We start from the raw sequence: 144,179 nt of genomic DNA on the forward strand, positions 1-144,179 counted from the left end.
CTAAGATCACATAAGCTCAGCACTTGGCAGTGTTTGATTTATGTGGACATCTCCCCTTTGGTTTCTGCCCCAGCCCCCTGCTCACCCCTTTCGCTGTGTTCAAGGACTATGTCTGCTAAGGGCAAGGGCACTGTGCATTCTTTCTTTCTCGTTAGCCCCTTCCCAGACACACGCAGTACAGGGGTGCTTGACTGAGGTGTCCACACTGGTGCTGTTGCTATCGCCATGTTTTGAGAACGTGTTCTGTCCCCATGCCTGGGAACTCCTGCTGACCCTGGCTACTTGGTCCCCACATCTTTCCTGGAGCCATCCCTGTCCGCTCAAAGGCCTCAGGATGCCTCGAGCCCACAGTAAAATCTCTGCAAATGTACTTGGGAGAGGAGAAACCCTTTACCCCACACAGCCTGCCATATAAATTAACACGACTTTGCTATTCAATGTCTTTATCCATAGGATTTGATCATCCAGAAAATTCTGCCCCAGAAGATAAAACTGCAGGTCACTTTATTGTTCCTTTCAGGATCTTCTCCAAACTCCATTTGAATGAATATCAGAGGAGTCAAGCTTTCCATCGATAGCATCAAACTGCTGCTTACTCTCCCAGGACTCCCTTCCAATCTGTCACTTCTTAACCCATGCCCACTGATGGTAAGCTATCGGATCACCAACCTTACCCAGTTCTAATTGGCACTGCCATTGAAAGATCTGTCTTAAACCAGAGCTCACCAACTATAAATAACCCACACTGCCTCCCCCTCCCTGACAACAACAAACCCAGGTTTCCCTAACAACCAAAGAGCGCTGTTGCTTAAAGGAAAAGAAACCTATGTGATATTTTTAGTTTTCTAATTTCTAATAGAGGTGTAGGTAAATGCCAGTACTCACCGCCTCCCACAACCTACATCAAAATGACATCTAAAAATATAGAACCACCATCATTCAGAAGCACCTGAAATCTGCATGGGAATCTTACAGCTAGAGAAGTAAAGAAGAAAGCACATTGAGACTGGTAGTGTTAGGGGAATAAATATTGGGACCAGCAATAATTATCAGAAATATTAATCATGCTCTGTTAACCATGATTGTTTTGTTCTGATTAAAGAAGGCACATTCTAACGTGGCTGGGAGTTGCATGTGGGACTTGGGAGCTCACCTGGAAATGCAGCCCATCCTCTCCATCCGGGAGCTGCCTATTATCATGGGAAGATTAACAACCTTGTTGCAGAAACCAGAGGTGCCAGGTCTTTGCAATCTCTCAGGCCTTTGCAATCTCTCAGGCCTTTGCAATCTCTCAGGCCTTTGCAATCTCTCAGGCCTTGCATATCCCCAGGTCTTTGCAAAATGGTATGCCCATTTTGCATACCCATTCTGATCCCTTTAGCTACTTCCCCATGTCATCTTTGTCCTTCTACCCAATATAAGCTGCCACTTTATGGTGAGGTGCAGGCAGATTTTTGTGGATGACCTGCTGCCTCCCATACTGCTGGCAGTATTGGAATAAGCACTCATATAGGATTCAATTCTGTCTCTGCTTAACTGGCTCAGTTAGTGACAGGCAGCCTGGACCCACTGATTGTCCAGTTACAGTAGGAGGGGCAGAGGCAGGGAACAGGCTGCTCGGACACCCGCATGTGGCGTGTTTTCAGTCGGGAGGGATATCTCCAAGGCCTCCCCGGAGAAGCAGGGGGTCCCAGCCCCACACCAGAGCCCTCAGCACAGGGTTCCAGAGCTGGGGAGACAAGTCCCTGTGAGTTCGGGCTGTAAAAACCAGCGGGGATTGTGGTGGAGTGACACGGAGGCTGCTGGAGACCCACGGCAGCTCCTCCTAAAGGGCCGGCGCAGGAACTTACACGGTCCCACTTCAGGAGCCAGGGGCGTCGGGGCAGGAACTGGACTGTCTGGCATCGGGGCAGGAACTCGGTGCTCCCAGGGGTCATCGTTCCGGAGCTGAGATCGCGCGCAAGTTGCAGAGCTGACTGGCAGCCGCCCACACTGTTGGCTCCGCCCTGGTGATTCCCTGAGGCCCCGCCCCATCCAATCTGTAGCCCCACCCAAGCTGTTTGCAGCAGCTTTTCCAAATGAAGGGCCTGACCTGGCTCAGGCTTCAGACTTGGTAAAATCTCTCAAACAAGCTGCAGCTGGAGTCAGCGTGCCCCAAACCTATCAATAAAAGGCCCAAGACTTGGCACTAGCACCAGCCTGCCTTGCTTCACAGCTGGGCCTCACCTGGGCATTCCCAAACCCAATGCACGTATTAGCTATCTGCTGACCTCTCTGAAGCTCCTGCCCGGTGGCCCCAGGCAGGGGCTGACTTCTCACCTCCGCACAGGCAAAGGTGGGGTATTCCTGTGGTTTGGGAGGTCTGGTTTAAGGAAGGTGTGAGGCTGTGATGAGAATCAGGCAAGTTCACAATGTAACAGTGTAGAAGAGAGGCGCCCAGCACAGCTTGGGGCTCTAAAGTGAGTCTCCAAAAGAACACAATCACTTGAGAACACGTGGTCCTGAGGAGGGGTATTTACTCCGCGAGTACATTGAACAGCTCCCGTGCAAATCAATGTACTATTAGAAAGTTCCTGGAACAAATAATGAAGATCTTTTCAATTTTTCTTCCTGGGAAAGAATTTCCTAGAATAGTAAACCCATGTTAATGGGGATAATCCGATAGTCAAGGCTTGTGAGAGGAGACAGCACACTGTGGTCTGGGCTCCCAGCTGTGTGGGTATGGAGGGTTTTGGTTCTCAGCGTTTTTCATTTTATTTATTTATTTATTTATTTATTCAGAGAGGAAGGGAGAGGAAGGGATAGAAACATCATTGATGAGAGAGAATCATTGGTCGACTGCCTCCTACATGCCCCCTACTGGGGATTGAGCCTGCAACCTGGGCATGTATCAAACCAAGACCTCATGGTTCATAGTCAACACAACCACTGAGCCACACCAGCTGGGAGGTCCTCGGGGTTTTGATGAGGCACAATACTGGAGAGTTCTCTCAAGTACACTAGCGTTGGGGATAAGTATTTACAAGCATTTCCAGTGGTTAAAAGTTTGATCCTTTTAAATATTATCAGGGTGTCATATCCCCAAAGAGCCATTCTGAGTTCAAAATATCTGGCCCACCCATCTAATCCTGGATTTCATTTCAGACTGCATCAGGTAATCATTACAGAATGAAAATGACTGCATTTATGGGTGAGAATATATATTTAAGTGGAAAGGTCTAAAACAGCAGCTGTTTCTTAAGAGTAGGGAACTTTATGTTCTCTTTATGTTTCTAAGTTTTTAATGGCTGGTAAAGGTCAGTACAAAGTGTCCTTTTATTTGTTGGAGGCCAATCCAAAACCGCAGCTCTTGACAGAACACAATAATTGTGTTGTTTTGCTCTAGAAGCAACAAAAAATGTGTTGTTTACATTTTTCTGACTGTTTGGCTATTATAACCATATTAAGATTTTCAATCCCAATTTGTCAAATAAATTATTAAGGTGTCACATTTTTATGATATGCTTTTACAAGAGAAATATATCATAATAGTGTGGTTTAAATTTGAAAATAATGCTTCTTTAAACAGCTTTGTCTGGAGTGGGATTAAACTGACTGCCACTTGCCCAGTGACTATGGCTTGAGGCAGGTTAGGAGGATGGTCAGCAAGTTAGGGGTTGGCCAGAGACAGTACCAATGGCTTGCAGCAGGGACAGGAGCTCCACTCTGAGTCAGAACTGGGTTGAATCCTGACCCTGGTACTGAATTCTGAGGCTCAAGCAAATTCTTTATTCTCTCCAAGCCTCAGGTTCCTGTCAGTATAAGGCTGATCATAATACATTTTGGTGTGTCAGTCAAGCTTATGAGAGCCAATTCAGGGGCTCAAAGGGCACATGAGGCACTCAGGAATGGCAGCTAGGCACTATTATTGTGTTAGGATTTAAGAATATTGGATATGTCTGGGCCCTAGTCTGTATCTGAATCTTAATTAATTCCTGCTTTCGTCCTTCCAGGTTTTCTTTCTTTCTGACAGATCCCCATGGATTACACCTTAAAAATAGTGAAAAGATGTCAACTCTAGGCTATACCTTTTCCTAGGTTGTTTTTTTTTTTAAATTTTCAATTATAGTTTACATTCAATAATATTTTGTACTGGTTTCAGGTGTATGCATAGTGATTAGACTATCGTATATTTACAAAGTGGTCCCCACGATATTTCAAGCACCCACCTGGTACCGTACATAGTTATTACAATGTTATTGACTATATTCCCTGTCCTGTGCTTTACATCCCCAGGACTGCTCCGTAACTACCAGTGTGTATGTTTCAATCCCTTTATCTGTTTTCACCCAGCCCCCTTCTCCCCTCCTTTTTGGCAAACATCAGTTTGTTCTCTGCATCTGAGTCTTACAGTCTTGGACCAGTTACTGACTTTTCTGAGCATCAGTTTCCTCATCGGTGTAACTGGGCACGGTGGTATTTGCTCCCTAAAATTGTTTGAGGATTTCATGAGATAAAGAATACAAGGCATCATTGATTGTGTCTAACAGTATAGACAGTTATTAGCCAGTTAAATCTGCTTACTATAGAATTACCTGCTGAATGATGTAAGGAAAGAACAGGGTCCTATTCTCAGGCCACAATAAAATTGACATCATGTAGCCCTAACCGGTTTGGCTCAATGGATAGAGCGTCGGCCTGCAGACCGAAAGGTCCCAGGTTCGATTCTGGTCAAGGGCATGTACCTTGGTTACAGGCTCATCCCCCGTAGGAGGTGTGCAGGAGGCAGCTGATCGATGTTTCTCTCTCATCGATGTTTCTAACTCTCTATCCTTCTCCCTTCATCTCTGTAAAAAATCAATAAAATATATATTTAAAAAATAAGTAAAATGGACATCATGTGTAGAGACACAGAGAACATTAGCTTTATGCATATTGATAAAATATTTATGTATCATAACAAATTAATTTTTAAAACTTTTTCTAATGAGACAAATCAAAAATCATTCACCTCTTCTTTTCAATCAGACAATTGGTTCAAGTAGAAGTATTTTAGTTTTGTGTCCAAAAGCTTCAACACTTTTCATGGGAGGCTGACAATCGTTTCTATGGAGGAGCTGAAAATGATCACAGCAAAACTCATTATCAATTTTTATTTCCTACCATATAGCAAAGGCACATCCCTGAATACACTTTTGTTGCTTTAGTGTAAGAAAGAAATATTGTTTGAACTGCTAGAATACATTATCTTTAATGGAAATCGGATCCCATCATTCTGGTTTTAAATCTTTCTTTGGCATTCCAAAGTCTGCCTGTGGGAATTAGAACTCTTTAGCATGGCTGTTTAGAATGTAACTTGTTCTCCCACTTACCTGGGCTTTTTGCTTCTCACTAGTTTTTTGTATTTTTATTACCTTAAGCTGCTTGCATTTGTCTCATCACCATGACGTTCCTGCAACCTGCAATGCCTTTCCTCAAACGTGCCGAGCTCATCTGTAACCAGCACTTTTTCCAGGAAATCAGTTATTTATATAAATAGCCCTCCACACTGTTTCCACAGGAGCCTGTGTGTACCTCAGTCATCATCTTACCACTCATTTCATCATCACCCCTAGGCCGAACTTTCAGGGTAGTCAGGAAGTGCACCTGACATAACTATCTTCTAATTAAACTCCTGTTGTATGAATGTATGATACTTACTCTTCACTGTCTTCTTATTTCCAATAGGACTGGTACTGTTCTGACATGTTGGGTGACAAGAATGCAGACACTACTCATTGATGTAAAATCCCAGTCAGGGCAAGATACACATATTTTGCAAAGAGTAAGAAGCTGGCTGAGCAGATTTGCATCTTATGACCCATTTTCACAGGATGTGTTGTATGCACATCTCGGACAAATAAATTTGGTGACGAAAAGCAAGCTCTATTGTGCATGGACCGCCATGTGTCAACCCGTTACATAAAGGTCTACCCAAGTACCCTGCTTTCCTCTGGGGACCCAGGCTTCCCTTTAGCCAATTTTGCTTCAATACATGGATCACATGGGTTTTACCACATTGAGTATAAATGGCATCCAATCCTAGAAATGTGTAAATCTGAGCAGAAATGGGACTTTTTTAAATTAAATGTAATGGGGTTACATTAGCTAGTAACATTATATAAATTTCATGTGTACAACTTTATAATATGACATCTGCATATTCTATTGTATCTTCACCCCCTGAAGTCTAGTCTCCTTCTGTCACCATGAATTTGACCCCCCTTTACCCTCCCCATCCTCCCCCAAACCCACTTGCCCTCTGGTAACCACCATTCTTTCATCTGTATCCATGACCTCATTTTTTGTTTGTTTGTTCATTTTTTGCTTTTTGCTTTATATCCCATTTGTGAGTGAAATTATACGGTTCTTGACCTTTCCGCCTGACTTATTTCAGAAACTGGAAAATTAAATTAAGCTGATTGATATTATATGAGAAAAACACATAAGTAAAGGAGTGCTGTCAAGAATTAATAATTAGCCCAGCCACTGTTGCTCAGTGTTGAGCGTCAACCTATGAACCAGGAGGTCACAGTTGGATTCCAGGCCAGTCACATGCCCGGGTTGCAGGCTCAACCCCAGTAGGAAGTATGCAAAAGGCAGCGGATCAATGATTCCCTCTCATCGTTAATGTTGCTATCTTTCTCTCTCTCTCCCTCTCCTTTCCTCTTTCTGAAATCAATAAAAAACAAATGGCCTAGCCAGTTTGGCCCAGTGGATAGAGCATAGGCCTGCGGACTGAAGGGTCCCAGTTCGATTCTGGCCAAGGGCATATGCCCGGGTTTCGGGCTCGATCCCCAGTAGGGGGTATGCAGGAGGCAGCCAATCAATGATTCTCTCTCATCATTGATGTTTCTATCTCTCTCTCCCTCTTCTTTCCTCTCTGAAATCAATAAAGAAATATATTTTTTAAATGAACAAAAAACACTTTTAAAAAAGAATTGATAACTAGTTTTCTTTAATTTGAGTTCAACAAACTTGTATGAATATGCAGATATGCCCACAGCAGTTTTGGAATCAGGAGGGTGAGGCCTATAGTCTTGCTTGCTCACTAGAAACAGGTGCATTCCTGCTAGTGCTAGCAAAGGTGTTTCTTACATCAAAGGCGCCCACTTTTCCATAGTGTGTACTGAACCAAAGGCTGTGATGACTTGCCAATGGGCAAAAATCCTTCCTACTTGTGGTGCAAAAACAAACCAAGCAGATGGGTTGACAGAATCAAAATACATCAGAACTACTGGAGGACTCAGGGGTACTTGACCGCAGCCGAGCTCCATGCTTTCCATGTGATGGTGACAATAGTCTCTACATCAAGCATATCAAGCTCGTGGCCCGCAGGTTGCACGCCCCGTTTATTTGGCCCGTGTTAGCCTTTGAGTTTGACATGCTTGCTCTACATGGTAGCTTGAGAAAGATCACAGCAAAACTCATTATCAATTTTTATTTCCTACCATACACCAAATGTACAGCACTGAACACAATTTTGTTGCTTTGATGTAAGAAATATTAATTGTTTGAAGAAACAGTATACAAACTACTTGAAATTAAAAAAATGCATACATCATTGTCCTTTTGTTGTTTACAAAAGACCCAATTTACAGTATCGATCAACATAGTTGAAAGGAAAATAATTCAGTGCAAATTACAAAACACGTCAAGTACAAAGGAGGCAAATAAATACAAATATACTTCATAAAACATACTGCTCAAACTATGCAAACACAAATAAATTATTAACCCGAAGTCATAGTAAATTATAGTAATAAATACATAGGCTGGTAAGAAATTTCTTTTAAATTAAATAAAATATATAACAAAGTTGTTAAAATATTTAGCAAATTAAGATTTGTCTTTGTAATAAGTGAACTCATTTGTATGCATCTATCAAGTACTCTAGAGCAAACTGTTTGCAGTACATAACTTTAATAGAAAATTTTGTTTGGTGTCCCATTTATAATAGACAGCACATATGGTAGCTCTTTTTCTTTATAAATTGATTTTTAAATAAACACCATTCCTACCTAAGAACAGACATCTCATTGTCACTAAACTAAATTCAAGAGTTCAAATGAACCCCAAACCAAAGATAAGCCCCATTTAATACATAACAATGACCACAGTGGCATGGAAGTGGAATCACTGTTGATATTACTCTTAATTTGTGCAGGTAACAGTAATAACAGTGGAATATATCAAGCCTGTGAGTGCCATCACATTCAATCTACATACCCATGAGGCTAATAGAAAATAAACACTTTTGTTATAGAACAGAAAATTAAGCCCACACTAAGTTCAAGTGTCCATTTACACGGAGGCACATTGCACACGAGGTGTGTGTGCACACCAAAAAGGCAGTTTAGCTGGTTGTCTATACCTTTTCTTAAAAAAAATAAATATAAAAAAACTTTTGAAACAATGCTTAACTACTTTACAATCCCTGAAATAGACATTGCCTTTACTATAGCAACTACTAAACTCTGATCTATGCAGAAATTCAAGATTTCGGGCTCAATTTTATGTATGTGAGTGTGTATATGTGGGTGTGTGCCTGCGTGTTGAGTGTGTTTACTCTGCAGCACTTGTAGTTCTTCAGAAAGATAGTGATCAAATTGAAAGTTTTATTGTTGCCTAAAGTAATTGCTCAGATCGGAGTAACATTTTTTTCCCATGTGTTACTATAGTTTTCCATTCCTTTCAGTCAACCAAGTAAGATAAATGCTATTTCAGGGGATACGGTATCTACAAAATTTTCCATTTGGATGTGTTTGTATTTGCTAAGTACAAATCTACATCAATATTGTCACTTGTATATTGTACCAACATATGGCAGGGAAGCCTGGCTGGTCACATCAAGTCTTATTTCTCGTCTTGGGATAAGAGTTGCCAACTATCTGATATGACTTGAAAAACAAACAGACAAATCTGCACCACTAAAAAAAGCTTATGTTTCTTTAAAACATTTCAAATAAATAATTCATGTTTACCAAAACCATACAGCCAAGTCGAGTAATTTGTTGATTTCTATATTTAATTATTGCTAACCAATTCTGAACAGGCTTTTCCAGTACCTGTGCTTCTGTGAGAGCGCATTGACCGCTAGTGGGCGCCATTTACCTTCTTCCTTCCATGCGTCTCACCATACCACAAGCCCACTGACAAATGCAAAAGCCAGTAAAAGGGGGGGAAAGAGTGCAATAAAAATCAAACTGGGGCATAGTGCAGTCCTTAGACAAAGATTTCCTTCAGACTTTTTTGTTTGTTTGTTTTCTCATTTAAGCCCAGCAAGATATGTGATTTGAGACTAGCATTTCTATTTAAATTCTATTGGAAAAAAGAAACACACTTGTAAAAAATATGGCAGACTTCAAAATGCAGTTAAAAGATAAAAAACTCTTTGATTAGAAATGAATAAAATATTAAAATGTCACATTACTTTACATATACTTTACAAAGAAAAAAATTCCAAAGAGTGCAATGAGGAAATAAAAGAAAAACATATGAAAATAAATACAATCTAATATTTGACAGCATTGCTTTTAATCCATAGAGTCTATTATAGTTTTTTTTCTTTCTTTCTTTCCTTTTTATGTCAGCTGGGGAGGAAATTAGTGCAATGTTGCTGTTGTAAATGCAGTGCGGCAGCCTGCGTGCCTCAGCAGCGCAGGCGCCCAATGCACTGGTGTGGCTGCTGTGGGTGATTTCTGATGCCGCCGCGCTGCGTCCTACACGTGGATGCCCTTCACTGCCTGTTTGATACTTTCTAGCAGAGCTTTGCATTCTGGGGAATAGTCCCGTTCCAGGTTGCTGTACATGTCTGTGAGTGTATTTACATATGCTTCGAAATTCTGCTCACTGATAGGCCCCTGAATGAAGACAAAACACATGGAACCAATCACAGGGGTTCAGGCTGAGGCAAAACGAGGACCAAAGGGCACGGAAGCCTATCAGGGACACTGAGTCGGGGAAGGAAGGTAAGGATGAAGCCTATCAGGGACACTGAGTCCGGGAAGGAAGGTAAGGATGAAGCCTATCAGGGACACCGAGTCCGGGAAGGAAGGTAAGGTTGCTGGAGTTTGGAGAGATGGAGAGAGAGAGAGGAAGGGAGCATTGGGATTCATCTGCTCATTCTTTCCTCAGTTTATGGGATTAATGTGATTGGACTGTGTTTTGTGGTCCGTGTGGAGCTGCATAAGGTAGCTGTCTGGCTGCTGAGGTGGGCCCTCAAAGCTGCCCTGCATCTCTTGAGATACAGTCTCAGGCCTCCTATTTGTGGAAGGGGAATGTCAGCAAGACTGGGGAGAAAGGCTTGTTTGCACCAGATGTTTCCTTGACAGCACTGGGCTGGGTTAAGGAATCTGAGATTTGAGCAAGCTGGACCCTGATCAGGTGTCTGGTGGAAAATGTTCCTCTTTCCTTCTCAGACACCTCTCTGTGCATTCCCCGCCTTGCAGCCTCAGTGTAATGTGCTTTATTTCTCTCCCCGTCTTTCCAGGTAGAATGTGAGATCCACAAAGTCAGGGACTGCTCAGCTCACAGTTTTGTGTATTTTGGTAGCTCTTTGGCTTAATGTGGTGCTTCAGAGGGAACAGACACTTGACATGTAGAAATTGCACACTGTGTGCAAGGAAATAAATGGCACAAAGCGATCCTACCCAACCATTCTTCGGTACCCCCACTGCCCCATCTTTTTGTGCCTTACTTACTTCACAAGACGGTTAGAAGAGAAGACTTCTACAAGGTCTAAATACTTTAGGTATAAAGAATATGATTGATGTTGCTATTTAGAAGGGGAGCTTCCTGTATTTGAAGATTATTTTGTTTTGCTCAGCCAAGTACTGATCTAAATTATTAGTGTTGACTTAACCGTGGTTTTCTGTTCCCTTTTAGCTTCTGCATTTGTGGTGTCCCATGCTTCTTGGAGTCACAGAACTGAACAAGGACCCAGTTGGCAGAGTGAACAAAGCCCACACTAAAACCAGGCCTGCTCTTGGTCAAATTATGTAAATGTTCTGAGCCTCTACTTCCTCAACTACAGAATGAGAAGGTCTTTGGTGCTTTTGTGAAATTTAGTGTGACTAACCCTAAAACTCACCACTAGAGTACCTTATATGATAACTACACAAAGTATAAGTTATCTTGTAGGGTGATGATTATTTTAGTGGCACTGGTAAGGAAAAAATATTAAGGAATATGTTTGAAGTATGTGTTAAACAAACATTAATAAATAATATTAAATAACGTTCAATAATTACCTCACTACTGACCACAAAGTAATCATTTGTTTTTCTTTGTGTTTTATAGTATTACATTATTGATTTTTTTTTTAATTATCAAGAGACAAATTTGGAATCGGTTAAGATGAGGGCTCCATGCTGGGAAGTTGGATAGCTTGAGGGATTTGTTTTCAGAAAGTCAATCATATTTCTTTTATTAAATTGCTGCTTCTTTAAAACATTCTATATATAAAGTTTGCAGCATTAGAAAACTTGTTCTAAAAATGGACACCGTGAGGAAATTAAAAGCATTCAACAATGCAGCCCCCCTTTCAAATGTTTATTATATTTATGAAAATGTAAAGGAAACTAATTTTCTATAAATTTTAAATAGTTGCCATGCTTCAAATATGTGTTTAGATTTGGGAAATATCACTTTTGTGTTTTCTGTTCTATATGAAGATGACTTAAGTATGGCCTTCATACTTAGTACAAAGAAACCATCAGGTTAAATTCTTTCCTACGATTCTTACATTGGGTGGATGATACAAATGGCTGCATCTCAGATTGTGTACGCCATGTAAGCTTGTAAGCTTTTTTATTTGGAGAAACAATTTTAGCCAGAGAGTTTTGGCCTCCAACTTTCATATTACATTATAAAACAAGTTTCAAATAAACCTTCATCTTTAAATGACTTCTACAGTATCAAAAACCCTTGGCCTTAATATAATTTAAGTGTATGAATCTCCGAATGAAGGAGGTCATTGCAAGTCATACAAGATGAAACATGATACCTCGGTGATTGCTGGCAGGTCTCCTCAAAGCTCGGTACTTCTGTCTGGCTGCCCTGTTGGTGACTGACACTGACCCTGCAAACCCCTGGAACGGGGCGGCCACGTCCTGGCCTTGGACTTACCATCTGTGGGAGCTGGATGTCGGCAAGGCTTGAAATGAGAGCTTGGCTTAGACCTGCCAGCTCCTTCAGCAGGCTTTCGTTACTCTGTTCTATAAGCTTGTTCTCCGCCTCTATTGTCTTTAAATTGCTCTCCATAGATGTGATCTGCAATGGAAATTACTTGAAAATAAAAGAAGTGGCGTTTGGAAGGAGTACAAAATGTTTCTCTTTGAAGGGAATGCATCGGTTGAACCTCAATGCCCAGGAATGCCTCCCCTGTAACTTCTCTTCACAAATCAGCAACCCCATCAACAGTGCTAAAGTTTGAAATTGCATTCCCAAATGTATGTCTTCAACCCAGACTTTCCCCACACCTCCACGTGGCTATATGATGGATATCTCAAGCTCTGTGTGTTTCCCCAAGCCTGCTCCATATACTACAGTCTTCTCCTTCCCAGTTAGTAGCAACTAGAATGTTGCTCAGGCCTTCACGTTATCCCTGATGGCTCTCTTTCTCTCTCCCTTTAAATTCCCTGGGCTCCTCCTTCAGGATATCTAGGATGGGACGACAGTCCCCATCTACCCTGCTGTCCCCTGGGCCCAGCCACCAGAGTGACTGACTGCCTTCTCACGGGTGGCCCTGGGTGTGGCCTTGCCCCCTGCAATCTATTCTTTTGGTCCATCTTCCACACAGCTACCAATACAAGTTTCTTAAATTTCAGATCACATGTAGGTCAAATATGATCACATTAACTTTTGGCTCAAAACCCTAAAATGTTCTGTGTTCATTCAGAATAAAAACCAAGTCCTTAGAATGGCCTAGGACGCTCATGTGCTACCCCTGGGACGCGTCTCCTTTGATCTCCCACATCACTCACCTGCTAGTTCTCAAAACTCTGTGCTTTCTCTAGATGTAGTGTTTTTGTACGGTGCTTTCACTCTTTGAAACACTTTCCCCCCCATACTTGTTTGGCAAACTCCCGCAATTCCTGAAGTCTTTGCTAAAATGATTCCTTCTTCTTGATGCCTAGCCTGGCTCTCCTGTTTTATATTGAAATCTGGTTGCCTATCCCCACCGCCTTCTCCCATACAAACAATTTACTTCTTTCTTTCTTTCTTTCTTTCTTTCTTTCTTTCTTTCTTTCTTTCTTTCTTTCTTTCTCTTTCTTTCTTTCTTTCTTTCTCTTTCTTTCTTTCTTTCTTTCTTTCTTTCTCTTTCTTTCTTTCTTTCTTTCTTTCTTTCTCTCTCCCTCTCTTCTCTTCTCTCTCTCTCTCTCTCTCTCTCTCTCTCTCTCTCTCTCTCTCTCTCTCTCTTTCTTTCTTTCTTTCTTTCTCTTATTATTGCTTCCGGAGAGGAAGGGAGAAGGAGAGGGAGATAGAAACATCAATGATGAGAGAGAATCATTGATCAGCTGCCTCCTGCACGCCCCACAATGGGGATCAAGCCCGTAGCCTGGGCATGTGCCCTGACCAAGAATGGAACCGTAACCTCCTGGCTCATAGGTCAATGCTCAACCACTGATCCATACCAGCCAGGTCAAACAATTTTTTATTCATGATTTTTTATGTTATTGTCAGCCTCCCCCTTCTAGACTTGAAGGTCCATGAGGGCAGAGGCCTTTGCTGTCTTTGCTAATGGTTATGAGAGGAGTTGTAAACCGAGCTCTTTTATAGACCGATCATTATTCAATGGAAGATCGTGGCATTGTTCACGTTATGCTGGGTCAGGAAACCAAACCTACGTTTCAGATGGACTTAAACCTTCTGTCTTAAACTGCTGGCAATGACTTCTGGGAGTCAGTAACCACAGTGGTCTAAAAATCCTACATTGCAGGAGAGGAGAGAAGGGAGAAAGATACTGTACTTTTTGCAATAGAGTTATTATTTAGTGTGCTAAAAAAAATCCTGGACTACATTTTTAATTTCCATTTGGATAAATTTAGGCAGGGATGGGGCAGACATTACAAAGGAGAATGCAGAGTTAAGACATTGCTTGCAATTTCTGGTAAAGAAGCTATGCAGGAAACTCTCCAGAAAGATCTGTTTTTAACAAAAACGGACACATTCAGAGGTGTCGTAGAAAAATTGAATGTGAAAAGTTGCCCTGTTTTACTTAAATTTTTGAATAAAACTAAGTACTCACATCTTCTCAAATACAATTTCTCTAAAGCACCATGTGCTCTAAAGGACTCTACAACTACAGGATGACCTGCTTATAAAACCTTTGATGCCTCCAAAGCAGAAACATGAATACCTTTGCCTTCAGCTACCAAATCAATGATGGCCCAGGTGACCCACCTACTCACGTATTTACAATAATTATGTAATCTTGCAATGATTAGACATGATTAGCATATTCATTATATGATATCAGTGTGTGTGGGTTTTTTTTATCACAAAGTTTAGCAGTTCCATGTTTTGCCTCCACTAAAGAGTATGATTACCATGAAGATACCTTTCTGGTTCTTTACCTGCGTCTGAAGTTTCATCATATCTGCTTCAATTTTAAGGTTGGATTCATTCAATTCCTTTATCTCTTCATCCAAATGCCTAATTTCTTCATCACTCTCTATACCTGCAAAGAATCAGACTCTCTTAATTCACACTGAAATTACGAGACTGATAAATCTCACTTTACATTTAGTTTGTGGTTTGTGAAGTGGAAAGTAGACTTCAGTTTGAAATGTTGAATTTGTCTCCACATCCATGTTCAGGATTCTAAAATGATAAGTAAAAGGAGTTGAAGGATTTAAATCCCTGGTAAGAAAAAGAAGGGCGTATAAAAGTGCCACCGTTTAATGTTGCCCATTACGCCGCAGGTGTGCTGCGAGACACGTTGGTGTTCGTGTTTTCTCATTTCAGCTTCACTGTGCACTAGGAGTCGTGTTCCATTGTACCTTTCTCATACATGAAGACATTGACCCTTAAGCCAAGTGAGGCCATGCTCATCACTGACAGGAGAGAGAACCTGCCCAAGCCCTGACCGATTTGGCTCAGTGGATAGAGCGTCGGCCTGCGGACTCAAGGGTCCCAGGTTCGATTCCGGTCAAGGGCATGTACCTTGGTTGCGGGCACATCCCCAGTAGGGAGTGTGCAGGAGGCAGCAGATCGATGTTTCTAACTATCCTTCTCCCTTCCTCTCTGTAAAAAATCAATAAAATGTATTTAAAAAAAAAGAACCTGCCCAAGTCCAAAGTCAGAGGCAGAGGTGGGACTGAATTCCAAAGGTCATGCGTCCTCTCATGCACAGCACCGTAAAGGCTATTAAGACCCAAGTTATGCTGATAAATTAATGCCCCATTACACAGGTAGAGCTGGGTGCCAGCAGGTGGGCAGGTGGGTGCGAATCCAGGGACACGTAATTTGGGTTCTCGACATGGGCCTGGGTGAGGGGGAGCAAATGCAACCTAGCAGAAACATGTGCTTTGCCCGTGACTCTTGTTCTTGAACTTGGGAAACTTACTTCTTTATGTTTCCATTTCCTTGTCTGTAAAAGAGGCATAAAATCTATGTTGTGAGAGTGAATGCAAAAAAATATAAAGTGCTGAACACAGAGTAAACTCTCAATGAACGGGCATCACTTTCCCATCACTATTTTATAGAAGGAATATGAATGTATTGTAAAAGTTTTTAAAAGGTGGGATAGGTAGTTGATAGTAAGGAAGCCGGAAGCAGGATTTAAGGTCATCTCAACAGTCCATAGTGATGTATCTAAACCAAACAGATGGCAATTAAGAGAGATACATGTAAACTTTCACTTTAGATTTAATAAGACCAATTTCATGAGAGCAGGATGGGGACTTGACAATTTGTTTGAAGGAGATGCAGGCTCTTACACTTTCCTGGGGTTACTGCTGTGGAACACAGTTCATTATCTGCTTTAGGTGAACTTGACATTCGCTGTGAACCAGCAATTTCAGCCCTAGGTACACACCAGAGACAAACAGCTGCATATGTCCGATGGGAGGTGGCACAAGGTGTACGTAGCATATTGTTTTCAAAGGTACAACCTGGAAATGAGCCACATGCCCACCAAAAACAGTATGGATGACTCTTACTAACTAACGTAATGTTACGAGAGAAAAAATAAGCTTGGAAAATTTACATGCAGCATGATAAATCGGGTGGCTGTTTTGTAGGTACTTATTGCTTTATTATAAGTAACTAACTACCTAAACAAAATGGGCCATGCATGGACCAATGCAGAGAGTGTGATAAATGCCTAATACGGGGCTCAGAGATTCAATAAAGAAGGAAAGCAAACTCACCAACTCAGATCTCAGTATTTTAGTATCTGAATGAACTTGCATGTGAGTAACAGGACGACGCAGTCATTAAGAAACGATTAAACAATTACCCATGACCTCACTAACGGCACTATCTGGGACACGGGGCTCATTCCGCACTGGCTGCTGCATCTGGAGAATTGTATTGCACCGTCAGCACCATATCTTATTGGCTGAATTGCTGGTAGAGGAATCTTTTCCCAGGCCACAGGGATTAAAATATTTGTTTTCAACAACTTTATGGAGCATAGATTTTCAATTAAACAAGTATTTTGAGCAAATGAAAACTTCTATTGCTATATTTCTTTTATATACAGTATATTGTGTTTTTTCTTTATGTCTCTTTGGAGTCAACTTCCTTTTCAAGGAATGGCATTTTCTATTGGTGTAGCTCAGTGGTTGAACGTCGACCCATGAAGCAAGAGGTCACCGGTTCAATTCCGGGTCAGGGCACATGCCCAGGTAGTGGGCTCGATCCCCAGTAGGGGATGTGCAGGAGGCAGCTGATTGATGTTTCTTTCTCATTGATTTTTCTATCTCTATCCCTCTCCCTTCCTCTCTCTCTAAAATCAATAAAAACATATTTTTTAAAAAGTAAGGAAAAAACTAAGCTATTGTTTTGAGACAAACATTATACTTTTAGTTCAAATGTGAGAAAAGCTTCCTTAGTGTATATTAAAATTACAATTCCCAAATAAAGTATAATTTGGCATGCAGAACCCTGTGAGGAACTACTACCTGGACCTCCATGGAGATGTTGACCCTGGCCATGAACTCTTACCTCCAGTTGCTTTGAGCTTGATAGTCATTAGTTCTTCTGAGACCTTGCCCTTTTTGATAGCTTGTGCATTTAAAGGACATCCAGATAAGCTGTGAAAATATGAATATGCTAATGTGTGAAACATATTATTTCATATAAAATTAAAATTTTTATTCACTATTTAAATGTTTGCCTGCCTATTAATGACATTATAACATGCAGTCCCTTTGTAGAAAGTAATAATATCTATAAAAATAAAAGCAAAATGCCCTGAAAAGATGTAAAATGTTTTGTGTGTTTTTTTTCCAATAAAAATACAAATAGCTACTGCTGGTATCATTTAATTAATGTTATCAAATTATTTCTATTCTGCATTCATGTAAGTGCCTTTCTTTAGTAGTGGTTACTTTATTTCCTGTAAACATGAAATGGTACATACATTATTAATAAGAATTGCCCCAAATTAGTCAAACTTCCATGAATAATAAAGCAGATCTAGTTCTTTCCATCTTTATACATACTATATAGCCTGACCTATACAGAATGATTCCAATTATTACAAAATAATAACCCTCCTTCCCCAGACAGTTGGGTATGGGAAAGTTTCTAACTTATTCTTTAACTTTTAAACCATTATTTGTCATTCAAAAAAAGCTCTACCTTGAAAGGAAAATAAAAGGAACCACTACAAATATATTCAGACACAATCACTGCCCAGGCAACATATCGCCTATAGTGGTGTTTACACTCTGTTCCTTATTTTTATTATTCAGCAGTCCTTTCATTAATGTATATGTTGTATTTAAATTGCACCAGGAGGATAATAACATTGAACAAAGCTTGTATTCCATGGTACATAATCAGATGATTTTGTTGTTTTAAACACCTACTAATTCTTTTGTAATTTTGTTGTATTTTTGGAGATACAATCTTTAAATAAAATTAAAGATGATCACAGTCATTTAAAATATTTTCCCACAGAAATGTGACTATATCCATGTATGAAATAATTCTTTTCAATCCAAAGGTTAGGACACTTGGCCAAGTGAAAAAATATGACTGAAGCAAAGTAAATGTTTGCTGAATTCGTGTATTTTTAAAGAACTCTACATTATTGTATGCAAAAATTATATAAAATATAAAAGTTAAGTTATGTAATATTATACATAAAAAGGATCATGTGATTTGCCAAAAATTGATAAATTATGTAAAATAATGAAAAAGCACAAACTGAATTTGCACCCGATTTTTCTATTTTAGAAGTTTCTCATTGTAAAGTGCGGCCCACTTAAGCTTCCTTATTTGTTTTGCTGGAACGTTTGCACAAATCTGTCTTGTTTCAGGGCACATATTGTTCTCAGAAAACGGTCAGGAAGAGGACTAATACCTTGTTGCTAAGTTCGGTTTTTAAAGTGACCTGTCAGAGTCCGTGTGTGAAGTAATGGACATTAACAGCTCATTCCCTTCTCCGTGTCCCCTAAAGGATCTGCATGGCTCGGACAGCCCGGCAGTGAATGTCCAGTTGTAACTCACTGATGTGGGAAGTACCAGAAGTGTTAACTACGTGACTTGGAACCAAAGAGTCTATTTAAGATATGAAAGGGGGGCTTTGATTTCAAAATAGCTGCTTGATATTTTGTATATTCCAATGCAGTTCACCTTTCAGAATATAAAGCAGATCCTACATTTAAAAAATTGGGGTGGAAAAATATTTTAAAAGTCCTTATTCTTTTGAGGATGCCCTCCATGCGGTTCCTTCCATGTCGCTGGCTGAGAAAAGGTGGCGGTTGGCTGGGATATGTCCCTGTCAGGATTTGGGCTCCATAATGCAAATGGCTGGGAAAGTGTGCCTTACATGGTTTTGATCAAATTTTAAATTCTATTAAGACATATCAAGGCAATTTTGAACCATCATATCTTCATCTGCCTTGTTAAAATAAAATGGCAAGTGATAAAATTTATGTAGTGGACATCGCTGTTTCTAATAGATTAATGAACCTCATAAAATTACAAAGTTATGGCATAGCACTGAGTTCTATTAGTCACAGAAATTCTGTTTTAAAAGCTACATACAACCACAATCATGTGCATGTGTGTTTGTGTCTTGGTATTTTAATATCATATTTGTCTTCAGATTGCTATTTCTTTTTTTTAATTCGAGAAAAATGATTTTAAATATAATAATGTTACATGCAATAAACATTAATATTTCAAGAAAGACTATTTTAAATATAATAATATTACATGCAATAAACATTAATATTTCAAGAAAAAAAAAGATTTTAAATATTATTTCTTTTGTTGTTGTTGTTAATCCTCACCCAATGATATTTTCCCATTGATTCTTAGGGAGAGTGGAAGAGAGGGGGAAAGACAGAAAGAAACATTGATGTGAGAGAAACACATTGATTGGTTGCCTCCTGCACGAGCCCTGACCAGGGCCAGGCCAGGGAGGAGCCTTCAACCAAGGTACGTGCCCTTGTACCGGAATCGAACCCGGGACCCTTTGCAGACCGACGCTCTATCCATTGAACTAAACCAGCCAGGGCCAGTTTGCTATTTCTCAAATGGAAGCTTATAATGTAAAGATTTAAAGCAAGCTTTTAAAGCAATTGGTATGTAAATACAATGCTGATTTAACATAGAGACTGAATGTTATTTAACTATTGTACAAGGCAGCGCTCACCCTAGGGGGCTGGCATCCCAATGCTGTCTGCAGGGGCAACTCCGGAACATCCCTGTGCTTACATCCTTTCCTGCCCATGGACGATCGTTACAATACTCTGTAGCTCGCAGGGATGTGTGAAGGTTTGAGAGAATAAACCATGAACGTTACTTAGCACAGTGCTTTCTGTCGGAACAGAGAGAGCCCCGAGCAGGTGATTGTCAGCTGTCATTGGTGACTGGAAAGAGTCCTGAACTTTAAGTTCAGAATACATTGCATGTAAATGTCTATGGTAGGTCAGAATGTGCTATTCCAGTTTAAGTCATTCTCACTTTAAAAAAGTATTGTGTCGTTTGTGTGTTAATGTAATTTTTATAAAAGAGAAAGAAGATCGTCTGTGTCGAACACCTGTGGGTGTGCCAGGAGAAGCTGGGCGTTTTTGTTATGTTATTCCATTAAATAATATGCAAAATAATATGCACATAGACACATATATAAGGAAGAAAAGCATTCCGCATTAAAGAGAACCACGCAAATGAAATGCAGTCTCTTGGATCTTGTGAGGAACAAGAGAGATCTCCAGTGAAGAGCAGTGAGATCTGAGTTACTCATTTGTCTAAATTCTTCATTGCTTTCCTTCTCCTAGAAAAACACTATCTGGTCATTAATTTTGCAGCCTGTATTTTCTTTGAACTCGTCATTTTGATTTTCATATTATGAAATACATCATGTGTGCACAGACACAGACACGATGTAAGAATCCTGCAGTGTAAGGAATACTCCTAAAACGAACACGGTTTTCCTTCCCACGGAGCGCGTGCCTTATTAGCAGCTCCCTGAGCCCCTCCACCATTGCTGTCTCCTGTCCCCCAGAGAAAACCATTAACTGGAATTGTGGGGGAATAATTACCTCGTTTTTACAATGTAATGTTGGTACATTTTTAACTCTTTGTAATTAGAATCATACTGAACATGTTCTCCAGCAGCCATTTTTTTCCACTCGGCATTGGGCTCTAAAAGGCCCCCGCGCTGTGCCTTCCTTTTCACCACTGCATGGCAGTCCCTGTGAACTAGTACCCACACTGATCCCTTCTGCCCTCGGCGGCCAGTGGGCAGGCAGGTCGCCTCCAGCTGGGAGTTAGTAGAGCAATGCCACGGCAGACATTCTCAGACGTGTCTCTGAGCTCCACTGTGCAGGGGCCTTCTGGGGCATCAGGCCTGTTCGTCTGCTCTTTTTCAACTTGACTCCTGAAGGCAACTCACTTCCTGGAGTGGCTTTCCCCACTACTCTTCCACCTGCAGCTGTATGAGAATCCCTGTGGTCCTCAGCTCACCTTGGTGTCATCAACTAAAGCTTCTTCATGGTTTTAAAGCTACCTCTGTTGCCCTAGCCAGTTTGGCTCAGTAGATAGAGTGTCGGCCTGCGGACGAAAGGGTCCCAGGTTCGATTCCGGTCAAGGGCGCATGCCTGGGTTATGGGCTTGATCCCCAGTGGGGGCGTGCAGGAGGCAGCCGATCAATGATCCTCTCTCATCATTGATGTTTCTCTCTCTCTCTCTCTCTCTCTCTCTCTCTCTCTCTCTCTCTCTCTCTCTCCCTCCCTCTCCCTTCCTCTCTGAAATCAATAAAAATAATATTTTTTAAAAAAGCTACCTCTGTTGTTGCTGACTGAGGGGTGTGCTCACCATAGCATTAGCAGTAACATTTCATTATCAGTGTTAACGTGGCTATTGCTCAGTCCGTGATAAGAAAGTTAAGCTACTCTGCAGTAATTGTGACATTAGGCACACTTGATTTGCCACTGTCATTTCTAACTATGGGATGGTGATTCCAACTCAGAATAAAACAATTTGTACTACTGGGGAAGAGACCAGGCATTTGAAAACCATCAAAAAATAAATGACTTTAAAAGTTCAGGTTTTCTCCATAGGCAGGTGTCACTGCATAGCCACTTAAATCAGCAATTCCTGGAAGGTTTCCCTTTTCTGATTCCATTGATATGCAGCCTTAAAACGGAACAAAATGTTACAATGCCCCGGCTTTGCTCAATCCACAGTCTGCTCCTAAGCAAAGCAGCGGGCTCACTGAAGCTTCGTTTGATAAGAAACCCGCATCCCACGCACGGGCTTCGAGGCTGGAGGGGCCCTCGCTATGGGAGGAGCGTGCAGGGAACCTTCCTTTAGGCAGAGTGTGAGCACTGTGCCCGCAGAGGACTCTGTTTAATGCGTGACACTCGGTGACAAAGGAATGACATCACTGTGAAACGATAAAGGGTTTTCCAAATCTCTCTCATCCTGTCACACACTTAGTAGTCACTGTGTTCTTCTCTTTCTGGCTGCTGGGGGTGAGTCACATCTTCCCAGCAGAAAAATAGCTACAATTTGGCCTGAAATTGCGCCAGTTCACGAGAGGCAGGGAATGGCATAAATATGTAAAGTGAAAGTTTACAATGACACAACATAATCGAGTAGATATTACCTCTTGGAACTAAAGTGAACCATTAAAAGACTGAACCATTTTAAAAAATAGCAGCATAAGCAATATCTCAGGATACAAAGGACAGAGGCACCATTTCTAGGACACTTGTAAATCGTGTAGTAAATTTTCAGAAACAGGGAAAATAGGGTTGATTCTGCACACTAGCCAACTCTCTGCAACACTCATTGTCATCACCTGAAATGCTCTAACCTGTGACCCTGAGGAGGGCTCCCCCCACCCCCAAAGCCCCCCTCCCCCCCAGGTGACAAATAATCACAACAACACAACAAAAAGAGAATAAAGGTTACCTTCTGTGGGTGACAAACACATTATTTACATGGCCCAGCCCATTGCAGCCTGGCAGGGGACAGTGTGGAAGTTCTTGTTTGTTCAGTTTCCAGGAGAGGGGGGCCCCATGGAGAGGGTTCTCCTTCTGTCTCTTGGCAGCCAGGGGACAGCCAGAAGCTGTGCGATGGGATGTGTATTTACCTGATATGTGACCTTGGCCGTCACACCCTATCACAGGACATCTAGAGGGACACAGCAGAGATGTTACCAGCGGGGAGAGAACGGACAACTCACATGACATGCAGTAACTGAGTGAACAAGAAGGTAGTGGCGGTTCCTCACTATCCAGAAGGCAAATGGGGAGACTATGGACTTTAAAAGATGCCGATACAACTAGCCAAACAGCATGGTTCTAGCAGCGCTAATGGCCCACGGGCTCTGGGCTCAGCAATTTTCACGCATTATCTCCTGTAATCTTCACTGCAAATCTAATGGGCAGAGAGTGTAATTATCCCATTTTACAGGTGGGGAAAATGAGGCTTATAAAGCTTCGGAAACTTGTCATCCATTTTACAAGAAGTGGAGTCAAGTTCAGACGCACACTTTTTAGCCCTAACCAACCAGGTAAGCCCTGTGTTACACTGCCTGCAAAGACCACGCCTGCAAAATGTTAACTACCTTTGTCCTACATTACATAGCACACTGCTCATAGAACTGGAATTCTGGTGTCCAAATACCTAAATATTAGAAATGCTGTAGAGCAAGCAATTTAAAATTCTACATCTAGCCCAGCTGGTGTGGCTCGGTGGTTGAGCATCCACCTAGGAACCAGGAGGTCATGGTTCGATTCCCGGTCAGGGCACATGCCCCTGGTTACGGGCTTGATCCACAATGTGCAACATGTAGAAGGCAGCCGATCAATGATTCTCTCTCATCACTGATGTTTCAATATATCTCTCTCCCTCTCCCTTCCTCTCTGAAATCAATTAAAATTTTTTTTTAATTTCTACATCTATATTTTTATATGTCATCCTAGCCTTGGTAACATATGTCTCAGAGGAGGGAATTTAATTTACATAAAAGTTCGCCTTAAGCAAAATTAAAGCTGGGCGGGGGGAGGGGGGGGGAATGCTGCTGATTTGCTGTTCTGTAGTGCCTCCACGATGCTGCTTTCCTTTAAAACAATTGCAAGTATGGTCCCCTCCTTCTAACTTTACAGTATCAATCATCTGTGGAAACACGGCTACGAATGGAAAATTTTTCTCAAACAATCCAAACACTGAGAGCTGCCTCAGGGATCCCTGTGTGTGAGATGCAATCAGCGCCCACTGGCACCACAGCCGAGGTCCCGCCCATTGGACCCACAAGCTACTTGCTGCCTCCGCTGTCGCACTTACTTGAGTTCAGGTTCTTCCTTCTCTTCCTTCGTAGCAGTCATTTTGACGCCACCTTTCCTGGCACGAGGGCAGCCGGACAAACTAAAATATGCACCCAACAGAGAACAAACCAGGTCATCTCCATGGCCACTGCTGCTGGCACCAATTTCATTTCTCAGAAATGGGTCCATCCTACCTTCTGTGGGAAGCATAGTTTCCAGTCACGTGCCCCGAACCATCACAACCTGGGGTTGGACACCTGGAAAACACAGGAACAGAGCTCTGGCCACGTGGCTGTGGTGGAGGGAGGGGGGTCATGACACATGCAAATAGAACTCAACAGAAGGAGCTGCGTTGGGTGTGGCCCGTGTTGCTTAAATAAAATTAGTTTTTGGCGAAGAATCCATTTTATAAATTTGTTAAGCTATGTGACTCTGTGTTAGGCTTGATAGACTGTATTAGTTATCCTACATTCTTTTTTTAAAATTATTTTTATTGATTTCAGAGAGGAAGGGAGAGGGAAGGATAGACAGAAACATCAATGATGAGAGGGAATCATCGATCGGCTGCCCCCTGCACACCCCCACTGGGGATCGAGCCCACAACCCGGGCATGTGCCCTTGATCGAAATCGAACCTGGGACCCTTCAGTCCGCAGGCCGATGCTCTATCCACTGAGCCAAACCAGCCAGGGCCTACATTCTTTTTTCTTTTTTTTTTCCTTTTTTTTAAAACTTGTTTGGGAAGGAACCTAAAATTTGACCCACATCTTAGTGCTGGGCTTCTGTCTACATCATGCAAAGTTCTTATCTTTCACTTAAGAAAAACAGTTTTCCAAATTGGTATAGAGCATAATTTATTTTCTTTGATACGCTCCACTACCATAATAATTCATTGAGTTCAGGTGAACAACAGTGTTCTATGTGAATTCCAGAGACTTGGCACATTAATACGGTTGCCAAAGGAGCTAAGTCATTTGCACCTGGTCTGTTCTGCCTCATGGTCCAACTTAAATGGCCTTTTGGAAAATCTACCAATAACTATTACTGACAATCAACCATTAAATTTGGAATGAGGAGGGTGAAAGAGGGGGAAAAACCCAATTCTGCTTTGAAGGCTAATTAGAATTCGGTTTCAAAATACACTTGAATACAGTTTATACTGCTTCTCTCCCTTTTGCCTTTTTTAAAAATCCCAAATCCTAATAGATACACACCGACTGACATAAAATGCTTGATTTTTTAAATTTTCTTGAAGAAATTATTATTTCAGTTATATGCTCACAATGGTTCAGATTTCTACCCAAACACAAGTTTGAGAAAAATAATAACCAAAAGGAAAATGTGAATACTTCCCCTTTTTTTAAACTTGAACCCACTGAACTTTCATGAAAATGTTTTTATATTCAATCCTGAGGCAGAAAATAGGAGTAAATGCTTTTTCCAAATGAAATATAAAATTAGCATACATCTTTTTAAGCCAACCATAGAAACCTGCATTGAGTTTTTTATTTTTTAATTATTTTTAATTAACTTTATTGGGATGACCTTGATTAATAAAATTATATCGGTTTCAAGTGTACAGTTCTATAATACATCATCTGTATATTGCATTGTGTGTTTACCACCCAAAGGCAAATCTCCTCCCATCACCACATATTTTCCTCTTCCTACCCTTCTCACCCTCCCTTCCTTCTGGTAGCCACCTTATTGTTGTCTGTGTCTATAAATTTTTATTTGTTTGTCTTGTTTGTTCATTTGTTGTTTTCAGTTTTATGGCCTGCATATGAGTGAAATCATATTTATGCATTGAATCTTCAATCAACCATTTTCAGATATAATATGTATTCTATTTTGTAGGAAAGGGTTAAATGCTAGTCTTTTTCTATTAATACTAGAGGCCTGATGCATGAAGATTTGTGCAAGAATGGGCCTTCCTTACCCTGGCTGCCGGCACTGCCTTGGCTTCTGCCAGAGCCACCTTTTCGCTCTGACCCGGAGCCGCCTTTCTGCCTTCCCACACTGCCCAGAGGCCCAGAGCGGCTGGCGTGGTGTGGAACGCCTGCCGCTTGGTGCCTGCGTATGCAAATTAACCCACCATCTTTGTTGGGTTAACTTGCATACTCACTCCTGATTGATTGGCTGGTGGGTGTCACAAAGGTACAGTCAATTTGCATCTTACTCTTTTATTAGTGTAGATTTTACTGGCTTAGTAGCATATTGCAATTATAGAAAAATCTGTGTCAAGTGACCTTGCTTTGGAGTTCTTCTTGTGTCTCTAAAGAAGAGGTTAATGAAATGTCTCTTTTTCTTCTATGTACAGAGAAGATCCAAAGTTGTTACTTATTAGATGACTGTATAAAACCTAAGTACTGGAGATTGCTATAAGACCTGTCAACCTACATGTTTTAAATTTACTACCAACATTTTTTCCCTAGAAATAATGTTTAGAGAAAATACTTAAGAGAACCGACAATTACTATGAAGGCACGGCAATGTGGAAGTTTAGAGTAATTCTATAAGATTGAATAATTAAGTACTGAGTAAGATGAAATAAGAGTAAGTATGCCTAGCACTTCTCTCTTTTCAATCTCTTATTAGTTTTTAGTTAGCATTCTTATGTTTCAGTCTGTGAAAGTGGTAGTCAATAAAACAATTTCCAGAATCTACACCAACACAATCAATTGTAGTTTACACTTTGAAAATGAGAAAAGTTGTGTATTGTACAGTTCCCTTTACTATTTCTGTTACTAAAATTCTGAATGTTATATCTATTTAATATTCCATCTTTTTTCACAGACTTATTTTCTATAATTTTTAGATAAAAATTTAAAACAATTAGAAAATGGAAATACTAACAAAAATTAAGAACATTTAATACCTGAAATTTTACCTGTGGTTTAGATACCAAATGTTGATTCTACTATTTATATAAATAGTGTTTTATCATTAAACTTAGTAACACTCATTTTTCCTAAAATATTATTATTTTCATGTAAAGTTCATTAATTTTATTTAATATTATTCCTTTGTCTTTTAAAAATGTATGCCTTATTTTATTTTTAAAGGGTATAAGGTGGATCATTACTTTTAATTATTCTACAGGTAATATAACAAGATATGAAAATAAACAAGTGAGAAGTTTGGAATAAAAGAAGATAAGAGTCTAACCAAGTGGCTCAGTGGTTGAGTGTTGACCTATGAACCAGGAGGTCATTGGTCGACTCCCAGTCAGGGCACATGCCCAGGGTTGCAAGCTCAATCCCCAGGAAGGGGCGTGCAGGAGGCAGCCAATCAACAATTCTCTCATAATTGATGTTTCTATCTCTCTCTCCCTCTCCCTTCCTCTCTGAAACCAATAAAAATATATTTTTTTTAAAAAAGAAGATAAGAATGGAGAAAATAAAATCAATAATTAAAAGTTAATATACATATGACTGAGATTCTGTAAACTAGGTAAAAATGAGCCACATGTATCTAGCACCCAAAAGTGGAAGGCAGTCAGATGATTCAAAATGCCCATAAAGAAAAATATTACGCAGTTTTCTTAAAATCAGATGATGGAAATTGTTTGCCACACCTTCAGAAGTCTGATTTATTATATAAATTCTAAAGTTAACAGTGGGAAAAAGGGTATTTTTATACTATTACATCACTGCTTTAAAAATTATTATAAAAATCAAAACTCCCAAAGCAAGCAAAATAATTAACTGCTAGTGATTTGGGTTTGGTCATTTGAACATTCTGGTGAAAGAGTGTGCTGGTTAGAATTCACTGAGACACGATTCACCACTTGTTAGTGACCACGCTGGTCCTGAGTGAGCCGAGTCCCAACACCGTGGGCACAGGGCACGGAGGTAATGCTTCCCACACTTACTTAAGCTCCTGAGAGTTAGCAGCCATGAGGGACTTGAGCGTCTTATCTGCTAAAGGACATCCAGAAACACTAAAAAGGGGTGAGAAAAACAAACACAAAACACAGAACACTGAATTACACAAATCTGACTCAAATGGCATCCTGAGTCTGTGAATATCTGTTAAATTTTCTGGTGACTGGGGATTGGAAAAAAAAAAATAACTAGGTTTGAATCTGGCTTTGTTACTCTAACCAGGTTGGGCTCATGGACACCTCCATTATTCCTGATAGACTTGGGTTTGCTATTTATCCAATGAAGGGCATTGACCCAGGGCCACTCCGCAATTCTAGAATGCAGTGATACAGTCATTACTGACAAGGAGTCCGTTCCCACGGCATCACCAAAGGATGGTGGCTCACGGGTTTAAATCAGCACCCAAAGGGCAAGCAAATCAATGAAGAAGGTAAGTGCAAAGATTAAGCAGAGCCTTTTGTCACTGCTTAACTTCTTTAACACCTTGACTTATTCTATGCCCAGGACTGGGGATGCCACATCCACAGGTAAGTGGGCAACCCCAGTCACTCTGTTGTCTTACCTTTGTTTTACCTGAATCCTAAAGCCAGATACAACCAAAGCCCTGACATAAAATCTAACTTTGTAGCCTGGACTACAGGAGCAGAAAACCATTTTTAACCAAAATCATGATATCTATACTACATAAGTGAAAAGACTAAAGATTTAACTTAGTTTTATGAAAAACAAACCACCATCACCACCACCACCCCCCTGACACACACACACACACACACACACACACACACACACACACACACACAAACCAACTAACTTACTCTCTAATTCATGATCAAGATATCGTTCTAGAATGGGCGAGAATTCATATTTAAATCAGAACCAGATGGTAAAACGAGGTACCTGCGATGGGATGCATAGTTTCCGGTGACGTGGCCACTTCCATCACATCCTGGGGTTGGACAGCTGGACCAACCAAAAATATATAATTAGCGTCAAGTGCATTTTGTTGCTTCATTTGCTTTGTCTGGTTCGTTATAAGGTAGCTTCTCTTTTCAAGGTCAGTTAACACAGTATATAGGACCTGCAGAAGCTACTGAACTAAGGATCTAGGCTACAGAAGAACGAGTAGACTAGCGAAAAGAAAACTGGCATGCTCTTATCAGCTCTCAGCATCACATCCAATTCTCTGATTCAAATAATGTAGGAAAGTGATGCTAAAATATATGTTGTAGTGATGTTGTGAGTCAACAATCAATGATGTTTTATTTCTTTGAAAATATGGGTTATAAAAATAAATATTGTAAACCCATGCTTTGCAATGACAGCGGCTCTTAGGAATACCACCAGCAGTTATATAACAGATTTCAGAAAGGAATTTTTGTAAGTTTTTAAGAGGCCAGGCAACATAGTTATTTCATAAACATTTTTTAAATCATCTGAAAAAGAAAAAATCTTTGAAAATACTACATGTGACTGAAATATAAACTGACAGTAATAGTGGACAAAGTTGCTGACAGTTCAGAAATAGGTAAGACTTTTATTCACATCTTGAACCCAACAAAGCAATTGCTAATTAAAAATAAAACTAAGCAATAGGCTCTCCGTGCATCTGGCAAAGATCAGAGTCTTGATTTTATCTCAGAAGCTAGTCACATTCTGGGCCTCTTCTGTGTGTTTTAAAAATAAGCTAACAGGTGCATTATTCTGAGCAGTTTTGTGTCCAGCTATAGCATATGTAAACAAGTAAAGAAAAAAATGAACTATGACTAACATTTGAGCTGAGTTATCTTGCAAGTGACATTCTCCCCCCAAATGGAGAAACAATCTTTTCTGAACATTATACAAATGGTATATCAGAGAGTGAAAGATGAGTTATAATGATCTGTTAATTCCCACTTTGGAAATACATCGCCACCTAGTGTTCAAAACAGCATTGCATTTACTTTATTTCTTATTTCTATTTTTAAGTTACTACTGTTAATACTGCCGAGGAGAGGTAAAGAAGTACTAATAATTTTTAAACAAATCAGCTATAAATACTTAGTAAATATAATAATAAGTTGTGCACTGATCTACTGATTAATTTTCATGTTTGGTGGTATGAAGAGGTTAAACAAACAAAAAAAAGAATTGGGGGCAGGGTTGTAGTGGGAAACGCTTATGTTTCAGATTCTGACAGCTGGCTTTAATTGCAAATCTTCATTGAAAAATACTACACAATAACATTTGCCAGTATGCTGAGAAGGTTTTCAAGTGAAAGTATCAAAATTAGAGAGCAGAAACTAGCTAGTTCCCTCAATAAGTGGCATTCCAACTCTAAGCAAATTGATGCTAATCAACAAGACCAAAAAATCCTATTTCAAACAACTTTGGGGAAGTAATTGAGGTACATTTATTTATGTGCTAGAAACATAAAACATAAAGAGTCCAGGGTGAAACTGAAAAGTAGTGAGACTTTCACAAAACCAGAATGTCAACCCATAAATATAAGGGGTATCCACTAACGCACTCACCGGTATGTAACGTGTGGTGAGACCCATGAGGTCTCTAGAGATCATTTTCTAGGAACTCATAAATATATTCCAAAAGTTGTTCAAAATCGTTTAAAAACCCTTCCTCGTCGGCTTACTTTTGTACCGGTAAGAAGTGCCCATTAGAAGATAATCACTTCCTTTTTCTGTCCTTTGAGAATGTGATGAAAACGATGAACTGTCTGCCCCAAACAGCAATTTGCATTAAGTGCGAAAAGGTTTGTAGACACCTGAAGCTCTGACGGGTTTTCTGGAGTCAATGGATGTCAGATTAAGAATTTCTGATCAAAACATAAACATTTCTATTGGCTTTATGGTGTTGTTTTTTTAAACAGTTAGACTTTTCATTCTTTTAGCATAAGATCATGTCAAGTAAATGGGTTGTTTTTTGATTGTTGGTGTTTCTTTTTTCTTCATAACCCTTAGTTCTGTGCATAGGTTTAGGTCCATATAGAATATCTAATGATTGAATGGTTGAAATTGCCCTAAAACATTCCTAAAATCAACTCTATAAGCCAAGATACTATTACTCAAAATATACGACCTTGAGTACCTTATTTCCAGGGTCTCACAGAATATGCCATTTTGGATCACTTACGTGATTAGTTCTTTTTTGAGATCTCTTGCATGGAGCTTGGGTTTAGGGCTTGGCATGGAGGCCTCTCCAGGAAACTTTTTTTCCTCTAAATTTTCTAGAGAGTTCACTGGGTCTTTCTGGGGGGGAAAAAAAAAAAGATAAAAAACAGAAGCACAGAAGGCATTAGGGAACCCTGGAAAGACAGCTGTATTTTGAAGTCCTCAGGGTCAAATGTGAGTTTTGGCTTAAAGACTTAGCTGAAATTCCTCTAGGATTTGTACACAAAATAAATAAGATAATGAGCATAAGGCATGAGAAATTATAATTCATGGGGACATCTTTAAAATTTTCACATTTTGGCAAATATAATTACAGAGGCATTTGTTGAGCCATATAATTAAGTTACTATTCTAGTAGAGTTCAGGTTTCATTGTATGATGAACATTTCCTAGAGAACATAGGACTAGTTCTTTATGTACACAGAAGTCATTGGTAAAACAGAAGAAATATTGCAAAAGTAAATCACAAAAAGTTTAAATCTGAAAAGGAATAAGTAAATTTAAGTTAACAGAATGTTCTTTCTAACATACAAATAACTAAGATTTAAATTATTTGTTTAACTATATAACTGCCCTAGTTGGTTTGGCTCAAGGAATAGAGCATTGGCCTTCAGACCAAAGGGTCCCAGGTTCAATTCCAGTCAGGGACACATACCTCGGTTGCAGGTTCCAACCAGTTAGGGCCCTGGTTGGGGATTGTGCAGGAGGCAACCAATGTTTCTCTCACATCAATGTTTCTCTCTATCTTTCCCTCTCCTACCCTCCCTAAAAATAAATGGAAAAATATCCTCGGGTGAGGATTAACAAATAAATAAATAAATAATAACTGAGTCTACAATATTTAGGTATTTAGTTAGTTTTTTCTGGATAATCGCTTTAATTATTGCAGCACTTCCTGTTTTTTCTTAAGTTACCTTCGTTAATTGTTGTGGAGGTGTTTTTTATTTTATTTTATTGATTTTTTACAGAGAGGAAGGGAGAGGGATAGAGTTAGAAACATCGATGAGAGAGACATCGATCAGCTGCCTCCTGCACATCCACTACTGGGGATGTGCCCACAACCAAGGTACATGCCCTTGACTGGAATTGAACCTGGGACCTCTCAGTCCACAGGCTGACGCTCTATCCACTGAGCCAAACCAGTTAGGGCTGTTGTGGAGGGTTTTTTTGCTAAATTGGTATGCTTTTACTTATTGAGTGCAATTTCTTGTTGGGTTATCACTAATTTTCATGGCCTTCTTTTAAGCTTAATACTGATCTTTATTTTATAAGGCTCATTAATCCTTTCAAATCACTTATTTACCATCTGATATATTATGTTACAGGAAACTAATGATCATTTTCCCCAATCACATAATTAGTTTATCATTTGGTTTATATCTGGTAAATATTTTCTGGATTTAATATTAAATTCAGATGAACTAATATAGAAAACTGTATTCTAATTCTCAAAAGTACTGATCTAAATAAGGTGATAAAACAATTTTAAATTTTTAAGGTAAATCTCATTTAAATCAAACAGATATAAAAATGCAATGGTAAAATATAATTGTAATAACCTGAGTCTACATTAAAAAGCAATGGGAAAACAACATCCCTGAATATTTCTAACTAAAGAAAAATACTAAACCTTGATCTCAGTTATAAAGGCAAATGCAATTTCTTTCATTAATTTCTTAGATAACAATTCAATCAATTATTTAACACAAGACCATATAGTGTAAATACATTGGTAAACTATCTCGTTATATTATCATCAGACAAAATTAATAAAAACTGTTTTGATGTAATTTTTCTACATATTATTTATAGTGTTAAGTATTCCATCTTATTTTATTTTTTAATATATTTTTATTGATTTCAGAGAGGAAAGGAGAGGGAGAGAGAGATAGAAACATCACTGATGTGAGAGAACCATTGATCGGCTGCCTCCTGCACACCCCACACTGGGGATCGAGCCCGCAGGACCCTGCAGTCCATAGGCCGACGCTCTATCCACTGAGCCAAACCCGCCAGGGCCCATCTTATTTTATTGATAAATGTTTGAAAATAGCAGCAGAGAATAATATACCCTTGAAAATTAAAGAGAAATAGTTACTTGATAATACTTGCCTACTAAGATACAAGGAGAAGTGCTATTTTAGTGGATGCTTTCATGGAAGCAAAATAGATGAATGATGCTTATACTTTTCAAGTTTTGTAGTGTGAATGCCTAAAGTGAAGCAATTCCTAATTATAAGATGTAAAACCTAATAATACCACCATCCATTCCATTTAGTATTATCTGGATTCAGCCTAGCTAGTATTTTCTACTATAATTTATAAATGTCTTGGCTTTTGGAAAGCAGATACAAATGTTAAGTCCAGTAATAAGTCTCAATGTAGAACAGTCTTTGTTTTTCTGTATAGATATTGAAGTTCTCACAAACATGGCATAAAGAAAAAAGCCATCTTATTATTTTTTTATGATACAGAACAAAGAATCTCTAAGAAGGTATGAACAGTTATAGATGAACATGTAAAGCTTATCAGCTGTTCAACTGCTGAATCTGTGCATTATAGAAAGCAAGGAAATAGGGGCCTTTGAAAGAAATGACCAGTTATGAAAGTTTAAGTTATTTGACTAAAATGCATACAAAATAATGCTTGCAAAAAAAAATAATAATAATGCTTGCAGAATATATAATATTTTGTTTGGTATAGTAATATGTGGTAATGCTTTAATAAGACAATTTTATTGAGTATGACTTTTTAAATATTTTAAAAACTTCTTTTAAAAACTGTGGACTCTTATGTATGCAATCCTATATAATAAAAGGCTAATATGCAAATAGACCAAATGGCGGAACAACCATTTGCCATCATGTGCACTGACCACTAGTGGGCAGACGCTCAACACAAGAGCTGCCCCCTGGTGATCAGTGTGTTCTCACAGGGAGACTGCTGCTCAGCCAGAGCTGGGCTCACAGCTGGCAAGTGCAACAGTGGTGGCGGGAGCCTCTCCTGCCTCCGCAGCAGTGCTACGGATGTCCAACTGATGGCTTAGGCCCACTCTCTGGGGCGGAGCGGGCCTAAGCAGTTAGCCAGACATCCCCCAAGGGCTCCCGGACTGTGAGAGGGTACAGACCAGGCTGAGGGACCCTCCCCCCATGTGCACGAATCTTGTGCACTAGGCCTCTGGTTTCATTATAAAATAATTGTTTTCTTCCTTTTCTTTGCTCAGCATATTGCCCTTAAAACACTTGCAGAGAACATAGATATTCAAATACAGATGGCCATCAATAAGAAAATTCTTCATTTGTTACAGAAGCATTTTATATTGGATAAATTCATAAACAGGACTGAGTAAAACAATAAGTTATAAGAATATATAAGAATTTTTTCATTATATAAAATATCATTAAATAAAATAATATTATTTTTAAATGAATATTTTGAAGTTAATATTTTTATACTATGGCTATGTAAGAAAGAATGTGGCATATATGTGTGTGTTTAGAGAGGACATGGATGCAATGAGATTCCTTTAATGTACAGATGGAAGTTTATATGGATTTTAGTAAAGACCAGAACATAATGGTAGCATGAATAACAGATAATAGCATCTGGCACTTTTAACATTTTAAGCCCTGAAATTGTTGGAGCACTGACAGTTGAATGAAACTGACAGCCGTAGTTATTTCTCAGCACTTTCCTTCTGAGATATTTTGAGTTTTTTCCAGATTCAGGAATTTTTTAGGGGGCATCTGGACAGGCTATTTCACTGAGAGAGACAGACAATATTTTCTGAAAATTGCCACCAAAATTAAGCAACTGTTGTGCATATGAGCTAGATAACAATGAATTAGAAATAATCGCTCCATTTCTGGTTGCCTGTGTGTAGATGTATGTGCTTCATGTGAGGTGGGGTGGGGAGGTGGCGGAGGTGGCAACAGGAAGGATGGGGGTAGGGGAGCAGGAGCAGACCACAAGGTAGTCTTCAATCTATCGCTGGGCCATGGGCAGCCATCCCAGGAAAGCTCATTGAAAATGACAAGCGTGGACAGTCCTTGTAACTTGTGTCGTCACATCCTATAGTTCTGGATCCTGCTATTCTGAGAAGCACTGTAGACCACGGTTGCCTCCACCAACCTTGCCACATACTGTTCCTTCTTTATTCTCTTTTTTCTTTCCTTTCTAGTTTTTTTCAATATTCCCTAGTTGTCTCCATTTTTTTGGTGTATTTTTTTTTTCTTTTGTTTCTATTTTCTCTCTTCTCCCTTTCCTTCACGATAGGGAAGCCCAGCCCATTACCTAATTTCTACATGACCCAGGATCAACACCTTTCCCTCCTTGAGCTTCAATTTTCTCCTCTAAAAACATGGATAATAATCCTGCTTCTCCATCTAGAGATCTCAGTCTAAAGATCCCTTATCTTTATTTTTCTGAACAAGGTATCCCTCTGATACCTTCCCAAGGAGGACATTGAATGCAATCTACTTTTTCAAAATAATACTTATGAAGTATCTCACTTCTCATTTTCAAGATTCAGAACAGGATGTGAAAAATACTCCTTATCAGTCGATTACCTTGTCACAGATGAAGAAACAAAGAACAGAAGGTGAGAACATGTCCTGGGGGCCAGTGATGGGCAACCTTTTGAGCTTGGTGTGTCAAACTTCGCCAAAAAACTGAGCATAACTCGGGTAGTGTGTCACTTTGAGGGAAAAAACTAACTCCAAGACTCTAGTCGCAAATGTTTCATCCTCAGGAGCAGCAAATGTTTCATCCTTGGCCGCGTGTCATCAGAAATGGCTACGCGTGTCAGTGCTGACACGCGTGTCATAGGTTCGCCATCACTGCTGGGGGCCAAGGTGACTCAGAAGCACTCTTTCTGTGCCTGTCCCGCCGGCTGTAGCTTCCCCAGGCAATGGCTCACCCAGGTCAGATAACTGTGGTCGGAAGCATGAAGCTTAAAAACTACTTTGTCAACTCAAACCTAGGGCGAGCACTTTGACTCCAAGAACTCACTTAGCATCTTCAGATTCCTTTTTGTTCTTCTTAAGGACACTGAATCTCCACATACTTTCTAAATTCCAGATTTTAGATTATTTAGGTTGCAAACTGTAGAAGTAAAAGTCTGTACTATCAGACCTGAAGTAAGTAAGCCATTCGAAAAGAGCAGGAATCTAAACAAATCCATTTTTTCCCCATGAATTTGCCAGAAAATAAAACATGCTCATAGATATAAGCTTTAGATAAGAACATACGTCCATTGAATTATAAAAGCTGCCAAGGTGAATCCATATTTTTTTGAAATTATGCAAAATATGAGATTAGAAAGTAAACAAACTATTTGTTGTTATAAGACCTCACTTTCTGGCTGAGTGATAAAAAACGTGTAGCCAAGGAGGTCTCTTAGGCACTAACTAGACCCCCAAACGGGAGGAGTTTCTCAGCATATAAAAGGTACAGTGTTGGCATTGTTGCGGGGGGGCACAGAATTATAACCAATGTCAAACACAAGACCCTAAATGGAAATGAGCGCCCACTTGTCTGAAATTTGCTTCATTAACTCAGGACTGGATCCGTTTGTCTACCTTTAGGAATAGAAGGATGTCCGGCGAGCATTGGCCATGGCCCATCACAGCACGGTCACAAGGATGAGGCCAGAAAGCCTGAGTCCCGCCCTGCACATGGCTTTGAGACACTTTCAAACATGGTGGGTTTTACCCCAGCAGGATCCAGCCAAGAATAAGCAGGCAGTTATGCTGACTTGGCAAAGCACCATCCTTCACGTGACATACGGCTTTTACTGAACCCCCAGCAACAGGTCTTATCACTTGGATTAGGATTCCCATCAGTGGCACGGGTGGGATAGACCACCATCCCATCAGCAATGGACTGGCTGGAGACTCGGAAGACTTGTGAATTGGAGGTTACCACCCGCCCCCCCTACCCCTTTTCTAAAGCTGACTTGTATGAAGTGGGATTGAATCAACAATCTTGATCTCATCATGACTATGCTTGATCAGTTACTATGAATTTCAGCAGATTTCTGGGTTATAACAATAGACAGGAGCCTGCAGGGGCAGGGCCAGGGGGTGGGTGGAATGTGGTGGGAGGAACACGTTTGTCAGTTTGTGGTCATCGCTTATGGTAACCAGCTTTTTATACTTTGTATGTGTCAGTTTTATATTTATTAGAGTCAAATATACATTATTTTAAGAAACTGTTCTTCTAAAATACAATTAGGATAGATTAACTAAGACCATCCCTCAACACTCTGGATACATTCTTAAAAGCCAGGCATAATGAAGTGACTAAATCCAGCAGGACAGAATCTAATCGGAAGCAGCTGCTGTATCAATCTCCCTCTCCATTCCTGGGATGGTGAGTGTGCTGGTGACACAGAGCAGGCCTTGGGTCCTCGGGACTCCCAGGAACCTGTCCCCAGCCACGACACATAGGGTTGGCCTTTCCTTTCTACTTTGTGCGCCTGCTCCTGCTCCATGTATCAGCGGGATGTGTTACGTCAGTCCTCCTGCTAGATTGAGCGCACACGTGGTGGGAGAATGGGACTGCATCCTCAGGGCCTACCTTACTCACTGGACATGGAGATAATACTGCCAGTGAACAGGTGCTCCAGGAAGGAAAGAAGGGAGGGAGGGAGGGAGGGGAGGAGGGAACGAAGGAGGGCGGGGAGAGGGGAATTGCAAACAACCCCATCTGAGATCGCTGCTGTTTATGTTGACTTATGCTCTGAGATGCTAAAGCATATGCTAAAATGAAATCACTCTTCCCCTAAAGTCTCTGGACTTCAAAAACCTGAAAAAGGCGGTGCACACTTCCCAAGAGAATGGCTATTTCGGTTCTTGAAACATGTAAACTGGCAAGTATCTATAACTTTCCTGACAAACAAGCGGAAGAGAATCACTTACTGTAGCAATGAGGGTCACATTTGCAGTGATGGAGAGTCTAAACCACAGAGGGCTCTGGCCATGAATTCTTTTGAACGACACTAAGTCATGCTAATTAGGCCAAGCCAGGTGGCTCAAAGGAGGGAGATGAAGGCTACAGGAACTCCTGCACAGTCACGACATCTGGCTTGCAGGAGTAAAAGCGCCTCTAAGATAACCAAGTACGTGAATGCATCTTCTTGACTTTGGGATTGAGACAACTCAGTCACCCAGCATGTGACCCAATGACTCCCACGGGGTCTTCAGGTATTGGTTCCAGGACCCCCTCAAATACCAAAATCCATGGGTACTTGAGGTATTTGCACAGAACCTACACACATCCTCCTGTATACTTTAAATCATCTCTAGATTACTTATCATACCTAACGCAATGTAAGTGCAATGTTCATAGTTGTGATACTATGTTGATTAGGGAATAATGACAAGGAAAACATGTCTCTACATGTTCAGCACACATTCAATCATTGGTTTAACTACATAGCACATGTCAGCAACAACGTAACTTTTTTCTGAACATTTTCCATCTGTAGTTGGGTGAATCTGCAAGGCCGATAGCACATAGTTTTGCTAACACAGTTCCTTCACAAAACCAAGGAAATACATTTGACATGATTCTTATTTGTCCCTGAATGAGTTTCATCTTCTATTTCCTGGCTCAGAAAGAATTCATAATACAGGCGACTGTATCTGAAGGGAAAGATAATGTAATCTCTGGCCCAGTTCACACAATTGTAGCCATAATGGAGATAAAATTCACAATAATAGCCCTAGCTTGTTTGGCTCAGTGGATAGAGCGCTGGCCTGTGGACTGAAGGGTCTCAGGTTCGAATTTGGTCAAGGGCACATACCTGGTTGCAGGCTCATTCCCCCGTGTGGGAGGCAACCAATCGATGTGTCGCTCTCAAATTGATGTTTCTCTCTCTGTGTCTCTCCCTCTCCCTTCCACTCTCTAAAAATCAATGGAAAAATATCCTCCGGTGAGGATTAACCAAAAACGATTTTTTCCCCCCACAATAATAACGTATTATTTTAGGCAAGTAACAGGAAAAGTTGGGTTTATTTATAAATTTCCTCTGAAATTTAAAGTTAACACTCTACCAAAATCTAAAACAAGGTACAGAACGATGTATCATCTAAACAGGACTCTGAAAAATAATTTAGGAGAAAAAAAGCCAATAATACTCCTCAATCATGCTTTCTTAAACTTATCGACATACTGTAACAATACCTCTTTCTCCTCCTCTGTCTTCCCAGGAGCTTTGCTGTAGTTGATAGGCGCATCCCAGCCCTCTTGGACACACAGGGCCTGGTAGAATGCTGCATTGACCAAAATGCTGCTTGTTTTGAACGGGGAAGAGGAAGGAGTCGGAATAGACGTGTTAGAGGAAGTGAGGGGTGCAGCTTTGTCCGGGGTTCGATTTTTTTTCATGCTCAAGTCCAATGTGCCATTTTCATCCACTTCTATCTCGGCTCCCTGGTATACGTAGGAAACAGAAAAAAACAACAACATTTAAGCTGTTTGCTGTTATAGCTTAGCCACGTGGAGCTTTTAAGGGATCATTTTAAATGCAAGCTTTTGTGTGAGTACATCTGATTTTAAACCTCGCTTTCTGGTTTGCTTTGGTTAATGTTCGATTCTTAGGCAGTCTTTTCGGAGCAACCCCATTAGGGAGCTTCGTGTTTCTGGGTTTCAACAAAGTAAGCCTAATATCAATAAGATGCTCCAAATACTAAATGCATTGGCTAAACCTGGTAGGTGTTTTTTTAAAGTCTGGCTCTAAATCTTCTTTCCTAGTTTGCAGAATTCTCACTCGCAGTCCATCATTTAAAGCATTAATACTTGACTTCATTAAAAAGTACAACAGTGTCTCTCCCCCTCCCCCGCCCTACTGCCCAAATCACAATATTAATCTAACATGAGAAATATGGAAAAATAACCACCCGGAAGAAAATTTTTATTGGAATATTAGATTAACATGAAAGTAACATGTTACCCTGGGTTACTGGAACCGGAAAAGCTTTGTTAAATTGTGGGGAGGCAGCGTGGGGGAGGCAGCCGTGCAAACCATGATCCCCTCTGCGGGCCTTTGGGTAGCAAACCATGATCCCCTCTGTGGGCCTTTGGGTAGCAAACCATGATCCCCTCTGCGGGCCTTTGGGTAGCAAACCATGATCCCCTCTGCGGGCCTTTGGGTAGCAAACCATGATCCCCTCTGCGGGCCTTTGGGTAGCAGGTTTCAGTTCTGCAATCAAATCTCCAGAAGAACGGTGAGTATTTTCCAGACACTTAGGAAAAGACTTAAAACTAACCTCCTCACAGCATTTATGTTGGGGACACCTTTGGCTAAGGTTTTCTTGTTTTGTTTTTGAGGTCCACGTGCCCGTGCGTTCTGAATATTCTGCAAGGTGCCTGCTCAGGCGGGTTTTCCATGGCATCGTAAACCGGGAGCGCCGCCAGATGCTGGGAGGAGCATGCCTGTCCTCTTCCGAAGTGGGTCCAGTGAGTATCTTTCTGGCGTTTTCACCATCATCCGTCAATTCACGGTTAACTTTTGAATGACTCCTCTACTCTTTCCTTTAGGCTGGCAAAGCAGGAGGCATCCTTGAATATGTTAGCAGGATCCCTAACGTGTGGTAGCCAGTCACTTCCCAGGGGATTGACTTTAACTCCCCATTTACACTGTGCCTGCATCTCCCCCACAGCCTCACCCGCCCCAACAGCTGCCACTCAGGTGTGGGCCACGCAAGGTAGCTGGGCTCATGGCTTGCCCCTGATTTAGAAAATGAAGCCCGGCCGGCGTGGCTCAGGGGTTGAGCACTGATCTATGAACCAGGAGGTCACAGTAGATTCCGGGTCAGGGCACACACCCGGGTTGTGGGCTCTGTCCCCAGTGGGGGGCCTGCAGGAGGCAGCCCATCAATGATTCTCTTTCATCTTTGATGTTTCCATCTCTCTCTCTCCCTCTCCCTTCCTCTCTGAAATCGATACAAATATATTTTAAAATCACCTCTTCAGTGTGTTTGTTCTACCTGTAAAGTTCCTATTTTCAGGCTCTCAGTCTGTGAGACAGATATGCTTTATTGTATTTGTGGGAGTTAAATACACTTCTAATATGTTTGTATTAAGATGCTTTGGCCATATCTTTCTGTCCTTTTTAGTAAATAGTTTAATCTCCTGTGATAGTTTTAAGCCCTGAATTTGACAGCACAGCTTATCCGGGATAATAACTTAGTAACCACAACATCTTATGCCATCTGTATAACATCAAATACATTTTTATACCAGCATTAATAAACCTTAGTTACAAAAATCCAAGATATTAACCGTATCAGTGCCATGTGCTCTCTCCAGGATACGACAATGCATTCTGTCATGAGCATATCAAGGCAATTATTGGCTTCATAGCTGCTATGTAACGATAGCAATAAAACAGATCTATAGTAATCAAGTTTAATAACCAACGTAAAGTGCTAAATGCCATAGTTGCTGGCATTTTTTCATTAAAAAAAAAAAAAAACTTGGGTTAAGACTGCACAACTAACATTCACATGAAATTCCAGACCTCTGTGACAGATGGCTTAGGGAAAAGGAGCCATGTGACTGGGCTGCAGAATTTTATAGTACAAAACCCACAAATAGTGCAGATTTGAGCTCACTGAAAAATATCAATTATCCCAAGGCAACGCTAATATGTATTTTAGTTTTCGCAGGGGGGAAAAAAGTTCCAAATAGTAAATTTTTAAAAAATAGAGCTGTTATGAGTATATATCTTGAGTAATCGTGTGCTGATTGGGGGGGGGGGGGGGAACCACTCCTAATGTTTAAAAGAGGCACTTTTCTGTAGCCCAAGCTCCAGCCGGCTGCTCTGAGCACCTGACTTGACTGGGAGAGAGCACGTTTGGGCAACAGGGTACAGATGGGCTTTAAGCGAGCACACAGATGCGTTCACCAATTACACACAGTCCCAGGGAAGGGCCCCTTTCTGCCCATCGACGGCTGGGTCACACGTTTACTGCATGGGTTTTTATTCAGAGCTGTAACTAGGGACATCACTTCTCTCCAGAGTCTGAAACTCCAAATGGCAGGATAAAAGGGGGAAAAAGTTTGGGGGGGGGGGGGACTGTAGGAGGAGAAAACAGCCCTTCAGCTGATATGGAGCCCTACCCCCAGACTTCTAATATTCTAATTTCTCAAAGTGCTACTTGGGATCTTTATTTTAACTTTAAATTTTAAGTTTTCTTGAGGTAGGCATAAGTCTATTGCTACTCATGTTCTTTCCAATTTGGGAGCCTATCAAACACCATCTAACCCATTTCAACCACTTTCAAGTTAAAGATGTTACCTGTGATTTATTTATTCATTCATTAAATTGCTGATAAAGCAATTAATATTTTCAAGCTACTATATTTGGGGGAAAAGAAAATTGAAAAAAAATACATTGTTCCTGCCTCCGAGGAGCTTATTTTATGTGTATAAGAAATTTGTAGTAAAAGGTGATTTAATAAATGTTATAAATAATTAAACTGAAAATGGAGATAATTATTCATTGTAATTGTTATCTGCACTATAAAATAAGAAGTGTCTCAGTTGTACACCAACAGAGAAATGATTACTGAAATTATGCTACATCTATTTAATGACACATTATGCTACCTGTAAAATAATAATTATGAGGACTTTGTAGCAACATGGAAAAGACATATCACCTACCACCAAAAGCAGGTAACAACCTGGCATTTCTACTATGCTTACAAGTAGGAAAAAAATAGAAATTTGTTTCCAGAAGAACAAAAAAGAAAACTGCATGAAATATGGCCCTTATATTTAGAGGATGGACTTGTGGCTATTCCCTCCAATATTTTCCAGGCAAATGAAAATAGGGCATTTGTTTCAACAATTAAAACTTTTACCATACATTAAAGATGATGAATCAAAGAAGCAAAATCATAATTTTTGCTTTAAATGTTCTGATTATAAAAATTATTAATATTCAAAATATTGGTGGGATAAGCCATTGTTTTCCCTATTTGGCAAAGTTTTCTATTAATATAGGTAGGTCGCCCATCACCTTTTCCTTTTTGACTTGACTAAAAGGGCGGGCAAAATGAAGTGTCCCTCAGCCTAGTTTTCTGCGGGAATTAGCCCCTCCCTCATTTTCATCTGTAGGCCTATATTCTTTCATGCCAGCTTCACGGTGTTTGGGGAGTATCTTTTCATAATTGAAAGCTATCTGAAATCTACTTTCAAAGCAGGCAGATTATTAAAAATAAGGGGGAAAAAGAAATACCTAATTCTTACTAAAGAGTGAGTATTAAAACTCCTAAACTAAGAGTATAAACTAGTGAAATGTACTCAATATAAATAGAATGATGGAATTCAGAGGAAAAATAGGTGTCTGCCATATGGTATAAAATTAAAATGAATTTCCCCCAAGTTTTTGTCTGAAAATGTATAAAATTAAAATGGAATTTCCCAAAAATCTTTGTCTGGGACTTGGAATCATAGTCAGTGGAAATTGTTGGTGGGCCAGCAGTCTGAATACCACACAATGACAAGCTCTCAAAAAGCTGAGAAGTGGAACAGGTATGAGTTCACATTGCAGCTCCAACATTCATAGCTGTGCCACTAGGAGAAAATTATTTAATATCTCTGTACCACTGCTTCTTCATCAGCAAAATGAGACGATAATATCTGCTTTATGGAATTTCTAGAAAGATTAAAAAGGATTAATGTGGGCAAAGTGCTAGTTTATAGCTCCTGGTACATAATAGGTATTCAGTGAATGACAACTAATCCTATATAATAAAAGGCTAATATGCAAATTGTCCCCTCGACCAGGAGTTTGGGGGTTCAACCAGGAATTTGACCAGGCCAGCCAGCCAACCAGCCGTGACCCCTCCTCCCCAGCCGGCCCCGCCCCCAATCAGCACCTCCAACCCCTGCCCCCCGGCCGGCCTGGCCCAGTCACCCTCGATAGGGGCAGGCCGGCCGGACTCCACCCATGCAAGAATTCGTGCACTGGGCCTCTAGTAATAATAATAATTTGGGTTTTTGAATACCAAAGAGACATATTTCTCTGCTACTGTGCACAGAGGTAAAGCGCCAGTTATTAAATATCTATTTTCCCTACACGTGTATTAATCGGTTCCTTGACCTGAGTCCCTTGCAGCATTTTACACACGGTACATGGTGTAAAGTTACTGAAAAGGCCGCTTTCGGATTCTAACCACCCTGAGAGCCGCCAGGCTATTTCTGATATCAGGCAGCAAGAACGGCGATGTGATATCGTGTTGTTTCTCGGCCTTGTTCAAGCACAAAACAGACTTTGAACTTTAAACATTTCAAGCAAGTGTCAATTTTTTGTTTTCTTTGAAGGCACACTGTGCATATGCCACTTTGTCTAAACAGGTGGGGGAGACACCAAAACAAACAACAGAACGCTTGGCAAGCAGCAGCGACCGGGATAAAGATAGACTGTGAAGCGTGTCTCTACCTCTGCTGGTGAGAGTGGGCGGGAGGAAGGAAGATGGGGGTGCCTCTGACCCGTGCTGGCACACGCTATTATGGGGCAGGAGGAAAGCACTCAGCAAACTGCACACACCCAGGGTGCTCACTCCGTGCCCACTGCCCATTCGACTGAATTCTCTGCTAATATCAGCAGCAACAGTCACCAGACTAAAGGGAGAGTGTCTGAGGCTGTGGTCCACGGATGCTTTACAAACGCATATGAATTCCAAATTAAAATAGAGGACATTCTATAAATCTTAGAACACATGTAAGAACTAGAATCAAGAGAGGGCTCAGACCTCACACAAAATTACCTCTAACTATTATGCTATCCACTGAGGATTGATATTCTTGTTTCTCTTGACTTGATTCTTCAAAGGGATGCTTAAAACATATACGGGTGCCCTAACCGGTTTGGCTCAGTGGATAGAGCGTCAGCCTGTGGACTCAAGGGTCCCAGGTTCGATTCCGGTCAAGGGCATGTACCTTGGTTGCGGGCACATCCCCAGTAGGGGGTGTGCAGGAGGCAGCTGATCGATGTTTCTCTCCTATCAATGTTTCTAACTCTCTATCCCTCTCCCTTCCTCTCTGTAAAAAATCAATAAAATATATTTAAAAAAAAAAAAACATATACGGGTAATTTTTGGCAGTGTGGCTGTGTTACATTCATGCCAGGTTGTATTTTAATGAATAATCCCTTTAAAAGTTGTATTCCGACACCATGGACTTGAGTTTGGGCAGGGGTGTTAGTGCTGACATCCTCAGCGCAGTGTTGGGAAGGGGCTGACGAAGACAGTGTCTCCGTGCTGGGTGGAGAGCTGCTCGGGGCTGAGGAACTTCAGAAGGAGAAGGTTTTAGAATATCCATAACGCCCACTCTTCATTGTTTTTTGTGTTAAGAACTCAAAGCTCTCCTGACACTCTGAAAACAGCCTCTGCTTCTATCTTCCATTAGAGTAGGGATTTTGCAAATCAAGAATCCAGATCTCCCACTAAACTTGGAATCAGTTGAGAGCTTGCAAATAGCATGAAAAAAAAATCTATATTCACCTCAACAGGTGAATAGGAAGGCAATGTCAAAGTTACTGTCCTTAGGCTCGATGTTAAGAAGGTTGTGCCTGGGTGACATCATGATCTATAATTTTGTTCTCTCATTGGGCTCCTTAAGTGACTTCAGAGAAGCTGCTTATGTAAAAAAAAAAAAAAAAAAAAAAGGACTAGATGGAGAAGGAAAATGAGAAATCAGCTCCTGCCCAAGTTCTGATCAAATTCCCTGCAAAGCCACCCATCCGCACCCGGACACGAGGATCATGGCCTCTGAAAACCTAGCCCTCGGCCTGGGACCATTGTGCCTGCTGTGTCTGTGAGCTTCTGGAAGGCAGGGCCTGTGATGGAATCAACCTGGGCTTGCGCAGGCCAGCACTTCAACACCTTTGGTCCATATAGTTAAGAGTCCATCTGCCAAACTGTCTCTCTAGTACATCATAATGCTTGGCTATAGAAGTCAAGAGGAGGGGAAAACTCCACATGTCTGCATCCTTGGTTCTGAATCGGGAACTCAAGAGATCGATGGCTGTTTGCTATCCGAAATAAACATGCTACCAATCTGCCCTGGAGGAAAAGGCAAATCTAGTGGGAAGAGACGCAGTCTAGTACTCAATGTGGAGGGGAAGATGGTTAATCCAACGTTAAGTAAAAGGCTCAGAGCAAAGTGCAATGCTGACGACACAAACAGTCCACAATGGGTACTGTTGGTCAGAGGCCATTTTTCAGGATTAATTACTTTGGCTCTCTCTCTCTCTCTCTCTCTCCCCTCCTTCTCCCTCTCTCTCTATTTTATTTTTTGCTACAAAAATTATATTTTGTGGTTTTAGGAACTTATGAGGTTCTCTTCTTTATTCAGAAAATAGGATCCGACAAGGACAGAATTCTACCCATTGCTACAGTTGTGTGCAAATGTGTGCCTGGGAGGAGAAGGATTCCTTACAAAGTGCCATTTTTGAGGTGCCATCTTCAGCCTGTTTTAACAATCACTATGTCAAACGAGGTCATTTTCATAGGGGAATGGTTTAGAAAGCTTCCAGAAGAGCAAACTCCTTCTAAAAGTCTATCTATCTATGCACTTCCTATCTCTTCCCTCTTCATCATCACGTCGCTGATTTGGCTTCTGCAGTTAAGACTGGGCTGGCAGCTGGGAGGCTGAGACCAGCAGGTGAGCCCCTGTCCCCTGGGCAGGCGCCTCTGCTCCACAGGGCAGCACTGGCACTCGGCGTGCGCCCAGTAGGAGCCGAAGAACGTACACAGGAAGTTCATCATTTGCATTTTTGAAATAAGCCAATTTAACAGTCACTTTTCTGACCAGAAATGTGTTTTTAAAAGAGGACACATATTGATAAGGGAAGATGCTCTCAGATTTTAGTCATTTTTGATTCATTGTTTGGCTTCATCAATTAATAGAACACAGGAGTGTATTAAGATTAAAGTCAGAATTCTGAGGAACAAAAAAAATATCTACATGTGCACGTGGAAAGCATTCAACCTAGAATCTTTTACTCAAGTGATTTAGCAGCACTAATCATTATAATATTGGTCCTTTATTTTCATAGAACAGCCGATAAAAAGAAATAATAAAGCACTAAGAAGGACGATAGTTTAGTATTTTTCCAATTACCTGCATATTGAAAAAGAAAAAAAAATTATTCATATTTTAAAATAAATTTTAAAATAACTAAAGTCGCATTTTAAAATACCCTAGATCATTTATTTAAGTAAATCATTTCTGACTTGGCATCCTTTGAATTTGGATAACTTGGTATTTTCTTTATATTTTTAGAGGATGTATTTTTCTTTGTTTAAGAATCTCATTTGTTTAAAAATTGTTTTTGAGTGATTCTTGGCCACCAACTCTTCCTGGGGTTTACTTGGCTCAGATTTGTCCAGAAGCTAATTCCGATTCTTCTGTCAAATGCTCCATAGCACCGCGTCCCCGCTCTCCTGAAGGCCTGGCAGGCACAGGTGAGCAGCTGACCACACTAGGGATGGGGCTGCGCTTAATTGGCAAGGAGACCAATATCCTTTGATCGCCTGAATCTTGGGGTTAGCGTTTAACCCAAGGTTCTTTCACTGAAAGTGGGAGTAAAATCTCTTCTCCAAATAAGCCCACACTCTATTTCGGTTGCCTTCAGTCATCTGCTTAGGAACTGATTTATTTTAACGGAGCGCTTTGTGTAGGTAGGACTTCCTGGCTCCGGCTGAGGCTGATGGCAGGCTCAGTCCTGCCCGCCCTCTGGGGAGGATCACTGTTCCTCGCAGCCCATCAACCCCTCCTTCTCAAAAGGCAGGACATGGAGGCCTCTGTTTCTAGTTGTCATCGAGGTATCATAAACACGCACGTGGACTTCTCGTTGTTGGTTAGAAAGGCGAGGTCATTAGAGAAATATAATGACCTTCTGAGGCGTCAGAAATGTGGCATCTTCATGAACCTCCGAGAATTAGATTTTGGATTTGCATGGCCTCAGTCCTCAAGTCCCCCTGAACTATCGCTTGTGGAGTTAATGTGTCCAGGTTTTGCTACATGTCCTTGGAGAACACTACAGCACCTTGGGCTAGCTGTCCTGAGTCAATTTTGCGAAGGTTTTACGAGTCACTGTTGAATCATACAGTTCCTACCATCGCTGGTTTGCACACAGCAAAAAGCTTTCCTTGTTCAGACGGATTTTAATGGCAACCCTCTTTGCTTGTGTGCCAAACTCCTCAAACAAAAAACAACAACAACATAACTTTGAAAGCTACACATCTCCCCAACCAGTCTCTGTAGCTCACGTCTCCCCCAACTTGGGGCCACCACCTTCCAGAACAGCCCCTCTTTCATGCCTCCTGGAACCGGCCACGCTCATCCCTGTCCCTGTGCCCCTGACCCTCTTCTTAAGACAAGGAGGGGGTGTGCTTTAGGGGTGGGAGCGGCAGGGCAGTGCACATGGTTAGGAACATGAAAGGCAGTTGATTCTCACAGCTCAGTCGCCGGCCCCCCCTCCAGGCTCTTGGACCGGCCTACCTTGGCATGCAGGCCGTGTGGTTTGTTGGAGAGGATGTCTGCAGCCTCCCTGCAGCGGGTGGAAAGGTTCAGGATGGCAGCAGCTGCTGCTATGTGGGTGTCTTCGCTGCACTGACCGTAGCTGTAAGAGCTGGCACGGCAAGGGCTCTGTGTGTGGGCGCCTGCACTCGGCAGTCCATTAGGAAATTTCCCTGGATTTGAGAAATGCTTCGCTGCTGAAAAGAGATTTGATTAGCAATTGCATGTACGCGGTGCCGGTCATTAAACAGATTTGTTTTAAAGATATAACTTCTTGCATTAAAATATGTGAAGAATAAATTAGAGCACGATCCATTATGCACTGGTACATTCAAGGAAGGTCATTCAGATTGGTTTTCACAGAAGTTCACAGATCAAATGGTGTGATTGCCGGAGGAAAAAAAAGGCCTATTCTCTTAATATTTTTTGTTATTTATACACCTTATGGCAAAAACTCCACAGCTAATGTTATGGGGCAGGTGGACTGGAAGCATTTGGGGCAAAGGTCGTATATTAAAAACCACTCCAGCAAAAACACAGCAGGGCCTACAGAGGGGTAAGGCTTGTACATCTGTAAACTGTGTGCGTACGGACCAGTAATGCCAGTAGAGAAAATATACATCCTTTCAATATTTGCTTTCACAATAACAGGTTATATTTAGATATGGAATTGCATTTTTGTTCATTTGATACCCAGGTTTGCTTTGTGCTTAAACCAGTAGAAGTTGTTCTTCCTCCAACTAGATGGAACTAACTAGGTGGCAGAGTCTTTAATGAGCTGGCATTTTGCATATTCTGGTAGCACATGATGAGCAAAGGACAGAGAAAATGTCCTCAAGGTGAACAGAAAAGCAACTTAGATATCAAGGAGAAGTTTCTGTGTTATGTTTCTGTTGTGGGTACCAAGGCATTGCTGAGAGATAGAATTATACATACTTCTCTTCACTGGGTGTTTGTAAACATCACTCAAGATTACAGGAGACACACCCAAGATTTAATAGGGGATTATATAAAAGCATTTAGTTATTCATTTTGCTGTGCATATTGTTTATTTTAAATGTTTTATCATTATTTTTATAAAACAAAATTTACCAAATGTTATCCTTACATAAAAATATGAAAATATCACTGGATATTTCACATTTCTAAACCAATATTGATATTATATGAGTATACAGATAGCTCTTAGTAACTAGCTTTACCAGAATTAAACATATATGCACATGTGTGTGTTTTGCATATTTTTAATGAAACTATACATAAAATTACATAGATAGATACAAAACATACTCTGTGCGTGTGTGTGCGCCCATGTGTGTGTGATATTTTTTCCTTACTCTAACAGGTTTTCAGTGGTTATTTATGGTGTCTGGTACCTATTTTTGGTAAGAATAGGCAAAGCATATTTTGGAGTCTAATCTCCTTCTCATTGATAGCAGACTCATTTCAAGCCTGGTTTTATCCATGGTTGGGTTTTATGCAGCATCCTAGTTCTTTGAAAGAGGAGGTTAATATCACAGAATGAGCAAGGATTCTGTGTTCTAGGAGCACTCAGTCTTGGTGAAGAGGTGTGAGATCAAAGGATTTCAGAGACTTGTGGAATGTTGTATATAATTCATGGTCTACGGAGGACTCAAAGTGAGAAATTAGTTTCTTCTTCCCTTATGATTAAGTTGCTATAATGAAAAAATCATTCCTGGCTTTATTACCAACATCACTTTCTCTCCTTTTCATTAAAATATTCAGAGATTCTAAACAACTTGAAAAATAATGTGTTAGGAAAACCATCAAGTTTTATATGTTAGAGCAGTGGTTCTCAACCTTTCTAATGCCGCGACCCTTTAATACAGTTCCTCATGTTGTGGTGACCCTCAACCATAAAATTATTTTCGTTGCTACTTCATAACTGTAATTTTGCTACTGTTATGAATCGTAATGTAAATATCTGTGTGTTCCGATGGTCTTAGGCTCTACAGCAGCGGTTCTCAACCTGTGGGTCGCGTAAGACCATGGGAACACACAGATATTTACATTACGATTCATAACAGTAGCAAAATTACAGTTATGAAGTAGCAACGAAAATAATTTTATGGTTGGGGGTCACCACAACATGAGGAACTGTATTAAAGGGTCGCGGCATTAGAAAGGTTGAGAACCACTGTGTTAGAGCATCTTTGAGTTATGAACACATCTTCCATGTGGATGTGTTAGCATTAGAGTATTAACACATTTTAAATGTTTCCACATAAATTCTTAAATTTGTGAGTAAATATTTCCATAGCCACACACATTTTTTCCCCAGTAAATTGTGTTTCTTCTTAGACTTTTCTCTTTTTCTCCTACTTTCACTCTGAACACTTTTGCTAATTAAGTAATGTTTTAAGTAGTATTTCAATATTTTACCTATTAAATTTTCAAAATTTCACTCTCAGTCAAATTTACTCTCTTATAATAGCTATTACCATTTTCAATATATAAATCCCAATCTCAGCCAAATGTGAATTAAGTATTTCTTTAGAAAATTGTATTCAGACTCAATAATAGTACATTTATAGAATAATTCATTCATTCATTAATCACCATATTCAGTGTAACTTCATATAAAATCAGCAACACTCATCAACTTATCGTTGTTTCTGTTATTTTGATGTACAATATAGTTTCTCTCCTCCCAGCAGTGAGTAGCATATTTAAGTACACCCCCCAAACACACACACCCCCCCACACACACACACACACACATACACACACACCATACACATTTTTTGGAATAAGCATTAGAATTCAAAGCTTACATTCAGGAAACGGTGGAGGTTTTTGTCCTGGACCTGTTTGTGTTAGGGGGCGTTTACCAAAAACCTGTGCGTCGAAGCTGGCATAATCAAATGGTACTTTTCCAAATTTCTCTTGTTCTTTTGACACCGTGGCTCTGGGGGAGGCGATGGCTTGTGATCGGAAATTGAATTCTATTTGCTTCACCACGCTTGTCCTGAGGAGTTTGAAAGACATATGGTAAAACTGTCGGTGAACACATCAGCCTCAGAATTAAAGCAGATCAGCGGTGGCATGCCTGCGGGCGGGTACCCTCAGCGACACTGCACTGTGGGAGAGGCCTGTGTTCACAGCTCCGCACCCGGAGTGAGAGATAGGGAGGCGCTTTGGGCTCTGGGTGGCGAAGGCGAGGCTTCGTTCTGTGTGTCCGAGTCTCCCGTCGGTAAAGGAACGATGTACAATCTCCCATTCATCTTACGCAGGTGCCACAAGGAGCAAGTATTGATGGATGTTAGTACTTAGAGCTCCTTAGAGAAAAGTGCCTTAGAACTATTAGTAGGGCACTGACTGACAAGGTGTGCACATTCTGCTTGTGAGGACTCTTCATCAGATTAGCGGTGAAGTCATGATCGTAACTTACAACTAGTGAGGAAAAGCCGCTGTATTCTGCTCAGGAGAAGCGGTGCTGGCCTCTGCCGTGCTCAGCACAACGGGCAGGAGCCTAGCACTAACAGGGGCGGCAAAGGCACCAGGAAACTGACTCCTGGGGTGTGAGTTTCTTCTCAGGCTTTTCACCTTTCTTGCTAGCTGCAGTCTGAATGTTTTTGCTAATTTACAAATAGTTTAAATAGCCTTTCAACATTTTAGCTATTAAATTGCCATCGTTTCAATATGAATCTAAATTACTGTGTTATCACAGCTATCACAGTTTTCAACAAAATTACCCCAGTCTAAGCTAAATGTGAATTAACTATTCCTTCAGAATTATTGTGTTTGGATTAAACAAGGGCATCATATTTATGGAGTACCAATTCCAGCCAATGAAAACAAATATCGTTGTGCTATGGTCTAATGGTAAAAGAATTTAAAAAATATACCTTTTAGAAGATAGATAGATAGATAGATAGATAGATAGATAGATAGATATAGATATAGATATATAAATATATAGATATGTATATAGATATGTATATAGATAGATACATAGATATATAGATAGAGACAGATATACCAGGTGTCCCAAAAACATGTATACACTTTAACAGCTGGTAACTCACTTAATTTTCACTCTTTTTCAGGTTTAACTGATTTGAAATAATAGGTGAAGCCAGATTAAGCTTTGAACAAAAAAAATTTATCCACTAGACTTTTTTTATGGGGATACATAAAAGATCAAGTTTACAGTACAAAACTGGCAACAGTTGACAAATTGAGGGTGCACAAATCCCAAAGGAAATGATTCTTGATGCTTGGGATTCTAGTGCTTTGCATTATCAGCACTGCCTGGACCAGAACAGTAATCAGTTTAAAAACAGGTGTTGACCAAAAAAAATTATTCATTTCTGTAGATTCTTTTAAATCTTGAAAATGAACTGTATGTTAATAAACACTGACCTTATTATCATTCAAAGTGTGTATACATTTCTGGGGGATACCTATGTATATTTATACGTGTGTGTCTCCTACCAAAACATGCCTGACTCATCAGAATGTCAAAGTTTTGATGATATTTCCTGGATTTGTAAAAAACTTATTTGCTGAAATATAAAAATATTTGAGTGATGAATTAATCTTGCTATTGTATATATAACTTGGTTTATACCCCTAATGGTGCATGTGTTCCTGTCTAAAACAATATTTATTTTTTTAAGAAATTAGCAAATTAAAACTTAGTTATTTCTATATTCAATAAATAAACTACTTAGGGAGAAACTAGAGAATACAGTAATACTAACTAAGAAGCTTGTTATAAAGTATTAAATTGCTAGTTATTCAGTAATCCATGTACTTCATTTGACATACATTCTTCACTCATGGGATTTGAATGCCTATTTTGAATCTTTTAATTAAATCTATAGGATCACATATTAATAGAAGCCAAATCTCAAAAAAAAATATTCCTACTATCTATTTTGCATTTCAGTGTCTCAGTAACAATGAAGATCTGACCATCTGCTTTCATCCTGAAATCACTTTTCTTAGATATATAATTTTTGTATTACTATTAAGTGGCATCATATATAGTTTACTACTTAGGTATAAATATTGGCATCATATATAGTTTACTACTTAGGTATAAATATTGTCTAAGTTTACTACTTAGGTATAAATATTGTCTATTTTCTTCTAAACTACCAGAGATTGTGATGCACCTAGGACCAATTAGATATATTTTATTAATAGTTATCAACTTACTCAATTAAATCTTTGTTTTAAAAAAGCTAAATGTACATGTGGAAGAGAAGGAAGAATATATAGCATCGCGTAGTTTGAGTGATATGACTGATTTATGGTGGCATTTTCTCTGGGGAGAAAGGTTAAGTCAATCATTAGGAAGACCATAGCTGACCAGTGGGATGGGTTGCCTTTAGTGATGCAAATTTTTGATTAATATATGTTATCATATACTTTCGTTCTTTTAGATTCATCCACATTATGTTACCTTTGCATACAGATTAATTTCAAGTGAAACTTCTGGAGGGCCTAGAAGTTCATTTAAGTGACAGTATAACCAACTGGCCCAGCCCCTCCAGCGGATATTGGTAGCTGAGAACGGAGGTTGGACCAGAGTGTGAACTAGCACACGAGAGGTGACAGACCCACTGTGTAGGAGCATGGCATGAATACAGTACCAGGCGTGTCATGGGAGGATCATACCTGTGAACCTGGTCAGAACACTGCCCAGTTTGGGAAGAATCAAACTGACTTTTGTCCTGGGACATTGCCAATTTTTCAGCTGCAGCGATTGGACAACCTGAAAGACTGTCAAAAATAAAAAGGTGAGGATTTTAGTTTAAAAAAAAGATAACATAATTTGCTTTGGCATGTACCTCACATCATACCTGGCACACACTAAATATGAAGTCACATTAATAGCTCACTTACCACAGTAAATGGGTTTAAAAACTATAGTGTCAACATATATCCCTCAACCACATCTCAGAGGTGGTAGATAAACAAACTCATATTAAAAATCAAAATATTACCTAAGGAAGAAATAACTAAATTATCCTGAAACTTCTATAATATTTTAAGTGGGAAGTGCTCACTCTAATTGCAATGTATCCAACTACAGATGTTAGCATGATAACTCCATGATTTATCTTCGGATCTTTAGGGAAATGTTAGTGACTTCATTGGATGTCTTAGTTTAAATAGAATATGAAGGTGTCTGGCAACACGCTTATGAATCAAATAGTATCTCCAGACCACATAGTCTATACATAATACAAAATACACATAAAACAATGAGCATTTTCACCCAAAATACTTACATATACACAATATATTTGTATATAAATGCACATATGTGTTTTAAGGTAGGTGAGATCGCAATGAGATGAATCTCCATGAAATGTAATAATGTTTAGCTTCATCCTAATATATAGTCAAAACTACAGTATATTGAAGCCCTTTGGGTACCTCTTAGAATGGGGTTCAAGGTAACTCCTAAGCAATTCTTTTCTTTTTTTTTTTTCTTTTTTTATCTAAGCAATTCTTTTCAATATCAAAACGGCTATGGGTTCACAGCAAAAGAAAACATGTTCTACTTGTATGACTACGTGAATGTGTAATCCTGGTCTTCAAATTTCACATTGGTGTTAGCCTCATTGACTGCTAAATGAACATTTCTAGGAAAGTAAATAATGAGGTCATTTTTTTTCAGTCTGCACAAATTGAGAATACTTCTTATCTACTCCCAGTGGTCAGGTATCTGATACTGATGCAGTGATTTGGATAACACATGGCTAGTTTCTTATTTTCCTGGTGGAAAGTGCCTCTCACTTCCTTTCTGTGATGTAAAAGGTTAGCAACACATCACTATTACCTCCTGTGGGTGTTCCGGTTGCTGTTCACATGCCCTCTTCCTGTGCATCCCGGGGTGGGGCACTTGAGCACATTTTCATGCATGGCAAGAACTAAGCACAATATGTCACATAAAAGGAGAAAATAACATGCCATAAGCACACAACACAGGAACAAGAGGACTTCTCAAGTCTGCATTCAAATGAATTCAGTTACATAACCCACTCTGCTCCGCCCCTTAGGTATTGGGGTTGAAGTAAATGAGCACTTAAGGACTTCAACAATTAAATTCAGCAAGCTGGCCCAAGTGTGAGGTCTTCTAAACTTCACATTATGGTTAACACTAGACTTAAATGAGACGACTCTGCTTATATTTAACTTAAACTGAAAAGCTTATATTCTTCCTTTTATATTTATATGCTTTTCCTTGGAGTGAATGGAAAACATTATTTATCAAATAGTTGTTCTTTCTATCGTTTCCCCACAGTGTGAAGTTATGAATGTGGTCTTTTTTATTTCCTAAGAGACATTATTTTGATTCTTTGTCCATCACACCCCACCCCGCCCCACGCCTCACTCTCACTGCCATTCAATTATTGGTGAAAGAATATGGTTGAGGCAATCAGTGTGAGGAACTGCTAATCCAGTGGGGCAGTGATGAGCTGATTAGTTTCAGTGATTTGCAAAAACAAAGAAACAAACAAACAAAAAACCTTCCCATCACTGTGGTTTTTATGACCCAAGAGGTGTTTCAATAAGTAGGTTCAAACAGTAGAGGATGTAACACAGAGATACTTGAAAACTTAGGAGGCAGTCCCTTCCTTTTCCTTTAGTTTCCTAGTTCACAGTAGGCATGTGGGTGGGGGGACCAACTCAGGTTTGCTCTTGCCCAGGGCCCTCAGCTGCTGCAGGATGTCCTGGGACAACATCCCAGACATTCCGTGGCCCTCAGGGCAGAGGCGGTCCAGAGGGCATTGGTGAAGTGATGCACTTCCCACATTTCAATGATGCACCGAGGCTAACGCTCCTTGTGGGCATAAGGAAACCATGCCTCCAAGTAAGAAAGGACTGTGCGGTCACACAGTGTATGGGCCATGCCTTTCACTTTTTGTTCTTTGATGCTTTGATACCTGGGGCCTTGCTAACCTTGGGGAGACTGCCCCTCCCAGGGCTACCTAACACCTAGAGACAGTAGACACTTTTCATTGGCAAACCAATCACTTCTGAGCCCTCACCCCACTGCCTCTTTCATCAGGTTCTGGCATTACAGGACCCTCTCACCTGCCCCAACCTCCCAGGGCCAGGGCCCACTGAAAGGAGTCAAACTAGCCAATCCTAAACCTGCTCACTCTGTTCCTTCCCAGGAAACCACAATAAAGGCTGTTGCCCACACCTCCCCCCACCACCACTCTGCCCTCTGACTGGCCCTGGGACTTCCCAGGGTGGTCCTGCCTGGTGAGGCCTGGCCCCTCCTCTTGGGAACTATGAGTGACACATTATCTTCTCAATATCAGTCACTGCATGACCTATGGGCCTGGCTGTTCCCACGTTTTCTATCTCTCCACTGTATTTTAAACACCAGGCCAGATGAAAATTACCTTGATGAAATGTTTAAAAACTTTATATTTCCATTCCTAATTCCCAATTAGAGGAGAAAGAGGATCACACTGTGATGCTGTGGGATGTACAACAAGGCATCTACTTTTTTTAGGGCTAAGCAGTACTCACTTTCGAGGGGAACCCGCACTTTGTGGGGGCACCCCGAAAGGCTGCGGTGGTGGGGGTAGAGCCCTGTCACATGGCCCGTGCCATCGCACCCGGGGATGGGGCACTTGGTCTCCCTCTTCTCAGGCCGTGGTGAGTCTGCAGAGAAATAAAATGCAGATTCTTTTGGTTATTCTTCTTTCCCTTCCCTTTCAATAGCATGGCCTTGCAAGGTGACATTCTCACTTTACTCATCATAAACACGCCTCTCACATTGCCTTGAGTGAGACCCTCAGCTAAGACCTGAGGACACACAAAAAAAGGTTTTCAATTTCCTTGTTTTCCTAAGCAAAGGCTGACCCAGGGCAAAGGAGTGTTAAAACACAAGATGGCTTTAAGTTGTCATGCCAAAGATTGCAGTTAGAGCCTCATTGTGAAAAAGCAAGTCCACACCACAGGATACACAGGCTCCTGGAAAGAAAAAGAAAAGAAGTGAGAGAGAGGAAAGACTTTATTTAAACCAAAACCTGTCTCCTAATTGAAGGCGTCTGGAAAAAGCCGGGTCCAAAATGACAAAACAAAGAAGCCACCATATCTGAGAAAGACGTCTCTGGCCTTGTCACTCACAAAGCCGGCGGCCCCAGGCTTCAGGGCCCAGACACGTGTGGAACCTGCTTCTGCAAGAGTTAGGACGAGGATGCCAGCAGGCCGCCTGGCGCATGCCCAGTGCTGCAGAGGCCCAGGGTTCCAAAACACCAACGGCTTGCCATTCGGGATCTGTATGCAGTGGCTACAGGAAAGGAGCTGCTAGTTTTACTCTGAACGCAAAAGCTAAAAGTAAAGGCCATAGGAAGGAGGTCTGGCAAAGCACCATTCTTGCGGGAGACTTAGAGAGAATGGAAGTACGAAGAGTGGAGGCCGCCCTGCATGGCCTGGGGGGTGCTGCCAAGAGCAGAGGTGGGGGTGCGGGTCCCAGGCACAGCCAGGCAGGGACCAGGGACACCTTGGTCAAGGGAAGGGCTGAAGACAAGCCTTGGGTTTTAATCTTCTGGCACACACATGGCTGAGCGTTAGCTAAAGGGTTAGCTACATATATAAAACTAGAGGCCTGGTGCACGAAATCATGCACTTTGGGGGGGTCCCCCTCAGCCCGGCCTGTGCCCTCTCGTGGTCCAGGTGCCCTTGGGGGATGTTGAGCGTCTGCCCCTGGTGGTCATTGCACATCATAGCAACCGGTTGTTTCGCCATTTGTTCAATTTGTATATTAGCCTTTTATTATATAGGATGAATGAGAGCTAACAGGACTACTAAGGAGGTTAGAACCAACAGAGATGCCTTCTATAGAATTTTCTTATTTGTGGTTGAGATGGCAGATGAACTTCAAACACAAATGCATTCTTATAGCCCAAACTGCCCCCCTCACTAGTGCATGGAATGAAAAATAATAATGAAAATAAATAAGCTGCCGGCGATGGGATGGGGGTGCGTGGGTGCGGGGGGGCAGAGTCCTGCCTGGCGGATGCGGAGGGCACATATGCTGCCGCCCCCAGCGTGGCCCGGGGAGGAGGGCAGTGTTGCGGGATGTGGCAGCGTCTCCAGGCAGAAGACAGTGAGAGCAGACGTGCCCCTGTGATAGCATGCCACCCCAGTGGTTGGAGTACAGGCGGTCCTGGGCAGATGGGCACAGCAGGTTGTATGTAATGCAATTATTTGGGGGGCATGGTTTCAGCAAAGGGGGAGGAGCCAAGGATCCTTCAAGTTGTCACTCAGGGGCTGGGGGTAGGGGAGCCCAGAGAAAGCTCTACGTTAAGTGAGAGACGAACAGAGGAAAGACAGGGATGCCTTGAGGCACAGGCATTTTGTTTAAAGAGACACAGGGTTTAAATGCCATCAGGTGGAGAATATATACTTTTCTGTACGAGACAAAGGGTCCTATTAAGAGCTTCGCCAGGTTCTATGATTTTTATGGTGATAGATTTTATTAAACCCAAAAATGTGGCCCACTTTCAGCCCGAGTTGGGCATGGACTCTCCAGTAGACCGCTCGTCAAATTCCTTGAAGTTTGCTGATAGCGAAGCTCGGAGGGTTGGCAGCACAGGAGAGTGGATTAGAGAAAAGGAGAAACAATGGGTCATTCGGTGCCTTTCCTCTCGTGGCTCTCACCCAGGTGAGGCCACATTTCTAAACCACACTGAAAGGTTTGGCGTCGAGTGTGCCTCCTCTTTGCCATGCTCTCCGTGTACAGGAAGCCAGAGAGGGTGTGGGAGATAAGGCAGGCTGGCTCCTGACCAGGTGCGGTCCCCTGACGTCCGTCGTGCACCTTTGTCTGCAAGCTCTTTTCTGTGGGCGAAACGAGATGCTAATGAAACGCGCTATAGGGCAGAACCCGTGTGCGGGCTGAGAAGCCAGAGCTCCTGTGATCTCAGGCCTGGCGCCTCTATTTGCTGTGTGAAATGCTGCATAATGACCCTGTCCCCTGGTGACTTTACATCCTGGTTTGTCTGCGACTGTCCTAATTCACACCTGATACACCTGTGCGGTTGTTCACATCAGTCCCCCTCACTCTACGAGGCTGAATCATACATTATACGATGACTCTACTTGTATTTCGACTTAAAGTCTCACTGGATGCTTAGTGGCAACCAGGGAAGTCAAACTTTATTTTAGAATTGCTGACTCATCTGAAGTCTTGGGTAAAATGATATTTTAAAATTCTACTGTTCTCTCCTTAACAGCTGTCACATGCCCACAGTCTATGGAAAATGAGGATGATGTTTTGAAGAGCGTGGCTATCATTTGGGAAAAGTGTTGACTTTAAAGCATGAAATTTATGCCAGAGAAAAAAGCACCTCTAACGCGGCTGGCTCCCAAATCTAAAAAGAGGAACAGGAAAGTTAATACTTAATTTGGACTCTGTAGGCATTCTCTGGACCAAACCTACAATTTCCCTGAGTTCCACTTCTTTTTCCCTCTCTGCTATATACTAATCTGGTCTGGATCTTCCTTGCATAGGCTGTTTACACCCCAAGGCAGGACAAGGCTCTACGCAATAAGATATACTATTGACTCATGCAGCAGCATTCGTAATTCAGTAAATCTCCAACATGACCCAAGTCTACAAGCACAGATTCCAATGCCTTGTTAATTTTTGAAAAAAAAAAAATAGTTTTAAAAGATCTAAAAAATTGACCCAAGGATCATCAAGTATTTTAAGCTGTAGCACAAATAATTAAAATTTCTCCAAATGCTGGATTTCATTGGCTGGAAGATTTCATCAATTGTAAGATGAAACATAATTTGTGTGCTAGTAAGAAAGAAAAAAACTATTAAAATTAAATTATGGCACATTCTTTGATTTCAGAGATATTGAACTGGGAAACTATCTTAGAATGAATGAAATGTAATATGTTAGATATCATGAGTTGGGGGAATTGGGAGTAAATTTCTTTTTTTCTGGCTTGTAGTTTATTAAAAAACAAAAATCAAACAAACAAACAAACAAACATGCAGATAAATCCAACAGTTGCATATTAGTGGAGTACACAGAGCTAAATACAGTGTCCTGTCCCAAACCACACACACGTCATTTATATTCTGTCCTATCCCAATCCTGGCAGTATGTTTGCATAGCATTATCTTGTTCCTCACTACGTGACATCATCTTATTTTCTGCTTTCTCAGCTCTGAGCTGCAAGACAATGCCTAACAAGATTGCAGGTGAGTACTAAAATGGACTTAAAATGACAAAACATATCATTCATTTATGCATAAATAGCAACCGAACATCTAAATCTTCTAATAAGCACAAGCTTGGGGCCACCACCTTGATTTGTCCTGTTTCTGCGGTTACCAGCCTTCAGGGTGTCCAAGAATCACTTGACAAACTTGCTTTAAAAATGTCAAGTTCTGGAGCAGTGAGTCTCATGAGATCCTGGAAATACCCATCTTATACAAGCTTTCCAGGCACTTACACACCACCATTTGGGAAACTCAGCTTAGCTGTAAAAATCATCATCAGGCCCACCTTGTGCAAGGCTGGGGGTGGAGTGGGGGAGGGGATTATCTTTATGGGAGAGAAAACACAATTTCCCTAAAGTCTGAGGAACAATTTTAAGCTTATTTACTCTCTCATTCAAGCTTGGCCCAGATTTTTGTGGACCCGGAGTTAGAGAGCTTGTAAAAAGCATAGGCTTATAAAAACATTAACAGCCAGTTTTATCCTAAGAAGGATCAGATAGATCATCCTGCTTGACTTACAAGTAGTTTAACATTATTTTTATTATTATTATTAATTTCAGAGGAAGGGAGAAGGAGAGAGAAATAGAAACATCAATGATGAGAGAGAATCATTAATCGGCTGCTTCCTGCACGTCCCCCACTGGGGATGGAGCCCGCAACCTGAGCATATGCCCTGACCAGGAATCGAACCGTGACCTCATGGTTCATAGGTTGACACTCAACCACTAAGCTACACTGGCCAGGCTGTTTGGAAGCTTAAAAACAGTCAGATGATCCCAGAAAGAGGGTGGGAAAGAAATAATAAATTTCTGGAATTGACTTGATTAATATGATGATTTAAAATCCAATAAGTACTAATGTACTTCTAATGTGCAATAAAGTCCTTTTTAAAAAGTACTATATACTTTTTAAAAGCAATCAAATTAAAAGAATTAGAGGCAATGATCCTTTTATCGTGTGTCAAAACACTGACCACAAACACACAAACTGACTGAGCTTGACCTGAGAACAATTTAGAGAGTAAGGAAACAAAAAGAAAAAATTATTTATTTTATAATATAAAATATAAGCTAGTTTTCAAATTGTGTTAAGTTGTCAAAACAGCTACCTGGGAGAAGTAATCAAGTCTTAACTAATCTTTTTTCCAACCCTAACGCAATTTTATTTCTAAAGTAAATTCAAAGACATGTCTTACGTTTATTGTTAAAGATTTGTCTTCCACCCAGGTCAAGAACTTTGGTTTGTCTCCTTTCCCCTGCGAGGTGCTCCAGCAGAAACCGGTCCAGCTCTTTGTAGGTGTTATGGAAAACACAGCCTCGCTCGGCCTGCAGGGCAATTGCCTGCTCCAGCAAACTTAAATTCCCCTTCGCTTTCTCCAGGTCCACAGACTCTTCGGTCATCACTGCCAGGCACTGGTTGTCATCTTCCTCGACCCCAGGGAAGGAGGCCTGCGCTTTGCCATCCAATGCTTCTGCGTGAGCATGCTGCGGGTCTCTCCTTTCTAGGTCAGAATCACACCTATTTTCACACGAGATAAATTTGTCACCTTCGGTTTTTATTTCGGTAACATCCAGTATGTCTTTCCTGTTGTCCACTAAAATGTACTTTGGAACTCTACGTGGTTTGGTTTCTTCTGAGAAGTTGGAGCCACTGTCCCAACCGTTCTCTGTACTTTCCGAGTTGCTTTCATTGTCGTCGGAGGAGCAGAATCTCAGCTGGGAGTCGCTGGTTTTGTCTTTTCCATCATCGGAATGAATCATAAAGCACTCATCTACTTCGTCACTCTCTGCTTTGAGAGACTGGATGCCACTGTCATTTAAGTTTTCATTTGCGGTCTGAACAGATGCACTTTTTTCAAATGTCCCCAGGTGCATTAAAGATTTGACCACGAGCTCTTGGTAGCAACCATATCTGTCTTCCTTCCCATGAGAGTTTTCTTGTGCAGTTGAATGAACATTCTCATCCATAGGTTTTGTCATGATTTCTTCTATGGGAAAAACACACACACACACACACACCAATATTTGAAAGACAAGAACAAAAATAGTTTATGGAAATTATTCTAAGAAAATTATTTAAATTTGTTTAATAAAAATTATTTAAGAAATATTTTCAAAAATACTTCAAATATACATAATATATACAGAAACATGTATATATAATATGTGAAATATGTGAATATGTAGGCTCTATTAATTTTTAAAGCATTAGGGAGAAAATATATATCTTCTTAAAACAAAACTTAGAAGACCTTCATATTCTGAGAATTAACTTTAAAGAAATGAGCTATTAGAATTTTCAGTATATTAAGAACTAAGAACTTCTAGGGTACTGAAGTCCATACATAATAGTAACAAATGCTGAATGTGAAATTATTGTTACTTTACCTCTTATATTTGCAAATCTTAGCCACCTAAAAGGAAATCAAACATATATAATGCTATGCATTACAAAGGAAATAGTTATCAGATTTCTCTGTTAGCATGGCAATATATCTTCAAAGCTTATTTGGTTTCAGTTTTCTGCCTTCATAGTTTTTCAAACATACTTTTCGATTTTATGGGATTTTCGCTAAAATAAGAAATTCATCTACATGATGATAACTAGACAAGTTCTGAAAGCTTTCTAGATTTTCTGACCACTTTCATAATTGTCACCCAAAAGTTCCATGTGGAAGAAAATACATGCAAGTGGGAAAAATCAGCATGATCAAATAACATCTCACATAGTAACACAGTTTCTGGTCTGGTGCTTCGTGCATTTGTGTGAAAAGGAAATGAGGCGAGAGATGGGGATGTTTGGAGGATGTTGAATGTTAACTGGTTGTTCTTGGTGCAGGACCAGCTAGAGTCTTGACAGTCACGGAGCCCATGACTGAGAACAGGCCCCAGTGCTGGTCTGCCTAGGACAGTCCACCGATCCCTCTTGTCCCAGGGAAACTGTTAGCATCACCCCCTTTCCTTCTCAGCAATGGCCCAGTGGGATTTTGGGGGGAGGGAGGGGTGTGTGTGTGTGTGTGTGTGTGTGTGTGTGTGTGTGTGGTGTGGTGTGTGTGTCCCAGTCCAAACACACCAATGAAGGGTCCAGATTATCTGGTGACCTAACCCTTGCCCAGCTCAAGCTGTACTCCAGCGAGCACAGCACCCAGCACATACCAGGCTGTGAAATGACCAGACAATCCAGCAATGCTTCCTTTAGTGAATACTATGACAAAAAAGAGGAGGAGGAGGAAGAGAAGAAGAAGGAGGAGCAGGAGGGGAGTGGGGGACGGGCAACACACAATAATCAGCTACCTTAAAGACTGATAAAGACACCAAGTGAAGTGCATTCTGTGTTAATAAGCATCTTTGGAGGGAAGAAAAGCACAGCCATCCAATGTGAGGGCTGTGGGCGAGGGTGTCTGAGCAGAAGACAATGAGCCTTTTTTGTCTCATTTAATTTTTTTTTATAAACATTGTCTCTGACAAGGACACTCAAAAATACATCTCCATCATCTTCCTTTCTGGTAATTATCTCCCTAAATCAACACTGGACTGCCAGGATCAAGTAAATATTGCCATAGTAACTAAAAGCATTTTTGGATGAAGGGAAGAATTTAGTCACAACACTAGCCCCTTTAAATAATGCTGATTATAGGGTGCAGTCTTTTGTTGGGATCTATTCAACATAAACTGAAAAATTTAACATTTTACTTCCTAGAAAAGAGACTGGATAAACAAGCACATAATGTCTGATAGGATGGTCTATCCTCTCCTGAATTCATATCAGAGGAACTCCAGGTTTAAATAATATATTAAACATAGTCTAAAATGCAAATGAAGTTTTTCTCAATATCACGGCTGGTGATTAAGAGAAAGTGTAAAGGGTTATGATAATTTTAAAGTATTATGAACTACAGAAAACAAATAAAAAGCATTTTCAGTGAATATGCTCAATTCATTGAACTATTCTCTCACTCCACTTAACTACCCACATGTGTACAATAATGATTTATAGACATTATACCTAATTATGCATATTTGGGCTGTGGTAGAGTGCTAACAAAAGCTCTAGAAAGCAACAATTACCTCTGTTGCTTAGCTACATAGTTTAAAATATTCCTATTAAGTGCAGATCACCAGAGAGGCGGGAGTGACAAAAATGCACATGTGCACGACAATGCACTTCACTGTGCTGCTGCCAACCGCTAGCATTTTGGGTCATTTCCAGTTTACATAATTGCTTGGTTCAACTGTTTGTTATATGCTAAAAGAAAATATTTATTAATTATTCTTCAGAAAGAGAGGAGTCCTGCCGGCAGCCATGCCGGTGCGCGTTGCGCACGAAGGTTTCCAGGGATGGCCTGAAGACCTGCAACCCAGCTTTCCGTGAATCCCTCTCTCCCTGGCTCTCACTGTCATTATGGGGGGGGGGGGGGGGAACGTTGAGCGAGCCTTTGAACCTGACAGATCTGTGACGAGACACTTGTTTCTCCTAGCTTTGTCATGGGCTGCCTGCCTCTTTATGCTATTTCCCGGGGTGGCCTAGTGACTTATTTTGTGCTTTTGCCACTGAAATAACTAGACGATTTCTGCCTTTAATATCAGAGGGACCTAGGTCTGATTACGGGCCTGGCGTGTATCTCTGTTCAAACTCTGACAGGTCCCTAACCTTTCTGATCCTGGCGTCCTCACTCACGCAGTGAGGCACCTGTAGACATCACGGGGGAGCGCATGGAAAGCAGGTGACACCCCACAGGTAGTCAGTAAGGATGGCTCTCTTCCCCTTTCACTGGGTACTATTTTAGATGATAGTATAGGGGCCCTCCACAGAAGTGAGGTGGAGCTTGTTTAGCACATGGAGGGCACAGGGTGTAGTTTTGCCATTAAATGGATACAAGCTCGTTATCTGAACTTCCAGGAGCACTACACCCTCTCTTCAGCACCTGAACTGCCCCCTGAAGACACAACGAGGCGCACACCTGGCCAGGTGAAAACCTTGGAGCACCAGCAGCCAAGGAGACGAGAGATGAGAAGCCCTTACACTGGGCCTGGGGACCAACTTAGCTCTCTTTCCTGCTGAGGGAGGGGGATAACTTGCTCAAAGGACTGAAGAAACTTAGAGTTTTGCTCTTTTGACCAGAGATAGGAGCATCTGTGACCTGTCATTTCTGGAAATGTTGATCTAATGTTGCAGAAACTTTGCGCAGTCTGCTTTCTGAAGGGGGTCAGGGCTTGGGGAGAATTAGATGCTGAAGCATGGCTAGCTGGCTATTTTGCTTATTCTTCAATTGTTTCCTAATTATGTCCTTTTCAACATTGACAAGCTGCATTACCTTAAGCATTAAATCTCCTTGGACCTTAATCATCATGTCTGTAAAATTCTGTCCTTAATCATACACATGTCATTGTTGGGTTGGTTAAGTGATATAACTTATTTGCCAAGAATATAAATGGACACAGACAACGGGGGGTGAGGCCATGCAGGGGGGGGCAGTTTTGAGGGGGTAATGTGGGGATAAGGACACATGTAAAACCTTAATCAATAAAGAAATTTTTAAAAAAATTTCTCCTAAAAAAAAGAATATATTAAAAATTCAACAATAATGGCCACTAATTCTGGAATTTCAGCATATTCATTGTTATTAGTCGTGATTCTAGTACTAAATATAAAAAATAGGTAGCATTTGTGAACCTGCAAATAGATGTCCCTCAACACTTATAACTGAAATTTTAACTGAGTACATTTTGACAATATATTTTCTTGGTAAATGCTAAGCATCTACAATGGTTACACCATCAGTGGGCAGATACAGTCCAAGTCCAACCACACTGATTCAAGGACTTTCTAGATTCTATCTGCAATTTTCATGAATCAACAAAAATCTAACCAACTCAAGGAAACAAACAAACAAAAAGTCAAAGATGATTATAATTTACAGATGAGCCATGAGGCTTTAAGCCATCTGTTAAATATAGGAAAGTCAGAAAATTTACTTAAACTTCATCAAATCAGAATATAAATTTTTTTTAACTGCAGAATCTCAAACTACTTGTAAGCCAAGATTACTGGAGATCTATTGATTATGATCTGAGATTTGTGCACACTCATCTTTCATATGCTTTTACATCTTTTCTGTTGACACCTATTGCTATTACTATATTTCTACATATAATAGATATTTATGATCTAACACTCTCGTTGCCTTTGGTTTGTATAATATACTAGAGGCCTGATGCACGAAATTCAGCCCTTGCTTCATCCAGAAGGACATCCAGAAGGTCATTCCGCTGTTTGTTCTAATTAGCATATTAGCTCTTTATTATATAGGATACTTTTTTTTTTCAAATAACAACTCATTTGGTATATTTTGATTCCTATAAAGTCACATTTAGAAAAAAAAACATGTGTATTTGATTTAGAACACCTAATTTCATTTTCTAATAAGTCAAGCTTTAGATTCCTTTTTTTAAATATAATTTTTGAGATATTTTGCATGTCCTTTAACTTCAGCCTCATGCAAAATGTGGTTGGTGGTATTCTGACTCCTGGAGGCACTGTGACTACCAGGGACCACTGGGAGTAACTGTGAACTGGGGACAAACATCCTAAAATTCTGAAATTGTAACCACATATAACTTGTAATGCACACAGCATTTAATGAGTGAAGAATTGAATTCATGAATCATAATGTGTGCTTATAGGCAAATTAAAATGATTTTAGTTTGGAAATAGTTTGGAAATATTGGGCACAGTAGTAAATTTTCTATATCATTTTTCTAGATGGAAATGCTAGACAGCCTACTTTATGTCCTTCTGCAGTCCGTTGCTACAAATATTTATTTATTTTTAATGTTGAAAATATTAAGGTTGCATTCCACCTGCATTGGTCCATGTTGTTATCACCAATTATATTTTGAGGGCTAAATAATACTATACATATATTTACAAAACAAAAATGTGTTTTATTCATGTATATCAAATCTTAAATATCCTCAAGATTAAATCTGTCCTTTTATTTTGAAAGGTTCTTTCAGGCATTAGACATCTACCCTATTTGGGAGTCAAGGTATTCATCAGCTTTCAGGCTTAGTATCTTTTCTATTCTTCAAAGAGAGGCACAGTCCAATCCTCAATTTTGAAAACGAACTCAGGGCAAGGCCTCCCCAATGCTTATCTTTAGACACCCCACAGTCACAGATAAAAATCAGCCCTCAACAAATGGGTCCTACGTGAAATAAATAGTTAATCTTGCTTCCAAATTCAAACACACAAGCTGTATGTGTTCTACAGAAGCTAAGCCTGAGTCTTCGGTGCCTGAGAGAAAATACAGAGTTTGGGCCCCTCCTTGCTACCTGTGGTCGGGTGAGCGTTGGTCCCCAGCAGGCCGCTGTCCTCCTCCGCCTCCGTCCTAGTATCAAGCCCCTCCTGGCCGTTCATGTTTGGGCTGTAATGTCTGGGCTTCATCAGCAGGGACTTTCTCTTATTGACGGGGACCCCCGAGGCCTGCTCTTCAGCTCTCCTCTTCTTTGCCATGGAGCAATCATATGCCACACTGCAGTGATTGAGGCAAATGAAGAACATGGTAAAAGAGTTTACTGCTATTTGCCTTTTGACGTTCATGAGTATGACTCCAAGTCTGTGGGAACTTGGGACTAAAAATGTAGGGTTTGTTGTCGGCATGAAAGAAAACAGCCCATCCACTGAATCGATTGTGGATTCTATTTTACTGCCTATCAAAAGAGTTTTTTAAAAAATCATCCTTAATCCTGAGTAAGCGTATGTTAATCTGTGCTTTGCTTGGCACTACACTAAATACCCAGGGAAGGATGAAACAAGATTTGCACTGGTTTGCTAATCCTAAGAAACAGCTAATGTGAAAAATTACCACTGGATACAAAAAAAAACCCACATGTCCAATATGGATAAATTGCAAGGTTTTTCAATAGTTGTTTGCTACCCAAACTGCTTATCTCTGCCACAGTTGCACATCAAACTTGGGATGCCACATCTTGAGCTTTGACTCGAAAGAAAGGAGAATAAAAGAAGGGGACATTATGAACATTTAATTAGCCCATCTCCAGAAGACCCCTCACCCCAAAAAAGTGAAAAGATGCTATGTGGCATTCTATTTTTTAATTCTCACCATTTTAGCACACAGAACAAACACATAAAAGGAGGAGAAATAAGATTGGATTTCACAAAAATGGACAACAATTTATTCTTACTCCTGTTCTCATATCGTTTTATTTGAAAATGCTCTTGAGGGTGGCCCTTTCAAATAGATTTCCTGCATACAGCTCACTCAGATTTAATGTAGATCACTCTACGCATTGAAGTTAAGACAAGCATTCTCTTGGCAAGATACAAGAAGACCAGAGGGTTTAGGCAACAGTGAGTCTCAAAGTAATATGTTATTCTTTACTCCATCACTAAAAAGCTGACGAAATGCTCAGTAATATTACTAAACAGACAAAGGCCTGAAGTTGTTCTCTCAGAAACATCAATGCAAAGATGGTGGCCCATTCATGAGGATTACTTGATTATAGTTATACATGAATCCTTGGATTTCAAAGAGTAGATTAAAAAAAAAAAACAGAAGAAAAAATACTATTTCTTCTAGGGGGAAAAAAGATTCTGGAAGGAAAGATCACTTAAGAGGGTTAGAAATCTCTCAAAAATAGATTAAAATAGAAGAGTTTAAAATTATTCTGAGAAAGAGAAGGGTGTAGTGCCTAAATAAGCTAATGTGCTTGTGTAAAATTTCTCTTAGGAGCTCAAATTTAAATTGACCATGTACAAAAGATGGAGCAAAAGAGAATATAACCAGAGAGCAAACACGCGCCTTTATAAGAAGACTGCAGCAAACAGAAACTTACGGGCCGGAACCTACCAATTTGTCAAAGAAAACAGCCTACAGATGTGGTTATGAAAGAATGAGACCAAGCCCAGAAACACCGAACTTTGACAAGGAGACTGACCTTTAAAGAAGGAGGGACAGAAAAAAACCTATCAAAGGGAATAAATTTCCTAGTTAGATAAAAAAAAGAGTTCAAGAAGTTCCCTAAACGAAAGTCTCCTACATCAAGTGAATTTCCATCAAAGATGCTCAGAAGAAATACAAGACCACTAAACCATTATCTCAACCTAAGAAGCTTTATAGAAAATGAGAGTCCTAAAAAATGTCACTCAGATATTAAAGCAGGGGGGAAAAAAGTGGATTCTTAAAACCAATTTAAGCATAACAATGGAAAGAGGCTGAGAAAGCTTATGAAGATGAAGACATGTCAGTCCTGGAAACACGGATCAAGGAGACACGCAGTGGTCGGGATGGTTAAAAAAAACTGGTCAGTCAGGAAAATGTCGTTTTCCTTCGATGGTTGGGGTGATGAATGGGACTACACATCTACTACCTGTAACACCCTTACAAACGTGGTCTTGCTGACATTGTTACCTACACGTGCTTAGAAAGACAAATTACATTCCCCAAATCACACATCCGGTACTTGGTGATGCTGATGTTTAAATCCCAGTCTGCGGGCCCCAAGGCTCAGGCTCCCTCCTGCGTGTTGCCAAATCAGAACAATGAACTTGGGTGATTTCCGTACGCATGTGACAGTTGGGTGAAGTGGTGCCGGGATAAACCGGCCACCCCTCTAACTGGAAGGAAGCTGCCTGCCACCGGGCGTTGCCGCATGCTTGGGGTGCAGATATCTCCGATGTCCATGAGCTCTGGGGGTGCTACTGACTTGCAGCAATGAAAAGCATGTTGCGAAATGTAATTAAGACCCCCAAAGTGTCCAGAGATGGAGCAGTGGAGTGAAACTAACGAGGTGACATCTAATGGCAATAAAACTCAAGATCAGTTTTTGGATCCAAATACTGTGTCAAGGACGAAGAGGAAATACAAGGTTTTAGCAAAAGTACACATTGAACTGAAAATAACGTTATGGTATTTGATACACTGTGTATGACGTCCCTTTAAGTAATATTCGCTGTGCAATCTGTAACATATCATTGAATCTTTTGGAAAACCAAATTCCTTATCCATAGAACAAGGGTAACAATTTTTACATCACATGTTGTAGGTGGAAGGTAACATCTGGGCTGGTAAGAACAAAAATAGGACAAATCGGAGCTGGTCTGACTCCCCGATCAGTGCTCTTTGGACTCCATCAACATCAGGCTGATGTTCCCACTCGGCAACAACGCACACTCTCCCCCCCGACACACTGTGCGGATTTATGCGTGCTTGCCTGTCCATAAAGGCACTTTCCTCTTTTTACATATAATTTATATTTACATAAATTACGTTAGATTTATACATAACATTTGCTTTAAATCTCACACTCTGTGCACTTCTCCACTGCAAAGTAGCCATGGCCCCCGACAGCATTTGGAGTTAAAATGAAAAGGCTTTGTAATCAATATTACCCTTTGTGTGCGCATGGAAAATGGTCCCTTTCCCTAGTTTCCCCCGAGGGCACACTATTTTGGCTTTATTGTGACACTTCACTGGGACACTGCAATGAGGGAAAGCCATGCTTTACATGTCACTGAAAGAAATGCCACAAAATGCTAACATATCTTCTCAAGGTTGCCAGAAATAATTTCCACTGGGTTGTGTTTTCCCATCTGCAGAGCTCTGAAATGTTAAGGAAATAAATGAGCTCTATTATCTATATTTTTCTAGTAGATGAGAAAGAAAGAGAAAAAATACCCCTGCATTTATTGTTCTATTCAATCAAACTGTTGCTTTAAACATCCAGAGTCCTCCAGGGAACTTTATCAACGCACCAAATACCTTTCAATGCCACATTTCAAATCTATGGTTTCGATTTTATTAAAATATCTTTAACATATCTGCATTTTTACCCAAAGGAAGTGTTTGGTTACATATTTAATAAATGCTTCCATTTAGAAACTCAAATTCTAATTTGAAATCGTATTCCCTCTGATGACAACATATGACTGAATTTTTATTTAACAAATGACTGAGGAAAACAATAATTAGATAACATGAATGAAAAAGTCAGTGCTGGAAATATATTTAGAAATCAAATTCATTAACTTTTCAGATTCAGAAAAGAGTACAACAAATTAGGGAACTGTAACCCCCAACATTTGTCCATTAAGCTCTGGGCTCCAGAACAGTTTTCTAGTTTATTTTCCACAGTAATCAATTCTCAATGCAAGTTACCAGAAAATATGTAACACGTTAAAAAATGTAGCTTCAGCAATAGATATATTCTCACAACATTTCCCCAAAAGAATATAACAAAAATGATTTGGAAGTTATTAATCCCTGAGTCCAAAGAAATGATTTACATGCTCCAACATTTCCATGGAAATTTCATAGTGGGTATTTCTACTGATTTCTTCTATCTAGGCAGAATACTACAGACTCATGGAGAGGTACCAGAAAGTATAAATTTGAATTAAAAAGAAAATAAAAAGGTATATGGTGATGGAAAAAGAAAAACTTAAACTATTATTTTTTCAGAGGCATGATTATGTTTGAGGAAAACCCAAAAGAATCTATAGATAAAACACTAAAATAAGGAGGTGAATTTAGTAAGGTCACTTTAGAAAATTATTTGCATTTCTATAAAGAAGCAATAAACATTAGAAATAATAATTTAAAAAATAAAACCATTTATACTATATAGAAATAAATACCTAGGAATAAGTATAACAAAATATGTATAAAGTGAATACAAAACAAATAACATTTTGAGAAAATTAAAGACAAATAGAGAAATATAAAATATTCATGGAATAAAAGACCCAGTATTGTACAATTTGAATTCTCCCTAAACTTATCTTTTAGATTTAATACAGTCCCCAGAAAAAAATCTCAAGAAGAATTTTTTTAGAAACTAACAAGTTAATTCTAAAATTTGTATGAAAATGAAAAGCCCCATGAATAGCAAAGATCATCTCAAAGAAGAATAAGAACAAAGTTGAAAGACTTGTAGTCTTGGATGTCAAACTTTGTCATAAATCTGTAGTACTTAAGATAGGGTGTTCTTGCAGCAAGCATCAACAAATAGACCAATGAGACCGAAGAGATAGATGTTCCATCTATTGGGTCCAGAAATAGCCTCACACGTTATGTGGTCAATTTAAGACAAAGGTGTTATTTGGGAAAGAGTTGTTACTTTAATGAATAGCACCAGGTCAATAGGATATCTATCTGAAAAAAGCCTTGACTTCTACAGTATAGCAGATATAAGAAATAATTCCAGAAAAAGTATGGATTTAAAGCTGCTAAAAAAAAATGTGCAACAATATCCTCATTACCTTAGCGAAGATTACAAAAAGCACTAATTTCAAGGAAAAGACTAATTAGAATGGCTTAAAATTAAAAACTTTCATTCACCAAATGATACCAGTAAGCAGTGCTTCCTATCACTATTCTGATTCTTTATCTGTTGACACAAGCATGTTTACATTGTGAAGATTCATTGAGCTCTACTCTTAGCATATGTACCTCCTTCCATTATACCCTTCAAAACAGTTTTTTAAAGACCAGTAAGAGTAAAAAAGTAAGCTGCCGAGTAGGAAAAGTTTCTTCTAACTCATATATACAGAATACTTTAAAAATCTTCCAGATAATTAAGAAAATGACAATCAACTTAAAAAGTGGCAAAAGCCATGGGCAGGCACATCACAAAAGAACTGATATACAAATGATGAGGTGCTCAGGCTCTTTCATCTCCAGGGAAACGCAATATATATATATGCATTGGCTTCTTGGCTAATAAAGTAGGAATCCTAAGTGGGACCCTCTAAAACTTCTCCCTTCCCAGCATCAAAATAGTAAATCTACAACATCATATTCTAGAAGGAATGGCAAAGGTTAGTGCCACCTTTAAAACTTAGAAAATGCTTGGTGGGTGGTCCCTATCATTTTTCCACTAAATTTACAAGTGTGGACCCCAATGAGATTGATCCTGGTGATTAACAGTGGACTGCCACAAACTCAAACAAATGATAGTCCTTTCTGCTCGACCAAAATATGTGATGTTTACTTCAGCAGATTAACAGACTCAAGTATGTGTTTTGTAGTCACTAACAGGACAAATACGTTCTTTCCCATTGCTCTCAGAGAGCAGAACCAGGAGCAGTTAACACTCCAATAATAAGAAAAAGAGTGGAGATCTATAGCCTTACTGAGGACTGTGCAAATTCTACTGCTCTCCGTCATAACACAGTCCACAGGGACTTGGAGAGCAGGCCATCCCACAAAACATCATCGGCAAATTATGTTGATGACAGCATCTTAGTTGACCTATTACAGATTGGATTTGCTAAAAATTAAATGTGTTTGAATAAGAACAGCATCTTGACAATGCAGGTTAAATGCAATTATAAAATCAAGTTTAAAGTGACTCTTTTTACTTTAATTAATTAGTCAATCATCTGAGTACTTTTTTTTACTTGAACTTGTATTCCTAACAATAAAATAAGAATGACGGCTGTGAAATTTTTATAATAATGAAGATAAAAATACTGTATTTTTGTTACCATATGATAAGCCCATATACATTCACAAATACCTAGTTTTAGAAGAAAATAAAATGTACCCCCCTTTAATTTCTCTTGCACAGTATTTTATAGAATTTTATATAGAAACTAGAGGCCCGATGCATGAAAATTTATGCAAGCATAGGCCTCCCTTTCCCCAGCTTCTGGCACCAGCTTCCCTCCGGCACCCGGGACCCAGGCTTCCCTCCTCCAGCTGCCTGCAGACACCCGGGACCCGGGCTGGCTTCCCTCCAGCCCAGCTTCGTCAGGAAGGACATCCGGAATGACATCCGGAAGATGTCCGGTCTAATTAGCATATTACCCTTTTATTATTATAGATTGTGCTGCCAGCAGAAATTTTGTTGGCATATTATGCTTGCAAAAATGGTTACATTTTTAAAAGCAAAAGATCAAGGTACTGCTTACGTGGGGGGATTGGAGGGTGCTCCCCCTCCTCTCCCTCCTCCCTGGGCTGGGTCTACAGGACTGCACAGTCTGCCAGAGTCCCTCCTGCTTCCTGTGGAAGAACCAGCCACACGGGCTCAGCTTTTTCCCGCCGGAAAAGGGGTTTTAAGCCCCAAACCTCAAACTTGAAAGGAAAAAATAAATCTTAAATACAAGTATCTTCATGAATGACACAGAAAACCGTCATTCACTCTAGTTTATTTTGCCTGGCGAATAGTACCCGGTATGTCCTCTCCCTAACTTTGCACCTGGTCTAGACTTTCTAGAGTTGTGTGTAGCGCAGTGCGGGGGCTTGCTAGAGGTCATGGAGAGTCTGGGGGGGGGTCACCTCGGCCCTGTGCAAGCGTTTTGTGCAGTGGGAGAAGCAGGACCCTCTCGTGCACACTCCTAACGAAAGAAGAAACAGCGAACTTCCTCAGAAAACTTAGAGGTCAGAGTGAATTGCAGCCACTTACTAACGGGGACGAGAACTGAAAGGCTGTTGGAGAGAATGCAGAACCACTATCCAGGAGCTGGCGAAATTCCATTTCAAAAACTCGATTTCAGCCCTCGTTTTCGAATGGGGACATCAGAATCGAGTAAGTGATCGTGATTGTAAAGCACGCATAGAAAAGGGTCTGCTCTCAATTATTTCTGAACTAAAATGACAAAGGTGGTTAATATTTAATTTGTGATCATGTGAATAAACTCCAGATCGTCTGAGTTAGAGAACTCCGAGGGGGAAACGTTTATTGTGATCAACCGATAAGGGCATTATCTCTATCCTACCATATCCAAATCTATCAAATATCAAGTTCCTATTCTGTGTATGATGCAGACACATCTTTATTAATCAAAATGATCTCATTTATTCACAAAGTAAAAATCATTAACTAATTAATGATGGGGGTTGGCCCTTCTTTGTTACTGTGGGTCAGTCCCTCCCAGAAACACTCAAACCAGGGCCACGTAAGTACCACTGAGTTAATGTAGTAGGGCTTGAAATCAACATCAGGAAGCACAAAGGTCTAATTAGTAGCATAATGAATGAAGTATAGGTGTCCTTCTGTTCTCTAGTATGAACATTTTTTTTCTTTTCCCCAAGATGTACAGACATGAACTCTTCCTAAGGAGAAGGCTCTGGCGGGTTATTGAGAATGACAGAGAATGGAGCTTAACCTAAGTTTAAACTTTTGATGTAAGAATTAAACGTCTTTTTCATGCAATAGATAACCCTACCTTGCATATTAGAATATAATATGGTGGCTTCTTTCTCTTTGACATTTGCTGCTTGTAAGTGAAATTCGTGTATAAATAGTTTTTATCGGGTGTTATTCATATTTGTATTATTTCTTAGTGAGGAGAGTCATATTATATTTGTCATCTAGAACAGATTTTATTAATGTTGACCTTTTCATTATTCTCCAGTTTCTTTTTCTGACGATTTCTGTTGTTTTCACTATAGATATTTCTCAATGTTCAAAAGAATGTTTTCCCCAGCTTGAAGAAAGGCGGATCTATTATGAACAGTTAGAGTAGCAATTTGCAGGAGGAGGACAGGTAATACAAAAAGAGGGGAAGGTAAGAGAGGGAGGAAGTGTCTGTGGTGGAAGGGGTCAGAATGGAGGAAGGCAGGGAGATTAGGAAGAAGTGTGAGTGTGGTGGGTGTTTGGGGTGTTCAGGGGGAACTAGCAATGAACACTAAGAAGGCACAGTCCGTGTGGTGAAAGGAAATCGGGGAGCATGTTGTGTTGGGAGGCCACATTTCTTTGAAAACGACCACGGAGAGCGAGCCTGCCCGACTTGCCTTTCAGAAACTCAGAGCCGTGATCCCGCAGGACAGAAAGAAAGAAGGCTTTGTGTCGGCTTTCACCCACAAGGACACAGGGGCCTTGGAGGCTCTGCAGCAATGACCATGAACACTTTGGGTGCCCAGGTGTCTCAAGCCTCTCTACTCACACGGGGGAGAGAGATGAAGAGCAGCCCCCAGGGGCATTTGCAAACATTTCCCTCCCCACGCTTCACTCCCTGGCCCTGAGTTTGAGTGAGTCCCTAGAGACACGCTGTCCATTCCAACTCTGAGAAAAAAAAAACCCACGTGTGCCTGTGGAAGAACCAGCCACACAGATGGAGTGAGTTCCCATGCCTCAGGCTGAGAACCACCGTGAGGATCTTTAAATAAAGCCCCCAAAGTATTCTTTCCTATCTACAGTCTCTGTATTTTGCTGTCTCCGCCTCCGATTTCTTCTGTGCTCGCATATACAGCCGTGGCTTTACTTTCTCACCTTGTGGCATCGGCCACTCCTGTCCACAGACTTACGTGGCTGATCCCTTCATACAAGCTAACCCAGGAAGGACATGATGCATTTCTATTCCAGTTTTGTTTTCTTTTCGGGACCGAAAATGACCAAATGAGATCAAGGGAGAGGTTAACAAAATTAAGAGAACCTCACTTTTCTATTTGATACTTTCAGGAAATATATTTGTAGAGGAAAACACTTATTGGCAGTAGGAAAATGAGTTAGAAATGATTATAGCTAGAGGAGGCGGTTTTGTAGTTAAGGGGCCAGTGGAAGCTCTGTTAGCAAACCGTCTTGACTTTAAAGGGACAGAACTAGCGAAATAATCTAAGAATTTAGAAGCAAAAAGTTGCAGTCCCTTTAAAGATGTTATAGAAAATCGATATATGAGACATTCCTTTACAATGAACTACTAATTGCATTATTTATTCTCAAAACAAACACTGATAGACAATATAAAGTAAAATATTTCTCAAGGAACATCATGTACTAGGGCCACAACTGAATAAATAGATTTCTTACTCTTAAAATGTTAACTGTATCAAAAAGGAAGAATTATATATGTTTAAAGTGTGGGGTTTGTTTTTTTTATAGTTTGCTCTTTTTTTATTGTTTTCCCAACTAAACTGTAAACTTAAAGGCAGGGATCTGCTTTCTTTTGCATGAGTGGACAGATGGATGAAATGAATAATAAAATAGCTATGATTAAATGCAGTAAGTGCTTGATGACAGACAGGAAAAGAAGAGCTTTGGGTACACAACGGAAAAAAGTATCCGTCAGGCTGGGAGGTCATGGGGAGAACGCATGGAGGAGATGACATTAATCATTAGCCTTGAAGTATGAGAACAAATTCCAAATGGGGAAAGATGAAGGAAAGAATTTTGCCAGAATAGCCCGTAACAGAGTTGAGATGGAAAGAGCATTTTATAAAATGAAAAATACAAAGTATCCTTAGGTATGGATTTCCTGAAGAAAATAGTATGGTGATGAGATTGGAAGAATAAAATTTGGGGGGAGGGGGTTGCTTAGGAAAAAAAGTACTTTCTCTTTCAAGGAGAAGAACATAAATGAGAGAAAATATGCAAAGGGAAAAAAAAGTGAAAGGTAGCGAAAGAGAGGCTCAAAGGCAAAGATAAACTCAGGAGGTATCTGTAATAATAAAAGCATAATATGCTAATTAGACCGGACGACCTTCCGAATGAAGCCGTGGCTGAGAGGGAAGCCCGTGTTCTGGGTGCCAGAGGGGAGCCGGGTGCTGGCAGCCAGGGGAAGGAAGGCCTACTCTTGCACAAATTTCGTGCATCAGGCCTCTAGTGTTTGAATAAAGCAAGAGGTTAATTTTAGCTATGCTTTGAGATGGGGGAAGGGGATGGGGCATGGAACAGGGAGGTGAATTTAGAGGCCAGAACTGAAGGTGTTTTCTAGAAAAAAGGTTTCATTAGTCAAGAAGATAGCAAGACTTGACATTTGAACACTTCTGCAATGTCACTCAGATAGTCCCTGATAGAGCCCCAGAACCCAGACCTGCTATTACCCCATTGTTCACTCCACCACATGAAACAGTCAAATTCTAAATGAGGGTTTGCATTGTAAGAAAATATTAGAAGCTAAAGCACACCATGTCTTGGTTGTAGGGAGTTGATTTGTCAACATTGTGGGACATTTATTTCAGTTCACACTTTAAGCAAGAACAATATTACAAGATGTCAGAAACACTTTTTACAAACATATCAGTTTGTAAGTGAAATGGGACTTCAAATGATTATAGTTTACTTAAACAATAACAAGAAATGAAGTGTTTTGCTTGAGAATTAAAATTAATGCATTCCTTCAAGGAAGGTTGATGAGAAACAAAAAATAGTGTTAAACAATTTTGTGTTTAGTCAGAGATTTTCAAAGAGCATATTAGGATGAGAAGATACCAACCAAAACAACACTGTGAAGTGCTCAGCAGTTTGAAAGAAACCTCCGCATATTGGTTACCAATGCATCAAAGTAGCAAGAGAGTCATGTGATGTATGGAAGTTGACAGATTTTGGATTTTGTTTGAGAAAACAACTTTTCTGAGAACACACACATGGCTAGAGAGTCATCTATGGATGCATATAAAATGGTGTTAAAAAGTGTCCTTACATAAATTCTCTTTCTAATGACCTTTGAAAAGTATTTAAGAAAGATTTAGTTGATTTCAAACACTTCCAAGAGGTCAAATCCAAGACTTGAAAAAGACCAAGGCTTGTGCTTTTTGCTATGCCACCGTCAAAATTGTTTGTTTGGGATCCTGCTACTCTTCATCAAATAGAAATGCAAGCAATCATTAACAAGAATTCAGAGATCAAGAAAATTCCAAAGAAACACCATTGAAAGTTAGCTTTCCCAAGTAAGTACTAAAAAACTAGCACTTCTCAAACTTGTATACACATGTCAATAGCCTACAAATCTTGTTAAAATGCAGGTTCAATGGGTCTGGTGCAGCCCAAAAATCTTCATTTCTAATAAGCTCCCACGGAATGCCGACCAGCTGATACTCTGAGTAGTCAGGCTCCCGGGTTATATTTGATCCTCAAGTTGGAAGTGATTTCTCCCTCTGAATGTTTATAACACCCACAGTGATGCTATTATATAATTCCTTGGGTTTATTACATGGACACCTTTAATTTCATCCCCACTGCAATACCTAGTACTACGCTCTATAGAAGAAGGGTTGAGTGAACAAACATTGAAGGAAATATTCATTCCTCAATCAAGAGTGGCCAATTCTGCTATGTAAAAAGATTTATGTTACAAAAAATAAAAGCTAGATGGGTGAAAAAAATTATCTCTACGAGTGAATTCTGCAAACATGAACGCCACAGTGAAGTAAATTTTTGTGTGCAACCTGCAGTGGTGGCATTTTGTCAGTGTTAGAAAATGTCTGATTTCCAGAAATATTAGTGCCTTAGACTCCTATAACTCATTGGTTAATATCCTTGTGATAGTATTTGATCACAGGAAAAAGGTAAAGTAAATAAAGCATATTTTCTTGTTCTGATTCTTTTCTGAGAAATGCCACTCTGAATTTTTACTCATACGCCTCATAGTATTTTTTCTAAAATATACTTTAAGACACACTTTAAAACATAGGGAACATACAGGGAGTACAACTTGGAGGCCTAAGATGACTTAATCATTCCAGAGAGATCGTTTTGTTTATTGTACTGTATTTACTAGGGTAAGAAAGTGTCTTAAAAATGTATTAGGGAGGCTTTTGACAAGAATGAAAATAAATAAAAAGAGTTTGTTCTTTAATAAGTGCATTCCATTAACTACAATGCTCTCACACATTTATAGTGTGACATAGCCTTTTATAGCATTTAGCACTGAGTCTGCTATCGAGTGGGCCTGCAGTATGTGCCTATTGAGTGACCCATTGACATAATATGCACTGTGTCTATTTGGATCCATCAAAGCTCACAGGATCGTCAGGACAAATGATATTATCCACATTTAACTCATGAGCCACGTTCGGGGCAGTTTGGGGCTTTCTACACGGTTTTTGACCACGTGACTGAACCAGAGGCAGCACTGGGTGGTCTGTGGTTGCCCCATGCCTTTCCGTAGCCGCTGCGGCAGAAGCACGGGAAAGCCGTTCAGGAGCTGGAATGTATCTTCTAATCGGAACAAAGGGGCTGGACTGGTATAAGGACATTTTTCCGATGCATGAGACCATGACCGATGCTAGTAGGTGCAATAGCGTGGGGATCAGATTAAGGATAATAGTAGCAAACGCAAAGAGCAAAGATAATACAACGGTCACGATGTAGAAAGATGCCAAGAGAGCCTTCTAAACACCACCTGTAACCTGGATTGGGTTGGAGGAAAGACTGGGGAATGCTAATAAGAAATATGATTAAAGGTGGGCCTCTGGTTATAGATTGCTTTTCTAATGGTGATGGTAGTAGCTGACACAGAGGATAATAAGAAGATGAGAATGTCAGTATCAATTTTTATTAGCGTCATGAATAATATAGTGTATTTAAATTAGCTTCTTTTGGTTTAGTATTTTTGTAAGCGGTATCTCTAGAAGCAATAGCATGCTCAATGCAGTCTAAAAAGGAAAACTAAATAAAGTTGCCAATATTCTCTACAAAGTAGCCTTAACTTTCATACCGAGGAAAATATGCTACATTGCCTAAGATACTCAAATTTCAGATGCAAAAAGAAATTCTGGATTCTAGATCACCACAAACCTGAGGGAAAAAAATGGAGGAGCAAGTGTAGCCAATGAAGTTGTACAAAATTAAAAAGACACTAAAAATATAACCTAGCAAGTAAATTAGAACATTTTTTCAAGAATTTACATAGAATGATCATTAGGGTCTGTATCTGGGGTCAACTTAAACCATTTCAGCAGCAACTTGGGACCTACTCAGCCTAAGCATGATCAATTCTGTTGAAAACAAGCAATTATAAAATTAACAGTAATCAGTAATTTTTACAAACAGGTTCTTATTCAAGAAAAAAGGGTGAATTAATTTGGTTTCTAAATTTTATCAGCAATTATCACCAGCTTTCTGAGTTGGTCTAATGACAAATTAGGTAACATTAAATATTTGATAAAAATAATTTTTAGGGAATTAGAACAATTTATTATTTTATTATTTTTAATTAAAACATATTCTTTGTTTGAATTTCAGAAAATTAAGCTTTGAGAAACACACCATAAGTGTTAAAGCATCGAATTTCAAAATCCAGCTGAACCATTTCTTTTTTTTTATTTATATTCTAGGCAGGTACTATTAATTGTGTAGGACCGAAAGCATGGTTTGGAATTGAGAAGCTGGTCTCTGAGTCAGAAGTCTGGATTACTTACTAGTGGTGAAATCTTGAACTATTTACATAAGCTATTTAGTTTCACTTTTTTCATCTGAAAATTGGAACTCTTACCTTTTTTTTCCCTTATAATGTTGTTGCGATGATTAAATGACAATGCTCAAGAATGTCTGGCACACAATAAGATCACAATAAATATTAGTTCTATTATTATAATAAATGCTAATAAAGTAACTTAAATAATAATTCCTATTTCTCCAGAAAGTTCTTAAACATGTTTCACACACACACAAAGTTGCTTCTCTCTATGAATTCCTTCCTTTTTCTCTATGAATTATATATTTCTCCTTGGCCAAAGCACACACTCATTTGTTCAATATTCTCTTTTCTTTTTCATGTTATCATACAAGACATGTCACTCAAAAGGCCTCTCCCCTCCCCTCCGAATAGTTGGAGTCTCTAAAAAAGACTCTGGCTGAAAACACAACCACGTCCACAGGCCAGCGGGCTGTGGGCTCCTGGGCACCCAGTTTCTGTGGCAGACCAGGAGGAAACCGTTCCCCGTGATGGCAAACATCTCACCACCCACTTTGAGCCTTTGATCACGTAACCGTCTTTTGATCATTCTACAGGGAACATAAAGTCTCCAAACAGACAGGACTTTTAAATGAGAACAGATTTTAAAAGCAAGAATTTAAGTGAGCCAGAAAACTCCATCTTTTCATTCTGTCTCAATGTGGGATGTGCTATATGTTTTGCTCTCATAAAAAGTAGCTTATCATGTAAAATTCTCAATGATTGTATCGATAATGGAGGCAGGGACATGGATTCCCTGCTAAAATATTTCCACAGCGAAGAGCATTAGCATGAAAGCTTGTACTCAGTTCTGATGGATTTGTGTCCCACTAAATGGGTGAACCAAAACTGACAGAATGAATCCTGGGACAACAGAAGTAACTCGGCCCTTGCTTCGGGAAACCACAGAGCACAGGTGCCTGGAAAAATCACTATGTGAATTGTTAATGCACACATGATCAATTTCAATGTGGATCAGACACTGTTACATATCCTTCAGTTTCCAAACATTTCCCTGAGGAACACATACAGCCCACTGTTGTTTTCACAAAAGTGGATTAGTTAGTGGGTCTGGGACTTTCTGGGATTGCCACAGTAAACCTAGAGGAGAGACAAGGTTCTAATCCTGTTCCTGACACAATTTCACTACAAAGTATCACCAGTACAGGAAACGCATTGTCAGTATGTGTTTATTTTCAAATATGTACTTAAAACAACCACACTAGCCTGGCTGGTGTGGCTCAGTGGTCAAGCATCAACCTGTGAACCAGGAGGTCATGGTTCCATTCCCATTCAGGGCACCTGCCCAGGTTGTGGGCTCGATCCCCAGTAGGGGGCCTGCCGAAGGCTGACGATCAATGATTCTCTCTCATCACTGATGTTTCTGTCTCTCTCCCTCTCCCTTGCTCTCTGAAATCAATAAAAAATATATTGAAAATAAATAAATAAATACTTTTTAATAAATAAAAACCACACTGTACTTCACAATGATACTGTGAAAGAAAATCTAATTGGAGTTTATTCTGCAAAACCTATTAAGGTGGACTTTTCAGAATATTACCTGAGGGGCATTTACAGTATACAAGGTGGAAATGCTTGGACCCACCCTAATACCTATCAGTCACAGTAGAAAAAGTCATGTGGTTACCTGATAGAATTATCTGAGTATTAAAAAAAAAAGAGTAGAGAATTTAGGACGTGGGTTATCCATTAATCAAGTTCTTCACTTACCATCAGTGCACAAACAAACCATATGTGAGGTGTGTACACAGAGGCAGCACACACTCTACGGAGAAAAGTGGAAAATTACTCACATTACAGCAAAATGCTGTGGGGTTTTGTTATCACAAGAGTAGTTTGAATTGTTTTAGGTTAATTATCAATAGCTTTTCCCTTTTTTTGGTGTATAGACAGAGGCTACGTGGAGTAAACCCATTGGCTTATTCCTCATACTAAAACAGGGATTCTGAATATAAAACATTCTAATAATTAAAGCAAATCAATATTAGAAAAAGTAATGTAGGACAAACCTTACCTGAGCTCCTGGATTAGAGAATTCATTGGCACTGTTGGAAAAAAAAATCAGTTACTAATTTTGAAAACTGTGCAACTGAAATTATTCACCTACCTAGACATACTGACCAGCAGATGGCTAGTATAGGCCCCACTCAAGTTCCCACTGGTGGGTTGATCTTTTCTGGTTCTGGTTCCTTGGAGACAGAGGAAAAATGACTATGGCCCAGAACAGATGACTCTAGGTTTAGTGCCTAGGGTGACCCTGGGAACTTGATGTCATGGGTTGGACTTTCTGAATATTTGTCTTTAGAGATACATTCAAAAATCACAGGGGCATGAAGGACTTGAATTGCTTTTTAAATCAATTTAACCCATTTTATTGTTTATGGAGAATTTTTCCAAAAAAAAAAACCACCCCTATTTACATTTTAATTGACATTAAACAAGTATATAAATAAAACTGGCAAAAGATTTACTAAAGAATATGTCCCAAGATTTGTTTCATACATTTTATACATGGAGAGAGGAGGATACGCATCAGCCATGTTAAATATCAACATCTTTCAAAATAAGCAATTTATAGAAAAAAAAAGAGCTTTGATTTTTCTTACTGGGATGATGGGAACTAAAGAAGTCCATGTTTATAAATACCTGCCTACACAAGGATAAGCAGCATATTGAGAGAGACAACAGGTGGCTTGAAAGATTACTCATGCTGCACGAGAAACAGTTGTCTCATTTCTCGAAGAACATTTTGGCTCTATTTAAGAATGTATATGTATGTGCCAAAGGAATTTGAAGTAAAAAAAAAAATTGCAAATTAAAACAGCCACAATTTCCAAGTACGCTAGAGTAGTGTGCTTTTAGGAGTCTAAGCAAGAGATTCAAATAATCCAAACACAGTCCCTAGAACTCTGATATTTATGGCAGACATGAGCTTATACTAAATAATGATGCAAACTCTTTTTCTTAAATTTATATTTTATGGGCAAGTTTGCTACATAAAAACTTAATGTTTAGAAATACTGCATTCTACTAGTAAATATTAGACTATATGATGCAATTACTTTAAAGGTAACTTAAAACTAAAACTGGAAAATAATACAGTGTCAAATTTCTGTTTAGGTAAAGCCCCATATCTCATATAGCATTATTCTGTATTTTGGTCATCATGGCTAGTGATAAACATAACTACATTTTAACTGGAAAAAAAATCATCCTGGTATTTATTTAAAATTTTGGAATCTGAACTTTTCTCAAACAGGAATTATTGACCTTGACTACATATGTAAGCATAGCTAACAAAAGCATTCCATTGGATTAGCCACTTTCAATGATGAATTTCTAAATGCTTCCAAAATATCGCTCCATTGCTACCTGACTCAGGCCTTCTCAGCAAGGCCGACCGTGAGAAGACTGGGTGGGAAACGGCTACCCAGAGCCTGTTCAGACGCCATGATGAACCTACAGATGTCCATTTAAAATTAAGGGTCGCAAAAATACAGCTAATTATAATAAAAGTTATTTTCCTTAAGGTGTATTATTGCACGTCAATCCCGTTTTCCAGATGTTTTTATCATCAAGGGCCTGTTTCTGTTTCAATGTTACATTACCATCTGTTGGTTACAAAAAGGGAGGGAGAACCATTAAGTTAAACCTTTCACACATTTCTTTGCGGAGCTGTGGGAAATTCCCAGCAGGGGCAGTCAAAAGATAAACATCATCATTTTACTTGAACTAAGTTTAGATTGGGAGCCACGAAGCCAGATAACATAAAAATCAAAACCCGTTTTGGCAATAAACGAACAATTTGGTCTTTTCCCCGGGCCATTAAAGGTCGCCTCAGTTATGGAAAGTCTCCAGGCAGCATTCTCCCCTCTCGGACCCTGATGTTGCTTTGCAAGATGTTCGAGTCTACTCATGACTGCACTTCACAAAAATTAGCATCCTATATCATTGGGGCTTTTCTGAGTCCTTTACCTCCTGGTTCGGAATATTCTGCCTCTCAATACCATGACCCAGTATTCTAGCTTGATTTACAAAAAAAGAAGAAGAAGAAGAAGAAGAAGAAGAAGAAGAAGAAGAAGAAGAAGAAGAAGAAGAAGAAGAAGAAGAAGAAGAAGCAGCAGCAGCTCTGAGGAAGTTGTCATCATTCTGCATGGCCGGGGCTGAGCACCAGAACACCCATATTTCATGGTGTGGTGGGCACGGTGTCCTGGAGCCTGCTTGCTAACTCACCCTTCGTTCCTTTAGAGCGGGTACGCAGCGTTTTATCTTCAGCCTCTGCATCCATCTGTAACAGGAGCACAAGTCCTGAGGTCATTCCTTCGACATTGACCAAAATGTGAAAACATGTCATTAGAAGTTCTTAAGGTCGCGATGAAAAACAGAGTAGACTTCCATGTTCTTGAATAGCATTCTGACCCTGCAGGGATAGAACGGTGGCTGCCCTCACACGCCCTGAGTTTTGGAAATACTTCTATAGATGCTGGAGCCACAGGAAACAGTGACAAGAGGGCAGATGTCCTTGTCCATAAGTGTTTGCTAGTGATTCAAACACTGTTGGCATTACAAGGACAGAAAGAGAAAAAAAAAGGATTGTCTGATTCACAGTGGTTGTGAAGGAGACAAAACCTCAAATGCCAAACCTAAAGGTTTCAGACTGATTTCCTAAAACTTGATTCCTTTGCATTTCTAGACCTTTTCAGATACATACCTCCTGCCAAGTCAGAAAAAATTATTCCCCCTGTAAAAAAAAGCAACATGAAGGCAACCCCTTGAAATGTCCCTATTTCAAAATACCATTGGAAATGTTGATTAGCAACAATGGTATACATTTACTTTAAGAATTCCAGAATAAACACTGGTTATAATCATCCCAATCTATAAAGAAGGTGAAATTTGAGTGTTGGGTGTGGCAGTAAATATCCTAAAACACCACCACTAAATATTTTAAATATAATCAAATACATTCTCAAAGGGATGCAAAAATTCTAGAAGCCTATAGCTTTTGTCCACATGGAGACAGATTCTGACCTGGGTACATACATCCATTTCAGTAGATTCCCCTAGTAATTTCTTAGCTTAATTCACTTTTACACATTGTCAGAAGGATTTCTTAAATAGAAAGAAGTTGCTTTGCTTGTTGAAAATCAGACACGGGCAGAAGGTGCTCTGTGTGGCTCCCATCCCTAAATCCTGACACGAGCGTGGAAGCCAGTGACTGCGATGGTAATGGGAGACACATCTCTGCTCTCCGAGGCTGAGTTGTGATTGAAGGCACTGACCTGCCATAGACTTATAATAGGGGAGCAGGTGTGGCAATGATGGACTTTAATTTCCTTTAATAAACCTTTTATGTGCCACACTTTTACTGCCATTTGACGCTCTCCAAGGTCCTGCACATAATAGGTTCATTACTTTTGATTACTATAGTCTATTGAGACAAACAACTCCAGAACACACTATATATTATGTTCAGTTAAACCAATATAGACTATTTATCCATTGTGCATTTTTTCACCTGCAACACTACAGACAAAATTAACAGCAGCTCTCGTCAGCTAAAACTATTAAAACCACCAGCACTCTTTTGTCATCATTTCATAATAAACACCACACCGATCATTGAACTGCTTTTTTAAATTAGCAAACAAGAAGTGCACACTGCTTTTGCTGAACAGCATAAAATGGTTCATTGTTATGAATATTTTAAATTACATAATAAGACAAAACAACGATAAAACAAAGGTGGTGTTTTTTTCTGTAGATTTCCCTCCCTCTTAAAACCACATGGATTTATGACAGATGTGACACTGACTAGGATTACAATGGCTTGGTTTACTCAGGATGGTGAGCACTGTGTTGTAAAATCCTCCTCCTCTGTGAGTATCTCTGTTGCATATAAAGTGGCTCAACTCATGCAAACTCCCCTCCATGTGCTAAACGAATAACTAGATTAAGAGAGAATGGTAGCCTGGCGGTTGAAATGATGAAAACCATCCACTCTTTCTGAAAAAGCTACTCAACTCAGGTGAAATGCTATTCTGCCACACAGGTGGTATTAGCTCTCCCCAGCCACTGAAAATTTTCCCCAAAAGGCAAGTGAAGGTTGAACTCCATGAGTTTCTTTCCCCAAATGAAGCATAGGCTGCAAAGAGTACCCGTGGGCACAAATAAAAGTTTCTGAAACCTCCTTAAATGTAACCTTCTTTATAACAGCTTTAAGACTGGTTCTATCTATCTATCATCTATCTATCTATCTATCTATCTATCTATCTATGTGTTTATTTATTTATTTATTTTTAATCATCACCTGAGGAGTGAGGATATTTTTCCCATTGATATTTAGAGAGAGTGGAAGGGAGCGGGGAGCAAGGCAGAGAGGAGAGGGGAGAGAGAGACATCTATTTGTTGCCTCCTATATGTGCCCCAACCAGGGACAGGGAATGATCCGACAACCTAGGTATGTACCCTTGACCAAGAATCAAACCCGTGACCCTCCAGTGTGCACGCTGATGCTCTAACCACTGAACAACACTGACCACACCAGCCAGGGCAAGACTACTTCCATTTTGCAATTTGGCTATCCAAGGACCTGTTTTTTCATCAACCCACGCAGCCACCTCCCCATTAAGGTCGTTGGAAGGGACGTGTAAATACGCATGGCCCTCTGCTTGATTGGGCTTAGAATGCAGGTTTATAATTTCATTTTGTGGAGCTACTGTCCTCTTATTGGTGTAGCATTTATGTCCTATATAAATATTGTAAAAACTGATACTTATTGACACAACTACGTTTTCAGATTTAACCTGTGGGCCAAGTTGTAGGAACAAAGTGGATCAAGGCCATAATATACAGCCTATCTATTTCACCTTCTTTCTCTCCCTCACACCTGAAGAATAATAGAAGTATGAAAATCAGTGTCCAGTCTTGTCTTATAGTTTGTCAGGGAGTAAAAATGTCAGAAATCTAAAGCATGTGCTTTTCCTTTGGGCTGGGAGTGGAAGTTTCTACCATTTATGAGATGGCTCGCTCTCCTCATACATCTCAATCTTATACAATAAAAGGCTAATATGCAAATCGACCGAACAGTGGAACAACCGGTCGCTATGATGCGCACTGACCACCAGGGGGCAGAAGCTCAAAGCAGGAGCTTCCCTCTGGTCGTCAGTGTGCTCCCACGGGAGCTGGGCTCAAAGCTGGTGAGTGCAGCGGCAGTGGTGGGGGCTTCTCTCGCCTCTGCAGCAGCGCTAGGGACCCCTCGGGGATCCTGGACTGTGAGAGGGTGGGGGCTGGGCTGAGGGGGATCCCCCCCCCAGTGCATGACTGTCATGCACTGGGCCTCTAGTTTGAAAACAAGTCTTTGTTCTCTAAAATCTTGAATATGAGAAAAAAAAGTCCACCAAAAAAGTCAATAAAGACATATTTTTAAAAAAATAAAATCTTGAATATGGGAGTAAAAATTTCTAAGTGTTCTTCATTTGAATTATTATCAGGAACTTTAATAAATTTCCAATGAATAGCCTTAATTTTTGTAAAACCAAACCTGATATTCAGTGGATACCTCATTCAGGTAATGGTTGATGAAAGGCAGAAAGAGACTTGTACCTCAGTGCATGTGCTGAGACCAAGGTGGGTGTGGTGAGGATCATCATCTTCCAAATCCTCTCAGATTTATAGAAGAGGCATGTGATTATGGTATGAATCAAGACACTGACCTAAATAACATGTGATGCAATCTTAAAATGACTTTTCCCATTGGGAACATAGTTGTTTTTCATTGGAAAAGGAGACTTGATCATTTTTACTACTTAAGTCCCAAATGTTATTGGCAAGTCTGCAATTAATTTTGTAAAATTTAATGAGTCACTTCTTTGTTCAAAACAGAAATGTGATTTTCTAAAAAGCTGTCCTTCTCTCAGTTTCTTAGGGCGTTCATCTATCTCATTCCATTGTTTATAGAGGACAAAACAAGATATTTTCTGAGATTCCTATGATTCCTCCTGGCTTTGCAGTCTACTTCTCAATAAAGTAATAATATCAAAGGTAGGCTTTGCCACTCTTATTTTCATTGATCTGAAACTACTTTTTAAAAAGTTTATTTAACTTATAAGCATGGATATGCTTAATATATGTATAATATTAAATAACTAGAGGCCCGGTGCACAAAATTCGTGCATGGGGGGGAGGGTCCCTCAGCCTGGCCTGCACCCTCTCCAATCCTGAACCCCTCGGGAGATATCCAACTACCTGCCTACCTGATCGCCCCTAACTGCTCTCCCCTTCTGGCCTGATCGCCCCTAACCACCTCTGCCTTGGCCCCTGCCACTGTGGCTTTGTCCAGAAGGAAGGCAGGATGACCAGAAGATGTCCGGTTGACCCCGTCTAATTAGCATATTACCCTTTTATTAGTATACTAGCGTTCCCGTTGCAGGAAAAATCCTGCAATAGGGTTTCCTGCTGCACTCTACCCCGCCCTGCCTGCTCTCCTCCCTTGTCCCCCGCCCCGCGTTCTCCGCCAGCCCCCCTGCTTTTCTAACTTCTCCGCCTGCCCGCTCTCCCTCCTTCTCCCCTGGCCCCGCCTCCGCTCCTCCCTTCTCCCCCGGCCCGCCTTCTCTGCCAGCCCGCCTGCTCTTCCCTTCTCCCCCGGCCCCGCCTCCGCTCCTCCCTTCTCCCCCGCCCCGCCTTCTTCGCCAGCCCACTCTCCTTCCTTCTCCCCCGGCCCCGCCTCCGCTCCTCCCTTCTCCCCCGGCCCGCCTCCGCTCCTACCGCCTCTGCTCCTCCCTTCTCCCCCGGCCCCACCCCTTCTCCCCCGGCCCCGCCTGCTCAACTTCCTTCTCCTCCGACCCTGCCTCCGCTCCTCCCTTCTCCTCCCCCCTGGCTTGCTTGCTTCTCTGCAGCTTTGCTCCCTTCTGCAGCTCTTGGCTTCTTTCTAAGCTGTCTTGATATGCAAATTAGCCGCCATCTTTGTTGGGGGTAATTTGCATATTCGTCCTGATTGGTTGGTGGGCGTGGCTTGGCTGGTGGGCATGGCTTGGGCGTAGTGAAGGTGCGGTCAATTTGCATATTTGTCTATTATTAGATAGGATATAATATAATATTTATAAAGAAAGGAGAAAAAAGTGGTTATTGCTTGGTATCTGAATCATGATAAAGGCATGAAGAAATCTTGAAGAACACTTTATTTCCCAGTTCTCTAGGAGTTAATGCAAGGAGAAATGAGAAGAGGGAAAAAATTATAAAATAAAGAAAGCAAAGAAGCAAAAGTTGGAGGAAGGAAATGCAAGAAGAAAGAATGGAAATAAGTAGATAGGCAATGAAGAAGAAAAGTGACCACAAGATAAAATGTAACTACTTAGTTGAATTTGGGAAGTTCTCATTTAACATCTTTATATACTTATAAACCTATATACAGGTACACACAGTCATTTTCTAGTTACTGGTACTTGAGCATCTTTTCTCACTAGTGCTTAGTGCTTACATCAGGGACAATCACCTGATCTGTCCACAGCACCCCAGTGTACAGATCTGGTACCTTCCTTTGCGCTAATGAGGGAGCCCTGAAATTACCATTTTGGGGGGTAGAGAGACTCAAGAAGCAGTACACATCCTTCATAAACTCAATTTTGCTTTTATTCACACAAGTAAATTACTGGTATGTGAGTATATTTAGTTTGATTTTATTTTTCACTTATAATCTTATTTTAACCTAATGGTAAAAAATATTCAAGTATATATATTTTTTTTTAATTTTCTGCTTCTCCAATTTATTTATTTATTTTCTTCCAATTTTATGTTGCTTTTGTTTTAGGTGTACAGCTTAGTGGTTAGACAATCATATACTTTACATTGTGTTCCCCTTGATATTTCCAGTACCCCAACTGGCACCCTACATAGTTATCACAGTATTATTTCGTATATTTCCCATGCTTCTTAAAAACTATATAAAACAAATCTTTTGGTCATGTTTAAGTTTTATGTCTCCTTCAACAGAACTCTAGACACAGACATCCCCACTACTAGTTTATAAGTAGTCTTGTGTTTCTTAATCCTATATAATGAAAGCCTAATATGCTAAGTGTCCAACTGTTCATCCAGTCACTATGTGCATACTGACCACCAGGGGGCAGACGCTCTTGCTGCTGGGGTCCGCCGATCAGGACTGGGCAAGATGGGCTAGACATGCCCTGGAGCCCTCCCGCGGTTCCTCCCCGGCCCCAATCGTGCACTGGTGGGGTCCCTTGGCCTGGCCTACACCCTCTCGCAATCTGGGACCCCTCTGAGGATGTCGGAGAGCCAGTTTCAGCCCGATCCCCGCAGGCCAGGCCAAGGGACCCCACCAGTGCACAAATCTGTGCACCAGGCCTCTAGTCTTAATATAAAAAGCCATGGTGATCATAAGGTTTTAAGGACACTTTCTCAAAATCCATATACAATTAGTCATAATACTGTCTAGGTTTATATAGTCTTATGCAGGGAGCTACTTTACATTTGAAAAGTCCTTCACATACATTCAACTTGTAATAATTTCCATGTTTATCCAGATTGCATTGTGTCCCTCTCCTGATTTGAACCGATGGCGTAGGTTTGTATGCTGTGTCACATTCATCTGTGTGATGTCCTTTCAGTCCAGGAGCTCTCACTGCAATGGTGAGAGGAAGTGCCAGGGTCCTCTCGATGAGGAGCCCTTAACCCTTTGTAACTTCCTTTATAAGGATCAATTTTTTAAAAAATGACGAAGAAAGACTCAGGGAGTTGGAAAAGACTAAACCCCCCAAAATGAAACAACTAGATGATGCCAGTACCGTGGAATAAAACTTGGCAAGGTTGAAGAACCAGGAACCCTACCATGAGTGCCCTTTCTTTGGGTAATTCTGCCATCGCTTTGTTTGAACACAGCTTTGGATCAGCCCAAAATGGCAGGAAAAGACGTTTGTTTCCCTGATACACTGGGCAACATGGACGGAAATAAGTTGTGATTCTAAAAGAATAGTTGACTTACCAAGAGGAACACTAAGACAGAATGTTCAAGTATGTTTTTCTCTGTTTGTACCTTCTGCTTACTTTTCTGGGTTGTTGTTTTGTTTTGTTTTTTTCATACACTTATTAATAACTCAGGAAGAGTAATTCAGAAAATAAACATTCAAGAGCCTAACCTAATAAAACAGGGTTTTTATATCATTTGTGACAACATATGTATAATCTTTTAAATCTTTTCTGAACTCTTTATCCTAAATAAAATAAATATTTTCTGAATCTTTCCTTTAGGGCACACCCTCCCTGATTTCAACTCTCTGCTCCTATCTGTCTCTTGTTGTACTGTCTGACTCTGTGCAGAAAGCCGAAGAACTGCATAATGTCTACCCTGTACATGTATGATACCGCTCCTTGTCTCCGCGGACCCCTCTGACGCCCAGCAAACACCACACTGAAAGGAAGGGGCAGATCTGGTCTGCTACCAGAGTCAGCACAGTTCCCTGAGAACAGCTCTTCCCCAGGGCCAAGTGCATGCACGTTTCCCAGAGACCAGGTGATTTTCTGGAGTCACTCGGACTTGCGCGGCACTAAAGAAACCTTAAACCTGAGGCCAGCTGGTGAGCATTGTAAGGAGGCTGATCTATTTTGAGTCTCACTTCTCATTTCTGAGTTGTCACTGCTGTTGTGGACTTCATCCTGCAACTTTGCACAACTGGCAATGCTGAACATAAACCGAAGCCATATGTTTGTGTCCTTTTGCCAAACGGCTCCAGCAAATAGTTCTATTATTCCCTTAGGTCGCCAACGTGTGCCAAGGTTTTCTATTAGTTGCTGTAGTGGCCTCTGAGTCACAGCTTTGTAACATAAGGGGGTAATTGCTGGCTTTATGTTTTAGGAGACATTTCTTGTTGTATTTTTTTAGTGGGCCCTATTTAAAAATAACTCAGAGTTAGTAACACCTTAAAAGGGCCTTAATTTTTTTTCTTATTGATATTTTGAGATGCGTGTGTTGCAAAATAGGTAAATGCTTAGCAAACAATTGCCTTCATATATGGATAAATTATTTTAAATCGATTTTTTTCCCCAAGGACAACCCAATTCCTTACTTTTCAGTGTTTGTAGGAATTAACTCTATAGCATCATATAGTGCTTTTTAAAACATGCTTTAAAAACATATCACTTATTTACTTTTAATCCTTAAGTACTAATTTTCTAATACAAATGAATTTAAATTGAATTTTTAAAACTATTTTAACACTGAAACTTTCTTTAAGGGCAAATCTGTGGACAAATAACATATCCCAATCGAAATGTAAAAGGTTTTTAGGCTCAGAGGACTTCTTCGGCTGCTTAACATTTTTAAATATCAAAGTGACCACGTTTCTGACCCAAAAAAATCACACTTCTAAATTCAGCACTAACAAAACATTTTGTTTCAAAGCAAATTCACAAAGATAAAGCGCTGCTACCCAGGAGAGCCTTTACATGCATGCTTTGATTGGATTCATTTTCTTTCACTAGATGACACTTCTTCATAAAAAGGTTGCCTTACCTCTCTGTTTCTCCAGGTAACTTGTATGCCAACTTGGTTTGCCCTGCTTCGTTCAAGTGACTAAATGTCTCTGCCCACTTCAGTGAGAAATCCTAAAATTCATTCTATTAAGATAAAAAGAAGGGAAGTCTATCAGGTAGGGCAAGTTACATAGATCAGTAAGAAACACTCAAGTGCACAATAAACGATGTGCTGACGCTTTTACTTATAATTCAGTTGGACTATACTATGAAAAAATGTACACTACATATCAGTGTAAAAACATTTTTACTTTTTCAGAGGTAAGCCAAATTCATTTTTGTCTTTATTACCAAACTATATATATATGTATATTACTAGAGGCCCAGTGCACAACATTCGTGCACCGGTAGGGTCCCTCGCGGCTGCCAGCTGAGGCCTTCCTTCATCCCGCGCTGCCGCCTGGTGGTCAGTGCATGTCAACTCTCGGTCGGTCAAACGCCTGAGGGGGACACTTTGCATATTAGGCTTTTATATATATAGATGTCTTCAACTTACCAGGGAAACTGGGCACGAAAGACCCTCGATTCGCACTGTTATTTTACTTCCAACCACCAAAAGAGAAAGTTCAGACAAGCTTTGGGATGTGCTACCCTCAAGTCACAAAAGACAGATGGAAATGCAGCCTGCTGGTATGCAGGGCTCTCTTGGACGAGGCTGTCATAAAACGCAACTAATTCTTCTTGCCACTGAGTTAACCTGTTTTCCAGGAAGCACTTTGCCCTTGGTTTGCTTTGCACTCAGACAGAACGCACGGAGCTGTAGCACTCCTATTTGGTCTCGGGGATAAGAACAGAATCTGTCTGCAGGCCATGTGGCCCTTGAGAGAGAAACTTTGAAATTCGGGGCAGTACAACTCAGCATATTAGAGGGGCTGTTCATACAAACATCATGTATATCACACAGACTGAACATGTTTCTCTCTGGCAGTTCTGGTATTTTAACACACACACACCACCAACCTTCCTTGCCGATTTCTCTCGTCCCGTGTTTTACCCTTTGCAGTGGATTGAAGTGACCGGCTTATTATGAACCATAGATTTCTCTGTGACTTGCAAGGTTTGACCACACATTAAGCAGATGCTTCTTCAACTCCAGTCAGCAACTGTGGCTCCTGGGAAGAAGAGGGATGAAACTCTCTCAAGTGCTAGCGTAGACGACTGCCAGGATGCAAGAATTGAAAAGTAGCATGGGAGTTGGGGAATTCTTAGTCTGTGGTCGATGGCAGCCAAAAAATAAAATAAAAAGACTTTCTCTACATATGTGTTTGGCTTGTTCTGCTTCACCCTCAGTTCAGAAAGAGTTCTGAAGCTTCCCACCTGCCCATTCCCCTTTGTCTGCCAGACTCGAACCTAAAACAAAAGATCCTGGAAAACAGTCCCACTGGCGAGCAAAGCTCTTTCTAAATCCTAAAAGTAATGGCTTTTTGTCTAATACCCTATCGTGTTATGTATTTATTAGCAATACGTTTTCCATTTATTTTCTCAAAGATTGCCAATAAAGAACGGAATCGCATAAGGGAGTAGCTGTAAACCCTCCGAGTTCCCTAATGTCAAAGTCATTAGCATCCGAATAAGCACACAGCAGCATATCATCTGCACAATTGCAATTTTTTTACTACTTTTAATAGCGTTCCTCAAAGGGCTCATTTTCAACTTTCTTCAGTGGTTAGTTGGTTCTCAGGGGAAAAGCAGCTTCCTGATGCTCGCAGCTTCCACTCCACAGCCCGGCCGTTTGCTGTCAGGCGCACCAGGCCTCTGCCCTGACCCCATCTGCTGCCGCTCCCCTCCCCGGGGACCAGAGCTAAGGCTGCACAGCTGAGATCGACTCGGAGACGTGGGCAGAGGGCTGGGACAAAATGCGACTTTAGAAACATGATTTGACACACACACAGGCTCGAAAAGTCCAAGTACACAAAATACATATGGAAAGTGCAAGCCCCTCAGGGGGCTCCTCATTCCCTATGTCCGTCATCACACACCCCACCCAGCCTCTTGGCTGGTACCGCTGAAATCGGTTCCCTCCATCCCCTGCATGGGCCCTATTATTATAATATTTTGAAGGCAATCCCTTAGAACCCCATTTTTATTAATTGCCACGCTTTAATCTCTTTTGCTAATCTTAAACCACTTTATAACACTTAAGGTCTTACTAAAATATCTATGGGAAATACGCATTTTGGAAGACAGCTAACCTGGTCAAGACCTGGGATCTTGACCAAGCTCCCACACCTGGCAACAGAGTTAGTTCTAGCTACAGATTGAAGCTCGTATTTTTATAAAACAGCAATCGTAAGAGATAAAACTGCATGACAACTAAGGTGTTAGTAATCTAATGGGCTACCAAATCTTTAAGTGTGCACTCTTAAAACATGTCTCTATGGCCCTGGGCAGTGTTTCTCAGTGGTTAGAGCCTTGCCCCATGAACTGAAGGATCTCAGGTTCGACTTCCGGTCAAGGGCACGTACCTGGGTTGCAGATTTGATCCCTAGCCCTGGTTAGGGTGGGTGCGGGAGGCAACCAATCCAGGTGCCTCTTACACATCAATGTTTCTCTCTCTTTCTCTCTCTCCCCCCTCTCTCTCTTCCTCCCTCCCTCCCTTCAACTCTCTCTAAAAATTAATAGAAAAAATATCCTCGGGAGGATTAACAAAACAAAGGCACGGCTTTACTTGTTTAATGGAGTCATCACTAAGTACGCCATTTGTCGGCTTTACTATATGCCAATAATTAGGGACTCAGTTCTTTACAGCTGCTTCCTGGGTGAGTCCCTGCTTCTGAAAAAGCTTTTTAAACCTATGACACAATGTAATGAATCTGCTGTGCTATTAAGAAAAAAAAAGGCATATCAGATTATATTTGATTGGGAGGCGGTGAATGACCTAAAGTGAGATGATGTATATGGCAGTTGTATCCTTAAAGCAGAGAATCATAGATTTACCTGTCTTTCCAAACCAAAAAAAAAAAAAAAAAAAAAAAAAAAAACCTGCAACATTTAAAAAATCCTCCAACTAGACTCAAAGTGAAAAATGGGATGAGAAGACAAATAAATGTAATGTGAAGTGCATGTAGCACTTGGCGCCCTGTACTATAACTAAGATGAGCTCACCACAGCCACCCACTTGTTCCTGGGATTTGCTGGTCTATTTCAGTCAGGTTGCAAAGGCACAGCAGGGTCCCCTCAGAAATCTGGAAAGTTAATACAAGCTCCAAAGACCACGCCCGCCCAGAATTAGTGTCTTAAGAAGTAAAATAAAAGCAGCAGCTTGCCAGCATGTTTACCTTAGCATTGCTACCTCCATCTCCACAACTTCTAACAGTTTTAGTCTCTTAATCACTCTTCTAGCCTTAACATCTTTACCAACCACTCATTAGTTGGAATGATGGAGAGTGGGGGAGGGGCTCTTGTCACTTGTTCATGTTTGCGAATGGCATAGCAAGTCCTTTGCAGCTCTAAGTGTCCAGGTTTATTTTTATATTCATCAGTGTGATATTTTAAGTTAGAGTTCAATTTCGTATAAACTTTAATGATATCTTTGCCCGGACAATCAAATTCTTCGGTTTTCCATTTCCCATTTTGCTGTATTAAATTTCCCATGAACATGTAAGCCCCTTGCTTCAGAGTTTCTGATCAATGAGCTATAGTTGTTTTTTTTCCCATTATAGCAAGAGACATTTAGAAATTGATTCATAAAAATTCTGTAAGCCTGTTGCCACTTTCTACTGATGCCTCACAGCTGACGTTCTACTTAGCTCTCCAGGTCGGTATTCGGCATATGCTGCATTGGCTGGAGCAGATGAAGAGAAGTGGTGAGTTTCGTGTAAGTTGCTTTAGGCAAAGAAAAATACTGTGGCCCTAGCTGGTTTGGCTCAGTGGATAGAGCATCGGCCTGGGGACTGAAGGGTCCCAGGTTCTATTCCGGCCAAGGGCACATGCCCGGGGTTGTGGGCTCAATCTCCAGCAGGGGGCGTGCAGGAGGCATCCAGTCAATGATTCTCTCTCATCATTGATGTTTCTATCTCTCTCTCCCTCTCCCTTCCTCTCAGAAATCAAAAAGGAAAGGAGAGAGGAAAACAGAGAGGGGAGGGGAGGGGAGGGGAGGGGAGGGGAGGGGAGGGGAGGGGAGGGGAGGGGAGGGGAGGGGAGGGGAGGGGAGGGGAGGGAGTAAAACACTGATGGGCCACAAGCTTTCCTTTTACCATCAGCCCATCATCAGGCCCCTGATCCCACTAGGAGCAGAAGAAGAGCGTCCTGGGCATGAACTGCAGGAGAAACTGCTCACGTTGTAGAGTGAGCCAGTGGTACCCCTCACTTTCAGGGAGGATGTTTGGGTTTTAAATCACTACATAGTCAACCAGATTAAGTCTTTGATATTAGCAATCAAGTTGCTTTTCACGATCCATTTTGAACATTTTTTTGGCTTCCCCAAGTGGCCACTGAAGTTCAAATGTCAATAAAACTTCTTGTTATTCAGTCTAGTTTGTACTTTGAAAAGAACAAAACTAAGATTGGTCCATGTACAAAATTTCCACGGATGGATTTCATTGGTTTTTACTGGCTCGCTCAGGTTTATGAAATTCTCTGCCCTGCAGTATTTTTTTTTTTTCAAGGAATTCTAAGTACAAGGAGTGCTAAGGCAACTCTGCTCTCCCAGAAAACGCAATTTTTGTTTTGCAAATTGCGGAAGTCATGCCGGGGCGCCCAGGCTTCAAAACAACTCCTGTTCCGCCTCACTGTCTGTGAAGTAATTGTACTTGTCCTAGCAGGCATTAGAGTGTTTGTGTTTGTGTTTGTCCTTCCAGCACCTGGAAAACGAGAACACGGCCTCTTCTCCCTAAACTCTGAAGCAGCACCAGTAACTTGTGCAAGACCTGTATTTCTCATGGCAAGAGGATTTGACTTTCACCTGATTTAAGTAACAAAATCGCCCTCACAGATACCTCCAGCCTTGCTGCCATTAACATAACTGCATTTAGATGCCATTCATGAGGGATAATTCCAACACCTTGTGGGGGGGAAAGTTGCATGCTGTAAACATTATAAACATATTCAAATAAGCTTAGCACAATCTGCCATGCTTATTTCTGCCTAGATCATGGACCAGTGAAATGGTTAATGCAAATGGATTTATAATTTGCTTTGGGGGGCCAGTTTCTTCTCCTTATTTATTAGCCCAGCTGATGGGGCAGATTTGATGAGGCACTTCTGGAATAATTGAGTCATCACACAAAGAAGGCTGCTAGCATTCAGAGTGGTTTTATCAGCAGCAAGCAGGCCTGATTACTGACAATTACACTCTGATCCGGTGATGGAGGAGAAAGAGCCAACGAGTGGGAAATGTCCGTGTTTCTATCCAGGAATAATTTCTACATTCATTTTACATGCTAAGTGTTTCCTATCTCTGCATAATAAACTGTAAACAGGAATAGATGGCACAATGTCCCTTAATATTTCCTGGTAATGAAGACACAAATGTACAGTGAGTGCTGATAAATATAGATGAAACATAAGCTATTCTCCTAGTCTGCATTGTTACCTTTAAAACAAATGCATTTTGGTGGTAAAAGCATAATCATAGCTAATGCAAAAAAATGACAGAAGATTGAAACTGTCCTTGTAACTACATAGAAACTTTGTAAAAGTCCTGTTAATCACCGCTGCTTTAAAGGCTGGGGAGCGAAGGTGAGATACTGGAAACCACATCGTTTTGTTTCTCAACAGTCAACCTGGAAGAACTCCTTGGATTAGACTCAGCGAGAAACAGCGCTGAAAGTGACCTCCATCAACACTCAGAGGAGCAACAAAGCTGGCCCAAGGAGAGTCCTTCGCCAGCCATGGGTGTCCATCCCCCTTCCCTCAGGACTTTCAACACCATGTTGACCAAGAGCAGTCAAGTCAGACCCGAGGCTGCGTGAGTCGCCATGGAGCGCAGGGCACCGCTGTCTTTACTACTTGTTTATGACGTGGTTTATGAACCAAACACTCTGAGCAAAAATGCATCTCACGGAGATAATCGTATTAAGCTGGCTTTCCCTCTGACTCAGAAGCTAGTTTGAAACGCCCAGAGGAAAGAATGCTCACATTTCTTAAGGTGCTGCTATAGATTTCAGTGGGGGGGAAAAACTTTCATTTCTGGTAATATCAAGAGTTCCCTCTTCTAAAAAGCCAACCAGGTGTGCAGCCATATACATAATACAGAACCTGCTTGGTTCTGTTTGTTTAATTCTTTCCCTAAAGCCCCTTCCTGGCTTCCAAGGAAATAAAAGTTATCCTCTGTTCTCTATGGTAACTATGGAAACTCTGTTCTATTAAACTAAGCACTTAACTTCCAGGCTTGTGTTGCCATTAAATGTGCTATTTTGAGTAAATCTATACTACGCATGCGTATAATGTCAAAACACTTTGAATAAAGTTCAAAGAGCACTTGTTGCTTCAAAAATGAGGCTTTTTATTATGTAAAGGGAATTTTCTCTTTTTAAGCTATTTTTGTTATATAGATTGTTACAAAATATGCTTAATAACCTTAGGTGCTTTCTATTTTCCTTTATCCATTTTATGAGGTATTTTAGAATTTTTTTTTCAACAAGTCTGCTGTTTTTCCCAACAGTAGCTGTTTGTTTTTCATGAAGATAAAAAATAATCATAATAAAGTCATTTATCTTCATTATGTGACTAGGAAATGTGGAATGGGAGAACCTACTGAAATTTACAAAGAAAATGACGTGATTCTCCGTTGATGAGGGCAATGGGCACTGGATTTTTGCAGCATTTTAATCTCACTCCAGTGTTTAACTTAATATGCATTATTTTAATACAAGTACCTTTCTCCTAAAAAAATGTACTTGTTGACTCAATACACATTTGTCTAGCATAGGTTGCTCTATGCTAGACAGCGGGCAGTAAAAGATATATAAACCTCAACTCTTGTCCTCACGAGTACAGACCAGCAAATTGATGATTCCAATAAGTGGGAAGTATGGCCACGGAGAAAGGCAGAGGGGGAAATGGAAGCGCAGGCTTAGACCAGACTGGAGGAAAAGCTTCCAGAAAATGATGATTACTGAAGAATTCCTCCCTAGAGAGATTCAGAGAACTTTAACTAAAATAAATAAATGTCCCCCAAGACCAATCGGAAAGATGCAAAGAGTCAACATTGTGCTTGGCTCGGTTACACAATGTATTAAGCCAGAGAGTTACAAAAGGGTCAAAGGAGAGTAGATGGTAAAATGAAATGTCTGAAATTAAATGTTTAGAACTTGTCCATTTCATTTGTCACTTTCAAAGAAACTTTTTCCCTCCAGAGCCAGAACCGCGAAATCTATCCGCTGAAATGTGATTTATCGCTCATGTTGGGGTTCAAGGGACAGTATTTCACAGAAATGCTGTGTTCCAAAAGTGTTTGGATGGCACCTTCATCTTGATGATTATGCTTGGCCTGATTTTATACTCACTCCTGTCCACTTCCTGTTCTCTGTGCCCAGGATAAGCTCGTGGAACTGAGAGGCTATGTCCTGTTGACCTTTTACTGCGACATAACGGTTGCAACCAGAGTAGGTGAATTGAATTGAAACAAACAAAAAATAGCCCTCTTCAGATGCCTGAGATACTTTATTAATTGTAGTTCAATACAAAACATCCCAGGTACACAGCATCTAGGATTCTATAGAGTTCGACTGTCTTATTTCTCTGCCAGCTAAAGAGAATTTGCCTTTTTGTCTTACCTTATTGTTGAAGATGTCAGCTCCCAATGCAAAGAAGAGTAAACATGACCATTTCGTGGTCAGCTTTTACCTAATGTCTACTATTACTTAATTTATATAAGAAGCACAGTCTGTGATTTGATTTGGTTCTTTTGTGAGAATAAAATCCAAAGGAAAAGTTCAAGTATAGCCTATTTTTCCCAATTTGGCATGAAAATAATCTAAAAGATCTCCAACTCACTCAACCTATACCCAAGTTCCCGGTTTTTATATCTCACTTTTCCTACACACACTGTGTCAGAATGTCCTGACTATTACGCACTTACATTTTATTTCAAACTAATGACCTTTGTACTGGAGATAAAGTAGCACTAATCATGAGGAAAGACAAAAGGAATCTATTATTTTGCTCAAAATAGTAAATGACAGTATTTTCTAACTAACGATAGCTCACCTTGACTAAACTCTTAACAAGACGCATTTTGTAAGTATTTACGTGCACTTTCTCCTTAGTCCGAATGGCCTTCCTATGGGGAAGGTACTATCAATTTTCCGTATGAAGAAAGGGAACAAAGTGAGCTCACTACCTTACCCACTGTCCCCACGGGTGGCTAGGTGTTCCAATAAAGCATGTGCTCATTTGCACTTTGGATGATCGGCATTGTGTTCACACAAATATCACGTGGAGAATTATTTTTGGTGTGGGGAGGGGAATAGCAAAGCAGAAGACAGAAATCCCAGAGTTGGTGACAATACCATTAGCATCTACTAAGCGAAGCTCTCACTCTTCACTCAAACACTGGAAACTCTTCATAGAATGTATATGGCCAATGGCAAAATACATCCCATCTATTGGCTGGCTTATTAATCTTCCATATTAGTTTTCTTTTGCTGCTGTAACACATCTTCACAAACGTAAAGGCTTAAACCAACACAGATATGTTATTGTACAGCTGTGGAAGTCCGAAGTCTGGTACGGTCGCACCAGGCTGAACTTTAAAGTCGGGCTACATCTCTTCTGGAGGCCCCGGGGGAGAATTCATTTCCTTGATCATCTGGGCTGCTGGCAGCCTCCAGTTTCATATTCTAGGACTGAGGCCCCTATTTTCTTGCTGGCGGTACTCTAAGAGCTATTTTTAGACTCTAGAGGTTTCCGCATTCCTTGATTCATAGCCCCCTGTCTCCATCTTCCACGCCACAATCGGTGAGTTGAGTTCTTCTCAAGTTGGCATCTCTCTGACCCATTCTCCTGCCTTTTTCTTAAGAACCGTGTGATTAGTTGGGCCTACTGGCTCATCCCAGGGTAATCTCTCCATCTCAATGTTCTTAATTTAATCACACTGCCTGGTGAGGTAACCTATTCACAGGTTTCAGGAATTAAGACAGACATTTGGGAGGGGGTGGGGGAGGCATTATTCTGCCTACCACATTCCTTGGCTACGTATGTGAATTTTGACTGTGTTAAAGTGTTAATGCTCCTTATATGAGACAAGTGAAGTCATAAATCAAGATGAACAGGTGTACACACTCCTCAAAAATATAAGAATGTAACTCAAATTACCATGATGATACAAACAGTAATAAAGTCAAAGATTTTTGGTTGTCCCCTAAACACAAGTTCCTCAATATCTCAAGTTTATGATGGGCATTGAAAGTGAGGGATTACTTTTCTTTGGGGGAAAACTTTAGTTTTAAATAGTCTTCACTTACCTTCACTCACACCCATTGGATTTGAACTGGAGAGTTTCCATTGCTACTGATGAGAAGCATCATCAGAGGAAAAATGAAAAAAAAGAAAAAACTTAATTAAGTGGTAATTAAGTACAGCTTATTGACTATATAAAACAATCCTTTCAAGTAATTTACACACTGACTATTCATGTATGGGTTGGGGTACGACCAATCTTCAATAGTCAAGCAAAATATTCCTTTGAAAGAACTCTCCCCCAACAAGCAAAATAAGTGTCTACTGCTTTCAGGAAATGCTTTTTAAATTTTAGCCCTATTGTATATAAGTACATTTGAGAACCTTTTCTAGGGACACACCTGAGAGTGAAAGTGAAAATTATCAATGACAGTCTTTAAAAAAAAAAAAAGAATCAGTGGTTTAACACTAATTTCTAATCAGATCCTACAGAAAGGAACAGCCCGCATGGCAGCTGTACTTTTCCCAGGGTTAATTACCTTTCTCTGCTCTCTGCTAATGAGTCAGCTGTTCCTGTCATCGCACACTACACTGGTTCATCTGGAGTTCTAGCTGTGGACAAACACCGAGTGACAGTCCTATTTACATAGGGGGGGGTGTGTTGTGCAAAAATTTCAAAAGGATTTTTTTAATCCTTTAATTCTCATGTGTTTTCATGCTAAAAATATTTTTGCAAATCAGATTTTACTTGGTCAACTCTTCTTTTCCTCCACTGGATTCACCACTAGCAAATGTAAAATGCCAAATGCTTAGGACGAAGCAAACTTCAGCATTGCCTCCACAGAATGCTTTGTTTCACTAATTCCTTAGCATCATAACAATTACCCTGTCTAAGACAGAGCCTGGAAAATCTGCAACTTGCTTCACTGGTTACAAAGACTTTCTAAAAAGATTCACTACAGGAAATTAAAGTCAGAGGTAGAAAATAATATGATGTGAAAAGACACAAAACATATCTTTGATTTATTTGTATATGCAAAGTGAATTAGAAAACTGAGTTTTTGAAAAAATTTCAACTTAGAAACTATGCTTTCACCTAATATATCTAGATCATTGTGTGATATATATATATGATCTATATGTGGGATTATGGAATATATATACCATATACATAGACACATGATTTATTACCCAGATAATAGCTCTCCTACCCAGATAATGACTCTACGCTCCATCTCATAATCTAGACAATGTGCCTTTAAATATTTTTTAATATTGTAGCCAAGAGATTTACACATCTCTTTCCCCCACCTTTTGTTTTAAATTTCAGAGGGAACTAAGAGGAATATAAAATCAGTAAAGTATCCATTGAGTTCCACTTTGACAACCTCCAAAATGCCTCTGAATCGAGGATACTCTCCCACTGGTGACGTTCCTGCTGTAAACCTTAGATCAGTGGCTCTCCGTTTTTCATGTGCATCTGGATCACCTAGGCATCATGTTATAATGTAGGTCCTGACTCTGGCACCCTCAGGTCCAACATTGCTAATAAGGGTCCAGGTGTGCCTGCTGACCCATGGACCACACTTTGAATAGCAATGTCAGAGAAGTGGTTCATACACTTTTGTTGGCATCAGAGCCATGGGCTTGTTAAAGCACAGGTTACTGATTGGAAGTCTGTGATGAGAACTGAGGATGTACATTTCTATCAAGTTTTCAGATGACACCGGTGCTGATGGTTTGGGGACTAAACTCTGAGAATTGTTGCCTTGGATATTTACTATTAGATGCATTGAAACAACTCAGTCGCCAAAGGCTAAATGCATCCACATGAAACGGAAACACTTCCACTTTATTCTAGAGCTATTTGTCTGTTTTGTGTTTTAATACTTTGTGATAGAAAGGAACAGATAAAAAGTGAATGTTCTGGCCTACCATTGAAGTACATTCTGAGAACCACTTTATAGTTTACTGAACTTGATCTTCCCTTCAGATGAGCCCACTGACGTCAAGAAAGAAATAACAATTATGTACTCCTTCATCTCAGGTGTCATTAACAAATGTAAGCACACAAATTACAAATCTAGGGATGCACAACATTTAAACGTGCCAAGAGCAAATACAATATGAAAATGAATTCATTAAAAATTATATGATACACACAAATTTCAACGTCAAGAAATGATGCAAAGTTCCTCGAGGCATTCATTATTTTGCCAGCTCTAGGAAATTCTCACATTTTCTAAACGGTGTGAGTGTCTTATATGTATACACTGTGTGAAGTGTCCTTTTCATTGCTGCTGTTTTGAAGAATATTATCCTGAAAACTTCTTGAAGGATGAAAAGCCTTTTAGTCTAATACTAAAGATATATTTGCATTGCTGTTCGTGTAAATATCTCAGAGATAAAACTCTTACAAGGGCATTTTGCAATATAATGCATAGGAATACATATACACTGAGTGGCCAGATTATTATGATCTCTGAACGCATAATAATCTGGCCACTCAGTGTGTGTGTGTGTGTGTGTGTGTGTGTGTGTGTGTGTGTGTGTGTATATATATATATATATATATATATATATATATATATATATTAGAGGCCCGGTGCATGAATTCGTGCATGGGTGGGGTCCAGCCAGCCTGGCCAAGGGGAGGGGACGTGGGCGGTTGGCTGGCCTGCCTGCTGGTCGAACTCCTGGTAGAGGGGACAATTTGCATATTAGCCTGTTATATAGGATATACACTGAGTGGCCAGATTAGTATGCGTTCAGAGATCACAATAATCTGGCCACTCAGTGAATTAGGAAGAGGAGCATGCAACCAGTTGGTGATAAGATAAATTACAGAATGAACCCTGGCTGAGTGTGGTTCAGGAAAAACATGGAAGGTGAGTTTCCAAACTAGTTACCCTCTGAGCAGAAATTAGGCACTTTAGCATTGGGCTGCTCCAACCAGGAAAAAATATTTATTGTCCTGAAACCCAAACTTGTTAAATAGGACTGCAGTAATGCTGGAGGAAGATGGCTTACTGTAAGAAATATAAGGAAGACTTTAAAGGGATAAATGCCACTCCTGGATTCTCATGCTCCTTATTTGGTTGTGCTACCCCACTGACGTTGATTAACAAAGCTACTTTAAAATCATCCATCTCACCTAAATAGAAGATGAGATGATAGTGTCACAGATAAGGAATTTGATTGTATCTGTGTAACCCACCCTTTCAGTACAGAGCAGTATTAATTAATGAATTCATAATTTATTTACTCAAATCTTCATTAAGCACCTATTCTTTTGGAGAAGAGGAGAAACTGTTTACATAAACAAGTGGAGTCCTCAGTAAGTGGAGAGGGGTGTATGGTGTGTGCCACTCTAATAGTATAGGCATTTCTGTTGTGGAAATCAAAGAGACAATAAAATAAAAATCTATGAGGAGCCCTAGCCAGTTTGACTCAGTGGAGTGTCATCGGCCTCTGGAATGAAGGGTCCCGGGATCGATTCAGGTCAAGGGCATGTGCCTCTGGTGTGCAACCAATCAACACATCAATAATGTTTCTCTGTGTCTCTCCCCCTCCCTTCCACTCTCTCTAAAAATCAATGGAAAAAATATCCTCGGGTGAGGATTCACACACACACACACACACACACACACACACACACACAGTCTATGAGGAGATGTGGGTGCCCATTTACGTTTTGGTAACTGGGGAGAACAATCTGCTGGGCTCCTTAAAAACTCCCCTTCAGAAGTATGCCCATCAGGGTATGTAGTTTGAGTCAAGCACTCATAACCATACACATTTAGATGAAAAATACACTTTGTTAGCGTGGACTGAGACCTCATGTGAATATGGAGATCCTAAACTGATCTCTCTCCTTGGATGATTTTTAAGAGTTACAATGAGTCAGACTACATAAGTGCCTTTGGTCATTTGAACATCTGGTTCTATAATTGTCTCCTGTGGTTAATCACAGGTCAGTACAGTTCACATCAAGCATTTTGTCCTATGCTTAACCAATTCCAGTCTATTATTTTTATTGGCTTTCATTGGTCAGTTGGTCTCTCTCTATATATCACAATATTATTTTAGCTATAAGCATGACTGAGGGAATCTGACCTTAGTTTTCTGGCAGAAGTAACAGAATAAATATTTTTTAGCTACATTCAAATTTTTCCCAAAAAGCATGTGCAAGAAGAAAATGCCTTGGGCCTAGCCAGTGTTACTCAGTGGTTGAGCATCGATCTGTGAACCAGGAGGTCACAGTTCAATTCCCAGTCAGGGCACATGCCCGGGTTGTGGGCTCAACCCCTAGTAGGGGGTGTGGAGGAGGCAGCCAATCAATGATTTTCTCTCATCATTGATGTTTCTACCTCTTTCTCCCTCACCCTTCCTCTCTGAAATCAATAAAAATATATTTTTAAAAAAGAAAAAGAAACTGCCTTGGAAGAACTATAGAATCCTTCCTTTCAAAGACCTAATTTACACAGTCTTTTCAAAGTGAATAAAGGGAGTGCTCATGAAATGAAGATTTTTGTCTGAGTAATCTGAATGGGTTTCAATTTATTTTGTTAAATCCTCTTGTTTCACATCTGGGTTCCATGTTCCCATAGGAAGCTACACCTACTCCCAGAATAGCACCTGGCCCCCATCATGAATTGTTGACATGTTCATCATCGGCTTTGGACTGAAAATTCCTGCAGGACAAGGAAGAGCACCTCTTAGCTTCCCTTTCCTAGACAAGGTACTCAATGGGAGTGTTGACTATTTGAGTATCTGTTGACTATTTAAAAAAATAAGGAATATGATGAGTCTACTGCCTCTGTGATAATAAATTTTAAGAAAACAATGCATCAAATATTTAGAGATAAAACATAAAAATGTCTATAGCATATAGCAAAAAGTTATGTGGGTGACAATATGCAGCTTAGATTATCTTATAATTATAATAAATGTAATGCTTAAAGTAAATTATTATATTATTGACTTTCTATCAGAAAACTAATAAAGTAGAAAATAATCCTATGGATAGTTACTTGTAAATTGAGACTCATTTTAAAAATTTAAAAAATGGACAAAAAGCACATGTGATACTGCTCTGCTGTTAACACATCTAACTATTGACTTTAATGCAAAGGGGAGGGAATATTAAAATTTAAGGACTATCACAGCCAGTTCAGTCATGTGTTAAAATTAGAAGAGTGACTGGTATGTAACAAAAGCCTAAAGAAACTAAACTGGGAAGTTTTTTAAAAACCAGGAAATAAAATAAAAAGATAATAGAATAACATAATGCTATTTATCATGAAAGTATAAATGAATGTGCTAAGAGACTTATTGACCTCAAATTAGACATTGGTGGTGGTGAATAGAACGTAGTAGGCAATGCCTTAGGTGTCTAAAGGAGGCAAAAGGTAAAAACAAACAAAACCAGGTGAGGCTTTCAGCAAAAGCTGCCGTTAATTAATTGTGCATGACTTCTAGGATTTTTATGGTTTCGAATCTAACGTTTAAGTCTTTCATCCATTTTGAGTTCATTCTTGTGTGTGATGTAAGAAGGTGGTCTAGTTTCTTTCCTTTCTTTCTTTCTTTCTTTCTTTTTTGTGCATACCTGTCCAATTTTCCCACCACACTTTATTGAATATACTATCTTTAGTCCATCGTATGTTTTTGCCTCCTTTGTCAAGAATTAATTGACTATAAAGGTCTGAGTTTATATCTGGGCTCTCTGTTCTATTCCATTGATCTGTAAGTCTGTCTTTATGCTAGTACCAAGCTGCTTTGATTACTGTGGCCTTGTAATGTAGTTTGATATCAGGTAGCGTGATTCCTCCAACTTTATTATTCCTTCTCAAGATCACCATTGTTATTCAGGGTCTTTTATCCGAAGAAACCCAAAAGACTAATTCGAAAGAATATATGCTCATTGCAGCATTATTTATAATAGCCAAGGTTTGGAAGCAGCGAAAGTGTCCAGCAGTAGATGAGTGGATTAAAAAAGCTATAGTAAATTTACACAATGGAATACTACTGGGCCATTTAAAAAAAGAAGAAAATTTTACCCTTTGTGACAGCCTGGATGGACCTGGAGAACATTATGCTCAGTGAAATAAGCCAATCAGAGAAAGACAAGTAGCATATGATTTCACTCATATGTGGAATATAATGAACAAACTGAACTAGAATGCAAAATAGAGACAGACTCCTGGATAGAGAGAGAACAGGCTGACAGCTCTGGGGTGGGGGTGAGGGACACTGAAGTATGATAAAAATCATAAAAAGGGTATGTCGGGGAAACAGTGATAAGTGACCTGGAAATGCTTTGATAATGACTGAAGACTATAAGCACAGATTTAGAGTGGTGACATGCTTTGTTTCTGAACTAATATCAAGCTGAGTTTGAATCCTAATTCACACATTTACTAGTTCTGTGATTCCAGAATTGCATTTAATCTCCCCAATCTTCAGGTTCTTCATCCATAGAGAAGGTACAGTAACAGAACCTCACTCTAGAGCTATGAGAATTACATGTGATGTCACATATAAAAGACATTGCACACAGTACAAATTCTGTAAATTATATGATCCAAAAAGAGATCAGACCATAGGCAAAGCCCACAGATGGGCACTACACAATTATAACCCTTCATGGTGATGTGTAGATGAGATTAGTTAAATCCTTGGGGATTAAACAGTTCATTTTCTTAAAGAGAATATGTAATTAGCAGGAAAATTTGCTAAGTACTCACTCAAAAATACTTGTTGGTACTTTAATTCTATTATTTATTTGTACCTGATACTATTATAAATGCTTTTGTGTATTATATATTACTTAATTTGCACAACTATATGAATCAGGGATTATTAATTATTCCTGTTTTTCAAATGAGGAGATTAAAACATGGAGAAGTATTTGCCCAGGGTCACACAGCCAATGAGGAGCAGCACTGGGAATTGGATTCTAGCTCCAATGCCCATGTGTTTAACCACAACAGTTTCTCAACATCACAAGACAGGTGATGGAAAAGCAAGGATAGATAAACAGAAATAATATTCCAGTGTGGGAACCAAACCGAGGAAACAATAAATATACAATGCAATTTAAAACAGTGATAAGTACTATGGAAAATAATGTAGGCTAAGGATAGGGGTATATTTTAATTTGTGGTCAGAGTAACCTTTGTTCATTCGAGAAAGAGTACAAGAACCGTGTGCCTAGAGTGAAAATGGAGCCACTGTATCTAAAATATATAAAGAATGACTGTAACTCAGTAGTTAAAAATGGGCAAAGGACTTAAATAAACATTTCTCCAAAGAAGGCATACAAATGACCAATAAACACATGAAAAGATGCTCAACATCATAAGTCACCAGGGAAATGAAAATCAAAACCACAGTGAGATACAACTTTACACCCACAAGGATGACTAGAATTTTAAAAGAGAGGGAGAGACAATAACAAGTGTTGGAGAGGAGGTGAAGAAAGTGGACTTTTATACATTACTAGAGGCCTGGTGCACGAAATTCATGCATGGAGGGGGGGTTGGCCCTCAGCCCAGCCTGCACCCTCTCCAATCTGGGACCCCTCGAGGGATGTCCGACTGCCCGTTTAGGCCCGATCCCACTGGGCAGTCGGACATCCCTCTCACAATCCAGGACTGCTGGCTCCCAACTGCTCGCCTGCCTGCCTTCCTGATTGCCCCTAACTGCTTCTGCCTGCCAACCTGATCACCCCCTAACCACTCCCCTGCCAGCCTGATTGCCCCTAACTGGCCTCCCCTGCAGGCCTGGGTCCCCCCCAACTGCCCTCCCCTGCAGGCCTGGTCACCCCTAACTGCCCTCCCCTGCAGGCCTGGTCCCCCCCAACTGCCCTTCCCTGCAGGACTGGGTCCCCCCCAACTGCCCTCCCCTGCAGGCCCGGTCACCCCCAACTTCCCTCCTCTGCCAGCCTGGTCACCCCTAACTGCCCTCCCCTGCAGGCTTGATTGCCCCAACTGCCCTCCCTTACAGGCCTGGTCCCTCCCAACTGCCCTCCCCTGCTAGCCATCTTGTGGTGTCCATCTTGTGTCCACATGGGGGCAGGATCTTTGACCACATGGGGCAGCCATCTTGTGTGTTAGAGTGATGGTCAATCTGCATATTAATCTTTTATTAGATAGGATAGAGGCCTGGTACATGGGTGGGGGCCAGCTGGTTTGCCCTGAAGGGTGTCCTGGATCAGGGTGGGGGTTCCCTTGGGGCGTGGGGCAGCCTGGGCGAGGGACCTGTGGTGGTTTGCAGGCCAGCCACGCCCCCCGGAGACCCAAGCAGAGGCCCTGGTATCTGGGATTTATTTATCTTCTACAATTGAAACTTTGTAGCCTAGAGTGGAGCCAAGCCTCCAGCTTGCTCCGTGGCGGCAGCCATTTCTGTTGGGATTTATGTATCTTCTATAATTGAAAATATGTAGCCTGGAGTGGAGGCCAAGGCAAGCAGGGCTTCAGAAGCTTGGCTTCCTCCATCACCGGGGGAAACCCTAGCCTCCTGCTCTTTCCAGCTCCGTGGCTGCCGCCATTTCTGTTTGGATTTATTTACCTTCTATCATTGAAACTTTGTAGCCTTGAGTGGAGGCCTAGGCTGGCAAGGGCAGGTGGAAAGCTTGGCTTCCTCCATTGCCGGGGAAACCCAAGCCTCCCTCCTGCTCTCTGTGGCTGTAGCCATCTTGGTTGGATTTATTTGCATATTCGCTCCTGATTGGCTTGTGGGTGTGGTTTGTGGGTGTAGCAGAGGTACGGTCAATTTGAATATTAATCTTCTATTAGATAGGATTGGTGGGAATATAACATGGTGCAGCTGCACTGGAAAACAGACTGGAAGTTCCTCAGATGATTAAACATAGGATTACTATATAATCTGGCAATTCAACTCGTAGTTACATACCCAGGGAAATGAAAACATATGTCCACATACACCAGAAAAACTGTACATGAATATTCACAGCATTATTCATAATAGCCCAAAAGCGGAAACAACCCAAATGTCCATCAACGAATGAGTGGATAAATAAAATGTGGTACATACAATCAGTGGAATATTATTCTGCAATAAAAAGGAATCTAGTACTAAGGCTTAAAAACAGTATGCTAAATAAAAGAAGTCAGCTATAAAAGACCAAAATATTGTATAATTCCATTTACATAGAATTTCTACAATAGGCATATCTACAGAAACTAAAGTAGATTAGTGGGTCCTAGAATCTGAGACAGAGGAGGAACTGGAGGGTGATGGCTAAGGTGCATAAGAGTTTCTTTTGTGGGAAGTAAAATGTTCTAACATGGTGGTGATGAGTGCATAACTATGAATATACTAAAGACTATCTAATGATGTACTTTAAGTGGGTAAATTGTATATTTTGTGAATTATACACCATTAAAGCTATTTTTTTAAAATCAGGTGGAGCCCGACCAGTGTGACTCATTAGCTGAATGCTGACCTATGATCCAGTCGGTCACAGTTTGATTCCCGGTCAGGACACATACTCGGGTTGCAGGCTCCATTCCCAGTGTGGGGAGTGCAGGAGGTCACTGATCAATGATTCTCTCTCATCATTAATGTTTCTATCTCTTTCTCCCTCTCCCTTCCTCTCTGTAATCAATAAAAAAATATATATTTAAAAATAAAAAAACAGGTGGAGCTATTTAATTTTAAGTGTGATGGGATGCCCTTGGACAGCTTTGAGCAGAGGAGTGTAAGCAGAGAAATCAGTTTCTAGGCGGCGGAAGTCATCGGGGTATAAGAAGGTGGGTTTTGTCTGGGGAGGAGGTAGTAAAAGTAAAGAGAAGGATAACAGCTTGGAATTCTATCTCCAGTATAACAAGGAAAAATACAAAAAAGAACAGATATTAAGAGCAGAAATGTATCTGCTGCTCGTGCTACGATCCAAACTCATTACTCCCAACTCTCTGACACGTGTCCTCTATGGAGAGAAGCCAATTCCTCCCTCTCCCACTCTTTGCCCTCCTTCCTCCATATGGCTCCAGAAGGAAGGATGTTCTGCACTTCCCCTTCACCCTTCCTAAATGCGTGCAGATCCAAGGAGAGAACCCCTACCTCTTCTGGTTCTCATTAATATTCTGAGTCTCTATGCCATTATGAATTACAAATAACATTTAGGAGTGAGACAGAACTTTTTGTTTTTAATAGTTTGGTGTAAATGTAATAATTAATAAAAACTAACAGGTTAAAGGAACTTTCCGTCTAAAACATTTCAACACAGAGTTGCTGCCTAATTTTATAGAAAATTTTGATGCTATTAATTCTGAATGGTCTTAACCTCTCATCTTGACACTTACCAATGTATTTCTATCTGCATCTTTGCTCTGGTTTTAGTGGAGGAAGGTCCCTCCTATCGAAAATAGGCTCTATTACATTTGCTTCCTACTTCACTTAGTTTGTTTTTCTTTCATATATCTTCAAACTTTTCAAATTTCTTATCTCTTGTGGTTCCTTCTCTTCAGTATATAAACATTTCTCCTCCATTTATTACTATCTCTATTCTTCAGCGTCAAACTTCTTAACTTCCCGTAGTCATTTTTTTTTTCACCCTACCTTCCCTATACAACTCATGGGCTTTTTGCTTCCACCTGTAATTCCACTGAATTTTCTCTGGCTAAAATCACTATTTGGTATATCTACTGGTGCATTTTTAGTCTATTTTCTGAGTAGTTAGCACTATTGCTCAGTGTTTCCTAGAGAAATCTTCTATGTCTTTGTTTTCTCTGACAATCCTGGCATTCAGCCTTTTCTAAATTCCTTCTTTATTGGCCCTCCCTTTCCTACCTTTCCATTCAATATTGGTACTCCCTGGGATTCCTCATTTTGTTCCTCTTCTCACTCCACATATTCTCCTTAGAAACCACACATCCAATGTCCATCTTTCCATCCCAGATCTCATTCTTGAATCTCAGATCCATTGATCAACTGTATAGTCAAACATCACCTGGCTGTTTTTGCATTCAATGTATACATCATCTTTTTCTTCTAAATAACTTTTTCCTTCTGGATCTCTTATCTTGGTTACCCATCCATCCTGTAATCCAAGCCAGATGGCTGTCATTTATGACTCTTGACCAGTTTTCAATTCATTGTCCTGTGCTTGCCTTTTGCATAGCACAGTCCCACTCTATTGTAAATTCAGTTTGTTTGTGTCACCTGCTTTAGTGTGAGATCATACAGTACTTAAGTCTGTATTCTCACTGTTGGACACAGTTGCTCAAACATAATAGATTCTCAATGAGTTTATTAAATGAATGGATTCATGAATCTTTAAATGCCTCTTCTCTGAAATCTTTCCAGATGCTACCTCTAAAGAAAGGTGGTCATTCTATTTTGGGGGCCATAACTCTATCTTTAGAGTAAAAATAGAATTGACTATGTCTGGTGAGATTCTCTGGCCCCTCATACATTAAGGCCAAGTGGCAGAGTAGAATTTCATGTGGTCACACTCTACTTTTTTTTTTTTTTTTTTTTTTTTTTTTTTTTTTTTTTTGCACAGGCCATGATGGTACAAGCTTCCCCTATCACATAAACAAGGTTGGGAGAGCCTTGGTCCTCTACACTGGCTCATAAAGTCCTTGAGGGAAGATGCCATGTCTTATATTCATTCTCTATACTTCTGGTACCTTCTAAGAACATATATATTTCTTAGTCAACTCATTGTACAGAATCTAAATAACCTCTTCACAATTTTCTAGTGCTGATATCTACTTTTTTTACTTCACTCTCTTGGCAACTTTAGTAGATATCAAATACAACCATATCTTAAATCATATCCAGCTGGAATAAAATATCTTAATTTCTTATGAACTTGATGTGGTATCTAGGGAGAGTTCTATTGTGATTGAAACTCTTCATTCCTACATAAATTTTCCTTTTAACAAACACTTGTGTGTTTCTCAAATATGTTCAAAGTTTCTCTGCTAGATACTGAGAATAAGATAATTTTAATTACAGTTTTCTTTAAAGGATTTTAGTCTGACCTCATTAACTTGACTCTTTTTACTTAGTATTATATTTTCAACATGGTATTTGCAAACAATTTTTTAAAAGGCTTTCAGGTTAATCTAGAATCATCTAAGGAAATTATATGAGTATTACAACTGCCTAATTAAGATCTAAAATTAAAAAATTGCCCTAGCAGGTTTTGCTCAGTGGATAGAGCATTGGCCTGTGGACCAAAGATTCCCAGGTTTGATTCGGGTCAAGGGCTCATACCACGGTTGCAGGCTCCTCCCCGGACCAAACCTGGTTAGGGAGCGTGCAGGAGGCAACCAAACGATGTGTTTCTTTCACAACAGTGTTTCTCTCTGATTTTCCCCTCTCTCTTCCACTCTCTCTAAAAATCAATGGAAAAATATCCTTGGGTAAGAATTAAAATAAAATAAAAATAAATAACTAAATACTACAAAGTGTCTAAACATTTTGTAACCTGTAATCTACACTGAGTGGCCAGATTATTACGATCTCTGAACGCATAATAACCTGGCCACTCAGTGTGTGTGTGTGTGTGTGTGTGTGTGTGTGTGTGTGTATGTATATATGTGTGTGTGTGTGTGTGTGTGTGTGTGTGTGTGTGTGTGTGTGTTTATATTAGAGGCCCGGTGCATGAATTCGTGCATGGGTGGGGTCCGGCTAGCCTGGCCAGGGGGAGGGGACATGGGCAGTTGGCCGGCCTGCCTGCTGGTCGAACTCCTGGTCAAGGGGGCAATTTGCATATTAGCCTTTTATTATATAGGATATACACCGAGTGGCCAGATTATTATGCGTTCAGAGATCATAATAATCTGGCCACTCAGTGTATGTTTCCAAACATTATTTCAAGCAAAAGTGGTTGTTGTGAGAATTAAAAGAATTCACAGACATAAAGTTCTTACAAGAGTGGTTGGACCTATGTCAGTGCTATGTTGTTGTTGTTGTTGTTATTATTATTATTATTATTATTATTATTAATATTATAGAAAAAAACATTCTGCTTTATAGCAACATACTCAGAGGAAGAATTGAATTACCAGATGTTTCTAAGTATCTGTGTTGGTGCTCACAGAGCTAGTTTGGCCAGATGTTTGAGTTTTAACATGATAGAGCTAAGGCTCATATGGTTCCTAGAATGGCCACTTCTGACATCAAGATCAATTGGCATGCACATCTTAGAGAGGTAGAATGAAGGCTTATGCTGTCACTGAATTATTTTTCAAATTCATGGGATGTTTTAATCATAAAAAGTTCATAGAGCTTTAGAATTTGAGGAATGAAAAGAGTCCAGGGCGCACCTACCGTACCCCTTAATGGGACAGATGTTGTCTACAAGGGAAATAAAGCGATCCATCAAGTCACTTCATCAGGATCATTTAACTACTTAATGACATTTAACTCTGACTGAACCCAGGTGTACTTGGGACACTGTTTTGTTTTGTTTTGTTTTTTTCTGTTTCTTTTTCTTATATTTTTGCCCAGAGGCCATGTAGCATAGGAAGAGATTAAAAGAATGGATTTGTGGAACAGTTAGATTTGGGTTCAAGCCTCTATCCTGCTGGTGACCTAAGAAAAAACATCTCAATGTCTCTCAGTCTGTCGCTTCCTCTGCAAAAAAAAAAGGGGGGGTTTCAATGGAAATATTATGAGTAATAAATTATATATACATGTAAACAACACAGTGCCTGGCACAGTGTAAGCACTCAGTGAGTGTTAAAGATTATTATTACTGTCATATATATCATCATTGTTTGTAAAAAATCCAATGTTTGTACCCAAAGTTCTTTCTGTTATTTGCCAAACTCTCAGAAATTGTTCTTGGGACAAATATTTAAGGGGTGTGTGTGTGTGTGTGTGTGTGTTTGAGAGGGAAAGTAGGAGAGAGAGAGAGAGAGAGAGAGAGAGAGAGAGAGAGAGAGAGGAAGGTGGTGGGGTGAGGGTTAGGGGGTTGTGTATGTTTCCATTATTTGACAAAGACAAATCCTAGGATCCTGTGGCTTCTTCAAATTTCCCTCAGCCTACTTGCAGTCTGTCATATATATCATCATTGTTTGTAAAAAATCCAATGTTTGTACCCAAAGTTCTTTCTGTCACTTGATGTGGCCTATATACCAATTCTAACCTGTAAAACCTAATCCTTGGACTTCCCTCGTTGATAGGTGGATGATGGAAGAAATATTTCCAAGGAAGTAAATCAGGTACAAAATGTTTGGTGGTAGCAAAGAAGGGCCACAAGAAGATACCTGCCATGTACATAATTTCACACAAAAATTCTGGTTAGTACATAATTTCATACAAAAAAAAAACACACTTGGAAATGTGACCAAAAATTTAAACCAAAAAGCCTGTATCAAAACATACAAACTCTTCTACAACCTAAAATCTATGGCTGGAAGGTTATCAGTTGAGTGTGAAAATTTCAGAAAAATAAAAACAGTGGAATATTCTGTTCAAAAAAAATCTACTTAAACACACTTAATTTATTTGTGAAAACAAATGTAAGCAATATTTGGAAGGGTTTTTTTCATTTGTTTGTTTTGTTTAGACTAATGACAGAGCTTTAATCCCTAGGGAAAAAAATTCCCAAATACATCATAGAAACTAGAATAATCCTTCATGAAGTCATGAGCAAAAAAAAGAGAAAAGGAGAAAAAAATAATTTCTCCTACCATTAAAAATAACCACAACAGCCACCCTGATCTCCATTCTTTCATTTCCTCAGGTCTGACATTCTGCAGATGACCGCCCTTATTTGTCCCTACATGTTTTCCAAAATATAAAAGTGAAATAGAGTCCCAAGGGCACTGTACTTGAAAGGTTATGAGAGTTAGAGAATTTTAACCATGCCTGCCAAATCAGCAGATGGCTTGTGATTATAATTATATGCATCAATAAAACGAATAATCTTTACAAAATTTGAATTTCTACTAAAGTAAGGGATTTAGTAAGCAGATGCAACAGAATGCATTTTCTTTAACCCTTTTGGTAGACACTGGTATCTCTCACACACAAAAAGATCAAGAGCTCTGTGCATAAAAGGTTGTATATTCTAATTTTTGCCCTCTTTCTACAGTAGTCATATTGTCAGCCTCAATCTTTCTTGATTTTATTTTCTTCTTGAGCATATTTCACCCTCACCTCCATTTTCCCCCTTCAGAATAGAAATGTTAAAACTAATTCCCTATGATTGTTTGCTATTTGAAAGAAGGAAATTTAAAAGAGGTAAACACCTTCATTCTAATTCACACCAAATATACTATAAAAACAAAAAAGCCAACAGTAGATGCATCTTTCTAGCTGATAGTATTCTTTTACAAATTAGGTTTTCAATAACAAAATTGTTCATTTTTTTTTCTTACTTTCTTTACATCTCATGAATGAAAATACTATTTATTCCACTTAAATAATTAATCAGTTCATTTTTATCTGGTTCTGGATACCATGACAAGTAAAGATAACTAAGTTTCATCTCATGCCAAGAATTTACTCTAAAAATTGGGTACATATAGGATACATCTGATAAAAAAGGATGAAGTGAGGTTTACACGCTGGCCTTTAGCCATGTTTCTTTCATGAGGAAAACCTCAGCCTTTAGAAAATTAAATTAAATTAGCTATGTTACTTTTAACTTTTGAAAAAGGTGGAGAAAATTGTATACTCAAAAATTGCATACTTATTTTTTATGAAATCATAATGTAAGTGTTTTTCATGGAATTACCAAATGTAATTCTTCATTATAATAGTATAGCTATTAAAATATATTTTACTTCAATAAACCAGCAAATATGGTATTTAGGGATACTTAGAGAACATGTATTTTGTGCAGGTATCTCTAGCATCATCTTATTTGCATTATATTAATCGAATAAATTAAAATGTTCTGATCTAAAAAACTAGTATACTATTGTAATTAATACCACTTAATAGTATAAATAAGTTACTAATAAGACTTTGAAGGCATTGGAAATTTTGTGGGCCAATGCAATTTACTTGAGGATATAAGAATTATAGACCAGAAATTTTTAGCAACAAATTTCTTGCAAAGTTGTAACTTAAATGTATATGTCAAATGATATAGAACAAATATTCCTACAAAAAATCTGAAGAGTTAAATCAAGAAAGTAATAAATTCTTGCTTCAAACCTTATAAATTTGTTGCAACACTTGACAAACAATATTCAAATACTTGTAAAGAAATTCAGGTATCCCTTAGAACTCACTGGAATGAAGTTTTAAAATATTCAGAAAAAAAAACTAGGTTTGATAGGTGATAAAATAAAATAATACTTTACTTGAAGAGGAAATTTTCTTTAACCAAATATAAAGTACCAAATAAAGGAACTAATCTAAGCCAAAGCTTGAAATAAATCTCAAATGAGCAAAATTAAGATATTAATTTTTTAAAAGAATGAAGAATGAACTTAAACAATCTTAGTAGATAACACCCTTTTCTATAAATACTTAAGTTATAGATAAACCATTTTGAAATTAGATGAAATTAAATATTTCTGCTTAGAGAAAGTTTAAGTTGAAATATAATGAAATTCTAATGAACACTTTAGATTTCTGTTAGTAAAACTATGCATATTAGGTCCATTTGATCACATATACTTCATATACATTTAGTATTTTTAACTTGTTACCTTAGACTTGAGCACTCAGTCATGTAAAATGGAATTTCCACAGTCCTTCAAGAAATCTCACAAAATTTAGGGCTCTGAAAGTAAAAACATGAGAAAGAGTTCTATACTGGTAGAAGTAAATGTGGATGGAACATACAACATGATATTGGCCATTTACTGTCTCAAACTCCAAGTGAAAGTTAAAAAAAAAAAAAAACACTATACACCAGGGCTGTAGGCACATTATCTTATTTCATTTTCATATAGATCATAAGGCAAGATTCATCTACCCTAGCCCCCATCTAACAGACCAGGAAACCGAGGCCAGAATAGTTAAATAACTTATCCAGGACTCCAGGTTTAGTAAATGGAAGAACCAGGTTTCAAACATATCAACTTGAGAAGGGGGTGTTGTAGATTCTCTTGTCACTTTTGTCACTCATATGGCACTTATAATCACTACCTTATTATCTAGGAAATGTTTTCTAGTTCTTCTTAGATCAGGGGTCCTTGGGGGTAGGAATGAAGACCCTATAGTCCCCGCAGCCCCTAATACAATCCTTTAAACAAAGTCATGTAAATAATACATATTTGTCAAATGAGTGAATCTGAATAAAAGTTCAGAAATATAAAGTTTCCTTCTGTCAACAAAAATGAAGTCCCTCAAATTTCTTTTAAAAAGAAAGTTATACATTAGATAAAACCATTTCCTTAGTGGTTTTCCATAGTTTAAAATGTTTAAATCTCTCCAATTCAGGACCAACATTAGTAGAAACAAGTTCATATAAACCAAAAGTAATGATCTGTACCCTCTCCTCTTAATTACAACAGAGCTCTATATATTTTTTCAAGAATGACAATTCCATTTCTATGAGAGTAATTCTACTCAGTTATATCCACACTGTAAACAGATTTTAGTCAAGTTTGCTCACCCTTTGCTATACTGGTGAGGACAGGGGTAAAATAGTCATTGCCATCCAAAATGACTGCGCGTTTTCTGAACATTTCACTCCTGTCTTAACATGCTGAACATTCAGTAACTATAGAAAAATAAGCTATAAAACAGGAAATTCAAACTTAAAATGTTCAGCACAGAATGGTAATCTAATATATCTGTAAGGATGACTAGTTTTATAACTCTGCCTTAAACTAAAATTGTTAGGTAGCAATTGTAGCCATTTCAGATAGCTTGCTTTTCCCATGATTGCTACTACATTAAAGACATCATGATGAGATTACATATTAGAAAAATCTGAATTTAGTTAAGTAAAGGTACATGTTCCCTATATATATTTTACTTGAAATTAACAAAACACTATTATACCACTTTCTTTACAAAATCTGTTTCTTTTAAATTCTCATTACTTATAAACATAATAGAGTTAATAATACATATGTTATATATTATGTACATATAGACATAAACAAATTAGATGAATAAAATGAATGTTGGGAACACATTTGGAAGAAGAAAAGTATTTTAAGATTTAAAAAAAAAAGAATATGTGACCTCTAATCACCCAGATCATATTATGAACCTCTATTATGAATCTCTCCTAAATACTAATAAGAGTGTCTTATTCCATATCATAATATTTCTGTATTCTTACATAAATAAAAATGTCTCCGTGCAAGTTAGCAACTGATTTTTATAAAATATGGAGAGTTTTACTTCATGAACAGATGATTATGACATGACATTCTGATATTAAATGACAGTGTCATTAAAAATTGAATCCTGACACTGATATGATGCATCCCATCTATTTTAAAACACCACACTTACGTTAACAATACTTTTCAAATATTCTCAGTGAGATTGCAGAGTTTGTTAAACCAGTGACAATCCACTCAGCTGACAGTTTCCTAGAATAAAATGTTTAATTTACCTGAATTTCTTGTAAGAAAATCATCCCCTCTTGAACTAAACATCCTGTGAGTACACAAGTCTAAGGCAGACAGACATTTCAGCAAGGCAAATAAGACTTTCTGGCAACTTCCTGTTGCCATATTTCTCTGAAAGCTTAGACTTCAATACTGCAAATACATTTTTCCCAGGGACATAGGAAGCCAATGCCGCTCAGTGTCAGACAGCTTTGATTTTTTTTTCCCCAAGTAAAGCAAGCAAATAACCACTAATCCTATTCAATATCACAGATTTGCAATGATTTTATTTGCAGATTCAAGAGAATAGAATACACAAAGAAAAGAGGAGCCTTTATTTTTTTTTCATTTTGTTGTGTTCGATTATTAGATTTTTTTAAGATATTGATCAAGAAAATGACCATCCTATATATTATATCAAATACATATTAACAGATGTGATCATTTTAGATCGACAAGAATAAACTTGACTGCACACATTCATACCCCACGTTTCCATTTTCTTTTCAAAGCAGCAGGACTAACTAAAATCAAAGTTGCCGCATGCATCTGAAAGTTTTTCAAACCTGAACACACACACCTGCATGATTGCGAAAGTACCGTTTCTCCAACAAATAGCCTATCCTCAAATTCAGGTTCACTTGCATTTTGGAGTACACTTTACTTTTGAAATGTAAAAACTTTTATGTACCGGCAAAACAAAACAACAATAACAACAACATAAGAACACGGAGCAGTGGAACAATATTTTCAGAGTGATAGCAAAATCCCTTCATTCTGACCTACTTGTCGAGAGCCGGACTCTCAGCCCCACGCACGGTTAGGCTAAGATTTGTTCGACTTTCTCCCTAGGGCTTAATTGCCAGACTGACTTACCGGTGCCTCCTAGCCTTTGTTCTGCCTCTCACGCTGACATCAGGGAGGCAGTGATGTAGAATAAAGCAGGGGTGGGCTAGGTTAGTCCAGTGTTTGTGTCGTTGTGTGGTGTGCAGGGACACTCTGTGATACTCTAGTGAGCTGCTAAGCTTTTTTTGTAGGCTTTGTGTCATTTACTTAACGACCAATCTCATTAGCTGCCAGGGTACAATGGGCTGATGCATTTTCTATGTACATACTCTACACAGTGACCCTCAAGGTTGCCGAAGGTCTATTTAATCAGTCAAATGCTGAATATATTTGCAGTAAATCACTAAAAAAAAAAAAAGGGAAGAAAGAAAGAAAAAATGGGACTACAGAGGTATCTTGCAGCCTTACTATTTATGGGTGGATATTCACAGGTAATTAAAACGCATGCATATTTAGCCAAAACAAGGGTAGAAAAGGCAGAGATGAAATATCTAGTTTGCACTGGTGACCTTAATTTTAGGAAACTTTCAGCATCAATGGTGTTTTCTCTTTGCAAGGAACCCGGATTTGAAATTGAATTTCTGTCTTAGTTTAATAATATTAGCCAAAAAAAAATAAATAAATACAATAAGAATTGCTTTCTTTAGCAGTTTCTCCTCACTCCGAAGTTACCCCCACCTCAGTCCCACCCCTTGCCCAAGCAACCTCAGAACTGGCAAAGTTGCATTTATGCCCTCTTTCAGTCACAAGGTAAAAACCCTTTTAACTCCTATGGAAAATGAAAGGCTGTGCGCACTATGAATGACGACAGCTGTCCGTAAGTATCAGGGAGAGTTCCATTGTCCGGCTTGTCCCTGGATAGAATGAATACTTTACAGCAGAGGCTGTTCGGCTTGGCTAGAGAGGATGGGGAGAAGGGGAGCAGGTCGCTGGAGACTTCGCACACTAATTTAATCTGGGAAAAGGACAGGCTCTGCATCTCCCTTGAACAGACTGGCAGCAATCTGGGCCCCCACAGAACTATCTCCTTTTGCCTGTGCTCTATTTATTCCTTATCTCTGTTTACCAACCGCTAGGTCCCTTTCATTCACACCACGAGGCCGTTTTCCTACTATCAGTCAGCAGCTGACACTGTGGAAGAGCCTCAAAGGCAAAAAAAAAAAAAAGGGGGGGGGAGAGAGAGAGATCAAAACTAAACCAAAGCTGTATAAACAATGTAACCGTACAAGTAAATGCATAAACCCTGATTCTTAACCCAACCCACAGGGTGCAAACAGAACCTTTAGAGTAAATCCAACAAACCCACCACAGTGAGCTCTGGGCCACAGAGAAAGAAAAGTCAAAAACCCATTCATGAAACCAGCATCCAAAAAGAATTGCTAAACTGAGTGCTGGCTGCTGAGGCAGCCCTGCTTTCAAGGATGCTCTTATCTTGAAGTGGATCGAATAACTGGCAACCAGGAAACCTTCACCTGGCCCAGAAAGGTGACCTGGGCATATTTAAGGGAGACCTCACTCTCCTTAAAATGTGAGCAAATAAAAAAATCCACCAATAGGACTATAAGTTACAGGGAATTCAACAGTAACTTTTCCAATACCTTATTATATTGATTAACCTTAAACAATCCAAAAACTGAGCATCACACTTCCATTATGTTTATATACAAGTACCAAAAGTCCTGTGCGAGCCAGCTAACTAAATCTTTTTTCCATGTCTTAGGTCAAAGTGACGAACATGGCAGAGGAGTTGGGGAAAGACTGCGTACAAGTTTTCTACCTTGTGAGGTGCTCTGCAGACTGTGAATGAAAACAGACTGCGGCAGCTAGCCTGAGGTACCGAAAGAGGAGAAAACAAAATGGGTGTTACTTGTCATCTTGAAACTTTTGAGGAAATGTGAATTTTGAATCTAAAATTTGCTTTATTAACCTTGAATGCTAATTTTGAATATGTCAACCAATGGGAAAATGTCTTTATATAAGTAGTTCATTAATGTGATTCAGAATATATATGATTCAGTGTGAGAGCCCAGAGAGCTCAGTCAGAATATATGTGATTCAGAATAAATACACACACACACATATATATATATAAAGCATAAATATACACACTGCTACTCATATATACATATACAGACTGAGAAATGGTGTAATTTCTAGTGCCTACAGTTCTCTAGATTTAAAAAAGTCTGACTTAGTTGAAATTTCCCTGAGATTATTTTTAATCATTGAAACGATTGGAAATGATTGGTTATTGTCATAAAAATCAACACCGTATTGACTCAATCACTAAGACCTTTACCAAAAAAGGGAAGACAAAATGTAGCTCATTATCTAGGATGATCAACTGGACCAGATTTCAGTTTGTGTTTTCACCTATATGCATTATGAGCAATGAAGTCTTTACTACTTGGATCCTTTTTTCCAAATGAATTAATGAATTAAATTTATCCTTTCACCAGCTGCTAGGCAGCAGATGGAACCATTTCTGAAGCCTTGTTGAATTCAATCCATAAAACTCATTTCCTAGGATTAGCAGTCCAAAGTTTCTTTTAATGTTTATATACCGCTTGGGATTTTGAATTTCATGATGTTAAACTTCCAATTTAACTATTCTTTTTTGCATTTCATATCAAACAATTATGATCTTTTGGATTTCTATAGCAGACATGGCAGGTCACATAAGGACAAGAATTCATTTCAAGAGCAATAGTCAGGCAAGTTACATTTTTTTATGTTTGTTCACATTGGCCTACTACCATGGCAACTATTTGCACTGTGCTTTTATATTGTCAACCTAAAGAATTATATATTTAATAGCTTGTGACTTTTGTTTATTTACTCATAAATACTTTAAAGCTGCAACTAGGAACATTTATTAACATTATGGAAATTTAAAGTTTTGTAATTTAGTTATAAGAGTAAGATTGTGACATTGCCTGAAAAAAACGACTGTATATACAAGGTTAATCTATCTAATAAGAATTTAATACTGACCTTTATAAATGGTAATAAAGCCAATGACACAGATTATGTAGATATGAATTTTATAACAGTTAACATTTTGAAGAGCATACTACCATGGACAGCTCCAAACATTTCTATTCTACTTAATTTGCACTTACAATTGTTTAATTTAAGAAGATCCAGGAAACTTCACATCCTACTGTCTAATTTTATAACAGAATAGTAATGCCACTCTTCAAAAAAAAAATGGTGGGGGACTCCTTTAAACATAACTGAATTAGAATCTCATAAAAGTTCCAGTGTACTTTGAAATGTTTTAAATACAACTACCTGATGCTCTCCAAGGTACAGTATATTCAAATTTAAAATATAAAAGCTTTTAAGCTAAAATGATGCTGCTTCTTTAACATAAATATAACCAAAAGGAGAGTGAATCACTCTTATGTTCAACAGTGATTTCCGCTAATTTGGCACAAGAAATCTATATTAATCTAATATTAGAGTAAGCCAAGAAGGCCACATAATAATCACCACTGAGTAATTGAATATTTAGAAGAAGAAGAAAAGAGATAACTGGTAATCTTAAGTTACTCGCATAAAAGTAGAATAATAGACAGATGATATTAGCAAGGGAGAAAAGTTAGGAAAAGTCTAATTTCAGTTTTATTTTAGATTATGAATCTGATTATTCCCTGGAACTTTATTTTTTTCCTAACATAAAGGTAGTATACACAATTATATTTGAGGTTTTTAATCATTTTTCCTTTAGTTATGGCATAAGATGAGAGTTGGTATCACTTTTTCTGACAATAAGCCACTTTCTTCTTTAAAAAATCAATGTTGGATAAGTTGTTTTACATATTTTGCCTAATAGCTGCTTTATTCTTAGTAAAATCTTACTATCCCCATCTAGAAGACTACTTCTACTATTTCCACATGTATCCAAGCAAGCATGTTTAATAAATACCTTGTTAGGATGAAAGAAATACGAGGTGAAGTACTGTTTATCAAGTTTGAAAAATTTCTCTACTCTTAGTAATATTTTACTGAACTCATCCTTCTGCAAAATTTTGCTCAGGGTTAGTCTTTCTCATTCTTCAGTTTTTTCTAATATCACTCTTTAACTTGCTGAAAAGTCTTCTGACATCTGTCTGCATTTATAAAAAATGAACTATATCATTTTTTTAGGAGACTGCTCTTACTCAATTCTCTAAATATTTACCAATAAGATTATAATTACAATACTTATCAATTTAATTTTTGCCACTTGCCACGAACTCTTTCCCTATGTGTAGCCAAGGCCAGAATTTTACTTTTCAACAATAATATGAGACATCTTTTTTACATTGGTTATTCCTTAATACAAATAACTTATATTGTATTGACAGCCCTGTACTCCAAAATATCTCCTCTATTATAGTGAGATGTCAGATTTTGGGTCTCACTGGTAATTTTTGCATTTTCAGAAATTATTTCCACTTTACTTTGTTACAAAGAAAAAAAAAGCGTACAAAGTTTCATCTCATATCAAGTGTTCTCTGCTGCAAATTTGCACATTTCAAATATGTATATAAACAAAGGCGTTACTGATGCAGTATAAATGCAATTGCACCATGACATTTTATTCTGAAATCCTCCTCAAAGCAGATACAATAATCATTTTTACCACACACAAAAAAGGAGGCAGAAATAGCATTTAAAATAATGACCAAGTATACATCACAGCACGAACCCGAAACAGAAGTTCAAAACACGTATCAGAAAAACCATCCACACACTTCTAAACTTCAACCGATAAGCAACGTATTATTTCCCCCCAGAAACAGAACTAAACGTTATGGCAGAAGACAGGAGAACTTAACTGAGCGACTTTAACACCAGCGCAAGCCATATGTGGTTCAGAAGTTTTAAACTTACTTTTTTGCTTGTTTCCAAAACTTACGTTTCTCTTCTCCCTGGTGTGCTGAACGGAAACACTAACGCTGTTTCTTTGAAAGGTAGTTCCCATGATATGACAACCAGTGCCTTTGACTGCGTGGAGATAAGCACCTGCGTTTGTGTCCCCTCTTTACGTCACACCTCCCTATTCAGACCTTCTCAATATAATTCACATTTGCACATCAACAGCCTCTTGCGCATACACAGATTTTTTTTCGGCTCTGGGCCCAAAACTTTCACTTTAATTTTCATCACATGATTGCTGTGGCATATGTCCTTCCAAACCTCCCATATATCAGTCATCATGCAAATGAGATGGAATATCACTCCTCTGCAGCAGATGGCCAGGGATGATAACAATGGCTCAACAGAGGAGATTCAATGTCCCTGACTTTATCGCCACGGCAACAACAACCTAAAATATATGTAATGGAAGTGGTGCTTATTAATTTTGCAGGCTCGAGTGTTCTGATTTTGTGAGTGAATGGGTTGAGTTAAAAAGGGGGCTGTGTCCTCCTGCCTCGAGAAGACTATCTATAAAAGCCAGGGACCTGGAAATTATTTTCAGTGACTAAGAAGGCAACAGCCTAGCAATTATTTGAGTAATTAGGTGTAATTCCTCCCTGTAGGCCTTGTACCCTCCTGTGCTTGCTTCACAGAAGCTCACGCATTAGACAGGCACAGATACTGAAAAGAAAAGTGCCTCAAGATACAGCGGGGGAGCTAGCGGGAGCCCCCGTCACTTGGCCTCCACCAGGCTTGGTAAACACAAGCCTCAAGCTATCAGTAAATAGAGGCCCCACTTCACAAACACAGGCCAATTAAAATGACAAAGGCGACCACACGTCCGGGTGGAGCTTCGCGAAGCTTTCTTCCGCGCTGGGCTCCCTGTGAGTGGCACACCGAAGGGAAGGGCGTGGGGGGCAGAGCCCCAAGCCCCGTGCTCCCTTCCTAGGGGTCAGGACTGGACGCCAGCTCACACCGCTCGCTCTTCGCCGGTGGTGACCTTCCACTGGGGAATGTCTTTCCTGTGGCTACTTTCAGCCCTCACCCCAAGTGGATATTCGATGTGCTCTCACTCCTAATATTACTAAATAAATTAAATAATGGAAAAACAATTCTTAAGAATGTACAACAAGCCCTTTCACATTGTAAAAGAACGCCTATCAGCCCTGACTGGTTTGGCTCAGTGGATAGAGCGTCGGTCTGTAGACTGAAGGGTCCCGGGTTCAATTCCAGTCAAGGGCATGTACCTTGGTTGCGGGCACGTCCCCAGTGGGAGGTGTGCAGGAGGCAGCTGATCGATGTTTCTCTCTCATCAATGTTTCTAACTCTATCTTTCTCCCTTCCTCTCTGTAAAAAAATCAATAAAATATATTTTTTAAAAAAATAAATAAAAGAATGACTATCAAACTGCCCAAACAAGCAGGACCGTTTGTGAAACAAGTATGGGTGAAAATCTGTGTGAAAAATCTGGTCTCCAAATCTTTTCCCGGAAACTATTTCTAAAGCACCCTTTTCGCCCTAGCTAGTTTTGCTCAGTGAATAGAGCTTTGGCCCCTGAACTGAAGGGTCCCAGGTTCCATTCCAGTCAAGGTCGTGTACCTCGATGCAGGCTCCATCCCCTGCCCGGTCCGTTTATGGCACCTGCAGGAGGCAACCAATCAATGTGTCTCTCACACATCGATGTTTCTCTCTTTCTCTCTCTCTCTCTCTCTCTCTTCCCCCCCATAAAATAAAAATTTAATGGAAAAAAAACACCCTTTGAAATATTTCCATGCTAACCAATAAAAATAAATGAAGATTTATTTTTTGCTCGTTTATAGATTTGAACCACTTTTTTAAAAAAATAACTATAATGTTTCTTTTATTTTGTCAGTAATAATACTCTCACTACTATGCCAGAAGTTATATAAGTGAACCACTTTAACATTTTTAAACGTTTGAGTCTGCTTATTTTGTATTGCTTTAAAAAAACACCATGGCAGTGTCATCTCATAAGGGCAACTAGATTCTGTCCATAATAGAAAAGAGAGATAGTAACAAGAACTCATTGCCTTAAGAGAGAATAGCTGTTAAAATAAATTTTTTTAAAAAACACCTTCTCACATCCTTTCTCCACAGACGCTGTGATAGGCTCTCTGTCCAGAATGATGGGTGTGAGGTAAACGATCTTTGTCTTCTCTTCCAGAACGACCTAAATGACTTGTTTGAGACCCTTTCCCCACATTGTTCTCTTACAGTGTCTTAGCTTTAGGCGAAGCAACCCAACTCCCCCACCCCTGACCCTCACTCCTGGTTTCCTCACTCCCCACCCCCACTCCTGCTCACCTTTTCCGGTTGGCCCCAGCCTTCCTTCCTAGCACCTTCCCTCCAGGGACTGGCAGGGATAGCATTCCTCTGGCCTCCAAGTCCATATTAATCTAAACAAAGTATTCTACTACTTGCTAAAATCAGGTACAATAATGAATTCTTTAAAACCTCACTTTAAAAAATAGTTCCATTTCTGCCCTAGCCGGTTTGGCTCAATGGATAGAGCGTCGGCCTGTGGGCTGATGGGTCCTGGGTTCGATTCCGGTCAATGGCACATACCTTGGTTGCAGGCTCCTCCCTGGCCCCAGCCCTGGTTGGGTGAGTGCAGGAGGCAACCAATCGATGTCTTTCTCTCACAATGATGTTTCTCTCTGTCTTTCCCTCTCTCTTCCACTCTCTCTAAAAGATCCATGGAAAAATATCCTTGGGTGAGGATTAAAAATAAATAAAATAATAAAAATAGTTCCGTTTCCCACATAAGGGGGTGTGTAGCCTCACTTTCCTTCCTAACATGTGGGCTCTCAATTCATCAATGTTTTGCAATACACTGTAAATAAAATAATCGCCTAGTGCAAAATATTATTGTGCTATTTAAAGGTAATACTCCAATGCAAGGGAAATTAGGGAGCAGATGTCCAATCTGAAAATACCCACGCTGGGAATGTATAGTACTTAAACTCAACTCTTTAAATGAACCTCTTTACTGAGCTATCAGCTATACCACTACGAGATGCAAATAAATCCACACAAGATGCAAATGTTGTTGCTGCAGGTACAGTGTAGTAGCAATATGAATTTCTAACGGACAGACCAGTTACCTGATCAATTTCAGTGACTTTAATAGATATTAACACTGAAATAAACCTAATATTGGAAATTTAAAAAATAAGTTTTACTGAAATATAAATGACCAAATTATTTACCCATTCAAAGTATACGTACAATTCAATGATTTTCACTATATTGTAAAGTTGGACGACCATTGCCATCATTTCAGAACATTTGTATCACTCCCTCCAAACAATGCCATAACAATTAGTAGTCACTCTCCATTCACCCCCATGCCCCTCTCCCACGCCAATTTCCTCCTTCAGGCCCAGAAACCACTAATCTACTCTCAGTCTCTATGAATTTGCCTATTTTGGACATTTCATAATAACCATACAACATTTGATTCTTTCGCTCAGCATAATATTTTCGAGGTTCAAGGTTCACCCATGTTATAGCATGTGTCAGTATATTTCTCTTTATTACTGAAGGATATTTCCTTATTTTAATATACCACATTCTATTTATTCATTCATCAGCTGCTGGACATCTATGAATGATGCTGCTATATATGTTAATATATAGTTTTTGTGTGAAAATATATTTTTATTTCTCTTGGGTCCATACCCAGGAGTGGAATTGCTTGGCCATTTGGTAGCCTTATGTTTAACTGTTTGAGGTCTTCCCAGATGGTTTTCCAAAGTAACTTTTCCATTTTAAATTCCTATCAGTAGCGTTTGAGGGTTCTAATTTCTCCATATTTTCACCAAAACTTGTTACTGTCTTTTCTTACTATGGCTGTCCTAGGGCATGTGAAGTGCTATCTCATGTTTTTGATTTGCATTTTCATGTGCTTATTGGTTATTTGTATGTCTTTTTTTGGAGAACTGCCTATTCAGGTCTTTTGGCCATTTTTTAAATTGGGTTATTTGTCTTTTATTCTTAAGTTGTAAGGATTTCTTATATATGTATTCTAGATAAAAGCCCCTTATCAGAGACATAATTTGCAAAAAGTTTTCTCCCACTGTATGGTGTGTCTTTTTGCTTTCTTGACTTCATCCTTCAAAACACAAAGGTTTTTAATTTTGAAGAAGTCCAATTTATCTATGTGTTTCTTTGATTGCTTGTACAATTGCTTGTTGTCATATCTAAAAACTACTGCCAAATACCAGCTCACAAAGATTACATCTGTGTTTTCTTCTAAGAGTTTTATAGTTTTAGCTCTTACATTTAGGTCTTAATCCACCTTCAGTTAATTTTTTATATTTGACATAAAGTAGGGTCCAACTGCATTCATTTGCATATGAATATCCAGTTGTTCTAGTGCCTCTATTGAGAAAAATATTCTTTCCTCATTGAATTACCTTGGCATCTTTACAGAAAATCAATTTACCTCAGAAGTGGGGATTTACTTCTAGACTCTCAATTTTATTTCATTAATCTATAGGCCTACCAGTATCTTTATGCCAGTGCCACACTATCTTGATTACTTTAGGCTTGGAGTAAGTTTTGAAATGGGAAGTGTGAGTTCTCTAACTTTGTTCTTTTTCAAGATTGTTTTGGCTCTTCTAGGTTGCTTGAATTTTAATATAAAATTTGGGATCAGCTTGTCAATTTTCAAAAAGAAACTAGCTGAGATTTTGATAGGGAATGTGTTGAATTAGATCACGTTGACTAGTATTGCCATCTTTACAATATTAAAATTTCTAATCCATGAACATCTTTTCATTTGTGTAGGCCTTTCTTTCAACAATGTTTTATAGTTTTCAAAGTTTTATGCTTCTCTTGTTAAATTTATTCCATAATATTTTATTCTTCTTGATGCCATTACAAGTAAAATTGCTTTTTACTTTCATGTTTAGTTTGTTCATAGTTATTGTATAGAAATACAATTGATTTCTGTATGTTTATTTTGAACTTACTTATTAGCTCTAACAGTTTTCTAGTGGATTCCTTATTTTCTACACACAACTCTATATGCAATATCTTGTCATCTGCAAATGAAGATAGTTGTACTACTTCCTTTCAATCTGGATGACTTTTATTTTATTTTATTTTATTTTATTTTATTTTATTTTATTTTATTACTTAATTGCCCTTGCTAGAACATCCAGTATGGATTGGAATTGACAAGAACAAACATTTTTTGTTGTTGTTGTTCCTGATCTTAGAGGGAAAGAATTCAGTCTTTCACCACTAAGCAGGATGTTAGCTAATTTTGGGATTTTGAGAGCTAAGTTTAGAAGCCTTTTAACTTAAAAGTTAATTGCTACCTAGCACACAGTAAACTGTCATAACTTGATGTGTTTTTTAGAGAGATAAAAAACATCCTCTACTCTAAAAATTTACAAGTACCTGGAGTGGAATTTGTCACCATGCTGGCCACACTTCCTTCCTAGCAGCCTGCCTCCCTAAAATCTGCTGAGTTATAGCTGGAATCATCTGACACGGGAATTCATTCTCTCCAGTTTTGACTGCCTTGCTGACTCAGAGCACCCCTAAGAGAGTTACTAGCATCCTGTCAGAGCTAAGGAGAAATGTTTACTTTGAAGTGTTTCAGATTCTGGTAATAAAGCCAGTTAGACCCCAAGCTCAATGTCTTGGGGGCTGTCTCAGATTTGGTGGGTCTCTTACCATTCACTTTTCATGTCTGGCTGGCCTACAGCGTGATTAAGAGCTCTCCACAACGTGGAAACGCAGAGTTTGGTTGATGAGCTCCGTCAGCCATTTCACTGGTCCAGGAGGCAAGGCACTTGTTCATTCTCACGTTGGGCTGACTCCCAAGGATAAACTTTCTCAATCTGAGCAGGTATTTCAGATTTTAAAGTTCTAGTCCTACGGAGTTATTGACTACTCACCATGCTGACGTCTTTCCATGCTCCCAATTGGCTCTAGATAACATGCCCACCCATGCCACATTCAGGACCCCCAGGCTCCTGAAGTGCTTCGCCATTCCCACAGCCACCCACAGAACTTTACTAACTACTTTAATTGTATTTTTCAACCTTATTTCCACTGCCTTGTTCTAAGCTCTCATTGCTCACTATCCAAGCTCCTAACATAACCTGGTACCCAATCTCTCAAGTTTCGACTATTCTGAATGAGGCTGCTATACATATCCATGTGCAGATTTTTGTGTAGACATGTTTTCAACTCCTCTGAGTTAAAAAAACAAACAAACAAACAAAAACACACCAATGAGTGCATTTGCTAGAATAGATAATAAGATTACGTTTAGTTTTATAAGGAACTGCCAAACTGTTCTCCAAAGTGGTTGTATAATTTTGCTTTTTCACCAGCAGTGACTGAGAGTTCTTCCCAGCACTTGGTGTTGTCAGTGATCCGGATACTTTTAATTTTTTAATTGCTAAATAACTAAGTTAGAATAGCTTCCATATCTTTAAGCCAGCAGAGACTCGAACATGTGGATGCATATAACTAGTCAAGTTTACTATATTTCATTTCATACTCTACCAGATTGTTATAAAAATAATAGTATGAAGCTATTGTTACTATACAATACCACAAATACATTATATTATATAGAAACATTATAAACTTTTCCTGGGCTAATAATCATATTATTATTATTAACAATCCTACCTAATAAAAGAGCAATATGCAAATTAACCATCACTCCACCAAACCCACAGCCACGCCCACCAGCCAATCAGAGTGAGTATGCAAATAAACCCAACCAAGATGGCTACAGCCACAGAGAGCAGGAGGGAGGCTTGGGTTTCCCAGGCAACGGAGGAAGCCAAGCTTTCCACCTGCCCTGGCCAGCCTAAGCCTCCACTCAAGGCTACAACGTTTCAATTATAGAAGGTAAACAAATCCAAACAGAAATGGCGGCAGCTACGGAGCTGGAAAGAGCAGGAGGCTTGGGTTTCCCTGGCAATGGAGGAAGCAAAGCTTTCCTCACACCCTGGCCAGCCCAGGCCTCTGCTTAAGGCTACAAAGTTTCAATTATAGAAGATACACAAACCCCAAAAGAAATGGCTGCCGGCCACAGAGCAAGCAGGAGGTTTGACTCTGCTCCAGGCTACAAAGTTTCAATTGTAGAAGGTAAATAAATTCCAGATAACAGGGCCTCTGCTTGGGTCACCAGGGGGCGTGGCTGGCCTGCAAACCACCACAGGCCCCTCGCTCAGGCCACCCCACGCCCCAAGGGAACCCCCACCCTGATCTGGGACACCCTTCAGGGCAAACCAGCTGGCCCCCACTTGTGCACCAGGCCTCTATCCTATCTAATAAAAGAGTATATGCAGATTGACCATCACTCCAACACACAAGATGGCTGCCCCCATGTGGTCAAAGATCCTACCCCCATGTGGACACAAATGGCCACCACAAGATGGCCAGCAGGAGAGGGCAGTTGGGAGGCACCAGGCCTGCAAGGGAGGGCAGTTGAGAGGGACCAGGCCTGCAAGGGAGGGCAGTTGGAGGTGATCAATCCTGCAGGGGAGGGCAGTTAGGGGTGACCAGGCTGGCAGAGGAGGGAAGTTGGGAGCAAACAGGCTGGCAGGGGAGCAGTTAGGCATCAATCAGGCTGGCAGCGGAGTGGTCAGGGGGTGATCAGGCTGGCAGGCAGAAGCAGTTAGGGGCAATCAGGAAGGCAGGCAGGTGAGCAGTTGGGAGCCAGCAGTCCTGAATTGTGAGAGGGATGTACGACTGCCCCTTTAGGTCCGATCCTGGTTGGGCCTAAACGGGCAGTCGGACATCCCTGGAGGGGTCCCAGATTGGATAGGGTGCAGGCTGGGCTGAGGGACACCCCTACACCGGGCCTCTAGTAGCTAATATTTATTTAACACTTAGTTACCCCAGTGCTTTATTTTCCTGAGTCACTTGATTCTCGCAAAAACACTGAAGTGTATATTTTACAATCTCCATAGTAGAGACAAAAAAAAAAAAAATGAGGCTTATATTGTACTAGAGGCCCGGTGTACGAAATTCATGCACGGGCTTGGTGGGGGTGTCCCTCAGGCCAGCCTGCACCCTCTGCAATCTGGGACCCCTCCAGGGATGTCCGACTGCCCGTTTAGGCCAGATCCCACCACCGGGATCTGGCCTAAACGGGCAGTCGGACATCCCTCTCACAATTCAGGACTGCTGGCTCCCAACCACTCGCCTGCCTGCCTTCCTGATTGCCCCTAACTGCTTCTGCCTGCCAGCCTGATCACCCCCTAACCACTCCCCTGCCAGCCTGATTGATGCCTAACTGCTCCCCTGCCAGCGTGTTTGTCCCTAACTGCCCTCCCCTTTAGGCCTGGTCACCCCTAACTGCCCTCCCCTGCAGGCCTGGTCCCACCCAACTGCCCTTCTCTGCAGGCCCGGTCACCCCCAACTTCCCTCCTCTGCTGGCATGGTCACCCCTAACTGCCCTTCCCTGCAGGCCTGGTCCTTCCCAACTGCTCTCCACTGCAGGCCTGGATCCCCCCCAACTGCTCTTCCCTGCATGCCCAGTCAACCCCAACTTCCCTCCTCTGCAGGCCTGGTCCCTCCCAACTGCTCTCCCCTGCTGGCCATCTTGCTGTGGCCATCTTGTGTACACATGGGGGCAGGATCTTTGACCACATGGGGGCAGCCATCTTGTGTGTTGGAGTGATGGTCAATCTGCATATTACTCTTTTATTAGATAGAATAGAGGCCAGGTGCATGGGTGGGGGCTAGCTGGTTTGCCCTGAAGGGTATCCCGAATCAGGGTGGGGGTTCCCTTGGGGCGTGGGGTGGCCTGGGTGAAGGGCCTGTGGTGGTTTGCAGGCCGACCATGCCCCCTGGCTACCCAAGCAGAGGCCCTGGTATCTGAGATTTATGTATCTTCTACAATTGAAACTTTGTAGCCTGGAGCAGAGCCAAGCCTCCTGCTTGCTCCGTGGCCAGCAGCCATTTCTTTTGGGGTTTGTGTATCTTCTATAATTGAAACTTTGTAGCCTGGAGCAAAGGCCTAGGCCAGCCCTGGCTGGCTTGGCTCAGTGGATAGAGCGTCAGCCTGTGGACTGAAGGGTCCCAGGTTCGATTCCGGCCAAGGGCACATGCCTGGGTTGCGGGCTTGATCCCCAGTGGGGGGTGTGCAGGAGGCAGCCAATCAATGATTCTCTCTCATCATTGATGTTTCCATCTCTCTCTCCTTCTCCCTTTCTCTCTGAAATCAATAAAGAAATATATTTTAAAAAAAAAAAAAAGGCCTAGGCCAGCCAGGGCTGCAGAAGCTTTGCTTCCTCCATTGCCGGGGGCAACCCTTTCCTCCTGCTCTTTCCAGCTCCATAGCTGCCGCCATTTCTATTTGGATTTGTTTACCTTCTATAATTGAAACTTTGTAGCCTTGAGTGGAGGCTTAGGCCTGCAAGGGCAGGCGGAAAGCTTGGCTTCCTTTCTTACCGGGGAAACCCAAGCCTCCCTCCTGCTCTCTGTGGCTGTAGCCATCTTGGTTGAGTTTATTTGCATATTTGCTCCTGATAGGCTGGTGGGCGTGGCTTGTGGGCATGGCTTGTGGGTGTAGTGGAGTTAGGGTCAATTTGCATATTACTCTTTTATTAGGTAGGATAAGGAAATATTTGGCCAAAGAAATTAACCTCTTAACCACTATGTTGAGTCAGAAAGAACTGGGGCCCAGATATGGCAGTAAATCAATATGTGAAATTAGACCAGGCTTTGTGCCTTTGTTGTTGAGTCTATAATTAAGAAGGGTAGAAGCAAACAAAAGGAAAGTGTAAGATGTTGAGGAGATAAAGAAAACAAAATGTTCTCAAAGGTTGTTAAAGAAATTTCTAGGCTTTAAGATGTTTGAAAAAGTGCCCAGCCAGAGTTGCTCAGTGGTTGAGCATCAACCCATACACCAAGAGGTCACCAGTTTACTAGTAATTCCCAGTCAGGGCACATGCCTGGATTGCGGGCTCAAATCCCAATAGCAGCTGGTCAATGTTTCTTTCTTCTCTCTCTCTCTCTCTCTCTCTCTCTCTCTCTCTCTCTCTCTCTCCCCCCCCCCCCCCTCACTCCCTTCCAACCTCTCTAAATTTCAATGGAAAAATATCCTTGGGGTGAAAATTAAAAAAAAAAATTAAATGCTATGAAAATAATCCAGGCAACTATATGGCAGCTTATGTTCTAAATGGGGAGCAGCAGAGATGGAGAAATATGGTCAGATTTAGAAAAAATTTTGGAGATAGAGTTTTTTGGAAGTAAGAATTACCTCTTATTTGGGAGCCTGAGCAACTTCATGAAAGGTAGTGCATTTAATGACAAAGAGAAACTGAAAGAAACAAGTTTCAGTAAGGGTAGGGAAATAGAAGAGTTGTCTTTTGGCCATGTTAAAATTAAGCTACCTATTGGGAATAATTCTGGATTTCAGTGAAAAATATAGTTTAGAAAACATAAATTTGGATGTTGTAGCCATGAAGATAGCATTTAAAGCCAAAGGGGTTAGATAAGATTACACCGGGAGAGTATAGCTAAAGGAAACAGTAGGAACCCAAGGACCACAATGGAATAAGATAACACTTAGGGACAAGCACAGGAGGAGAAGTCGGTAGGAGAGACTGAGCAGATGATATCACAGATATGAAGAAAAAAGAGTTTATTTGGAAGAAGCATGCAGTCATCTGTATCATATACTGGCAATTAGTCAAATAAATCGGGGACAGAAAAGGAACCACTGAATTGGCAATTTGAAGTCAATAGTGGCCAGGCAAGAGCAGTTTTAGAAATGGTAAGGATAAAATAGTGTACTGATGAGAAAACGGATGCACGGAAGCAGAGTCTTGGGTCATAGATGGCTCTTTCAAGATGTGTTACTGTGACAATGAGCAGAGTGATCTATATATATAAAAAGCCAGCAACCAGAACACCGGAATGACTAGAACGACCGGTCGGTCGCCATGATGCCCACTGCAGCCAGCGATCCTGAACCGGCAGGATTGGGGGGGGAAGGGGGGCCCCACCGGCCAACCTCCCTCGGCCCCTCCCCAGCCAGCCCCACCCCTGATCACCCCCCCCACCCCAATAGGGGGCAGGGCCAGCCGGCCAACCTCCTGAAGCCCCTCCCCCTACCCAGCCCTACCCCCGATAGGCTCCCACCACCCTGATCAGCCTTCAGCTCCTCCCCACAGCCAGCTCCACCCCTGACCTGCCCCCCCATTTCAATCAGGGGCAGGGCCGGCCAGCCCACTGCCCACAGCCCCTCCCCATGGCCAGTCCTGCCCCTAATTGCCCCCCTCACTCCAATTGGGGGCGGGGCCCACCAGCCAACCTCCTGCCATCTCTTCCTCCTGACAGGCCCAGCCCCTATTCGCCCCAATTGGCGTTGGGCCGGCCGGACCACACCCATGCATGCCTTCGTGCACTGGGCCTCTAGTAGGAATATAAGTGTGGTTAAAGATGGAGGTCAGGGGAAGGTTGGTTTAAAAATTATACATCATTTTGTTCTCATAGGAATTATACACCAGAGAAGGACAGACAATGAAATGAAGGGAGGGTATTGTCACAAGAGTGAACCCTTAAGGAAGTGAAAGGGCATGAAGTCCATTGCACAGTGAAGGAAATGTACAGATTCGGAATGGCAGCATATTCGCAGGAGAGGGATGAGGGGGGTTCTCTATGCCACCATCATTGAGAAAGGGAAGGGAGAGTGGCTTCAGGAGAGTGTTTAACTGCTTGGCTGCCAGTGCAGAGTTGAAGGGGAGTTGGCTATAAGGAGGATTAATTTGTAAGCAGGTGAGTACAATAGAGTGAAGGTGGGGTAAGAGAGCTGAGGGTGGTTTCAATGGTATGTGAAAGAGGAGAGAGATCAGGAAGGAGTAGATACTTAAAATGTAGACTTCTGGGACATTGCAGGTATTCGTGACAACAAGCTCAGGTATGACATGAGAATAAGCCCTTGGGGGAATTAAAGGAAAGATCACTGGAGGTGGAGAGGCCCTGGAAATGAGAGCCAGGTATATGAGAAGGGTGCCCACATGACCAAGAGGTATCAGGAGTGTGAAGAGAATAGTGAGCTGGGGCTGGAATCATATATGACCATGGGGACAGCAACAAGGAACAGGAAGGGGTGGTTAAGATAACATGAACATCACATAAATTGAAATTTTCAAATTAGGAGAGGTAATAAATTGGAAGTTGCAATGGGGAAGTGGGGTGGGGGGGAGAGTTGGACAAGACTACAATTCTCTCTCCAAACTCAGAGGTAAGTTTAAAAAAATAAAATAAAGAAAAACAAACAAACAAAAAGAACATAAAATTTCAACCTGCCCTTGGGAAGGATTCAAGATGATGGTGTCCTCAGAATATGGAACACTAGAAGATCCATGTCCTTAAGAGCTTTATAATCGAGTAGAAATATCTATCTATTATTAATTAACAAAAAATTGCAAAATAATTACTATGAGCTCATATTTAAGAGCAGTGTCATACATTCTTCTTGCTGCATACAAATTTTAAGCGGGATATTCATGTCAACACACTTCACCTGGGAATTAGGAGGTAACACACAGCTGTCAGGCGCAGTGGCAAAGAGCAGAAACATGCTCTGGCTGCCAGACCCTGATCTTATCTTGAATGCATTCTCTCTGGGATCCCCTTGATTGCTGTCTCGTTCCCACCTTTCATCTCGGCAGCTAATTCGTCCAGGCGTAGACATCTGAGATCAGAGTAAGATTGAAAGGAAGCAGGGTACGAATGGAAGCCTAACAATCACAGCTCACCCCTAAATATAAGCTTGGTGAGTTATTAATTTTCAACCTCATCATCAAGCTCCCTTTGGATAGAACAGAGTTCACCAAAGATTCCTCACTACATATTGCTGATTATGACAAAATTCAAATATTGAGAAATAGCAAAGAACATTTGATCCAGCATGAATGTGTCTGTACACATAAAAATGAACCCTCATTGGTTCTTCATTATAAAAATTGAGTGTTTATTTGGACAGCAAACACAAGCAGGCTTCCTGAGTCTTCTTATATTCCACTTTTTACTGTGCTTCCCCTGCTGTACTAAGCATTGACTAAAATATAGACAAGTTCCTTCCCCTTCATGCCCTAAAATGGGAAGCAGAACAAAGACAGGCAAGAAGGAGGAGGTCTTGCCCAACGTTGAGCAGACCTGGCATCTTCCTAAACCTCCAGATCACTGGGTGAAGCAGAGAAGACCATTGGTTTACTTACTTATCTACTAATGTATTATTTGTTCCAGAAAGAACTTAAAGCAGCTCGTAAGAATTCATAACATTTAAGAATGTAGAATAAATCTAAATGAGGCGGAAAAGAAGGAAAAGCCGAGTTGGGAAATATAAAATTGGGCAGGGATATGGCTGAAGAATGGGGAGCAGAAAGCCCTATCCCCTCGCTGTGGCTATGCTAGCAGCACTGCTCTATGTTTCTCAGCATCGGTGCTTAAGGGACACCAGTCACACAGCTCAGCGTACCTGTGAGGTCACGACAGACCCTGTGCTCAGGAAAAGTACAGCTACTCCTGGCGCTGAGACCAGCTGGGCTTTTGCATCATTAAGAAGACCCTGCCTATCACTGTGGACAGTGGACTCAGCTGCATCCTCACAGGACACACAATGACTTTTTGTGCTATCCCTCAGTAGAGGCTGATGACATCAAGCTATAGTGCGTGGAGTTCAAAATGGATAGAGTTTTGCTGCTGAAACTGAATCTGGAATACATTTTAAGATATCTGAGATGTCCTTCAAGCAACCATCACTAAATAGTAGTAGTAGTAGTAGTAGTAGTAGTAGTAGTAGTAGTAAATCCTCACCGGAGGATATTTTTTCCAATGATTTTTAGAGAAAGTGGAAGGGAGGGAAGGAGAAAGAGAAGTGGGGAGAGAGAAAGAAATGCCTATGTGAGAGACACATTGAATGGTTGCTTCCCATACGCTCCCCAACCCAGCTGGGGAACCCAGGTGTGTGCCCTTGACCGGGACTAGAACCCATGACCCTTCAGTGCATGGTGATGCTCTAACTACTGAGCATACTAGCCAGGGCTAAGTATTATTTTCATTAGAAAATATTTAGACCAATGCTTATACTGATGCTTTGAGATATTCCTTCATGGAATGCAGCTCTGTAATCTGTCAGTTAAATATAGACCCATACTCTGGAGGAAATCCAAAAACTAACCAGGGCTATGCACCTGAAAAAATGACCCATAATCCTCCATTTGAATGTGAACTGGGGGTTTAGTTGTAAGAAACCTTTAAGATGAACTCTAGCCCTAGCCGGGTTTGGCTCGGTGGATAGAGCATCGGTCTGCAAACTGAAAGGTCCCAGGTTCAATTCCGGGTTGTGGGCTCAATCTCCAATGGTCGACTTGCGGGAGGCAGTCGATCCATGATTCTCTCTCATCATGGGTGTTTCTATCTCTCTCTCCCTCTTCCTTCCTCTCTGAAATCAATAAAAATATTTTTTAAAAGAACTCTAGTGCACAGATAAGTAGGTGAATGCAATTTCACTCAGAATGACTGATGATTTTCTCCAGGAAAATGGTGAAGACAGGTATAACCTACCTAATGCTAAGGCATAAGATGAGCATAGCCTGGGATACCAAGTTTCTGAAAGGCCTCTGTTACGTAATAGGATGTCAGAACTACATGAAGGCCACAGTTTGTATCACTGCCACAGACACGTTTGAGAAAATACTGGCTGCCCTTTGGGCCACTAAGCAGCTTAACTAGTAGAAGTTCAGTGTGAATCGGTGTCGATGCAATTGACATCACATCTTAGAGGGATGTTCAAACACATTAGAGAGGACATGGATCAGCTTGGATTCTCCTTGGAGTGACTCTTCATCTGGGTGTATCAGTATTTCACATGTTAGAAGAGAGTAACTCTTTTCTCTGTCTGCACTGCCAATTTCATGGTAGGATCATGGAATCAAAATGGGTCCTCAGAAGTCACTTAGCACAAGCCATTCATTTTGTAGATGAAATTGACAGAAGTGATTTTGGCTAAGTTTATTGAATTATTATTAAATCTCTGGCCCCAAATCTGATGTTCTTTCATACTGGTCCTCTCTTCAGAAATATTCACTCTTACAAGGTCAAGGATGAAGACTCTGCCAAGTGAGTCTTATTCCCAGATGACATGATATTGTATGTAGAAAACCCTAAAGACTCCCCCAAAATACTACTAGATTTAATAAATGAATTTAGCAAAGCAGAAGGATACAAAATTAACATCTGGAAACCTATGGCATTTTTAAACACCAATAATGACCTCTCAGAAAGAGAAACTAAAAAACAATCCCATTTGCCATTGCAACAGAAAAATAAGATACCTTGGAATAAACTTAACCAAGGAGACAAAAGACCCGTACTCAGAAAACTACAGGACATTCCTAAAGGATATAGAGGAAGACACAAACAAATGGAAAACTATACCATGTTCATGGATTAGAAGAATTACCACCAATAAAAGGTCCATACTACCCAAAGCAATCTATAGATTAAACACAATCCCTATTAAATTACAAATGGCATATTTCACAGATCTAGAACAAATACTCCAAAACTTATATGGAAACAAAAAATACCCCGAGCAGTGCAGCAATTTTGAGAAAGAAAAAAACAAAGTAGAAGGGATCATAATATTGGATATCAAACTATACTACAAAGTCATTGTAATAAAAACAGGCTTGCACTGGCACAAGAACAGGCATATAGATCAATGGAACAGAACAGAGAACCCATAAATTGACCCAAGCCGTTATGCTTAATTAATATTTGACAAAGGAGGTAAAAGCATACAATGAAGTAAAAACAGTCTCTTCAATATTGGGAAAATTAGACAGGTACATGCAAAAAAAAATTAAATTAGACTACCAACTTACACCATACACAAGAATAAACTCAAAATGGATAAAAGACTTAAATGTAAGTCATAAAACCATAAAAATCCTAGAAGAAACCATATGCAGCAAAATCTCAGACATCTCTCATAGCAATATGTATATTGATACATCTCCTAGGCCAAAGG

General features: G+C 40.1%; 1 protein-coding gene across 5 annotated transcripts; it reads right to left on the bottom strand.

The window, feature by feature from the left end:
- Positions 1-9,740: 9,740 nt before the first annotated feature.
- ST18 (ST18 C2H2C-type zinc finger transcription factor) lies at positions 9,741-94,586 on the bottom strand (the record flags this gene model as incomplete). Of its 5 annotated transcripts, none has more annotated exons than XM_079796510.1 (21): positions 9,741-9,881; positions 12,148-12,291; positions 14,598-14,701; positions 17,194-17,282; positions 22,624-22,845; positions 24,001-24,081; positions 24,176-24,238; positions 27,855-27,923; positions 28,768-28,830; positions 30,997-31,112; positions 39,222-39,467; positions 48,555-48,766; positions 51,368-51,561; positions 54,222-54,326; positions 55,393-55,483; positions 57,099-57,233; positions 62,008-62,799; positions 68,147-68,346; positions 83,989-84,019; positions 86,208-86,262; positions 94,501-94,586. In XM_079796510.1, 20 exons carry the CDS (start codon positions 86,260-86,262, stop codon positions 9,741-9,743), a joined length of 3,153 nt encoding a protein of 1,050 aa, XP_079652636.1. The 5 variants fall into 5 exon arrangements, with proteins under 5 accessions (XP_079652636.1, XP_079652634.1, XP_079652633.1 ...); XM_079796508.1 differs by lacking the exon at positions 94,501-94,586 and having other exon boundaries at positions 62,008-62,330; positions 62,418-62,799; XM_079796507.1 differs by lacking the exon at positions 94,501-94,586 and having other exon boundaries at positions 62,008-62,796.
- Between the last annotated feature and the right edge of the window lie 49,593 nt (positions 94,587-144,179).

The sequence above is a fragment of the Cnephaeus nilssonii genome (genome assembly GCF_951640355.1).
Source record: "Cnephaeus nilssonii genome assembly, chromosome: 18".
Classification (NCBI taxonomy): Eukaryota; Metazoa; Chordata; class Mammalia; order Chiroptera; family Vespertilionidae; genus Cnephaeus; species Cnephaeus nilssonii.